Source organism: Parambassis ranga, chromosome 6, assembly GCF_900634625.1.
Source record: "Parambassis ranga chromosome 6, fParRan2.1, whole genome shotgun sequence".
In the NCBI taxonomy this organism is placed as follows: domain Eukaryota; kingdom Metazoa; phylum Chordata; class Actinopteri; family Ambassidae; genus Parambassis; species Parambassis ranga.
The window spans coordinates 155,093-298,328 of NC_041027.1; the positions used below are offsets into that span (position 1 = coordinate 155,093).

The window sequence follows — 143,236 nt, forward strand, 5'->3', positions numbered from 1 at the left end:
GGCGCGCCATGAATGTGCTGATGAGGCCCTGATGGAGGCCTGGTGTGGCAGATCAGCCTTGTTGGGGCCTGCTATGTGGACTGGAGAGAGAGGGGATGCTGGAAGGGATTTATTTGTTCTTTTCTTCTCTATGTTGGGTTAAATTAATTATAATATGGGTTTATGGGTTGGTTGTTTTTGCCTATTTTGTGTGTACATTTGTTTAGTAATTAGACTGCTTTGTATGGTTGAATATATTGGGTTGTGGTTACTTTTCCTCCCTTTCTGTTTGTTATGGGAGGGGTGGGTAGTTTTTATAAATGTGGGAGGAGTGATTTTTTTCGGGGGCTTTTCTTTGTGTTTGTGTTGGAGGAGGGGATCCCTGGCTGTTTTTGTTAATTTGTTTAATTAAATCTAAACTGAGCTCAACATCCTGGTCTGTTGTGCTGGGTTGTTTCTTCAGAGGTATAACTCAGTGGCCGCCGTCTTCCATTTTGTGTCAAGTTGCAGCTTGCAATGTAACAAGTACTATTAAAATACATTTTATTTAACTGTGTTCATTATACAAGGTCCAAATTCATTTTAGAATGATATGTGATTATTAGGCCCGTTTATATGTACAATAAGTACTGATGTGTACAAAACTATATGGATTAAGTGTGATGCGGTGCACCTAAGAAAAAAAGTTAGGCACACCAGTGCAAAAAGTTAGTCTAGAGCCCTGCAGTGTCCACTGTAGTTTGTCAAAAGTATTCACAAAAGACATGGAATGAAAGCTTAGTGTGTCCCCTTGATGAATGATACCAGTTCAGAAGTTAAAAGACTGAACTCCAGCTATGGGCAGAAATCTCAGGCATTGCTATGTGGAGAAAAACGAAGCAGCCTTCTAAATAACCAAGTTAAAATGTCTGTCTCAAGCTGTACCTTGTAATATAACCCATTTCTAATTGTTTTTAAGGTAATATGTAATATGTTTCATAATGTGTAATGTGAAAAAAAAACTGTCCAATAACATAACATTGTAAGTTATTGCATGTTTCTTCAATTAAAAAAGCATACCACTGATAAAAATTATTATTGTCTAAATCAGGTTTATTATTAGTTATTTGGGTGTGAATAAAATAAGGCACATTCACATCTTCAAACATTCAAACCTGAACATAAAACAGTGGTACAAAAACAATGACAATAACTTGTGTCGTGGTTTGACCAAACATTTGTCATCCATTGGACATAGTGAAACAAACAGCGGCTGTGTGTGTGTGTGGGCGAGACAGCAAACACATGGGAGGAGAGGCCTAAGGAATTAAACTGCTGACTAACAAACACTTGACTATAATTACATGACATGCTACATAATCGGGTGAAAATTAACACTGATGGGGAGACAGTACTGCATCTGTTTGTCAAGTTGGAATAAAATCTCAGCACAATGATCTATTTCTAAATTAATAATCAAGCTTTAGTTCGTCCAGTACATAAGAACGATGTATTTACAGAGACTTTAAAGGTTAGGCTAAACATCACAATTAAGACTTTTTTCCTCATTGATGACATTTTACCTGCAAGAACATTGCAAATTTATGTAAAACATGACAAACAAATTGTTAGTTTCCCGTATTAGAATAAACTCTTTATACATTTTAATTTTAATTTTTAACAATTTTTGTACAAGAAGGCCTGCAGCAGACTCTACTTCCTGAGGAAGCTGAGGTCCTTCAACGTGTGCAGCAAAATGCTGGAGATTTTTTACCAGTCTGTTGTTGCCAGCACTCTGTTCTCCTCTGTGGTCTGCTGGGGGGGGGGGGGGGGGGGGGGTTCTGGCTCTGTCATTGGCTGCAGACAAAGGACATTTGAAGCAGTAATGGAGAGGAGGACACTGAACAAACTGTTATCCATCATGGATAGGCTCAGGCAGCTTCGTTGTCACACAGAATGCTACAGGAAATCTTTCCTGCTGGATGCTGTAAGACTGTACAACACCTCATCTCTGTGCCAGAGATAACACGGACTCACTGCTGTAAGGGACAGGTTGTTCTTGTATATCATATCATTTCATATTTTCATACCAAATTGCACAATCCGTTTCAGACTTATATTTATACCTGCATTACAAATTGCACATTTTTGCTTCTGCACCTGTGTTTATATTTATCTTGCTATAAATAATGTTTATACTGTTTAATTTTTACCATTAGAGGTATATTTGTTATTTTTTTATGCTTGAGTGACTGTATTTGGCTGCTGCAACAGTGAAATTTCCCAGCTTGGGATGAATAACGTATTTCTATTCTATTCTATAATTAGTATAGTCCAGTCCTGTTTGGTTCTTTTTATGTTTAAGCCTCTTCCTGTTGGTGCCACATATACATTTTTGGCATATTTTGAAGGTTTTCGCTAATTGTGCATATTTTTTAACACTAAAAAAAGCTGTGTTGTTGTCCTTAATGCACTACAGTTAACATTAATTTTATGTTTTACGTGCTGTTGCTGCAAGTCTCTGCATGTTGATTTAAACAGAAATAAATTATAAATTAGATATTTCTGCATTTGCATACTTTGCATGCAGAGCCAGCAGTGTGATCCTTTAAGCTACTCTACAACCTGTGCAGAAAAACAAAACAATTCAGGAGAAGCCGAACCTCTCTGAATAGTGAACACATTCTACCATCATAAATAAAATAAAATTAATTAAATAAAATAATAAGGGGAGTGGTGTTCAACAGGGACTAAGAGAAAACTAAGCTGTGAATCAGTCCTTAAAGACAGAAACCAGGCTAACATCAAGTAAAAAAATCCTGTTCTTTAAATGGAGTCTGGTGCTCCAGGCAGACCTACAGTCTAGTGGCTTAAAAATCAAACTACAGAAAGGACATTCATATGATATGAATGTAAAATACAGTCAGTTTGCATCCCTTTTTCTTTTCTGCAAAGGCTAGATGAAAGTGCTCTAAACTCAGATGAGGATGAGATAAGTGAGCTGCTTAACATATTTTTGTTTTTTGCTGAGACATCATCAGGATTATTTGTGGTGTCTCGTAAAATATTTCATTACTCAGTGCTGATAGCTATGATTTAATTTGGTTCCAGGTTTTGAGATATTTTAGATTAGTGCATAAAACTGAAACTAATCTTTTCAGACAGTCTTGCAGCTGCTGGGTTGGAGTCTTGGACTTTTTTTTGACCAAAGAAATAGTACCTGTAAAATTGTGCTTTGAGCACACACATTCCCTTCTAAGAGAGCATCTCTAAAGCTGGACAAAAAAAGCACTTAAGCCACAATAAGTGTTTTGTGTGTTTGGTGACTTCTATTAAAGAACAAACGTACAGTATGAACGACTCTATAAATTAGGGCTTTTTTTTTTCTTTTACGTTTAACAATAATCCCACTCTGTAGTTTTACAGCTGCTCACACACCTCCTGTTCAGCCCTGACTGGACTGGACCAGTTTTTGGTGTGTACTATACAGTGTCTGAATTAGGGATTACAGGTCTGTGGGGCATTTTGGAGTGGGATCTTCATCCCCACTCTCTGACCTCAAAGCTTCAGCTTGATTATGAGGCTGGATGTCACATGATTCCTGTAAATCTAGATGCACAGGCCGCACGCACTGGCTGTGTGTGTCAGAGGATGGAGACGGCGAGTTTTCACTTCCTCTGCTGCCGTTAGACACATCAGTGGAATGTGGTTCACTGGTGTCCGGCTGTGTATCGTCTCCATCACTGGGCGTATGGACACCTGCTGGCAGAGTGTTCTCAGTGGTTTTGGGAGTGTCACCCATCCGTTCACACTCTTTTGGGATGTAATCAGATGTATTTGGAGTGTGTAAAGACTCCGGTTGCCCTGGTGTGTGTAATTCGGGGTCCAGGGTGTGACAGCGACTCAAGGGACGCTCCTTTAGCCGGGGCCTGGGATCGAAGCTTCCCGAGGTGCTGCTGACCTCCACTGTCTCCCCTCGCCTCAGCCTCCGCCTATCTGGATTCACCTACAAAGTCAAGTCAGATTAAAAAGAGTACATTATGATGTTACCCTCTGTACGGTGGCCCTTTAAGGACATCTCAGATTGCACTTATTAGTAGACTATGTATAATTTTTTTATGTTGAGAGGAAATGATGGAGCTGCAGTGACAGCTTTGTAAAGTAATTTTACCAACACGGTACAATACATTTATCCACTAGTATGGCAAATAACAGTGTGATATTAGTAAGAATGTGTGTGCACCTGGTTAAAAGTTTGTGAACGCCTGGAAGAAGGACTTGAGGAGCCTTTCTTCATCTGCTGCATTCTGAATCAAAGCACATGCACACACAATTAGAACAGTTACTCTTCTTTTGTTTTCCTTTTCTGTTTCTCTTAGGCTTGTTCACAGTCACCTGCTGATAGACTGGGCCAGCTTCTGCTTCCTGCCATTAGAGTGATCCTGTAGCCTCAGACGCTGCACAAATGAATGAGCTGCAGCGACAATAAAACAGAAATGCTGATTAAAGACTGGCTGAAGATTACTGGGTTTCTGACATGATCTTAATTTGATTACTGTCAAGTGACTTTTACAAAAAAAAATCAAATAATGTGAAATAATAAAAATCATCCTGGAAATAAAAATATAAAAATACATACAAAACAAGAAATGAATTCATTTTGATAGATAGATACCAAGAGTTCCTTTGGGCACAGAGAGGAGTTTTATTGGTTCAGCGTCTGGGGAAAGTCCAGATGCTTTCTGCAGAGCTCTCAGGATTTCAGTGTTCTGTGGAGGAGAGGATATATACCGTTATTAGTGTTACTTCTCGTATTGATTTTGATCAGTGGCATTGATTGCTGGATGTATCATGCATCATTCCACGTTATTCTACACATCTCAGACAACAACAGATTGACCAGAAAAATAAACCATTTGCATTAATGAGATTCTGCACTGCTCAGTGCAACTAATAAGCCATGAATGAGTGCCAGCAACATGACAAAAATTGATGATTCAATTTTTTTTTAACACCAAGACTTTTAACACCCGAGAGCACTACACATATCAAGCCCAGTTTATCATTTATGTAGAATTAATACTCAAATACAACTGTTGTTTTCCATTTCTTCAAGACTTCTGTCTTTCTGTCATATTTGAGTTTGAGCTGTGATTGTGCTTTATATTAAAGTGAACTAAAATGTGGCACTTGTGGAAAAATAACTGTATTGCAACATGTGTGTATATATGTGTATGTATGAATATATACCTTGCCACCCAGTTCATAGGCGCAGTCTAGTGGCGTTCTCTGCCGCTTGTTCCTGAGGCCAGCTGAGGCCCCGCCCCTCAGCAGCAGCTCCACCAATGCCTGGTGCCCACCACGCACTGCCTCGTGGAGAGCAGTGTTCCCCTGGAGGTTCACTATGTTCACCATCGCATTACTCTGCATGCAAAGTCATGTTTATGGAAATAATATGAGTGATCTGAAGACAGAAGAAGTACAGAAGACACCCACTCACTTCTTCTCCGAGTAAGTGTATACCTTTAACAGGGTGGTGGCTGTTTCCAGGTTACCACGAAGACAGGCTTGGATCAGTGGGGTGTTGCCATAGTGATCCTTCTTATTCAGTTTGGCGTTGCACTCTAGAAGAAGCCTGACCACCTAATCATCAAATAAACACAAAAAAACACACAGTATTACTTCATTGTGTACAGGAAGTTAACACATTCAAAAGCCTAATCACTACCAGTATCAGATCAGCACTGCATCGATAGATCAAACTCAACTTGAGGTTAGAAGAAAAAGGGCATGTATACAACAGACCAGCTCAGACTCAGAAATTTGTGACACTGACCAGCCAACCTGAGGTTTAGCCTGAGGTTGGCTTTAACCTGAGCATGGTGAAAACTGGCCAATTTCAATTGGATGTGAAGCCTTTCATTTCAATACAGTATTTCCTGCACTGCAGATTGTTGACCACAAGGTGGTGCAGGGTACCAAGCACACTTCCTCATTCCAAGGAATCAGTTCTGCATTTGACCCACTGCTACATAACTGTAAACATGTTATTTTTACCACTGGTGTGCCTCAACACAGTAACACACTCACACTGTCAGGTGCAGCAGGATATGAAACCTGAACATGAAACCAGCATGTAAAATTTGATTTGCAGGGGATTGTTCATCAGTGTTTTGATTGCAATTTTAATTGTATTTACATTTCACAGCATTATTTTTTTTCCCCCTTGACTGAATGTTGTTTTTTTAAGTAAAGTTTATTTAATAAAGTAAATATTGCAAGGATGCTTCTGTATGCTCACCTGAATGTGGCAGTTTTGACTGGCCAGGTGTAGGGGGGTGGCAGACTGGTTGGTGCGGGCGTTGACATTGGCCCTGTGGCGGATCAGCAGGGAAGCCAGCGACGAGTGGCCATAAAGGGCAGCAACGTGGAGTGGCGTGAAACCGTCAGAGTTGCAGCTGTTAACACCAAGGGCTCCGGCCTGCAGCGTACACAGCTACAGGACACAAACACATCACATGATTACACAGTCTCCAGGATTTTAAAGGTGATGATATTTAATCAACAAAGCTTATCTTATTGCCACTGTTGTTCCCTGAACAGCTGCACACCTTCTGTGTGGGAGCGCAGTTTGGACACTGACACAGAGGGTGACAGAGCAGAACCTCGGTCCGTATTTCTCCTTCATCTTCCTCTTCCTCATCCATCCAATCCAACAGGTAACGCACCTGAGATACACAATCACATACAGGTAACAAAGGTACTAAATCACACATCTGTTTCTGTGAACCAAGTGGAGAAAAAATCTCACCATCTCCACATCACCGTCTGCCACTGCACGCAGCAGTTTCTCCACCTGTCAATCAAACAGACAACATAAAGAAACATGGAGCAATGTCATTGTTTCTACAGCTTCTTCATGTTCATAATAATCTGCTTCAGCTCTGAGTGTTCTCTCACCTCTCTGTGGCGAACTTGTTCTCCCTCTGGTTTGGCTTCAGAGCCCAGAGAGGATGTGCTGGAGATGGAAGAGCGACGACTGCTGGAGTCTGAAGCCATAGGTGAGTGACTGGGAGACTAAGAGGAGGAGAGAAGACAGAAACGAGGATGAAAACGAAGACAGATGGAAAAAAAAGCCAAAAATATGTTTCAGGACAGATATAAATGCAAACCGCCTACATTAACCATTATGAAAAACTATGCACTCACATTTAGGCTACACAAATGATGTAGCCTTTATAAAGAAGGAGAAATTGAACTGAATAATGTGCATGATGCTACTGATCCTGATAAAGAATTTTCCCTTGGGGATAAATAAAGGAATTCTGATTCTGATAGTTAATACAACCAGTAATGGAAGAAGCCCTTCCACAAAGTCCAGAAAAAATATAAAGGCAAGGAATTAAATCTGGAAGGAAATATACATTCTAAGCAGTGAAGGGGAAATGTGTCCAAATATTTAATGTTCTTGGCTAATTTGGCTGGTTTAATGATGGGTGAACTTAAAGTCAGACACAACCACCTAACTGTTTCTGCCTTTTCTATCTCATCAAGATTTACAGAAAAATAGTCTGACAAAGACACAACAGCAAATGAGACCCACATCAACTCTGCTACTGCTGCGATGGCGTCCATCCTGAGTTGACTGCAACAACATAAGTATCTACAGGGAAAAAAACACATACAATTTAGTTTCATGCATGCTCTGAGTGTGAAGAAAGGAAGCTCCATGACCTTGTTAACAAACAGAACAATTAAACTGGAATGGCACATGATCTTACATTTTGACATTTTGAAAATTTTGAAAATCTGCCCAGCAGCCCTTAGAGTGCCTTGGCAAGTGAGACGTCGGTATGTCATCTGTAACTGGTGTACCCTCACATTGCAATTTTTGCATGTTGCAAGTGGTATGTACAGAGGCCTAGCCAAACCTCATCTGCACATCTGAAGGAAAACTCTAGGGTTGGGACTGTTTAGTGCACCAAGAAGTTTCACCTTGTTTTGCATTCTCTCTGCATCAAGTTACATCAGGAAAGTTAAGGTAGGTGGCATTAGTGCCTCAGGACCTGAATGTAAACATCTGTACTACAGAGGAAGCTATTAGAGGTTATAGCGGGACAAACTAAAGACTCAGACTACTCAGAATGAAGCCAGCTCTCTGTCGAAGAGAATCAGGCTCTAATTAATTTTAAAAAGCTCCAATTTGGCCATTATCCTAGAGGTGACCAAGAACTTTGTTAGAAAGCCAATTATCTCAATCAGGCATAAGGAAAAAAACAATGATTCTCTAATCTTAGGGGTCAAAAATATAAAATCAGTGTGGAGTTGATGCAGGTTCAGGATGCTGCACTCCAAACCAATTCAGCCCCACAGAATGAGACTTTTTCATGCAGGATTTCTTGCTGTAGTATTCACCATTTGAGTGATGTCAGTGGATTATTGAGCATGAAGTCCATCTGCAGTTAAGAATGCCTTGTGTCACATCTTTAAGAAATCTGAGCCAGCCTCAGTGTTTCTCCAAGTTCAGATGTAAGGTGGCATCAACCTCCCAAATGAAAACTGCACCTGGCTTCCTTATTTAGACAACACCAAACAATTTGACAAGTTCAGCATGTTCAACAGCTGAGAAATTATGGTGCAGCTCCACTAGTGTAAACATTTTTTGCTGACCTTGGAGTTGAGCGCACACTGCAGAGGCGACTCCTTGTTCCTGTTGAGGATATGGGTGCTCGCTCCATTCTCCAGCAGCACCTGGATGATTCCCTCGTAGCCCCAGCGGGCCGCCATGTGCAGGGCTGTGTCTCCTTTGTCGTTCTGCAGATCCAGACAGCATGTTTGGATGTCGTAGTACACCAGGGCCTTCACACACTAAAATAAAGTACACACAGGATGAACACCATCACAGAGAAAGACTACAGTGAAGGAGCTGACAGGTATGGTTTATTTCCTTTTGTTAATAATGAATATATGAATAATGAAAGAATGACGTACGTCCTCATGTCCATACATGCAGGCAAGGTGCAGTGGTGTGTTGCCGTTGTTGTCCTGAGCATCAGTGTTGGCCTTGTAGTGCAGAAGCAGTAACTACACAACAGAATACAAAAGCAGAACATACATTTAAGTTTTATGCAATATACCGCTATTAAAGCATTGATTTAGTTTTAAGTCACACACAAACTGATTCATCATAATCTGATGACAGTTTGGCAGTACAGTCCTCAGCTGTCCGTCTGGTTTGTTGTAATGGTCCAAAAACTTGTGCATTGTTTAAAGATCACGTGTTAATGGTAAGAGCTCTCACCCTTGTGTCCTCTCTGGTTTGTGTCCCAGTAAAGTGTCCGGGTGACATTGTGCTGCATATTAAATTGTCGCCTTTTCGTTCCGTGTATTTTATGTTTAGATTATCAATGCTTTAACATTTATTTATCGATTCAGAATCGTCTCGGGCCGAATTGTGATGCATCGAAGAATCAAAGAGACTGTATGTGCTCACCGTGACTCCCTGGTACCCCCGTTGACAGGCCAGGTGGAGTGGCGTGAGTGCGTGGTAGTCTGTGGCGTTAACTGGAGCTCCTTTACGCACCAGCAGGTCAATCAGCTGGGCCTGACCTGTCATACACAGATGTAAAGCATTTTTATACAAAGTAGAGCAAAGAGTACCAAACAAAACAATGTTTTATCCTCATCTGTGTGTTAGCAGCTCACCACAAATAGCAGCAGCATGCAGCGGAGTGTAACCTCGGTCATCTCTGGAGAAAGATGTGACGATGGACGGATCATTCAATCGCCTGGAACACAATCAATCCGTTTACAGTAGAGTTTACAGGGTTATGACAGGGTTAAATAGAAAGATGGCTGTGGGCGGAGTTAATTCTGAATGTTATAGGAAATTGTAAAGTACACAGAATTCATCTTGTTCACAGCAGCAAGTTGTTTGTAAGAAAGCAGTGCCAACGGAGCTTTGTGTCAAATACTGTATGCAATGTCAAATCTTTTCTATACAAAGAAGTTTATCTGAATTTCCCCCAGGAAGTTAGCATAAAAATGTTTAAATACTATGTGTGGTCTTATAGTACCCATATGGGTGTTCGAGTAGGAAGTAAAAGCACACCCTGCTTTTTGTTCCCACAGCTCTGAGGCAACACAAAATGGACCAAAATCTAAAAACCCAGATGGGATTTGTCCCATTGTCAGCTTTGTTTCAATTTTTTCTGTGTGGATACTGACCCGGACAGCTGGAGGTCACAGAGGTCACAGGAACACAGGGGGTGACACATCCTGACATCCTCATCTCCTTCTCCTTCACTTAGCAGACGTTCCACCTCTACTTCATTTCCATTTGCTATGTGCTAAAATACAAAAAGGAGTGGAAGACAGGAGATTAGTAATAATGGTAAAGCAGCACATGGATTCTGGGATGTTGGGAGTCACCTCAAACAGACTATGGATGGGTGTAGCACCACTCTGAGCCAGCAGACTCATTCTCTCCTTAAACAGCGCTTTGTCGTTGAGCTCACATGAGCCCTAAAGGGGACAAAAAAAAGAAGACGTAGATGGCGAAGATGTTTCGGCACTCAGATGATGATGATCCTTGTGTTCTTGTGGATGTGTGATAGTGTGTGTCTCACAGAGTGTGTGTCTTGCAGCTTCCCAAGGTTGATGTACTCCACTGCAGCCTCGAAGGTGCTCAGACAGTAGCTGAGTTCATCTTTAGTCGAGTGGCTGAAGCAGAAGTTCCGCATGTAGCTCAGGTTGGCCATCCTGCCAACGAGACCATTCAAGAGTCATTACTTATCAGTCAAAGCTATCTGTTTAAGCCCGGAAAAGCCGAAGAGCTACAGGCACATTGGAAACACACAGACACATTCCCTATGGTGTCCTGAGTGGACACAGTGAATTTCAGCTCAATTGGATGAAGTATGAAGTATGCAAGGCGTGAAAAGTTTTGTAGCAGGGTCACAAAAAATGGCCACAAAAGTCAAAATGGCGGACTTCCTGTTGGGTTTGGGAACTTTGAGACTTTTTTGTGCGTCTTGGTGTAACACACAGGTGTACCAAGTTTCATAATTCTACACAAAACAGGCCAGGGGGTGTAAGGTGAAAGAATTTATTCTGCACGGTGTTAACATGCAGTGTGTGTTCAGATATATAGAAGTGTGCCACTCACATGAAGTATTGATGTAAACGTGTTTATCACTTAATAATGTGATTTTCATAAGTGTTCATGTGTTAGGAAGTTTTATAGAAAATCAAAGTAATTCGAGGATACTGAATGTATTAAGAAGTAATTTCATAGTGTGTCATATAACTTTGTTTTCTGCATTTCAGGCTGTGGCTGATGAGATCAGTTGTTTTTCTGCTCTCTGGAGAGAGCTCCGGTTGGTATGAGATGGTCATAAATTCAGACTAAGGACAGCAGCACCTTTGACCTGATAAAAGCCAGATTCTAAAGGAATGTGTTTTTCTCCTGAGTGCTTAGTTTATGGTCACCCCTAGATCAGCCTCACAACCTTTGAGATTTAAGGAATTGAAGCTTTACCTTATTAGGGAATAAACACTAATAGTCTATTCGCTGTATGACCCAGGGTCTGCAGGGGGGGCAGTAGATGCCCCTGTGGGCCGCCAGGCAGGAACGTGGTATATCAATGTGTGAATTCCATGTCAAGTTGTTGTTGCGTTGTTCGTTGTTGCTGTGTGGTTGTTCGTTGTGTTGGTTGTCCTGTTCTTGTGTTGTTCTTGTTTGGTTCTTTGTGTGCAACAACCCAGAGCTCTGTGACTCATTGTTCAATAAATTGTAATCTTGAGACCAGAATTTATCCACTCCTTCCTCATAAACCAACTCGGGACGTGATCAAAAGAAACAAGGAGAATTTTAACCCTAATGGGGCAGGCAGAAAAACCTGTGAAAACACAACATTTTGTGTAGCCAGTAGGTGGCGCTCTGTCAAAGCCTCAATATTGTTGTATAGATTTGTTTAGGGTCAGGGTCTGAGCATACATGTGACATTTGGTACAAATCGGACAGTAAACACAGATGTTATAGCGACTTCCTGTTTACTGTGAAATCATTTATTGTGAAAATGTTTACTGCCATGCCCCGGCCACACACCGTAAGACTTTTGAAAGAGTTTTGGAATGCGTCTATTCCCTATGGTGTCCTGAGTGGACACAGTGAATTTCACCTCAATTGGATGAAGTATGAAGTATGCAAGGCGTGAAAAGTTTTGTAGCAGGGTCACAAATAGGCAAAAAATGGCCACAAAAGTCAAAATGGGGGACTTCCTGTTGGGTTTGGAGGGGTGGTCCAAGAGACTTTTTTGTGTGTCTTGGGGTGATACACATGTGTGCTAATTTTCATGATCCTGTGTAAAACTGGCCAGCCGGGCTACTCGTTAGGGCAAAAAATACAGAGAGTTCCTTTGTAATGGTGAATGGTCAACTTTGAAGCCACGCCCCCACCACACCGTAATACTTTTGTAAGAGTTTTGGAATGCGTCTATTCCCTTAGGTGTCCTGAGTTGACACAGTGAGTTTAAGCTCATTTGGATGAAGTATGCGAGGCGTGAAAAGTTTTGTAGGAGGGTCACAAATCGCCAAAAATTAACAGAAATTTCAAAATGGCGGACTTCCTGTTGGGTTTGGAGGGGGGGTCCAAGACTTTTTTGTGCATCTTGGCGTGATACACGTGTGCCAATTTTCATGACCCTACTCAAAACGGGCCACAGGGGCAGGCAGAAAAACCTATGGAAACACAACATTTTGTGTAGCCAGTAGGTGGCGCTCTGTCAAAGCCTCAATATTGTTGTATAGATGTGTTTAGGGTCAGACTCTGATCATACATGTGACATTTCGTACAGATCGGACAGAAAACGAAGAAGTTATAGTGACTTCCTGTTTCCTCTGAAATGGTCAAACTTTGAGGCCACGCCCCAGCCACACCGTCACACTATTGTAAGAGTTTTTGAATGCGTCTATTCCCTATGGTGTCCTGAGTGGACACGGTGACTTTCAGCTCAATCCGATGAAGTATGCGAGGCGTGAAAAGTTTTGCAGCAGGGTCACACATCGCCAAAAATGGCCACAAACTTTCAAATGGCGGACTTCCTGTTGGGTCGCTGTCGTATGCGCCGGTCAAGCACATCCCAAACATGTTCAATGGGTGACATGTCCGGTGAGTATGCTGGCCATGCAAGAACTGGGACATTTTCAGCTTCCAAGAATTGTGTACAGATCCTTGCAACATGGGGCCGTGCGTTATCTTGCTGAAACATGAGGTGATGTTCATGGATGTATGGCACAACAATGGGCCTCAGGATCTCATCACGGTATCTCTGTGCATTCAAAATGCCATCAATAAAATGCACCTGTGTTCTTCGTCCATAACAGATGCCTGCCCATACCATGACCCCACCACCACCATGGGCCACTCGATCTACAACATTGACATCAGCAAAGCGCTCACCCACACGACGCCACACACGCTGTCTGCCATCTGCCCTGAACAATGTAAACCGAGATTCATCCGTGAAGAGAACACCTCTCCAACGTGCTAGACGCCATCGAATGTGAGCATTTGCCCACTCAAGTCTGTTACGGCGACGATCTGGAGTCAGGTTAAGACCCCGATGAGGACGACGAGCATGCAGTTGAGCTTCCCTGAGACGGTTTCTGACAGTTTGTGCAGAAATTGTTTGGTTATGCAAACCAATTGTTTCAGCAGCTGTCTGAGTGGCTGGTCTCAGACGATCTCGGAGGTGAACCTGCTGGATGTGGAGGTCCTGGGCTGGTGTGGTTACTCGTGGTCTGCGGTTGTGAGGCCGGTTGGATGTACTGCCATATTCTCTGAAACGCCTTTGGAGACGGCTTATGGTGGAGAAATGAACATTCAATGCACGAGCAACAGATCTGGTTGACATTCCTGCTGTCAGCATGCCAATTGCACGCTCCCTCAATGCTTGTGGCATCTGTGGCATTTTGCTGTGAGACAAAACTGCACATTTCAGGGTGGCCTTTTATTGTGGGCAGTTTGAGGTACACCTGTGCACTAATAATGATGTCAGATCAGCATCTTGATGTGGCACACCTGTGAGGTGGGATGGATTATCTCAGCAAAGCAGAAGTGCTCACTATCACACATCTAGACAGATTTGTGAACAATGTTTGAGAGGAATGGTAATATTGTGTATCTGGAATGAAGTTTAGATCTTCAAGTCCATCTCATGAAACATGGGAGCAAAAACAAAAGTGTTGCGTTTATATTTTTGTTGAGTGTATATCTGTTCAGACTCGGGTCCATAGCAGTCCTGTAAGATTTTGTGCACATTGCATAAAGTATATGGGTAGTACTGCATAAAACACAGCGAGTTCCTTTGTAATGGCGAATGGTCAACTTTGAGACCACTCCCCCGCCACACGGTAATACTTTTGAAAGAGTTTTGGAATGTGTCTATTCCCTATGGTGTCCTGAGTAGACACAGTGAATTTCAGCTCAATTGAATAAAGTATGTGAGGCATGAAAAGTTTTGAAGCAGGGTCACAAATAGGCAAAAAATGGCCACAAAAGTCAAAATGGCGGACTTCCTGTTGGGTTTGGATGGGGGGTCCAAGAGACTTTTTTGTGCGTCTTGGGGTGATGCACATGTGTGCTAATTTTCATGATCCTGTGTCAAACTGGCCAGCGGGGCTACGCGTTACATACAGGGAGTTCTTTTGTAATGGCGAATGGTCAACTTTGAGGCCACGCCCCCACCACACCGTAATACTTTTGTTTTGGAATGCGTCTATTCCCTATGGTGTCCTGAGTTGACACAGTGAGTTTTAGCTCAATTGGTTGAAGTATGCGAGGCGTGTTGGGCATGTTAAGAAAAAAAAAAAAAAAAAAAAAAAAAATCCTCTTGGAGGAGTTTGTAAAAGCGCGGGGAGTGAAAACAGCAAAATGGTGCAGTTTTTTCAAAATGGCTGCCTGTGCATTTTAGAGGATACCTCCAAGAGACTTTTTGTCTTGTGTAGAGGTGATACATATGTGTACCAATTTTCGTGTCTGTAGGTCAAACGGGGAAGCAGATCTCATTCCAGGGGGCGCTGCTGAGCCATGTGGCCATGCCCACATATGACGATGAGGTGATATGAAAAGGTGTACAGGGGCTGATGTCATGATAGAGTAAGAGGCAGGTACGATGAACAAATCAAGAAACACAGAAGCTTTTTCTATAGTGGCGAAGGGTCACCTTTGTGGCGATGCCCCATGCACAGTGTAACGTCGAGCTGCGTTTTTGATAACTTTTCCTCAGCCATGTCTTCAAAGCTATGGGACTAAATCTCAGGTCTGTCAGAGTATATCCCTAGGAGGAGTTCGTTCAAATACGAGGTGTGGAAAATGGGAATCGGACTGAACACAATTCATACCACCAGTAGGTGGCGCTATGAGAGTATCTGGTCATTAGCATATCAATCTGTTCAGAATGACAGGCTCAGCGTGCCTGATTTTTTCATTTACATTGGATGAAGTATGTGGGAGATACAGCCACAAACACATCCATTTCCTGTGCGTTGGCGAAGGGTCAACTTCGTGGTGGCGCCACAGCCAGACTGTATGACAAAGTGCTGCGTTTTTGATAACTTTTGTTCCCTAAGCCCTTAAGGGCGAGTGCACCAATTTTCAGCCGTATCAAGCAATTCCACTAGGAGGAGTTCGCAAAAGTGCGGGGTGGGCAAATTGGAACAAGGCGTGGTTTTTTCAAAATGGCGGACTTCCTGTACATCGTGGCATTTTCGTCCAAGAGGCTTTTTTTCTTGTCACGAGGCGATACATCAGTGTACCGAGTTTGAAGTCTGTAGCACTTGCGGTGAATATTTTCACACTTTAGGGGGCGCTGCAGAGTCATGCGATGCGATACCGGTGCCGGAACCAGAGTCAAGTATAAACGCTTGCATTTCAATAGGGCTCTTGCACCATTCGGTGCTCGGGCCCTAATAATAAACACAGCAATTACAATAGGGCCTTCGCACCACTCGGTGCTCGGGCCCTAAATAAACACTTGCATTTCAATAGGGCTCTTGCACCTTTCGGTGCTCGGGCCCTAATAAACGCTTGCATTTCAATAGGGCTCTTGCACCAGTCGGTGCTCGGGCCCTAATAATAATAAACACTACAATTACAATAGGGCCTTTGCACCACTCGGTGCTCGGGCCCTAATAAACATTACAATTACAATAGGGCCTTCGCACCACTCGGTGCTCGGGCCCTAATAAACATTACAATTACAATAGGGCCTTTGCACCACTCGGTGCTCGGGCCCTAATAATAATAATACCAGCAATTACAATAGGGCCTAATAATAAACGCTTGCATTTCAATAGGGCTCTTGCACCATTCGGTGCTCGGGCCCTAATTAAAGCTGCAAGCAGCGACGACGGACCCTTGCAGCCCTTGCGGTCCGCGGGACCAGCAGTCGCTGCCTCCCCTATCGTCCCACGACCTCTCTCCCCCTGGTACCGGCATGAGCTGTGGTCTGCATGGCAGAAGAGTACACCAAAACACACACACACAGAAAAGACAGGTCCTCCGGCCAGTAGGTGGCGCAGTGACTGTAACATATCAGCATATCAGTGTGTGCAGAGTCCGATGTGCAGCATGACTGTAAAATTTCATCCACATAGGATGAAGTATGAGGGAGATACAGCCACAAAAACATCTATTTCCTGTGCGTTGGCAACATCAATTTCGTGGCTGCGCCACAGCCAGACCATATGACGAAGTGCTGCGTTTATGATAACTTTTGGTCCCTAATGCCTTAAGGGCAAGTGCACCAATTTTCTGCTGGATTGGACAAATCCCCTAGGAGGAGTGTTCAAAAGTGTGGGGAGTGAAAAATGCAAAATGGCGTGGTTTTTTAAAAAACGGCAGCCTTTGTGTGCCTTGTAGAGGTTGCCTCCAAGAGACTGTTTGTCTTGTGTAGAGGTGATACATATGTGTACCGATTTTCATGTGTGTAGGTCAAAGTGGAACCCATATCTAATACTAGGTTGGCGCTGCCGAGCCACACAGCCATGCCCACATGTGCATATGTTTATACAAGTCTGTGCAGAATGACAGGCTCAGCATGCCTGATTTTCATCAATACAGGATGAAGTATGTGGGAGATACAGCCACAGATACATCAATTTCCTGTGTGTTGGCGAAGGGTCAACTTTGTGGTGGCGCCACAGCCAAACCGTATGACGAAGTGCTGCGTTTTTTGGCCGTATCTAGCAATTCCTCTAGGAGAAGTTCGCAAAAGTGCGGGGTGAGCAAATTGGAACATGGCGGGGTTTTTTAAAATGGCGGACTTCCTGTACGTCGTGGAATTTTTGTCCATTTTTGTTTTTTCTTGTCACAAGGCAATACATCAGTGTACCAAGTGGCAGGCCTGTAGCAGTTGCGGTGAATATTTTCACACTTCAGGGGGTGCTGCAGAGCCATGCGGCCACGCCCGCCAATGGCGACAGTGTCGTAGGTTTTGTGCCCTAATAATAATCCCTAGGGTTTCAATAGGGCTCTCGCACCGTCCTGTCCTAACAAGTTGGTCCTAACAAGTTGTTGGAAGATGCATTCAGTGTGGGTTTTATTTGTATTTTCTGGCATTATAACTGTCATAATTCACAAAAGACATGAGCAATGAGCCCACAGTGACTGTAAAGTGTAAAACGGTAAAAAATGGCTTACATCCAATGCTAGTAGAGACACAAGAGTCAACTACAGTGGTGTGTTTGTCATTGTCATTGTAAATATTTGACAAAAATAAACCAAGAAAAAACAAAATGCAGTTTTCAAATGAAGGTGTTTATTTTTAAAGGGAAAAAAATCCAAACCTACGTGGCCCTGTGTGAAAAAAGTGATTGCACCTAAACCAAATAACTGGTTGGACCAGTAGCAACAAGCGTTTGTGATAACTGTTAATCGGTCTTTACAGCACTGTGGAGTAATTTTGACCTGTCTCATGTTTGCAGATTTGTAATTTAAGCCACATTGGAGGGTTTTTGAGCATGAACCTCTTTAAGGCCCCGTTCACACTGGAGAAAGTCATTCCAGCTAGAGTAGGATTGAGCCCAGACAGCCTTTAAACTGGATGCGTTCAGACCTATTTTCAAATCTGGCTAGCACACACTTGTGTCCGCACTCAATCCGGCTTCATCCAGCGTGTTTGCTGTGTTTTTTTGTCCCGTGTCGCGCCACGTAAACCGGAAGTAGCACATCGCTAACCGGAAGTAGCACATCGCTAACCGAAAGTAGCATGTCGCTAGCCGGATTCGCTCGCCACATTTGCATTCACACCTGAGCCACATTTGAGCCAATCCGGCTAGATCCACCTCTCGTGGGTGGATCATGCGTCATGCAGGAGGGGGCAAACACTTTTACATACCACTGTAAGTCTTGCCCAGTGACACATCAGTGAAGACAGACAGCAAAAGTGACGAGTTGACTTAATGACACAACCTTTTCTCTACATCTAAGACTAAGGGTTGTAACTGAAAAATAATACACCTATAATTCTTATTTTAAACTGTATTCTGCTTACCAGTTAGGGATTTCTGTCTTCACCAGCAGATAGAGAACAACAGAGAGGAGGTCATCTGCACTCACGGCATCTATAGTGACTGCAAAGGATACATGAAAAATGGCATGTCATTTTTCACTCCTATTTTTCATTCATTTTCCTAATCCTGCTAGACACTCTCCCTCTGTCTGAACGAAATGACTAAATAGGCCTCTTGACAAACATCAATTAGGAAGTGCATCATACCACTCTGCAGACTGACAACACGGCTGTTGTTAGCCAATAAGCTTGCATTTCCAAAGCAAACAGGACAAACATATTAGGATCTGACAGAGTAGGTACTGTCCTGTGTGCTGATCTGATTACACCCAGTGAGAGGACGTTCAAGATCACACAGAGGTCAGACTCTGGCTGGACACATCTTCCCTGATAGATTCTGAGGTCATTTCACTCACAGCAATGACACAATAAAAAATATGATAGATGCTCTTAAATGTGATCAGATTTTAAAAATCACATTTTCTTTCCTGGTGGTTTTGGTCTGTTATCAGAAAAGGAGCCGAGATAATGTGATCTTAGTAGGGCTTTTTTAATTTATAATTTAGCCTTAAATAGGATTAGAAATGTTTAGGATCTTCAGACTTGACACCAGTGGTGTTAGAAATTAGTTTTCAGATTCATCTAAATTCTAATCTAATTAAGATGATTAAAGACATCTTTTGAGGATGATTATACACACACACTCTATGTACCAGTACGTCTGGGCGTCTGGGTGGTGGTCAGAGCCACTTGGCGCAAGCAGAGCAGTTTGAGCAACGGGGACGTCTGTTGGTTGAGTTGACTCAGTTCCCTCTTTGCCCGAGACAGGTTTATACTACAGAAATAGAAGGGGACAGGTCCAACATTTTCAATGAGTCTTTAGTCTGGAGGCAAATATTCAGTAAGTAGAGCTCATGACAGTTTAAGGACACTGGCTTGCTAAATCTCCACTGTTACTGTAGGTGTATGTGTGACTGAGGGTCCATGTAATACACATTCTAAGGTCCATGATATGGTTGAAAGCTTTTGTGAAATAAAGCTGTTTTAGCCAGCGCCTAAAGCCCCTTCTTCTAATAAACCCTCATCAAAATAAAAGCGGCAAGACTTTGGTTTTCAAAAAGTCACATGTGTAAACAAAATGAGTTCATTCTTTTCCCCAGTCAAGCTTTATATATTAATTTTTTTGTGTTAAGAATGACATATGGATGATTTTGTCCCTCTGTATTGCAGCTTTCACATGTTGAACTGACCTGAACTCAGGTTTGACTCCCAGGTCTGTCTGCTGCAGCTCCTGCAGACTCCTGGTGGTTTTGTTGAAGGCAGCATCCTGATGATGACAGACATTAGAGAGGCTCTGTGACAATCAGAACAAACACAAATACGGACACAGTTACATTACATAATAACAATTGTCAGGTATGGATACCTGGCTCGCTTCAAGTGTTCCCACAAAGTTGAAGATTAAATCATGGATACCATGATGAACATACATCTGGAAAAGCAGCAGAAACACACAACATTATTTAAACAACATTAACAGGCCAAACCTCAACTATGTTGGATTTTTCTAGCAGTTCGTTTCAAACAGACTTCACAGTTTTCTCAGTTCTTCAGATAAATTCTGTCATGCATGAAATGACAAAACTGTGTGGTGATTTAAGGTCACATGGCTTACATTATGTAAGTTTACATAACAGCTGTTATATCGCAGGTACATATAATTCCATGGCTCAATTTTGTTTTTGAGTCATGCTGCTTGCTACAGGCAGGTAAAATCCTGTTATAATTCTAGTACTATGCTGTAATGTGCCTTTCCTTTCTGACATGGCCTACAATTTAATAGTAGGCCAATAATTAAATAGTCAGTACACTCTCTTTAGTTTTTGTGTAAAAATCATATAGATCTATTGTACCTTAGTATTAGACAAATAAATCTTCAGACAAACAACAACATAAAACTTTGTCACTGTGCCATTATTTATTTAGCAAAAATGAAGCCAAAAAGAAAAAAAACAATACTAAGTACCCTCCATGATTCAGTATCTTGTAGATCCACCTTTTTCCTGTATGACTTTATCAGTCTCTTACACCATGGGGGGGGGGGGGGTTCTGCTCCATTCTTCTTCACTACTCTATTTCAGTTCATTCAGGTTTTGGGCATTCATTTAAGAACAGACTTTATCATTTCAGTTGGGTTGAGACTTTGACTAGACCATTCCAAAATCTTGATTATTTTCTTTTTCAGTGATTCTGATGTAGATTTATTGCTGTGTTTTGGATCATTGTCCTGTTTCATGACCCTGTTTCCACCACGCTTTAACTGTCAGACAGATGTCCTCACATTGCTCTAGTATACTCTGGTATTCAGAGGAGTTCATAGTCTACTCAATGACTGCAAGGTGTCCAGGTCATGTAGCTGCAAAACAAGCCCAAACCATCAGTCCTCCACCACAGTGCTTGAAGCTGTTTTTGCCTTATACTAACATTTAAGACCCACTACAATGAAGTGATGTTACCTCCACAGCCTGTTTAAGAAGAGTCATCTGAAGCTCCTGCTTTGCCAGCAGTTTCTGCATAAGACATAAGACATTCATCAGACTGACCGGTAAATGCACAGAAATGCATTAGTCACTGTAAAGCATATCAGGATTGAGCATAAATTGAGCAGACTGAATAACTATTGTGTCATTTTATCATTCTATATTCCAGATTCTGCTGTCTTGTGGTGTCAAGTTTCTGTGTCCCAGTGGAGAGATGCAAGAGACAGGTCACAATGTGTGAGATCAATGTAGTGAACAGTTTCTGTAGGCTGGACTATGGCAGCACAACAAAATGGCTGATCAACATTCATTCTGCTTCGGGCTGAACGATTTTAAGAATAAATTGAATTGCGATTTTTCTGGCAAATATTGCGATTTCGATTTCATCCACGATTTTTTTCAAATGATGTCAAGCATGTTTCTGTGTAAATGACTTCAGGTAGCCTACTCTGTCACTTCTCAAAAACTATTAGTAGATCTAAAAGTAAACTCTGATAATGTGCACTCAGTATTAGTTTTCAATAAACATGAAAATTTAAATAACAATTACAGAACAAAGTTAAGTTTTATTTCAAATAGGTTAAAAAGAAGACTAATGTAGTTCTGTAAAGTATTATTCAACAGTCATTTAAACAGACTGAAGTGTGCCTCCTAAGGTTAAACAATAAATACAGTATTGAGACTTAAGTAACTCTTAAAGTTCAATGTGATTTAGAACAAATGATCAAACTTTAATGGGAATCATATCTAAGGAAAAACGGAGCTGCTGCTGTCACCTCTGTCCACCGTTTACTAGAGTCCTCATTGGAGCCTCTTCATGACGTGACGTGACGTCATTAGCTGTTGCCTCTGTCTGCATCTGATGTACACACGCGACACACACAAGCGACACACACACACCTGCTGACGGCACAACAGCAGCGAACCTGAATATAACGTGCTCGTAGCATTTACACGCGGCACTTCCACTGCGACACACGTCGCGCACGCACACACAGACACAGGCTTAGAAGACGCGCCGCTGCTGCCGGCAAAAATAGTACCGAACATAAAGGTGGAGTTTGTTTTAGGGACCAGTTCCTCCGTTTTCTTTTCGTTTTCAGCCATAGCATTTGACAAAACAAAACCTGATTCAGTTAGGAGCAGTGCAAAAAAACGTAGTTTTGACAATCTCAAAATCACGTCATCTGAGATCGCAATTTTCGGTCTAAAACGATAGATCGTTTAGCCCTAATTCTGCTTATTACATGACTCTTACTAAATAAATCCCTAGTGTTACAGGGAATATTAATTTAATATTAAATTTATCTGAATGCTTTTGTTTTGAATATGTAACACAGTTGAACTGGTGATGCACACAAACAGAATAAATCAGGAGGAGGTTGAATGTCTTTTGCATGTCTGCAGTACATAACTCAAGACCATTACAAAAACAGCTGTGACAGACTTTTGTATGAAACTGAGAAAGAGAGGTAAACATTTAGATTAGTTTAGATGCTGATGCTAATAACCCGCCTTTTTAAAGGAAGACAAGCATCAAAGGATACATTAAAATGAAATATGTTGTTTTAACTTAAGCTCTTTTTTATTGAACTAAATCAGTAAAGTTATTTTTAATTAGGTGCATCATGACTGTGATTAAATTGTATCTTTACCACAACATGTGAGTTAGGTTCTCTGCTAACTAGGCTGCTTAACATTTTTAGAACTTTTGTCTTCTCTATGTGGTGTAAAGAAAAGCAGTTTTTTCATATTAGTTAGCATAGTTAGCATAATAGATGGTAGCATTATTCCTGTGACAAGTAACTCATCAATTTTAAATTATATGTATGTGTTATATATTTGCAGTGTTTATTACACAGCTTTGTTTAATTCTGACTGATCGATTACTGCAGTGCATGGTCTGGTAAACTTTTATGTTATGTCAAGTTTAAATCGGGTATATATGATGTAGGCCACCTCCAATATACATCAGGACCCGTGTTGTGTTTGACATTGCCATAATAACTAGCTGGTTGCACATTTTCCCTTATATATAACCATCTGACAACTACTGCTTGACCCTCCTAAATGCCTTATTTTAAAGGGTGACTGCTTTCTTTTCCATCTCAACTTAAACATTTAAAAGTTCACTCTGCCTTTTTTTGGTCAAGATAGACCACAGTGACATGGATGTCACAAGACATCGCAAGGTAAATCTTTTGAAACCTGTAAGCCATCATCAAAAGCTCCACAACATCTACTGATATCTCTATTCAAAACTCATTCCTTGTATTGGTTTTCTTGTACTGGATTGGTACAAGAAAACCTGTACCAATCCAGTACAAGTGTGTTTTGTTACCAAAAGCAGTGCTGTCATTGAAACTGGCACACGCCAGCTTACCATTTAGCTTCTGCCTTAATTTGAATAGAACTGGTGGATACCATAAATCACTGAAGATGTTGTTTAAGTAGTACAATCAGGTGGATTTTAGAACTAAAATAGAAACAAAACTAGTTTCCAAAAAGCTTTACAGATTTACATCAAAAGTTCTTAGATAACAGATTATCTGTATCATCTCTTTAGCCAGTGACAGCTGGTACTGCAGGTTGGCTTTTACTCACCAAGCGAGAGTCCCTCAGCAGACACTGAAGACATTTAGTGTAAAGACCATTCACTGAATCCTGAAGGGAGATGAGACAATATGACTGTCAGTACTCAAGTGAAGCTCTTCTATAAATATTATCTAATTCATTTTCATGCCAAAGATACATTCTGAGCTCATCCTACTATGTGGTGTCGGAGTCCCTTCTTCTCCTGCTCCTTAAAGGCCTGGCAGAAGCCATGGATGAATTTGTCTAGTTTCTGAGCGTGGCGGCCCAGGAACTCCCTTACATCCTCCAGGCTCCTTAGGCAGTAAGGTGGAGGCGGGCTCACATCTGCTGGGCTTGGATTCACCCCAACAGGCCTTGATATGCAGAGGATACTATAGCTCTGCTCCTGATGATTGTAGAACGTTTCCTCAAACAGGATGGGGACTGACACAGGAGCTGGACAGCCGGATCTCAGCAGGACCTGCCTGTCCTGGATCCTGACCTCCTGCACAACACAGAAAACACCTCTTTAAAGTAAGCAAAATAAAGTTTTACATCCAAATTTGAAACTTAACATGGAAATACGATCAAGTGGAGTCAGTGGTTAATGCTCCCAACCAAGTGGTTTGAATTTGAAGTAGCCAGAAGGACTTCAAGACTGCCAACTGCAACTAGTCTGAAGTTCTTCTTAAGTTAAGGCAGGAGACAGACCTTTCCATCCATTGTCCTGTATCCATCTTCGTCAGGCTGCAGGACATAGCTGTCAAAGTGAGAGTCTGCATAGTTGCTGATGGTCAAACTTCCGCAGCATGGCACTAGAACCTGCAGGTTTTAAGCATCAGGAAAAAAATATGATTATTAATACATTTAACAAATTTAGATTTTAACTGATCAACAGTTACATGACCAATTATTGGCTGTCAGCTTTTAAGCATGAATGAGTTGATCATTTTTAGGACCACATAGAACAGGAAGAGAAAGCATTATCGCCACGATAACAAAATAGCTCTAAATTCTGTGAACCTCATGATGGGCGCATGCACAACTACTTTTCCACTTGCGCAGTCTGCTGTATCAGAATTCATCTAACTGCATTAAAGCTGCTGTGTTCCAATACTGTTGTGATGGTGCTCACATCATCTGAGTTTCCAGAGAAGCCTGCTGTTGGCCTGCTTTCAGACATCTGATTTCCATCTACTCAGCAGCGTCTGACCGCCATCTGGACAAGCTGGAACAAGTTTTTAACAGCTGTTTTGCAGTCATCTAGATTATTTGATATTGTCCATGTCCTGTAGTTACATTCTCTGTTAGGCTGACAGAGCAAGAACAATCAATCCTGACCAAACTAAAACAAATCTTTCTTTTGTACATATCGAGTCAGCCTTAGCTCTCCAGCATGTCATTAAAAATGGCACAATTCATCTTTGGAGCAGCTTTTCCACCTCTACAGGACATCTACAATGCCCGGGTCACAAAGAGGGCCCAAAACATTATCAAAGACCGCACTCACCCACAGCACACACTGTTCACACTCCTGGTGTCAGGCAGATGCTTCAGGAGTGTGAAAGCAAGGACAACAAGACTAAAAAACAGTTTCTATCCGCAGTGACAGAAACACTGACTGAACATTTATCTTGTAACATCATTGCCACAATGCAAAAAAATGCACATTTGTTTTTGCATGTACAATCTTTTTTGCATGTACAATCTTGTTTGCATGTACCTACATATTTGCACATTCTAAATGTCCTACCTCTGACAATAATGCATAAACAATGCACCTTAAACACTGATAACACGTTACCCTCTGTACATAGAACATTTTGCTTATTTTATTTTTCTTATTGCTTATTCGTATTTTTATTTATTCTTATGCCTAAAATAAGTCTACTGTTTTTTATCTTAGTTTAGTTGTGTATAAAGTCATGTGAAAGGGAACTTGCAAAGTAAGAATTTCACTGCTCAGTGTAACTGTAAAGTGCTGTGCATTTGACAATAAACTTCTTAAATCTTGAATCTTATGCATGAAATAAACACTTAAAAATTATGAGTTAACACAAAGGAAGTAGTGGAAGTCCATTTTAAAACTACCAAAAACCTAACTCAATATTAGGATCACCAGAATCTGAACTTGTGAATCTGAAGATTTTTACTCTGCTTATACGTCTAATCAAGGCTGGCAGGTTGCCAACATGCCGTGGGAACTTCAGACAATGCTGTCAAAGGAAGTGGTTTTCTCTTGAACTGTGGCAGCAAAGAAAATGTCATTCAAAGTCCAAGTAGACTGCAGAGCACAGGAAGTGATCTGTGAAATCAGCTGCTGTGACACACTACAAACCTACTTCTTAATCAATAGGTAGCAGCAGGGTGAGCAGAGACAAGAGATTAACTATCAACATCTTCCTAGAACAATCCTGAGCTGCCCCCAGGCCAGCCAGGGGATGTAAATCTTCCAGCAGGTCTTGAGTGAGCTTTGTGGTTCCTGCCCAGATGCCCATGCTTTGTGAACCACTAAAAGAGCTGCCACTCCACTTTGAGGCACATTTTTGAAACACCCAGTTACATTGAGGTGACCCTCTCTCATCCAAACCTCCTAGTGCAGAACAGCCAGCTAAGGATTTCCTAGTATCCCCAGACACAACCGGTGCTGTTAACTCTGAGCAGAAGAGAGACCATCCCTCATCAAAGAGGAGCAAACACTGTGTATTAAGTCAGTTTCTGCTGCTAAAACCAGGGATGGCCACTGTAACCCCCTCCTGCCTATCATATGCAAGGCAAGCATTGCATAAGACCCTTATTCGGGACCTTGAGGCCACACAGCCCCTCCACATTTCAGTCTGAGCTCAACTGGGTTCTGTGCCCCTGACCGGGGGAACTCTACCTCCAGCCTAGTTCCAGGGGTAGATCCTTGTCATGTGATTTTAAAACTATTGCTGCAATAAATAAATCATTTATCACATGTTACTAAACAACAGCAAAGCAAAATGTGTAAACTGCATAGCAGGAAAACACCTTGAAATATAAAAATAGGATCCACATTACATCTCACAACATTCAACTTCTGATTAACTAACAGGTTTGACTCACAATGCCATGAAGCTCTGCCACCCGTCTGCAGAGGTCCGGCCTCTGCTTCTCAAATGCCAAGTAGAAAGGATTCTTCAGGATGTTCTCATCATAAACAGCCATAAGGAGCACCAAGTCTGGATTCTGCAGGGGAAAAGCATAGTCCAGAAAGATTAGCATGCCACAAAACAGGCACTGTTTGAAGAGCTCTGTATTTGAACAGATGATGACAGAAGATGAAATGTTAGAAAATCCCCATAGTTCTAAAAAAAACAAAACATCCTGGAACACGAATGTCCCAAATAAACTACAAAACAACAATCCATCTATCCACATATCAAATTTAAGATGGTGCACAAAGTTAGAGGATGACAGACATCATCAGGATTCATCCACTGGGGATCATCATCGTCTGTAGAGAATTCCATGTTAATCTTTAAAGTATCTGTTGAGCTATTTCAATATGGACCAAAGATGTAAGGAGCCTGCTACGCAGAGAGCTGTGCCATGACTGTGGCAAAAATGCAGTACTACCAGCATCAGCTTCTCAAGTTCCACAGAAACACTGACATATACATGCTGACAGAGCCTGCTGAGTTTCCAACCACGAGCGCATGGCATTTGTCAGAAACTGATTTATAAACATTATTGATATTAGTAAAGAACAAAACAAAGCTTTAAAAGATCTCATGATTCTTTAATGTTTCCTCATTTGAATCTCAAGACAAAATACATCTTAATACATTAATTCCTGCACATGTTTTTAATGAGCAGCTTTGTTTGAAGCTGTAAGTCCAAAAGTCCCTTTCAGTATGGCTTAGAGAGATTTATAGAAAGAAGCATTTTTTCCATAATTTTCTGTCAGTTTGCAGAGTGAAATGCTTTTCTTTGTTGAGGATAGTAAAGATTGTTTTGATGCCCAGCATATACTTCACATGTTTTTTTGTAGTAGTGGGACGACTCACTAGTTTAGTGTTTCTATAGTGTTTATGCCTAAGGATGGTGAATTAATGAAAAAAATAGTTGCTGATATTTCCCTTCATAATTGCTAATGGCAGTCTTGGTTTTTGCATGTCTTACATGCCAGCTAAGAGTTTTTTCCCTTTTGCCTCATTTTCCACACTTGAATACGCTACTTTTTTAGTGCAGCTGAATAGTTGAAAATATCCTCAAGTGTGATTCCTTTAGTTGTTACAGGAAATGTGTGATCTGTCAGATGTCACTGGCTGCAGGCTAAGCTCTAAAATGTCATCCGTAGAACACTGATCATCTGAAGCACAAATTAAAAAGAAATTGAATGGACAAAAATCACACTACACATCAACAAGTGGTTATAATTAGAGATCGAAATATTAAATCACAAATAAGGCCAGTTCATATCTGAGCTGCTTGTGGACAGTGGAACTTGAAAAACTAAAGAGTAAAAACGAGATCTATGTTCTATGAACCTTGACCACCATAGACCAGAAAACAGAACAGAGAGAAGGTTTTTCATGAGAATTTGAGGACAGAGGCTTCATTCACAAGACTGAAATACATTTCACATTTAAAGAAATCCTCTAACAGTGCAATAGTTTTCTCTCGTTCTTTCCCATCCTCCCATACTTTCTTGCTCATAACAGTGCATGGCCTTTAATTCAGTGGTCTAAATCTGCCAGCTGATAAAAATAGTAGTTTACATTCATACTGTATGTGTTCAGACTAATAATACAGTGTATAGTGAAGGAATTAAATAAAATCTTAATACATCATAGTGAAGTTGTTCTTGTCGTTTGAGAAATACATGCCATCATTTTTGCCACCATACTCACCCTGTCTATGTGAAAAGTCTATCATAGTAAGTGCGTGAATTATGACGAAACAAAAAAGGTTTCGTCAAATTTGAGTAAATTCCTTAATAATAGTCATCAGATATAGGAAGAACAGGGTGGACTTCAAACACTGCTTGGTCAAAGTTGTCACTGTGACCTGCCTACATCAGTATGTTAGCATGCTAAGGTTGGTACTTTGCAGTAACACAGGTCAATCTGACAGTTTCTCCACCTGATTGGCCAATGGCCAAAATTTGTTGATACAGATGTTGTGCATCTGCATTTGCAAGTATTCTGTCAATGTGCGTCAATTCTGTCAATGAGTGAAATTTTTTGCTTGTTGTGAGATATTAAATGGACAATCTATGGGTTGATTTGCAGGTATTTGCCATGTCCAAGATATTCTATGCTACATAAATACTCCACTAGCAGTATTACAATTGATTGTGCTGTGAAAATTCATTTCTGAACCAAACTTCATAAGAGTTGAATTTGTGCATATATTGGCATTGACTCAAAGTGAGTTGGATAATATAAGCAAAATACACATTATAGCCTGAACAATAATTCACTATTGGAAAAGATTTGTAAAATACTCTTGACATGCAAACTGTAGCTAACCTGCTACATGGTAAACTAACACGATAAACATTAGTAATATGATGGTTGTCCAGTACAGGAATACGTTACAGCTACAGTTAAAACAAAAATGGAAAATAATGGTGGCATCGTTTAGCACCTTTCCACCAGCATATATTTACAAATTAATTAGCAACTGTAGAGGAATCTACTAAGCTGTGCCCTTGAAACAGGAGCTTGAAACAGGGCTACTTGGCTTGTTAGCATTCCTTAAAGATATTTTGCTATTCCTCCAAGAGACAGAACAGAGGTAAAATGGTCCAAGTGTATATCTCTTTATCTAACATTTGAGCTACTCTCGTCATCTCCCTGCTGAGAGATCAGCTTCATCGTCATTCAGTTCCAGAACACTCAAACAATAGAGCAGACCAGAGACACCACTAGAGCAGCCCCATGTCAGGCAGCTTGGCGGGGGTGAAACAGAGTCACATGACCCACCGAGTCCTCATGATCTCAGGGGCTCGAAGCAAATAACACATTCAGCTGAGCAAAGGAATGTCCATCCCCTCAGTCATACAGCATTACATAGCACACTTAAGATTACAGTCATTCAGCTAAGCCTGTAGAGAAATTACTTCAGCAGAATAAACAAGCATAAATGAGGAGATTAAAGTTCAGCCAACCTGAACACACATCCTGATCGCAGCTCTCAGAACAGTTTCCTGCTTTGTAATGGAATAATCTAATGATTATAGTATTGAATGTTTGAATCAATACTAATTACTCAGGAACTGGATGTTGAAAAGAACTCACACTTATACTTATTCTCCTCAGTCCCGCACACATGTCCCAGCCTCAGAATGCATACATAAGTATGCAGTATGTACTAAGCTGCCACTTTTCACCTACAAATAGCTGCACCTAAAAAGTGTGATTCTAACCACACAGTCAGGTTTGAATGCACTGCAACAAGCACAAAGCTGCTGCAAAGCCTACAATCACAAGCCAAAGTGGACTTCAACACAAAACAAGGAAATGTCCCCAACCAGAGATAAGATGTGGCATTTTCAAGATAAAGCAGTTATTGACAATCACACTGCAACATGTCCTAATGCCCTATGTTAACTATAGCAACACAAAAAGCAAATAATGCTAGGGCATTATATATTGGTAAATATATCTGATAATAATAATAATATGGCCTATCAAATGTGATAATATAACAATTTAGTTATGTTTACATTGTAAACCCAGCAAGTGTCGAACAGTAAAGGACAGAGAGGTCTAATAAAGGAAGGACGAATTTCACCACAGTAGAATTCACAACATTTTAAGTGGAGACTCGCATGGTGTTTTCATTTCCTTTGCTTTTGGATTTACGTGTCGTGTTAATGACACAACAGTGAACATTACAGAGTGGCTTTAAGCTCTCACATGAGAGGTGGTAACATATTGAGATTTGGCCATATTATTAAAACATAAAAAAATATTATACCGTGAGTCAGCTGGTCAGAGACGGTGACCGGAAATTTTCAAATTAGCTAGCTAGCTTAAAACAACAACGTTTAACCAACCAAAATATCCAGCTTAGCTTAATACAAAGCATTAGCTCTACAGAATACAAAGCACGGCTTTAGCTTTTCAACATACTACATAGCACGTAGTAATTCCAACATGAACACCAGCCATAAGAAGCGATACTTTACGAAATGAGTGTGTTTACCTGTTAGCAGAGAATCCCTCAGGTCATCCAGGTTTCGGCATAGCAGTATCAAACACCTACTAGAGCCTGTCAGGAGCTGTTTACTGTAATCATCTAGCTAAACAGCTGCGGAGACCTTAGCCTTTGGTCCGAGAATGCCAAACTTCACCAAAGAAACGTGAAAAATTACAAGTTGTCTAAGAAGACGTCTTTTCCCCACGAACCGTATGTTGTATCAAATCTGTTAATTTTGCATGTCTTACCGACATGGTGATACAGTACTGTCTACACGTAGTAACACGTAGCAGCAGACTATTGAAGGGGTTGATTTGAGCAACCCAGGAGACACCGCCGCATCACACAGGTTCATCGCGCCCTCTACCGGCGAGCAGTATTATTATGCAGTATTATAACAAACTACATACAAGGTATTGATATGCCAACCACAATAGTAACAAACTGTGGATCGCTTATCTACCACTAATCATCCAGCTGTTACCAGAAGCAGGCTGGCAGTGCATTTTCCCCAAAGGATATTACACAAAGAGTGAATAGTTTTATAAAGATGACATGTCTACAAAGGGAGTCTGTGAGGAAACAATATGACATGATCGTAAATGGAGTTTGGAGCGCATAGGTTTATAGTACTTTAAATGGTAAGTAGAGAAAGCAAGATAATCATCATGTTCACACTATCCAGCTACAAATTAGGGAATCTAAACCACAAACCCCCCAAACAACCTTACTTCCACTAGAACTGTCACTTTGACTGTTTCCTGCTCACATTCAGACTGTATCCTTTACATTGTCATTAGTTTGATTGCCGTTGCTAGGCAATCAAACTCTTGTTCTTCTACGTCTTTATTAGTTTGATTGCAGAGCAATCAAACTTTAGTTCTTCTACTTCTTTATTTTTAGTTTGATTGCAGAGCAATCAAACTTTAGTTCTTCAACTTCTTTATTTTTATTAGTTTGATTGCAGAGCAATCAAACTTTAGTTCTTCTACTTCTTTATTTTTATTATTATTAGTTTGATTGCAGAGCAATCAAACTATTGTTATTCTACGTCTTTATTATTAGTTTGATTGCCATTGCTAGGCAATCAAACTCTTGTTCTTCTACGTCTTTATTAGTTTGATTGCCGTTGCTAGGCAATCAAACTCTTGTTCTTCTACGTCTTTATTATTAGTTTGATTGCCGTTGCTAGGCAATCAAACTCTTGTTCTTCTACGTCTTTATTATTCTTATTATTCTTCCGTACGTTTTTTGGCTCAGCATATCTTCAGAATGCATGGGCCGATTCAAACCATTCAAACATCAAAAGATCATTTTAAGGACATTCCCGGAAACCTTCAATAATAATTACAAATATTATAATATTAAAAATATTAAACATTTTCCACCCTCAAATTAACATTGGAGTCAATGGGAGAGCCCTTCAAACCATGCATTTTGCAAAATGCTACTGCTCCTACAAATATTAAGTTAGAGAAACCATTCGAGGCTTAAAATACTTCCAACGTCTTGGTCTTCAAAAGTTGTATTCAGAATTTGGAAGTTCAGCTCCGTCTTCAAATGACAGGGGATTAAAGATGAAGTGGTTTTTGAGGTCTCCTCTGAGTTTAACATTAGTGTGTATTGCGTGGAATGTTGGGAGCTAGAGTGGGTGAGTCATCAGAGTGGAGAGAGGCTGAGGAGATGCCTAAAAAAAAAATCTCTCTAACCTGCGCTTAGACCTGCACCGTCCATCTCCCTGAGGTAATTTGTATATCAGTTCGAAGGAAAACTCGTTGCCTTTCTTATGGTGTCCCTCTTAAAACTCCACACCAAACCATTTTGCCCTGAAGGCCAGCTGTTCGGGGAGAGTGCCGGTCATTCCTCCATTAAGACATAATGTAAAACCAAAAACAGAGAAGCAGAGCTGCCATATTTTCTAACTCGCCGCCATCTCCACATCTTCGACATCCCAGACATAAAAATCGTACCAGTTGTAGAGCAACTTCTTGGGATTCTGACGGTGTTCTTATTTTTCGTCTAAAGTCTTCGGTTTGGAGAATATGAGACGTTGTTCGGAGGGTGGTTTTACATAGGAAATGCATTAGGAGGGGGAAAGAGAGCTGCAGTTAGGGGCAGCTGATAAACATTCCGGTTGCCATGGATGCAGGCAGGCAGGCAGGCAGGCAGGGCCGTTACCATGGTGACAGACTGACACACTAGAAGCATACAAAGCAGCCATATTTGTAGTCTTTATCAGACTTTAAGCATTATAGCTGTCATATTGATCATCCTTCAGCTGTATACTACTTTTCCACATTCAAATCACACAGCCTGAGCTTCTTATAGTCTTATGGTATTATTCCACCCTCAGACCTTTCATATGGTATATTCACAGGCTATTCTTTCAGGTCGTGACTTCATACTGTTCTTGTCTTCAGCCGTTTCTCTTTCATATCTTCATAATATTAAAACATTTTCTACTTTTCCAGATAAGAGCTTCATCTTTCTAAATTCTTAACTGTGTTTCAGGAAATTAAGTTCAGATTGCAGATTCTCCAGCAATTTAGAGCAATCCTTCACATCAGTGTTCAAAGCAATGCTTCAGCTGCGGCAATCAAACTTGCATTTTCTTCAGGAAATGCTTTTCTAGTTTAAAATGTTGTGGTTTAAAGGGTTTTCCTTCATGTATGTGGATGGATAGGATGTTGTATCAGCCAGAGGACCCCAAGGGACCCTTGGGATTAAGCTAAAAGGTTTGTAGGTCTCTCTTAAATATTGATAAAAAGACCTACTTTCAATTCATATATAGACTGGTACACTTTCTATGTCAGGTGGTACAACCATTGGAAAACTAGAAAACTAGAAAAATAAATTTTTATCATAAAACACTTTATTTATTAAAATTGATCTATATGAATATGATGACATGGGTAGAAGCTAATGCTAGCATCCAAACAGAAGCCTGTTTAATTTAAGATAAGTTGCCAAAGTCAGGTGGTGCAACCAGTTAGTCAGGTGGCACAAATGCAAGGAATGTCACTATATAATGTTATTAAAAGCTCTAAATATCTCCGTGACATGTCTAAAATGTTTACTAGTTTTAAGTTAAAGATATTACACATTTTTAGATAATAATATGTACATTTTAGATGCCGCTTTGTAGGGCAAGTTCTTCAAGTAGTTGGTGAAGAGATTCAGGTGAGCTGCATAAAGTAACTGGGAGGAAAAAATGCTTTCACTTGGCCCCACCGTGCTGACTTCATGTTTTTCTACTCAGCTGAAGTTCTCAAAGTGATATCAGAACCAGAGCCTCTCAGTTCATGGCACACATGGCTAATGCATTCAGACTGGGAATTCTTTATTACACAGACCTGAGAAGGTCTGTATGGAGCCCCTCTGATGACATGGTAAAAAAATAATCTGTAGGCCACCAAATATGTATAATGTGCGCACAAAATACTAATTCGTGGCCACGAAATACTAATTAATTCCCACGAATTAGTATTTCGTGAGCACGTTTACATATTTTGTGGCCACGATTTATTTATTTTTTTACCATGTCATCAGAGGGGCTCCGTAGGTCTGTTCAAATATTACACCATATTTGAAAATGTTTGAGTTTGGTTAAAACTTCTCTTTAGTGTTAATTTGATTGCTGCTAGACAATAAAACTATTGTTCTTCACCCTCTTCTTTCTATCTTTCTTATTCTTCTGTACGTTTTTTGGCGCAGCGTATCTTCAGCATACATTGACTGATTTCAGCCATTCAACTATCAATATGTTCATCTCACAGAGGATATTCCGGGTCAACTTCAAGTTTTTCTCAAAAATTATAATTCTTTAAATATTAAGCAATTTCGGTGTCATTTCTAACATGGGAGTCTATGAGAGAGCCCTTCAACGAGGGTCACCTGCCAAATGTATCTTCTCCTACAAATTTCAAGCTACAGACTCCATTTTAGTCTTGAAACGCTCATTAGATGCTTCTCTATCAAACTTATATTCAGAATTTTCTAATTCCGAATTGTTTCCGCGCACCAGGCTCTCAAAGTTGGAGTGGTTTTTCCACTCCTCTGCTGTTACCATGGTGACAGGCTGACACACAGAGGCATACATAGCTCTGAATTGCTATGATTCTCCAGCAATTCAGAGCAATCCTTCACATCAGCATTCAAAGCAATGCTTCAGCTGCAGCAATCAAACTTGCATTTTCTTCAGGAAATGCCCTTTTCTAGTTATCATTTAGTATAGGGTTGTATCAAATGTAATGTTGTATTAAGTGGTTTTGATGAGATGTTTACTACTCGCATTCTTGAAAAAAAAGATTTATTTTACTTAAAACAAATGTAAATAGAGACTATTTACTAAAACACATGTAAATATTTGAAATGAAATGCATTTTTTCAGCATATTTCATGTCATTACTAATGTTGTCAGGGGGTACAACTAATAACCGTCAGGTGGTGCAACCAATTTAAACTAATAAATAATAGCTTAAAGTCACCAAATGGTTTCTAAATGTAATTTGTGTACTTATCTTACTGAATATATAAATTTGTGTATTTTTTTAAAATATTTTTTCTGTCTTTAAATGCAAAATTGGATGCTAACGATAGTTAAAACCTGACCTACAAAAGGGAAAAATCTTAAATCATTGTATAAACAAAACAAAACTACCAAACAATGTGTTACCTAGTGTACACACCCTAATGGATACTTGCCAAAGATTTATCTTGAAATAAATATTAGGAATATATATACGTATATATAGTTATAAATATTTGGTTGCGCCACCTGACATTTCTTGCTTGTGAAGTTAAAAAAAGCTGTTAAAATATGAGTTAAACCGTTAGAAATTTTTTTTAATAAATGAGATTTGTTTAAAACACATTATTCAAGGCTGAGGACCCTCCGGGGTCCGGGCGGAAGCACAGCATAGACAAGGCTGCGGACCCTCTGGGGTCCCGACAGGAAGCCAGAGCCGAAGACGAGGCTGGGGACCCTCCGGGGTCCCGACAGGAAGCCAGAGCCGAAGACGAGGCTGGGGACCCTCCGGGGTCCTGACAGGAAGACCAGTCACTGGGGCTGAGGGTCCTTCTGAGTCAGGCTGAGGACCCAGAGCTCAGGACCCTACTGGGTCAAGGCTGGGTGCTTCCCCAGCACCCTCAGGCAGAGAGGATGACGTCGTCTGGGGGCCGCCCTCAGGCGGAGAGGATGACGTCGTCTGGGGGCCGCCCTCAGGCGGAGAGGATGACGTCGTCTGGGGGAGAGGAGGGGAGGGTCGTCTGGTAGGTTTCGGGAACACTGGCTGGAGATGGAGCATGAGCCAATGCAGTCGGTTCCAGAAAACCCCCAGATGAGTCATGGGCTGGTTGGGGGAACCAGGAGGGCAGAAAAGAGGCCACAGGAGCAGGGAGCTCATCCATCTCCTGGAAAGGCCTTAGAAAATGGAGGTGGAGCCAAGGCTCAGCATTTAGCGCTTGGATCATCCCTGTTCCGAGTACCTCTTTCCAGTTCCACATCTCCCCCAACTGCTGGAGCAGGACAACCCTGCGGTTAATCAACCGCCACATCTCCTCATGGTCTGTGGGAGGTGACGGCAGGTTGTCCACCAGGTCTAACTCGGCCTGAACAGTTTCCCAAAGGTGCACCATCTTAAGTGGTGTCTCCAGAGGGCTTTGGCTTGAAGCAGCTGCTCCGACTGCTTCCATGTCCGCTGTGTCCAATTAAGGCTAGTTCATAATGTCAGGGTTCGTCAGGAGGCGGACACAAATGCAGAGGCATGGAGCGGTTAAGGTTAACGAAAGGCTCCTTTATTCAAAGCCAGGAGGGCAAAACCAACCAGTAAACCTGTGACAATATTATGATGATTACATGTATGACATACTTTATTTAATTTCTATTCACAATTGATTTTGTTATACTAGCCTACATAAATGTCATTGTCTGTACTGCATCTCCAAAGGTACAGCAAATCACTCATTAAGGAATATGACCTGCAGTTTATTTAGTAAACAATGTTTAGATTTTAGTCTCAGTGAAACAGGGAAATTCAGGCCCAGGAAAATCGCTGTGTATCTAGTAATCGTTAATCAATCGATAAGGTCATTCAACTAACGATTGATGAATTAATCAATAATTTGCATCCCTATTCTGACCTGTTATTAATACAGATTGAAACGATTGGACCAGTTGTACTTTTTTGGAATATTTGAAACCCTTTTTTTTTTTTTTTTTTTTTTTTTTTTTTTTAAAATGCGGCCTTAACCACAGCCTCACCCAGACTCTATCCCCAGCGGCCCCCCGGGTAAGTTGAGTTTGAGACCCCTGGTGTACAACATGGACATATGGCATGCTGCTGAAGATACTGTCCTGCATATGGAAAATGTAAAACAGAGAGGCAGCTACTTTGAATTAACTAAAGAGATAACTTTTTAAAATTGTATTTACAAAGTATTGTGATGCATATAATCAAGAAAAAACATAAAGCAGAGAGGACTCACAGGAACAGAACAGTTTTCTTTATCGTCTTGTCACATGACTCATTTAAACAAATGACATATAAGAATAGTACATTACATTCATGTAGCTGTTGGCTCCTCTTAAAGCCTAAATTTAAACTACAATTTTAACTGATTGGGAAACATGACTACTTTAATTGTCAACAAGGTTAAGGTTAACAAAAGGCTCCTTTATTCAAAGCCAGGAGGGCGAAACCATACAAAAACCAAAAATCACACTTTGAGTGGCAAAACTAGATTAAGGCAACAGGCACATGGCCTAAAAAGGCAAGAACAAAAAACATGGTATGAACAAGGCTACTACCTGGAGCACCCCAAGGTCAGGCAGAGATGCATGGTAGGCGAGGAACAAGGCATGACATGGCATGGCATGGCATGGATGAGACATGGACAGAAACAAACCCTACACTGGACGAGACGAACTAGCAAAGACAGAGGGGAAGACACAGACTATATACAAAGGGACCAGGGAAGACAACGAGGCACAGGTGGCACACATTAGGGCAGGGCAGGTGATCACACAAGGAGGGAAAACAAAGGAAGTAAAACACAAGACAATGCACAAGGAGGGCATGACTATCAAAATAAAACAGGAAACACAAGACAAGACTAGACAAGAACTAAACACAGATTAAACTAAAAACCCAAAACAAGGAAAACAAAACCATAAATAAACACCAGGTCGTGACAAAATATTTGCATGAAACACAAACGGCTCTGCATCTCAGAGCCAAAATCTCTTTCTATAATATAATACATAAATCAGATCACTTAACTGTGAAAACTTTGTAACAGTCCGGTGATCCTGATGATGAATAAGTATGAATGCATGCACAGCTAGATGTTCAGTCACTTTCACTACCGCTCTCTGAATTCACATAGCAGTTGTCCTCTCCTGTGTTCCCCATAAAACACAAACCTGAAACCACAAAACCACAAGCCACAAAGCGAATCATTGTCACTGAAAGTAGGTATTATCACAAAAATTAAGTCAGTCTCCAGCAGCTTACCGTTTGGTGTTTCTTCCTCGTCATCAAGGTGATCCATGTCGTGACTTACAAAAATATTCTAGAAAGATAAATCACCTTTTAAATCAATCAAAAGACGATGTGAAAAAATTCTACATTTCTGCTGTAGACTGAACACAATTTGAGTACCTTAGACCTGACAAGTCTTTCCCAGTGTCCCTGCTGCTGTTTGACTAGTTTGAGAACGGGTTGGTTGGACTTCATTTCCCAGCAGCACTGTTTAGCAACAATATTCTGGTAAAGCTCCAGGTCGGCTCTGTAATGACGACCATTCACTCTGCCACTGCAGAACAAAAAGAGCATTAACACACTCCAAGTTTCCTCCATACCAGGTCACTTGTTTGCAATTCTGAAGCATTTAAGGCAAATACGATTTCAATTTGCAAAAACACAAAAAGGGAACATTAATATTCTACATTGTTTTATGATCATCTCTCAAACTCTATAATCTCCCCCTATATCCCTCCTCATTCTTTGTCAGGGTGAACCAATAAATCACTATAATTCCTTGTAAGCTTCCCACAGGTGAGCAACCACAAGGAATCATGTATACTGACAGTGAAGAAATGCACCAACAACCAAGTTACATATTTGCTGGTGATAGAAGGTCTTAGGAATTAGATGGTCCAGCTTTATTCTACTGTTATGTAATGTATATAATGATAATCAAGACACAAATTTTTTATATATAGATTTTATATCAATTTTATTGGCGGGTATATTGAGTCTGTGCAAAGAAGTTTGTTCCCTGACATGAATGAATGTAACTGCAGCAGAGTATAAACATATTTTTGCTAAATTACTATAATGTTAGGCCAATAAAATTTCATGATAAAGTAATCACAAATTAAATTTAGATTTTCTTTAAATCCAATTATGAGACAGCTGTATTATTCAGAAACAACAGAATACAGAACAATCAAAGTAGCAACAAAGGAAAGTGACTGAATGAGATGCCCTATATTAAACTGTAACCCGGAACTGTGTGACACCGTTTGTTTGTCTAATTTACAGACAGACTGGCATGCCGAACATGTACCCACTACCACCAGTGTAAAATGCTCTGGACAGAAAGTTCCACTGAATGTTGGATGTGATGAAAAGTGAGTGAGGAAACACTGGTGGTCTGGTCCTGACAGACCTGTAAATGACTCTGTCAGAGAAGAAATCACAGCGCTGACTTTCTGGGTTCACCAAGATCACTCTTGCAACTGCACAGTTGACCGTCTGATACCAATGTACATGGGGGTGGTAACTGAAATCCAACAAGAAACAAAACATTTAGAACAATGTAACTGTATTATTAAGACCACATATTGTATGACGTCTCTTGTACCTCCATCAAAATGGATATAAATCTTAAGTGGCTACAGAGCAGAATAAATGGTATTACAGGACCACAGAAACAAGAGAGCAGAGGCTGTGTGGTTCCCTTACGCTCTTTGCAACAACCACCTAATCAAAGGCAATAAGCTCTGACAACACCCAAACAAACTGGGAATACGGTTATAGAATAATTATTGTATGTTTCACACTGTAACACTGCTGTTATAAGTAATAACAGTTTCTTTGGCGGACCTTGAAGTTTCTATGCCCTATTACTCAACACTGTGCTCCGTTTGTACAAGGAGCCCTGACAATCAGGCATCTCTGCCACTCCCTACTTATGATAATAATGTCGCACAAACTTAATCACACATTGAGTACTCATTTTGCATGTATACAAGACATGAATGAATACAAAGCTCAATCAAAATCAGCAGCACACCATGCCAAACACATACTGGTACTCGAACTCAAAACTACACTGAATCTTTGAAACACATGCTTATCTAAAGACACCAACCTCTCCTTCTGCTCAGCTGGCTTACTATCAGCAGGGTGGGTGTTTCTTTGTTCATTTTCAGTCTGGGATTTGTTTTCCCAAACAGGATTTTTCAGGGCAACTTCAAGCGCTGGTGGTGCTTGGACTAGAGATTGGTTTGTTGAAGATACTACTGGTTTAAGAAGCTCTTCTGGATCCTCTGGCACACAGGCAGCAACGTCCAGAGTAGCAAGCTTCCTTGCCCCAGCTACTCTGAAGACTTCAGCCAGAGCTTCTTCCTCTAATTTGATCCTGACCTCCAAAGAAGACACACCATCTCCTGGCCTGCAAACACCCAACAAAAACATGTCGTTTCAGTCTTCTGGTGTAAGCGGACACATGCCCAGCATTATAGTTTACTTACTCTGACATGTGAGCGACCTTCTCACTGCTCCCAGAGAGTCCTTCTTGATGGAGCGCCCGCAGCAGGTCGAGATGCTCTGGGTTTTTAACTCCCATTCCTGTGCTCAGGATCTCAGACTGGACATTGTACTCATTGATGAGAGTTTTCATACCTGGCACCTTAGTGACCCGGACCTTGGAGATAAAAAAAACTGGTCAAATATGATTTCAAACAATAACTCTTGGGAAGAGATTGTGTGACAGCATGATTGACAGGTAAAAATCATACCATAGGATCAACAAAAACAGTGTTTCCTAGGCTGAAAACTGCTCTTGCTCGATGCTGCTGATTTCGGATCTTCTGGCTGATCGCTCTGGTGACCTACAGGACCAAAAAAATGTCTAGGCTGGTGTAAAGAATACAACATTGGAACAGATTTTCATACACTGGGAAGCAATACAAAGAGATCAATTAATTTAACATTTAATACGTAATGTGAGTGTATGGGTCTGTAAAGTGACACCTTGGGATGCCAATTAGTCTCAGCATCAAGTGGTTTGACCCGGCAGACGATGATCTCCACAGCCTGGCCAGACAGAGTGCGAAACTGCTCCGGCAGCTGGAGAATCTGGTAAGATTTCACCTCCTCCTCTTTGCCCACATCAATGAACTGAACAAAAACGCTGAAAAACAGACTGTCACCTCGGTCTGGCACAGAAAGGATCTTCACCCTGCCAGCACAAAGTTACATCACTAACTACAGTGCTCAAAAAATTAAGGGAACACTAAAAAACACATCCTAGATTTCATTAAATGAAATATTCCAGTTGAAAATCTTCATTCATTACATAGAGGAATACGTTGTGGACAAAATAACATAAAAATGATGTATGTAAATCATGTGCATGTAAAATGTAAATCAAAATTATTAACCCATGGAGGTCTGGATTTGGAACCATACTCAAAATGAAAGTGGAAAATCACATTACAGGCTGATCCAAATTGAGTGAAAATTCCTCAAGACAAGTCAGAATGAGGCTCAGTAGTGGGTGTGGCCTCCACGTGCTTGAATGACCTCCCTAAAACGCATGGGCATGCTCCTGATGAGGCGGTGGATGCTCTCCTGAGGGATCGCCTCCCAGACCTGGATTAAAGCATCAGTCAGCTCCTGGACAGTCTGTGGTGCAACGTGGTGTTGGTGGATGGAACGAGACATTATGTCCCAGATGTGCTGGATTGGATTCAGGTCTGGGGAACAGGCAGGTCAGTCCATAGCATCAATGCCTTCATCATGCAGGAAATGCTGACACACAATGCAGTCAGGGTACCTCTGGCTAGCACATGGAGGGCTGTGTGGCCCTTCAAAGAAATGCCTCCCCACACCATTACTGACCCACCACCAAAGCAGTCATGCTGGAGGATGTTGCAGGCGGCAGCAGAACATTCTCCACAGCGTCTACAGACTCTGTCACGTCTGTCACATGTGCTCAGTGTGAACCTGCTCTCATCCATGAAGAGCACAGGGCACCAATAGTTAATCTGCCAATCTTGGTGTTCTCTGGCAAATGCCAATCGCCCTGCACAGTGTTGGGCTGTAAGCACAAGCCCCACTTGTGGAAGTCGGGCCCTCATACCACCCTCATGGAGTCTGTTTCTGACAGTTTGAGCAGAAACATGCATATTAGTGGCCTGCTGGAGGTCATGTTGCAGGGCTCTGGCAGTGTTCCTGTTCCTCCCTGCACAAAAGAGGAGGTACCGGTCCTGCTGCTGGGTTGTTGCCCTCCTACGGCCCCCTCCACGTCTCCTGGTGTTCTGGCCTGTCTCCTGGTATCTCCTCCATGCTCTGGACACTGTGCTGACAGACACAGCAAAACCTTCTTGCCACAGCTCACATTGATGTGCCATCCTGAATGAGCTGCACTACCTGAGCAACTTGTGTGGGTTGTAGACACCACCTCATGCTACTTCTAGGGGTGAGAGCAGTGACAAAATGCAAAAGTGAGCAAAACATCAAACAGAAAGGATGAGAACAAAGAAATGGTCTGTGGTCAGCACCTGCAGAACCTCTCCTTTATAGGGGTTGTCTTGATAATTTCCTCTCATTTCCACCTGTTGTCTGTTCCATTTGCACAACAGTAGCTGAAATTGATTCACAATCAGTGTTGCTTCCTAACTGGACAGGCTGATTTCACAGAAGAGTGATTGACTTGGAGTTACATTGTGTTGTTTAAGTGTTCCCTCTATTTTGTTGAGCAGTGTATAATTCCAATTACCATCCACAGTCCATTACTCCTAGAGGAAACAGGTTTCACATGTTTCACATGAGTGGTAGTGCAACAGTTGTAATCATGGTAGGTGCCTTAGGCTTAAAAGCCAGGAAGACAGTGTACCTCTGGAGAATCCCAAAACTCACCAGCAACAATGAAATGCAACCTTAAAAAAACACCTCAGTTTCTTACATGGAAAAGCTGTAAAACAGGCAGAATCACTAAACTTTCCTAGTCAAGTAGTCCTGGAATGCAACATGTGCAGCATATGAATCTGATGAAAATATAAGTTTCAATTAAAAAATACACCCATAATAAATCATTAGCACCACTATATTGTAAAACAAAAATAAACATTCTGCACTCCTCAAATAGGAAGCCATAAAAGACTCACTTAAGCAGCAGTTTGACTTTTAGAGGCCGTAAAAATACAAATAATTAAATATCACATGAGGGATGCCTTTTTTCTTTTCCTAGAGGTGCAGGTGCAGTGCAAATGAGCTCACACTCACTAAAATTGTGAGAGAGGAGAGAAAAAGGCTCAAAAGGGTTAACACATGCTACATGTTGTTATCTGCCTTCCTACACAGCCAGAAGCTGAGACTTCTCTGCTATAAAAATCTGTAAATATAGATTGTATGCCCAACCTGTGGAAGACCTCATCCTGCTCCACAGCATATAAGTGTCCTTCCACTAGTTCTGTGGCTACAGGTTTCCTCACAGCATAGAAAGATGCCATCTCAGAAGCCATTGTGTCAAATCCTTCATCCTCCTTCCTGATGATACGGCCATAGAAAACAGATGCCGTCTTGATGAACAGAGGTACAACCTGGGAGACAAAAAGATAATTTGTTAGTGTAGTCATGATGACAAAGACATTACCAGTGTGACATGCCAAAATGTTAAGGAATTCTTTTGGGTTTTACACACAGCTCTTTAAAAGCAGAAATCTATCATCAATTGTAGGTGTGGTGAAAAATATATACAGATATATGCCTAGAGCAGTGTTTGCGAACACCCGTCTCTACGGTCTCTGGGTTTACACCTCTCTGGTCTCTGTATCTCGCACAGCGGAGTTCGCCCCAAACACGCAGACACACACACGTGTGCAACAAAAAAGTCAGCTGGCACAGAAGAACTAAGACAAATTATATTACCGTAAACTAATAATTTTCGTAGCAATTAAGTGAAATTGGATCTATGATTACTCGAAATGATAAATTGTCTAACACGTCAGCAACAACAACAACAACCCTTTACAAAACACTTAAAGGAGCTAATCTCTTTCAAAAAGGTTTGTTTGACTGCGGCATGTGAACGACGCTCCTCATTTGCATTTCATCTCCACTAGTTCCTCTCGACTCGCTTCTTTACGTCACAATTGACAGTTTCAGAACACAGAACACCGCGTTTCTCTCCCTCCGCAGGCATTGCAGCACATTTCCTTGGCAAAACTTAACGAATTCCGTTGGTCTATGAACGTTGATGAAAGTTGAGCTGCATTTTATAAAGATCTGGAAATGCAAATATTTTTCCATACCCTAATTTCTCTTTTCCATACTTTTCCAGACCTGGAAAACACTAAAATCAAATTCCATACTTTTCCATACTGCGTAGGAACCTTGTATATAACAAAGACAACATCCTCACTTCTATGACTCCAGACGCAGGGAGATCAGACAGATCCAGCTGAGAGTTAATCCTGTGACGGTCAGGACAGACACTGCTGTCTCTGCAAGAGCAAAAACACACACACTCACAAACATATACAAATTAATTTTCTGACTGAATTCAGTTAGCAGTAGTAGTTAGGTAATTTTCAAAGAAATAGCATCAACTTCACACCATCCTATCAACAGAAACATTAGTTCTAGAGCAGTTCATCACTATTTTTAAGTCGTGGGAAAAAAGACCTGCAGACTCCAAAGCTCTTCAGATAGCTGCAGAGGTGGCGGTTTGTCTTCAGGTCTTCCCTTGCCACGTGCACGCCCTTAGCAAAGGACAGCAGCTCAGGGGGTAGCAAGGAACTAGTTCTCCCAAGGTAGCGCAAAACCCCAATAACATGGCGGGTGTTCTTCTCAGAGATCAGCAACACAGATCTGATGGCAGGAGGCTTGCTCTCTGTTTGGTCCTGGGGGCAAACCTCATTAAAAAGAAATCACAGAAAAGACACACATCATCTAAAGTAAGTATTGACAATCAATTTCATATCTGCTGTCATTACTGTCTTGTTCTCAAACTTGATTTGCTTCTGCATATCACCCAGTGCTTTCTAATGTGATTGATTGAGCCATTGACCTGAACATAGAGCTGGCTGCTGGCAGTATGTCATGACCTATTGCCGTTTGTGATGTGTTTTTCGCCCCCATGCATCATGCACATTCTATTCCTGTGTGTCAAATTTTAGTTTTTATTTTGTTTATTTCTAATATTTTTGGAAGATAATTTGTCGTCTTATATGCCACAAATACAACACTATCCACTCAGTTCATCCCCCACAAGTAGAAAGAATTGCCATGCTAAGTTGATCACAGCTCTTGACCTCCTGACTGGTGTTCTTAATAAAGTTTGTCTTTAAACAGTTAAATTATCCTTGTTTGCCTTGTTTGACTAACCTGCTCTGATAGGTTTCTGAAGTTTTCAGCCATGCAAAAAAGTCGTCTGCCAAACAAGTTAGGAGAAGAGGGAAAACCATAGTGGACGACACAAGTTGCATCTCTGATGCCGAGAGCCTTCACACACTCATTGGTAGTCACTAAAACAAATGGAAAAGCATCTGTGTGGTAAGGTAATTCTAGTGAACAGCTGTTAACGTCTTGAGTTATATACTTACCCAGAATAACTTGAGTGCCTGAACTGATGTTTCTCCTCCACTGCTGGATAACAAAGTCAAACTCATGTGTTATCCCCTCGTGGGTCTTCAGACAGAATGCCGATTTGTTCTTCACAGCCTGGAGTACAGTAAAAGTCAGGGTAGAAGACTTAGATGCTGCTGTCAGATGTCATCAGAATACACTGGGCTTTTTGGGTTTACTCATTTTTCTATAACTGCCTTTAAAATTCACAATCTGTCACTGTCACTGGCACTCCAGACCGACTGACTGTCTATTAAAATCAATACTCTTTCTGATGTCCACAAATATGCTGCCAAAGTATAATGTTAAAACAATTTGATACTTTACACAGCTGAGCCATGGGATGTATATCTAAAGCTGTCATTTCACCTTGTACACATCTTCAACCTCTTGAATAGAGTTTGTTACAATCAGTGTCTTCTGGCCAACATCAGGGTTGAAGTCCAGTGCACCCAACAGTACTGAGATCTTATTGCTCTCTAGAGTCATAAGGATAACCTGTAGAAACAACAACTTTGGTCATCTGCAGTTTATACATTCACTCAGCCTTGTAAAGATACATTAAAGGTAGGGTAGGAGATTTTGAAAACTCAGTGAGAGTCAGCCAAATTTCAAAAGTAAACACACGCCCCTTTCTCTCAGAGCTCACCCCGAAGCCACGCCTCCCAATCACATGGACGCTCATTACCTGAAGACGAGCTGCAGTCTGTGACTTCGGACATCATGCACATACCTCTCTGGTGCGCGCAGAGCAGGAAGAGAGTGACAACCAGCCAATACTCTGCGCAGGGTCATCCCGGAGGATTTGCTGATGTTTTTAGCATTTTATAGCTTCCACAGATGATTAATATTCTTCTTTTTAATGCGAAACTGCCGAACTATTCGCTTGCTATCGGATTGTAAAGAGAAGTTACACTAATTTAACAAAAAGTGCATCAGAATGAAATCTCCTACCCTACCTTTAAAACCCACAAAATACAGCATATAATTTGATGTATTCCACAATAATGTGTAACTACACACTACACCGGTTGACTTTATTTTGCCTATAATTAACCTAACCTGCTGGACATTCCCATAGAGAGCAGCTTCCTCTGGGACAGTTATGACAATGTAGGGGCATGGCATGTGATTAGCTAACAAGCTATCCATGTGACCAATCCATCTCTTTGCAACTGCAACCAGCTGCTGAGGACAGGAAGCTTTTTTTTCACTGGAGGTCACCTTCTGGAAGTGCTGCAGGATGGTCTCCATCTGGACAAGACAACATGTCAAATCAAAACAGGTCCGTGTCCACAGACAGCTGTTAGTGTGCTGGGATAAAGTTCAGTATTAGAGTACTTAATACCCCCAACAATCATTTTTCTAGGTGAAAACAGTTCAACTTGAAGTAAGACTGCAAGAGTTTTGAATAGCACTTCTCTTATGCTCTTCCTTTTACACCATTGACACCTTGTTATTGGCCATAGGATAGAGTCTCTTTTACAGTTTTTACTGTTTAAGTCTCCACACAGTTGTGGAAAACTGTCTGTCAGGAGCACTAAGAACTTCATATAACTACTGTTTTAAATGTCACCAGTCAATAATATTATGATCAGTCATCCAAGTCATAATTTGTAGAGAAGATTGAAGCAAGGTGTCTGGACTTGTAGAGTTTTCTTGAAGATGTTTCACTGCTCATCCAAGCAGCTTCATCAGTTCTAACTGATTTGTGGGGATAAAGCTGCTTGGATGAGCAGTAAATAGGGTTGGGCAATATTGCCAAAAAAAATAATCGCGACTATTTTTAATTTATAATTGATGACAATTGCACTTGCATGTTTTTGACTCTAAACCGCCATTGTTCTAAAATGATACTGACAAATCATCAGTCAAGTTAACTACTTCATTCTAACAGGTTAAGCTGGTAAGTGCTTAGTCATCAACCAGCCGTGTTTGAAATATTTATTGATAACAGATGCATTGCACAATGCACAAACTGCTTCAAAATAATAATGAAGTTAAAGTAACTTTGTCCTTTATATGTTCTTATCTTAAGTCACAAATGAGTAAAATTAAACAGGACAAATAAGTCCAGAAAAGTCACATCAGTGATCATTTCAAGTTAAAAAAAAATTCTGTACAAATTAACCTGTGACTGGAATATGTCACACACTAGTGCATGTTTTCACTCATACTGTAGAACAGCAGCAGAAAAAAAACATCTGCTGGAGGAGACTTCGTTGTAACCGGCGTTGTGGCCTTGTTGCGCTTTCTTTGGCTTTCTTCGTACTCTGGCTTGTGGTGACAGACAATGAACCTCTTTTAGGAATGTGCTGCTCTGCATCATTTAATTGAATACCACTGCCTTCCGCCATTATTCCGCTTGCGGGTGATGGTAAGAGTACGTTGCACACAAAAATGCGTCATCACTATGAGGCACTTGTCGCCATAATCGCAAAGTGGCAAATATTAATCGGTGACAGTTTTTCTGACGATTAATTGCACACAATACAATTTTGGACAAGCCTAGCAGTGAAATGTCTTCGAGAAAACTCTACAAGTCCAGACGCCTGGCTTCAATTGTCTCTACTAGTCAATAATGTTTTTGCTGCCACTTAATGATTCCAAATGCCAAAAATATTTTTCCAAGAAAAGGACGAGCCGTAACCTGTTCTTGAGCAAGAGTAAAGAGCTGGTCAGCCTCATCTAGCACCAGGTGATATATCCGCAAGAATGAGAAACACTGACATGACAGCAGACGGACCAGACTAAAAGGAGTGGTCAATATCACATGGCCTGTTGTAAGTAAAAGAGAGAAAATCTGGATAAAGTTACATGCCTAATAATAAGTAAATATTAATATTGCTATATCCTACGATCCTCTGCTCACAGTTTTTAGGGATCTTGACAGACTTCGATTCATCCTTGCCGATGCCGAGCAGGACAACGACGGGGTGGAGGATATGGATGATCTTGCTCTCCTCCAGGAAGTCATACACTACCTGGACCTTCTCCCAGCCTGAGCACAGCAGCACCACTATAGGCTGGACACAAACACATCTATTTGAGCCTTCCAAAATGTACCACTGGAATATTCCTGGGTGCCTGGAGTTCATGTACTTACCCCTGAGCTGGCAGTGTGGGAGACATGTATGGAGTTTAGTAAGATGTGGGTGAGGAGTGGGGTGAGGTAGTTTAATGGCTGGTCGGCATTCTGGGAGATAATTACGGTGTTGCATCCTTGAGTAAGAGCTGGCCAGCTATAACAGTCAGCAGGAGATAAAGTGGTGTACTGCTTCCTTTGTAACACCTGGAGACAAAGCAACAGAAACACCAGCTGTTATGAATATGAATATGAATAGCTTTTCCCAAAAACCCTAACCCTTGACTTCTGATTTTCTCTTAAATATAATTATGTGTTAAATATAACAACACATCCCATGTGAGTGGACATCTTTTAGGGACTGTAAACTGTATAATACCACATGGGCAGAATTAAAGAATGACATACTGGAATAGAATGAATGAATAATATGGCACCACTGCACTGTTTCAACCATGTAATGCATACAAGGCAGTATCAACAAGGAAGACAGCCCATACAGGGCAGGCAGGCAACTGTATGGAGCCCCAGGTTGTTAGGGGTCCTGTACGCAGTCTCCAAGGAACTATGCACTACAGCAATGACAACCACTCAGTCACCCTCCCTATTTGCCCTATGAGCCAACCATTCCTGGCCTAAAGCTTGGCAAAGGCAGTACCATCTCAGTTTCTTACACACAGATGTATGTGCACCCATCTTTCCCTCTGATCCGCAGCCAAATTCTAAATATACAAGCTCATGTAGCCACAAGACTGTTACAACATTGCAGCATGCCACAAACATTAGCATGCTGCAATATTAAAGAGGAGGTTAAAAAAAGACAGTAAAGGAGGAGGAGGAGCTTTAATCTGGTTACATTTGTGTTTCTAGAAATGCTAAAAAATGAATCCAACATGTGCACTGACTCAGTATTATAGTGGAATGCTGACCAGGTTGGGTCCCATTAGTCTGAGATACTTGAGGAAAGCAGAGTGTGTGTGTGTGAAGTGTCTAAGAACAGAGATTATTAAAATATTAAAGAAGCTCAATGAAATTAAATCAAGATTCTGTCACTTTTATATCAAAGTTTAGGAGATGTTGACACAAATAACAATTAAGCTATATTATTTACAGAGGATTTGAACTTCTGAAATAAACTTTAGATATCTGGAGTAGGGTGAATTAACACTTAACATTAAGCCTGGATTTTGTCTTGTTTTCTGTGCGTGTTTGGTTTGTGTGTGATAGCATTTAACAAAAGTATAAATATGACTGATTATAATTGAAACTCAAGTATACACAAAAACTGACATAACAAATATCTTACCATTGAGCAGTGTGAGCAGCCTCTAAGCTTCACTTGTCAATTTGTTTCCTTCCTCTTTAAATAAATATAATTGGCAGACTTCAAATCAGGACACTTTGGTTAGTTTGTTGTTCAGAGCTCCAATAAAATGAATGTTTAGTTTTTATAACAGTACAATCAGCTTCAGTCTGCAAAGAACTAGAAACGTTTATTGGAAACAATATTTATTGTAACAGCTATTACAGAATTGATAATCTTAAAAAAACCTATGGACACCATCGAAGAGACAAAACAAGCCCAGATCTCATTCCTGCTTATGAGTAAAAGTGGCTAAAAACTGTAGTAAATTACAGTAAAAGTAAATTACTGTTGCTTATTATCAGAGTACCGTATTTTCGCGACCATAAGGTGCACCGCATTATAAGGCGCAGTGTCAGTTACAGGGTCTATTTCTGTCCTCAGCACATACACAAGGCGCACGCTACGCTAAAACATACCAGTATGTAAATAAAAAGGTAACAGGAGCAAAACAGTGAGTTAAATCGAACTTTATTGTTGTGAAGAAACAACTTTGTATATAGTTTGATTACTCGCTGCATATAGCGCTGTAGCTCGCAATAATTACATAATACAGATGCAGCGGTTTGTTACACGTTATTCTGCATAACAATTTGAAATGTGTATGTACAACTGTCTGTTTCACATGCCGCGCCTGTGTAGCGTTTGTCTTGTTGTGCTCTGAGCTGCAGTGATGTGCGATCGGACCCTGGCGTCTGAGCTTTAAGACAGAGAGTTACGTTGCGCTGCAGAAGTGAAAACCCAGGAAACTGCTCCGCATCCTCCGCAAGCCGCTCACATCTCTATCAGCAGCAATTCAGTAAAAACCGGCTGGATATCAGTGAGGAGCCGGTGCAGCCTCTCTCTCGACGGTGGCAGCGACAGAGAAACAGCGTGTGTGTTTCTATGGTCAGAACAGTGGCTGCTGCTGAATGCCTGTTGTGACTCCAACTTTATCTTTACACTTTATTAATAAATAAAGACCATCTTCAGATATATGTTGTCCCGCATTTTCATCAGATGCACCACAGTGATTCATCCTTCATCCTTACCAGTGGCTGACTCTACAGAATATTTATTACAACAATGTACAATAAACAGGAAACAACTGCGCGAGTTCAAACCTGCCAGCTTCCCTCTCATCGCTGTCAGAGTCACAGCCACACACGTTGCCGGCTGGCTGTTCAGAAATTATGCTGGCTTTCACAAAAGCTCGGGCAACAGTCACTGCAGAAACATGAGTCCACGCATCCACAATCAATTCACATATGCTGGCATAACTCGCCCGACGCTGCCTCCCAGTAAAGCTGTGATCGCTGTCTGCCATCCATCGCTTCCACGGCGCTCACAACTTTACTTTGAACGCCCTGTTTACGCCGATGTCCAGCGGTTGGAGTTCTTTGTTAACTTTTTTTTTTTTTACGGCAAGCTCTGAATTCATCTGCTTCGCCTGGTTTTTTACACCGGCGGTGAGACGGGCGCACGCGGAGTCGCGGATCAGCAGTGAGGGTGATGCGTGAAAAAACCATCCGGTCTCTTTACATAAACTTCCCTGAGCCACTCTCCCATTTTCTCCTCGTCTCCTCATTTCTCCTGAACGACGACTTCTGCTGGAAACTTTTCTTTAGGCAGCGTCTTCCTCTTCCATAGGCGGAAGTTTCTGTCCATTACCATGGCAACCGAGAACAACAGCAAACGCTGATTTCTCGTGCCCCATGGCCCGGATTGATACCGTGCTGGTCCCCGTTCTCTCCACAGTTTGGTTCACGGGGATGTCGAAAGTGAGGGGGACTTCATCCATGTTGGTGATGTGGCTGGGCTGGATGTTTTTGATGGCAATGTTGTCACTGCAGTAGACGCGGAAGCTGGTCAGCCTTTCTTTGTAATACGCTGGAAGTTGCTGCGCCAGTACCGTAGCGTTCAGCTGATTGGTGAATTGCTGCTAGCGTAAGTAGTGTACATATGACGTACTGTTCAGCTGATTGGTGAATTGCTGCCAGCGTACGTAGTGTACGTATGACGTACTGTTCAGCTGATTGATGAATTGCTGCCAGTGTACGTAGTTTACGTATCACGTCCCCATGTCTGGTACTCAACCCATACACAAGGCGCACCGCATTATAAGGCGCAAGACTTTTGAGAAAATTTTAGACTTTTAGGTGCACCTTATAGTCGTGAAAATACGGTACTACACTGTTGGTGAGCCTCCCTGTTACAAACCTGCAAATAAAATAAAAATATTTTGTACATCTGATTTTTAGTGAGTTTGTTCTGCCAACTTTTTGCCAACCGTTTTGTCAAATAGGAGCAAAGGCAGCGACCAGGCAGACAAATCAAAGGTGGTATTATAACACTAGCAATGTAGCCAATCTATAAAGGGAATTGCAGTGGAAAGACACAGCCTGTCTTCCTTCAATCCACCCATTTATAAACAAATTTAGATAAAAGCAGGAATATAGTTGATTTGTACTGTTGTAACTATTTTAACATGACATTAGCAATTGTAGTAAGCTAAACAGCTAACATCCAACCAAAACGTGCACACAGAGGGTGTGCTAGACCAGTTGCTACAATGATGTAGCAACAAAAAAAGGATTTAGGAGCACTGTGGATATGTATACTGAAGGTAACGTGTACAAATGGAACCATAATTCATCTTTTTTTTTTTTAACTAAAGTTGTTAAAAATCATAACTATTTGAGCCACAACTGGCTGACAAGGTTTCTATGACAAAACAAGCAGATTGCATATTTCCCATAAAAAAAAAATAAAAATCAAACCCCAGGGCTCAAACACAATCAAAATGTCTGTAGCTAGCTAAAATATGTTTTACATATTTATTGTTTTAATATGTTTTCTTGTTAAGCGAGAACGTTATGTTATTTTTTGCTAAGACTTGCAAACACTGCAGTATATTACAAGAAGCAGATTTATCAACAGTTAGTTAACCTTTTAGCTGAACAGAAATACAGCATAAAGGTATTATAACTAAACGTATTACAACACTTATGACATTATTCAAGTCATTTTAAGATTCAAGTTATGGATTTTAATCTGGAAGCAAAAACGTATAAACTTGCTTCTTCTATTTGATTTTTAGCGTAAACAGCCGAAAACTAAACTTAGGACACATTCTTGTTTACCTGATGCAGAGCCTCTGTGATGGGGGCATCTGCCAGGCTGTTGCAGGGTTTCACTGGCACAGCAGAGTGCACCAGAATACCACTTCTTCTGGGATCAGTCAGAAGAACCTAAAAACATTCGAGGAAGCAGCAGCACACTTGGGATGAAGTACCAAGAGGTACCACACAATTCAGATTACAAATTTGAGAAGTAGCTTCTGCAGCAAGCACTGTAAAGTTTTGAATGCAATTACAAAAACCTACCTCACTGTCTGCAGTGTCCAGCTCAGGGTTCAGAGGCCTAGGGTTCAGTGGCACTGGGTTTAACCACTCCAAGAAGCTGCGTCAAACATAAAAGTCATGGACAGATGGTTACAAAATATGTTTGAAATTCATCTGTTTTAACCCTAATCAGTAGTAATTAAAATTAAAGCTGCAAGCGGCATTGCGGGCCCTCGTACACCTTGTGATCCAAGGGGCCAACGCTGTCCCCTCTCCTATGCTCTCGTCTCCTCTCATTTCCCGAGATTTACAGCAAACACATGTTTACAAGACAAAGTTCCTGTTGCCAGTAGGTGGCACTATGACCGTATCATCCTGTTAGCATAAACATCTGTTCAGACTTGCGCCTATGGCAGTACCGTAAGATTTTGTCCACATTGCATGAAGTATATGGGTAGTACTGCATAAAATACAGTGAGTTCCTTTGTAATGGCGAATGGTCAACTTTGAGGCCACGCCCCCACCACACCTTAATACTTTTGTAAGAGTTTTTGAATGCGTCTATTCCCTATGGTGTCCTGAGTGGACACACTGAATATCAGCTCAATTCTATGAAGTATGCGAGGCGTGAAAAGTTTTGTAGCAGGGTCACAACTCACCAAAAATGGCCAGAAAATTCAAGATGGCGGACTTCCTGTTGGGTTTGGAGGGGGGGTCCAAGAGACTTTTTAGTGTGTCTTGGTGTAATACACCGGTGTACCGAGTTTTATTCTACACAAAACAGGCCACAGGGGCATGCAGAAAAACCTATGAAAACACAACATTTTGTGTAGCCACTAGGTGGCGCTCTGTCAAAACCTCAATATTGTTGTATAGATGTGTTTAGGGTCAGACTGATCATACATGTGACATTTGGTACAGATCGGACAGTAATCACAGAAGTTACAGCGACTTCCTGTTTCCTCTGAAATGGTCAAACTTTGTGGCCACGCCCCGGCCACACCATAAGACTTTTGTAAGAGTTTTGGAATGCGTCTATTCCCTATGGTGTCCTGAATGGACACAGAGAATTTCAGCTCAATTCCATGAAGTATGCAAGGCGTGAAAAGTTTTGTAGCAGGGTCACACGTCGCCAAAAATGGCCGCAAACTTTAAAATGGCAGACTTCCTGTTGGGTTTGGAGGGGGGGTCCAAGAGACTTTTTTGTGCGTCTTGAGGTGATACATATGTGTCCCAATTTTCATAATCCTGTGTCAAACCGGCCAGAGGGGCTACGCGTCAGGTGAATGAATTTTTCTACCAAGTTTGGTGAGTTTTGGGGCATGCTGAGGCCCCCAAAAATGCGATCTTAGGGAGGGAAAGAAAAAAAAAAGGAAAAAAAAAAATAATCCCTAGGGTTTCAATAGGGCTCTTGCACCATTCAGTGCTCGGGCCCTAATGAAAAAAAATAATAATCCTAAGGGTTTCAATAGGGCTCTTGCACCATTCGGTGCTCGGGCCCTAATAATAATCCTAAGGGTTTCAATAGGGCTCTTGCACCATTCGGTGCTCGGGCCCTAATAATCCTAAGGGTTTCAATAGGGCTCTTGCACCATTCGGTGCTCGGGCCCTAATAATAATCGTAAGGGTTTCAATAGGGCTCTTGCACCATTCGGTACTCGGGCCCTAACAATAATAATCCTAAGGGTTTCAATAGGGCTCTTGCACCATTCGGAGCTCTGGCCCTAAAAATAATCCCTATGGTTTCAATAGGGCTCTTGCACCATTCGGTACTCGGGCCCTAACAATAATAATCCTAAGGGTTTCAATAGGGCTCTTGCACCATTCGGTGCTCGGGCCCTAATAATAATCCCTATGGTTTCAATAGGGCTCTTGCACCATTCGGTGCTCGGGCCCTAATAAAAGGTCAGTTGGGTCACTTCAGACTAATTTTTCAATGTTCACATTAAATACAAAGACTGTGGAAACTTGCCTTTATCTATATCTTTATCTTTTCTTTGCCATAAATTCATTAATACCCCAAAATACATATTTTTTACATCCACTCTCTACAGCCCCTCCTTGCCACCATAGTCTTTTTTTATGGCTCTCACACATACAGGTATATTTATTTTTCACATCAGGCAACTGCATTACTTGCCTGACTGCAAAGTGTACTGGCCAGAGTCGAGTGATGCAGCTGCCTGACATGTCAGTCTCTGTGCTGTGTTCAAGAGGCCTGTAGAGAGCTATTCTCTCAACACGCTGTGTGTCAGCCTGTGCACACTCCATGCAACATGACTACTAAAAATTCTGATCACAATTCACACTTCTCTCTTACTAGTTGCTGCTTGTTTTAAAACAGAGAGCGAGGTTCTGTGCCTACACATTTGCTCGCTGCAAATCCAGGGTATATGCAGGAATCCTGAGGTTAATTTCAATACCTTTTTAAGACTTAAGAAAAAATGAGGTAAGCTAAATACATTAAACTTAACGTAGGTATATTGATTCCCTTCAGGCAGTTTTCAAACTAGTAGTAATTTGTAATTAGGTAAATAATAATTAAGTAAATAAGTAATTAATAGGTCGCTAAATCCAGACAGCTATTGAAAGCGCAAAGTAGTCTGCCTTTGACTTGTTTAAAGGAATATATGTGCGGTGAAGCCATGTGTGCCATGTGAGCCTGTTGAGTTGTGTGGGTCTCACTCTCAATGCGTGAGCCGTGAAAGTCAAGAGGCAACGTAACGCTAAAAACATAGTGATTTATGTAGGCCCGCCTCTCATCGTTGGCAACAAACACTGCATTGTGGTTATTAGACAGCGAATAAACACGCACTGGCATGTTTTACTATATTTATTTCAGGAACCCGACTCTACAGAAAATCCAGTCTGTAACCTGTGTCCCAAGAATCGACAATATCTCAGAGCTCCCCTAAAAGTCTCAAAGTAGGCTTTCAGGGGAGTTTGTGTCCTTTTCAGGGGAACAATAACTTATTACATCATGATCAAAATTTTGGACATGTGCCTAGTATGGGCAGGGCTCTAGACTAACGTGTTGCACTGGTGCGCCTAACTTTTTTGTGCATGTGAGTGACCAAGTTATTTTGATGTGCATATGAGCAATACCGTCATCCTTGTGAATTTTCTATTTCAGAAATTCAAATAGCTGCAGCTCACCGTGTAATGATCCAGCGCTGATTACCGTCCTGCTTCATCTCTGCTGATCCTGACTCACTGCTTGAATGGCTTAAAAAACAAAATACAATTTCCACAAGGTATCATCTAGTATGCAGTCTCTGAATATATAGGTGGGTTAATTTGACACTGTAATTGTGCAGACCACTACCTTGTCTCATCATTTGCCAGACATTCAACAGGACTCCTCTCAAGATTATCGATAGCGCCACGATTGCTGAGGAGAGACAACAGTTTAGCTGTACATCAGTGCTCAACTGATGTACGACTGGTGCACCATATCCTAAACAACCATCTGAGTCTGCATTGATGGTCTATTTCTTTCTGTTATGAGTACTATACATTAAGCCTTTAGGCTACATGAAATACATAGACAAATGAGTCACAGTACACTTTAGAAAGTGGTCTAAGTGACTGGATCGCAATGCACCTTAAGGGATGTTTGTATTTGCAATTCGCCAATTTGCAGGACTGTAAGTGGAGATCTGTATGTACAATGCTTTCAGAGCTCATTATGTGGACTATGGAGCTACGGCTTTAGAGACAAAATCTACGCACTTCGCTGAATGCTTATTCAGGGCAATGTATATGGGCAGAACACAGTGCTGAGGAATCAGCCATGAGCTGGTGGAGTCACTGTCTTCTATTGTATGACAACAATAACATTGGTAAAGGTACAGAAAACCGTTGGGATACACAAGGACAGGGGAGTGATGGACACAAACGTCATGATCCCAAAAAGAAACAGTAAAATCAACTAGAGTGACCTGAAAGACAAGTTGTCTTCAGGTCTGTGACTTCGGCCATCATGCACGTACCTCTCTGGTGCGCGCAGAGATGATGATTCAGACAGATGATTCATATTTGTTTTGCCTAACTAATTAGTTGCTATCGGATTGTAAGTAAAAGTTACACCAATTCCATCAGAATTAAATCTCCTACCCTACCTTTAATACTACCCAACCCTAATATACATTAAAGCTGCAAGCAGCGATGATCGGGCCCTCGCACTCCGCGCGACCGCCCCCTACCCATCACGCCGTCCCTTCCCTGCCACGCTCCCCCTACGAGCTGCGGCGATTTTGCCAGGGGTGGGAAAAAAGCGGCAGACAGAGTCAGAGACATGTCAGAACAACAAATCTGTGAACATATGTACAAATTTTTAGTATGCAGTAACCTCCTGTTTACAGTAGGTGGCGCTGTCCACAGATGTCCACACATGGTCAGGGTTGGGTCTGTATCACATGTAAAAAATTTGAGGATTTTAGGAGCATCCGTGGTGAGGTTACCATCTGCAGTACCCTATGTGTCCACTGGGTGGAGCCAGACACCATGTGAATAGTGGAGACCTGTCTGTGCATCAAACCTCAAAAAACATGTGATTCATACATGAAAATTGTCTAAAAGCAGTTACTTCCGGTTTCCTGTAGGAGGCGCTGTGCAGGTGACTCATGAGCATGCAGACGTGTTGGGGGATGAACCGTTATGACATGAAAAAAATTTGAGGACATTAGGACGATGCACCACGAAGTTATAGGCAATTGATGTTTAATAGCGAAGGTTCAACAGTCGCCACCGCCACGGGCAGCCTGATACAGGAAACCAAACAAGTGTCTTTGTAGGACTTCAAATCTGTGATCCTCATTTGGCTGTGTAATGACAGGGAAGGATTAAACAGAGTGCATGTCAGTGAAGAACATGGCACTTCCTGTCTCCACCACAAGGGAGCGCCATAGATCATGATGACATAGAGACGTTCAGGGAGGGGCTCTGACCACGTGCAGAAAGTTTGAAGCTGTTTGGAGCAAGTATGTAGGAGAGAGAGCTGTTCGTGTGTGAATGGGGAAGTGACGCCACAGCGGCCACGCCCTTTAACTTAGAGAAAAGCTTTTGATAACTTTTGATCAGCATGGTCTCTAGGTGACAGCGACCGAATATGAAGTCAATCGGTCGAAATCCCTAGGAGGAGTTCGTCCGCATACCAAAGGTGGAAATCGCTGAAATTTGACCGCCTAAATCAAAATGGCTGACTTCCTGTGTGGTCAAGATCAATGGTGCAAGAGACTTTTATGTGCGCCTGGACGTGTTCTGTGTGTGTGCCGATTTTTGTCTTCCTACTCCAAAAAAACCCCTATGGAGAGGGGTATTTTAAAAATTCAAGGGGGCGCCATTGAGCCATTTTGCCCTGCCCACTTACGAGACCCCCATCAGTTGCTAGTACATGCCCCCGAGAATGTGTGTATGAATTTTCATGATCATAGAAGGTCATTAAGGTCATTAAATACTCAAACGTAATCTCACGGCGAAGGATCGACAGTTGGCGCCCCGCCACACGGACACCATTGCACGCAGCTTCACGGCCTTCATAGTGTAGCTTCACCAACTAGTTGGGAAGGTTCTAGAGGTGAAATGAAGTTGATGCTGTCAACTATGTAGGAGCAGTACACGTTTACCAGCAGGGGGCGCCACGAGTAAGTAAGGGTTTCAACATACGGAGGTGTTCAGGGCGGAGCCCTCGTCATGCTCATAAAGTTTGAAGACGTTTGGATAAAGTATGCAGGCGTGAGAGCCGTTCAAAGTTACATGGCGAAATCATGAATCGTCGCCAGACTTTGGCGAGCCACAGAGGCCACGCCCTGTAAGTTAGAGAAAAGCTTTTGATAACTTTTGATCAGCAGGTCCTTTAGGTGACCTCCAGCAAATTTCAGGTCAATCGGGCTACAGTTCTAGGAGGAGTTCGCTCACATACCAATGGTGTAAATCGCCAAAATCGCCATTTTCCATCCAAGATGGCGGACTTCCTGTTGGGTTAAGGTCATGGTGTCAAGAGACTTTTTGGTGCGTCTTGGTATGATAAACATGTGTACCGATTTTCGTGCACCTACTCCAAACTAAGCCAAATGCGAGGGGTGTTTTGAAAATTTCAAGGGGGCGCTGTAGAGCCATTTTGCCCCGCCCCTTTGCAGCGACCATAAAATATCAAATTTTTCGCCACCCCTGATGAGTGTGCAAATTTTCGTGAGTTTTCGTGCATGGCAAAGGGGTGCAGGCCTTTTATTATGGGCAGTTTAAGATACACCTGTGCACTAATCATGATGTCAGATCAGCATCTTGATGTGGCACACCTGTGAGGTGGGATGGATTATCTCAGCAAAGCAGAAGTGCTCACTATCACACATTTAGACAGATTTGTGAACAATGTTTGAGAGGAATGGTAATATTGTGTATCTGGAATGAAGTTTAGATCTTCAAGTCCATCTCATGAAACATGGGAGCAAAAACAAAAGTGTTGCGTTTATATTTTTGTCGAGTGTACAATAGGGCCTTCGCACCACTCGGTGCTCGGGCCCTAATAATACCAGCAATTACAATAGGGCCTTCGCACCACTCGGTGCTCGGGCCCTAATAACACTTACAATTACAATAGGGCCTTCGCACCACTTGGTGCTCGGGCCCTAAATATACTAACTTAAGTGGGACAGAAGAAGCCCTTTCTGAAAATATTTTTAGTCACACAATGTGATCAGTGAAATTGGTTGTGTGTTGAATTTATGAACCCATGCAGGTAACATACAGTTCTTGTTCAGCACATGCATTGAAGGTTGCAGTCATCCCCTTAGGTTGACAGTCATTTGGCTCTTCAGTCTGGCTGAACTGAGAGAAACACAAGCCAAAGACGCTTTTAGACAGGAATGTTAATGTTTAGTAACTTTTGACCAAATAATTAGGTTTCTTGCATCATCACAGTATGAACTTTAAAATGCTCACCCTAGAAGCACTTTGTTGGTAAGTGCTTTCAGGATTCAGAAACTTCAGGAACCTGTGAGGATGGAAGTGATCTGTCAGATAAGGTGGTGTAAAACATTCTTTCTGTTACATGAAGGGTACCATGTGTCAACTACCACCTGAACAGATTGAGATTTTTGGTCAGAGCTGCTGCCAGAGATGCATCTGTGTCCTCTGATGAGTCACTGAAAGACAGCAGCAGGTCAGGTTAGCTTTGGTCTGTTACAAAAATCCTGCCATAACCCATCTATTGATCTTATCTCACCTCTCTGTAGCAGCAGGGTTAGACGTATCCATGATGTCCAGGCCAGGTTGTTGGCTCTAAAGTAGCAGAAATAATTGTCACAGGTGAAGACAGATATTTACTGAAGCACTACTAGCAACACTGACAGCAGAGCCGCAGACCTGAGGAGATGCAGATGTCTGACAATCACCAGCTTCATTAAGTGCCTGTGATGTCACTATGTGGGGGAAAGAGGTTCAGAAACCAAAGATCTGTAAATCTAACCGATCTGTAAAGGAAAACTATTTCACACTCTCATTGTATTTGTTTACCAGGAGGTGGTTGGGTCTGTGCTGACAGTGTGTTTGAAACAGAGACAGTTGGGGTTAAGATGCTGGAAGTCAACATGGCAGGAATTCTGTCAACTTCATCCAGGCTGCCACAACCAGCAGTCTGTCTGCTGTAATATGCAAACTTCTTTGCCACCAAGTCATCATTCACACAGATCTGGAAAGGGAGCATAAATCAGTTTTTAACAGTACAAACATCTGTGACCCAAATAAATGTCAAGCTAACCTTGATGTTATTGATGGTCAGGTAGAGCTCGATGGAGGTGGAGACTGACTCAGATTCGAGCAACACAGCCTCAGTCCGAGTTGATGCTTTGAGGTGGAAAAAAAAAAATTTCTCAATTTCGCAAATATGTTTTAACAGCAACAGCATTGCACTCACCTTGCAGCAGATTGTGCAGGTAGAGTGTGGCAGAACCATCCCAATGACTAGATGGACTGCAGAGGAAAATAAAAGCACATCAAGGAGAAAGTAAACTACACATCACATACAGAATACAAAATAGTTTCACGCAAAAGCAATGGAGAAAAACAATAACTTGTTAACCTTTTGGATATAATGTGATCACTCAATTCATCCTATAATTTTAATTCTGCCAAGGCATTCCTGAGTGTTCACCAGATTGGGAGGGACATGAGGACATGGTGACCTCGATCTCTAACTACAGCAAAAATAGACAAAGCAAAAACATAAGCAAGAAGCATCTGAAAAAAACTGTTCTGTTGGCTACTGTTCAAATGGTCCTTTGCAATCCTTCTACATCACTGCAAGCAGGGAAGCCCAAGAAGTATGTCTTACATAAGCTTTGCTTTCTCCTCATAGACAGGCACTCGCAGGGTTATTGGTTTGATTCTTGCCAGGTGGAATTTCCTCACCCAAAACGGGAGCTGGAGAAAATCCTGCATTGCTACTCTGATCCTTATTATAGACAAAAACACAGGTGAGATGGACAAAAAAAATCACATATGCACAACTAACATGACTGGTAGAGCCATTTTTTATATAAAAAAAAACAATCCCTCAAATTATCATAACATAAACAAGATTTTCACACAGAGATTGTACTTTCATGTCTTACTGGTCTGAGGGGACGATGAGCTGTTCTCCGTGGTCAACCAGGAGGCAGCGAGCTTGACAGGACACAGAGTCCACAATGATGGCCTCCACCACAGCCCGACACCAGGACTTCATCACTGACCAGTACACCACATACACCTCAAAAGAAACACCATCCAATTCACCACCAGTCCAACACATCAATGTGTCTCCTTTGTAGATGATTTACCTGTCCTTCCTTTAGCGATTTTGGCTTTAGTTTGCTCTGGTCCTTGGTCACATCGTGGTAGAATAAGCTCATCTGAGTCAGCATGTTGTTGTGTTCTCTAGTATGAGAATTGCTGCCGAGACCCTGAACGACCCGACCCCAGAGGCAAGAAGGGTCCTCAACCTGCGGGAGCCAGGGGGCACGGAAGCAGAGATTCATGCACACAATCTCTCAAACACCAACTAAACCATACAAATATCATTCAGACCGTCATTTAACCGACGCATTCACTTCAAGTCAATTAGGCTAAAGTGAGCGCCAAGCATGGACTGCCACATTAACGTAACAAAGAGCTCACTTACCTTCAAAATTGATATTTTAAGCATTTCCTGGGTTCGGTGTTCCAAACAAGCGCACTGAAACAACAGACCCGGCAACAAACACAAACTGTAACTTATAAATGACGAGTCCAAACTTTGCACTTCACAACGACCGCCTCTAGCTAGCTAGCTAACACTCGCTAGCTAACACTCGCTGAGTCTCCAACAATAATGCGGTTAACCAAAAACAAACAAACACGTCCACATTTGAAGTGGAATTTGATATGATTTAATGCATGTATGCGTTTGCTGCTCGTTTACTATTTATTTAATCTGACACTAACCTGTTTCAGACCTTCGACGGAACCAATTAATTGACAAAAAGTAGTTTGTACAGACTCTGACCGGTAGAGGGCGCAGTGGCGGTGCCTGGTATCTTTAGTGTACGTTTACAAATGAGGTATTTTTTTGTATTTCATATCATAATGTTCAAAATTTTAAAAAATGCCATAACATCACTATAAATCACACAAACTCCACACATCTCAGGCCTTACTTTTATTTGTTTTAAATCCCTTCTTTCATTTTTAATGTTTTCTGACTTAATTTCATGCAAGTCTTATAGTAATGTACCTTGACGATGAAACATTTATACTGAAACGCACTTTTTGAAACTTTCTTCTTGTACTGCTGCAACAATCTAATTTCCCTATTGGGATTAATAAAGTTCGTCTTAATTTTAACTGAAACTGTGAAATACTAGTTTTCCTGCTGATGTTTTTGCCATAAAAATATAAATAAAGTGATACTAAGTTGCATGTGTGCAATAAAGCACGGAGGACTTGACATGTGCTGTTTGTGTGGTCAGGTCCTGGCTCTAAGCCTGTGATTCTTCATCGTTTTTTTGTATCTTCATCGCCTGACTTTTTTTTTTACTAGACTCCACACTAACGCTGCAACCTCCATCATCTCCTATCCTCCTAACACTGCCACTAAAAATCCAATCTCCCCTTCCAACCATTTCCACCCACCTTATACAGCTGCTCGGAGTTCCAATCCCACTCTTGGCTCTTCTTGTCTCCTCTCTTCTCTGTCCTCCTGCCTGTGAATGCATCTATCTCTTAATCAATCAGCATCATCTATTTTACTGTAAATAAGAAGAAACTCTTAGTTGTCAAATCTTTTCCCAAATCATTTTTTTAAAAACCTGACCAAAGGTGTGGTCCAATAATTCTACATGATAATATGACATTTACTGACATATTGACTACTAGTTTGGGAATAGTTTAGAGATCACTTGATGTAAAACAAAAAAATCCTGAGTGTAATTTTCCCTTACCCAAATAAAAGATAATTTCAAAATAATAATAAAAATATGTTTATAATAAATTAAATAAAGGACAGAGGATTAAAAAGTAGACAGACCATCCAATTTTTATCTCCCTTTTTTTACTTCAACCATATTATACATTTCTACACTTCAGTGTCTCGAGTTTCACACCACAACAGGTCATGAATGTACAGTAGGAAATGTAAACCATACAGAGAGTAAAACAAAGCTATAAAACAATTCAGCCAAAGGACGTCAGGTTTTTACTGGACCAGGTCCAGAGTATCAAAAATAGATTAATTCACAGGCCAATAAATAATGACAAGATTTTCTTATTTTTGTGCCTCTGCAATGACATTACCAATTGTTTTATTTGTGTGAATTACAGCCCTTTTATTATGTTGTAGCATCAAGTTCAAAAATCTTTGGTTAGTCAATGAGGTACAAGTCAATTCCTGAGTCAGACGAGGAAATATTAATCTGACGTTATACCCAATGAGATGAGACCGCAGCCTGGCTCTGGCTGCTGATTAGTTCTCAGGCACTTAAAGATCAGTTTGGTGCAAACAGGATTGTTTGGTGATTTTTCCCTGCAAACAGTAGAAAAAAAGACGCATTTTCATCTTCTAAGAGAGCAGAGGAGTTTACTGGGGACCTCCATCGAATGGAGAGGCAGAGTCTCGCTGCTCCCAGTTGTACTGGTGGTACTGGTCAAACTGGTCAGGTTGTGAACTGCTGCTTAGACTGCTGATGTCTCTGTAAATGATCTCACTCACTACAAAAAAAACAGAGCCAGGAAACAGAAATGTTAGAAGTCAATAGTCAATAGGACTAAAGTTAAGTGGGTGTTTGCTTTTACTGCTACAAAACAAAATGAAAATAAGAAATGAAATGAAATGAAATGGCAGAAGTGAATAATATGCTGGAAATATTTCAAATCTTTATTGCAGTTCCCTGTGTGGTCACATGAGGGAGCAGTCGGACACAAACTGTGCTCAGAATGTCAGAACAAACTGGCTGTAACAAAACATTATAAATCTTCTGATCATTAACTTATTCTTCTCAACATCTCAACTCAACATCATTAATCAGTACTTGTATGACACGTCAGGCTGTGTCCACAGCAAATGTGGGAAATGACTGCATTGTAGTAAAAGCTGTTTCTGCTAAGTTTATTTGCAGGAGAGCAAACGGCTCCATTCAATCTATTCATAGCTCTGCTGTGAAACCTGAAGCTCATGAAACAAACACACACATCAACAGTCTAACAATTAGTTTAAAGCAGGAGAACTACAACTGTTCATTTCAGTAAAAGTAGTATTATAACGTAAAAGTCAGTGTAATGTCAAACTTTATAAAGTGTTTTATAGAGGATTATTGTTGTTGCTTTTTTGCGTGAAATTCAGTTAAATGTAAAAGGCGGAGCTCATTTCAGATACTATGGAGATGTAATGAGTCTCCCACATGCTCAGACATACCTCTAACATGGTTACTCCAAACATTTTGATGTATACTTACTGTAAAATAGGTCTAAAAGGACCTATTTTGTTAACATTAGTGATGGAATCTAAGGTCTCTATTGTTCTGTTTGTAGGAACAGCCTCCTAACTTCAAAGCACAGAGCTCACACTGATGACTAAACTCAGAAGTTGCTGGGGAAAAAAAAAAATTCTGTTTCATATATTTACGCCCACCTTTGCATACTTTATAACATCAATAGAGATGAATCTGTTCTTTTTTATAAGCATAATAACTACTGGATATTTTCAGAAGTCTAATTAAAAGTTGAACTGGACCAAACATGCATCCTTTAATAAAAACGTTTCAGGATATCTTCATATCTACACCACGCCTGACAACTGCAGTCATGCTAAGTAGTCACCTGACAATGGTTATCAACTAGAGAAGTCAATCACCCAACTGAAAACACAGACACAACAGCAGAGCATATAATTTCTAAACAGAGAGCAAACTATAAGAATAGGCAAATACACATAAGGCTAAAAGCTGCACAGAGGGAAGTACTAAATGCAGGATCTACAGAAATGGACAATTTTAGTGTCAGTCTTTAAACTCAAACCCGCAGGGTATCAAGCTATAATCAGACCCTGTGGAAGTGGAAACATATTGCTCAAGAAGCCGACAAAGATAAAAACTGTCTTCCGCTATTTTTCTGTACAGTCGGTGCTCATTGTACAGACTTCTCTCACACTTTCTTTCTCTTAAAATACACACTCAAACATAAAAAGGCTGACTTGTGCTCCAGGCTGTAGATAATCTGCAAAGTTTTATGATGAAATGTTTGGTGTCACCTTGAAGCAACCAAGGAAAAAAACATGCAAGTGTTCAAGCTGAGAGGCTGAAGAGAACCGGTCAGTATTAGGAATAAAGAACAATCTGGCAAGTTACTTCAGGAAACATTTGCAAAGGACATTTAGGCTACTTCTGAAGTATATTTGTCAGGCGATCAGATAAATTATGTCTCTTCATCACAAGTTAGATCAATGAATGGTGCAACAGGAATCATGCTGCTTTCTGCCTTCCCCATAAGCAAACATCACTCCTAAAGTACACCCAAATCTACCAGCACTGCCTCACAGGAAGTAGTCCAAGCCACCAGTGGTTCTGCCACCAGCATGGATTTGTGTGATAATGTGTTAGCTTGAAAATGCTGCTCAGCTCCATAAGGATTAAACATGAAGTTACATAAAATCCAAAGTTTGGGCAACATGTCATAAAAATACTGGCATACAAAGCAGAGGATAGCCCCAGAGGCAACAGTAAAAACTGTTACCCTTAATAAAGCTGCAGCTGTAGTGTTACAGAAGTTCAGGTGATACAATCCTATAGCTCTGAACAAGCTCAAAGCTGCTGAGGTGTCAAAGTCAAGCTGAAAGGCAGTAGGTTTCAGAGGGGCAGGCAGAGGGTCAGAGGCCCTGACGACAGCTGGCGCCCACCAACTGATACACTGCAACAAATTTAACCCAATCATTCAGACCAGCAACCCGGCAGACATGGCTATTATTAAACCAGATTTCAGAGGAAAACACAGTAGTTGCACACAAAGGGCCCCCCCGTTGTATAAAGAGCAGCAGCATGTCTGCACCCACACACATCATGCGACCAGCAGCCACACAGATGCACAGCTGAAACAAACACACTGAAGATTTGTATTTTGGAACAGAAAACACTATAATGTCTGTCTGTCTCTTGTGTAAGGACAGAGATGTTAATAATAAAAAGGCAAAACAGTTCATTAATAATAATAAAAAAATACACCTTCATAAAATAAATTATTATTATTCATAAAGTCAGAAAAGGTTTTTTTTAGAATGTTTATTTCCTTACCATCATCCAGTGTGATCTCCTGAAGGCCCAAAGATCCCAGATTTGATTGGTCCTCTGGCTCCTGCTTAATGCTCAGTACCTCTGGGTCAGACAGCAAAGAGTCCTTTTGGGGGTCGGCAGGATTTACAAAGGTACTCCTGGGACATAGAGGTGGAGATTGTTGCCTCTGAGGCCCACCTGAAGAGGTGGGAGGAGGGATGGTGAAGGTCTGAATGTGAATTGAAGATGCCTGTTGAGGAATCGTGGCACTCAGAGGAGGGATGTTAAAGGTCTGAGGTGGCAAGGTCTGAAGTGGACTCAAGGTCAAAAGAGGTGTTGCAGATCTTTGAGACATGGAGGAGGCCTGGAGAGGGATGGAAGAGTTCTGAGGAAACATTAAGGAAGTCTGAGAAGGCACAGAGGAAGGAAGGGGATGCTGGAGATGAGAGGTATTCTGGGAAGAAGGACCACCTGAATCATAATAAACTGCATCTGGACTGAACACTCCATCATGGGTGGAGGTGGGACCGAAGCCAGGTGGAATGTGTGTGATGTGGTCAGGATCCCAGGGTTCCTGTTTTACTCCATAAGCAGCTGGAAGGTGATGTCTGACTCCAGGTAGGTAGGTGAAATTTTGCGATAGACTTCTTCTTCTCTTCCCATTTGAGATGTAGAACTGGACTTGGACTGGACATGTTGTCTTTTTATTGAAAGGGGGAACCTCCACCACAAGGCTGGACTGAAAACCCACACACACATAGGAGAAGACAATTAAAACACCATCCCACAGCCCATCTTCAGTCACACAGTGTAAAATTTGTTTTGATACTAAACAGAAAGACAGGATATGATTTCAACATAAGTATTCCATGGCATTAAATATATATTTAAAAATAAAAAAAAGATGTTTCTGGATTTCCCTTATAGTGAAACATCTTTGGAGAGCTATGCTATGAGTCCAGTCTACTTCTGAATATAACATGACCTGGATGACTGAGAGTCTTCACAGACATAGAGAGCAGTAGTCACTTGACAAAAAATCAGCAAATATTTGGCTATAATGCAGGCATTCTACAATTGATGTGGAGAGTAAAGTTAATTCTGATTTGTTGTTTAATAATGGTTTATAGAGGCTGTAAAAATGCAAATAGTGCATGGATGACTTTACAGAAATACATACTTGTAACAAATTATCAACCAAGATAATTGCTGCTTTTCCTTCATTTGTTTTATCCTAAACACCCAGATGAACTATAAATATGACACTACAGTGATTTTAGCATTTGCATTTACATTTCTTGCTTTCTGCAACATTTCAGGTCTTAGTTCACCTGACCTTGTAAGCACATGCTGTCTTTCACCTGGTATGGGGTGCATTCAAAAGCTGCAGCTTTGTGGTGCATTCTGAATGTTTTTAGACAGGTACTTTTACCTTGCTATTTAAACTTCCATCTGCACCCTAAACATCATTTTAGCACCCAGCTGAAGTCAATGATTAGAACATGATCACTGTAAGGTCACAGTACAGTTTAAAGAGAAACTGCATGACTAAAGGCAGATGCATTAAAAAAATAGGTAAAATTTAACAGACCCATGTTTGATCATTCTACTTACACCACTGTTTTTTTCAGATATAATTCTGGCCTCCATTTCCCACACTGATCGTCCATCTGAAGAGAGAATGCATGTTAAAATGTGTTCTCATGAAGCTTACAGAGCCTAAACAAAAACCTGATGTAAATATATTTTTTTGTCGGGTAAGTTACCAGGCCCCTTTTCCATGAAAACCACCCTGGACTGAGTAGAGATGTTGGATCCAATAATAAGAAGCTCCTCGCCTCCTTCCACAGAGCAGCTGGATGGACTATAGCTCTCCAAATGAGGAAGCTCTTGGCCTGAGCGCTGGGCTGAAAACAAACAATGTAAATACACCTGAGTTCCCGGAGGCTCTGGGGTTTAACTAAGCGTTTTGCTGTGGCCCCTGAGATTGGTAGCCAACATGATGGTAGCTGTGTGCGTTGTCCGGGTGAGTTCTTTTTGTTACTTGGCATACAGTGGTTTTTCTGACTGACAGAAAGATCGTAGAGATAACGAAGCGCATCTTTCAAATATTTGCAGAAGCATTAAGCAACATCTACAGTGAACCTCCACGTATTATAGTCAGGTAGCGTTAAAAATCCATATGTAACGGAATATAATGTACTATTGATGTCTTCCAAATATACTCACAGCACTCCACAGGGTCAGATGCAGTCTGCAGCCACAGCATCTGACCGTCTGGCTGAGGGATGGCAACCCTGAACACAACTCGCACTCTTGTGTTCTTCCGCCCGATATCTGTCTCTCCTTTCTTTAGCTCAATATCAGCATTCCGCAACTTCAGGATGCCAGCACAGTCGATGCTTGAAAAAGTACATCCAAAGATACACTGTTTATCATGTTGCAATATTATTATCCACTACTGTAAAAGCTTCCAATTTTTTAGCATGTGCACAAGCTGGTGATGGAATCTATATTCCTGACGGCAGAGTGGTATGATGGGTAAAGAAAAAACAAACAGGTGAACAAAATATTCTGAATCAGTTTTTGAGATATTGAATATTCGAAAGAAACAGCCATAGATTTTGTACTAGCTGACCGTTGGTGGTGTTAGCATGCTAAGATAACAAAATAGCTCTTTTTTAATAGGCTTCTAAATCTCAACACAATTTTGGCAGCTCAAACCAACAGGCAGGCAGAACACCTCAGTGTGGTCTTCAGCTCACAGCTGAGGCAAGCAAACATTTTTGCACATACTTCCGACAGGCTTGACTACTGCAAAAGATCCTGTCTGATCTACCCAAAAATAGTTAAAATTCAGCTGCAGTTGATCCAGTCCAATTGCTGACTATGATATGCTATACAAATACATTTTCATTGATTGATTTTACTTAATTTCCTTTATTTTCCTAGTAGATGTAAAATACTGTTGCTGTAATCACTGCTGCTAACACAATGCTACAATATCCAGTTCAATACCAATGCTGCCATAACTTCCTTTACTACTAACAAAACAAAAGCTACTATCTATAAAGGCTTTTCCTGTATCTTTGGGCTTTATTGAGCAGTAAAACAGTGTGTGATCATGTCAAGAAATTAATCCACAACTGACCAAATCAGGCAGACAACCCTTGAAAAAAACATTTAAATGCACAATATCCAGGTCTGCTGTCCTTACCAGGCAGACATGTTGTTTTCTGGAAGCAGAGGGACCTCCAGGACTTTGGTGCCCCCTGTTATTTTCTCATGGCAAATAGTACTAACTGTCTTCCCTGTCACCCGGTGGACCCGGTAGAAGGAATGAGGACGTAGGTACCTGTCGTCTGCTGTGCCAATAAACAACAGCACACTGACCGGCTGCTCACTGTAGCCATTCAACTGTAAACAGAAATGAGTACAATCAGTAAACAGCCAATGTTTTTACAGCTTGCACTTGCTACAATGCATCTACATTGTATTTCAAGTTCTAGTCTGAAACCAAATATCATACATTTGGTCAAAGTCAAAGTTCTGTTGTCTTCTGTGGATTTCACAAATGAATAAAATGTTGTTTATTTGCTGTCTTGTCTCACAGCGTTTACTCGCTGCATGTTGCAGCAGGAAGCTTGTTTAGCTTCATTGGGGGGCTGGAGAATGTGACACCCAGAATAGCCTTGCTGGTGTCCATTACACATGAGGCCTTTATGGAGCTTTAAACTCATCACTACTTGGAGGTGTTGTCTGATCCAGAGGATCCACATATGGTTGTTGTTCATCTAAAATATGAGCAAGGGACAACTCTGAGACAGTCTTGATAAAAACCTGTGATTTTATCTATGGTGGATCACCCAAGGTTCAATCAGTCTGTGAGGCTGTTTAGGAAACACAGTAGCTAATTGAAGATCTTCCTTAGTGCACTCAATTCCTGTGGGAATGAGTTCCTGTTTTTTTAGGTCACATTAATGGTACGGCGAATTTACTTCAGTATCCAAATGGCACTTTTAAAAAGGTAACTGATATGATTGTAATATTAAAAATATATATCTATGCATACTGTACTATCTATAGCTGGCTAGCTACCATACTACAAATCTTAAAAGCATGAGTAACATAATGTCTGAGAGGGACAAGGTTATGACACACTCTTTAGCAATTGTCATGACATCTGCTAAGCTGTGCTACATGTGTTTAAGACTTACTTGTTAACAACAGAGAGAAAACGTGATGACAATATATCTAAAATTTTATTGTGCAGAAAAAGTATATCAAAGCATATCAGCATACATGTATGGTGATACTGATATATCTATGATAGGGCAGTATCAACTGATTATTCCCATTTTCATTGTAATGTTTCACTGACACTTAAGGCATCTTTCTCAGGAGAGAACTGAAAAACACCAAGAATCAAGTTGCAAATAAGACAAAACTAAATGATGCGCTGGTATCGTAATCATTCACTAATTCAAGAGGAAAATCACGTTGATGTCAAGTTCATTGAGTCAATCACAGGCTTACCTGGACCACAGGATGTCCTCCAGTAGCTGCCTTGATGGATCCTCGGCTGCCCTCTGTTTCGTAGTGTGCCCTGTGGTAGGACTTGGGCTGAACCTCAAGCTTCAGCTCACACTGCTCATACTGGCTAGGCAGGGGCCAATCCAGGAGAGGAGGGGACGAGGCCCTGGAGGCAAGAGACACACAATTCACTTACACTAGTGAGCCACAACAATATAACCGCAGCTGCCCTTTATGCTGTTGGTTCTTTATATTCTAACTACTCAAAGCTGTTGAATAGCATGTTTCCATTATTCAGATGTACCAGTAACAAAAACCTGAAGACAAGACAAACAAAGAGTGCATGCATAGACGGAATGAGGCATGTTATTAAGCTTGGAGGTGGACTACCAATCACTATCTGGCAGAATGCAAGGCAGTGATTTGTAGCAATTTTTGCAGGGTTACAGCAGCTACAGATGATCAACCTTTTTTCGTCCAGTGTTAGTAATTTTATCCAATAGATGTTATTTGTTATATTCCTCGAAATGGTCTTTACACCCAGACAACAAAAAAAAGTTTAAGTCCGTAAAAACGTAATGAAACTTTGCTACCTGAACAAAGGTGGGTTTCCAGGTTTGGGTTTGTTCCAGCTGAAGTGGGCGGGAACTGGAAGAAAGAGCTCAGCAAGCCCATCTTGATCTTTCCCCTCTTCTCCAGGAGAATCCAGGAAGGTTTCAAGACTTGTGTCTCCTTGACCAGTCTGTAGGCCCAACTGGCTACCCGATGTCCTCCTGGTCTTAGAGGGGACATCCAACTCCTGGTAACCAGCCATCAGGAGGGGTCCCATGGCACCAGCAGGGCTTCCCACCCAGGTGTCATCTGTCACACTGCCTCGTGGGGAGGCACCTGGAGTGGGACTGGGTGAGTGGTGAGGGGAGGGGGAGCGGGCGTGAGGGTCAGCGCTGGAGTGGCGTCTTTTTCCACAAGGGGAGGTTGGTCTGGATGATGGCCTGGGGAAGGTCAGAATAAAGAAGGTTTTACAACTGTGAATGACCAGAAACTAATAACTAATGCTGATTTTTCAAAGAAATACCATGATGGCTACCTGGAAGTGGGCCGGCGGTTCAGCCAGCTCTCCTCTGTGACACTGGTGCGAGGAGAGTGACAGGGTGACTGGTGGGGTGACTGACGTGGTGACTGAAAGGGTGACAGTGCCGGGCTGAATGCTGCAGGATGCTGGTACTTCTGCTGCCACAGCTCCACCCCAAAGGCCCCACCCCCACATCCAGGGGACCCTAGAGGTGACCCAAGAGGGGACCCCAAAGCGAGGTGGGCAGATTCACGCAGCATGTCATCGAAGCCATGGGACTCGCAGGAGGAAAGATCCGACATCCAGCTCCTGGAGGATATGCTGCTGCAGGGGCTGGGGCACAGTGCTGGGTCCCGGTAGCAAGGATCCAGAGGGAGATAAAGCTGGTCTCTGGACCAGGGTGTCTCAGAGAAACCCCCTTCCGCCCCACGCAAAACCTCTTGGCTACTGCCAGGCTCCACATGGTTGTTCGGAGCAATGGAGGTAATCTGGATGCTGGGGCAGTCAAAAGCTCTGGGGTTTAACTGAGCGTTTTGCTGTGGCCCCTGAGATTGGTAGCCAACATGATGGTAGCTGTGTGCGTTGTCCGGGAAACATGACAGGTGACTCTGCAGGTTCTGGCTGAACGGCTGCTCTGCCAGAGCCTGTGCGGAGGAGGCAGGTGTCCTCACATCGAGAGCTGGACCTGTGAGGTGAGATGAACCAATGTGTTAAAATTTGCATTGCTAACACCTGTTTCTTTTGCCCTGCAGGGAAATAGTGCACCAGACAGTTACAATTTATCATCCAGGATACAAGCAACAGAAAGATTTCAAGTGGAACACATCTGCTCAGTTGTTAAATGTACTGTAGCTATACTGGGACTTTTAGGAACACTGTTTAAGCACTATGTGTTAACACTGTCTAAATCACACCAGGATATTTTTTCTGCATTACATTTCAGTGTTTAGTTCAGCATATATTGGTAAACACGTTTGCCTGACTTCTCAGTAGACTAATAATTGCTGATGATATCGGTAGACCAACATATGGGTCTGGTGCAACATCTGGCTTCAAAGAACCACCTCCATGCATTTTATGAAAAACAACATTGTTTTTATTACTCTTTTACTCACAATCAGCTGATTATAATAGAAAAACCAGTATTTTTGTTTATTTCTAGCTATTTGAATTTTAAATTTGACTGGGAGTCACCACCATGCTACCATGCTCAGCAGCTGCATTACAGCGACTACAGCAGCAGTTAATAGTACATGCATTAGACTAATATGGTGACAGATTATCTACAACAGTTCATTATGTCCATTCACACAGCTGCACATACTCTTCACCACAACCCTACTATTAATACCCCTCTATGTCTCACAAACACATACCTTGCATGCTTCATGCAAAAACGGCTTTGAATTGACAACAGTGTTTTGCTTCAATAGTCCTACTCTTTACAAATAAGCATCAACAAGCTGCATAGAACTAAATGAGATATGATGCAAGAGTTAAACCCCTTTGGGGCAGAAAGAGAGCGCAGAGGTTACACCACCACCAGCTGGGTGCCACAGAGCGGTTAGAAAACCAGGAAGTAAAACCTGCCAACAGGCAAGGCAGCCTGCTGTCTGTCTGCAAAGAGCCATAAAAGCTGTGCATCTATGTTCCACTGTTTATTAGCTTTTAAAGCAGCCTACATTTTCATTCAATGTTTATTATAAAATTTTCCGATGAAAAATGATTATCTGCATACCTGGTGGTTCCAGTGAATAATTCCTGGTAATTACACGCTACACTACAGAATATTTTTACAGAGGGGGAGAACAGGCAACTGATAAGAAAGTCTCATCACATGCTTTGACAACAAATCTCATTATCAGTAAAACAAATTTAGCTTGTGAGGAAGTGAAAAGGCTGATTAGTTGGTAAGTTTGTCATAATAATAAACAGTACCTTAACCACCAGAATCTAATCAGTTAACCTTTGAGTCAAAGTGAACATTGACACCAAATTTCAATAAATGGTGTATGAAGAACAAGATCAGAAAATTGTCTGTCTATCTACAGCAGTCACAGGAGATTAAAAAAAAATCAAGTCTTTCTGTGAAGCACTTTATCATTGCAAAATTTAGCTCAGCTCTTTGACAAGCCATAGGTGCTGATGATTAATTTAATGTGAGCAATCAGCTGTACAAGCCCAGTTCTTACAGCAGACTATAAATAAAATTTGGTTAAGAATAAGAAAAAAAATGGCTGGAAAATTATAATATCAAATAATAATTTCGCAGAATGTCATTTATACTAGACTTTAAAATTGGCATGCCGTGAAAAATAGAAAATAGCATATATATAAATATAAATTAATATTGGCACTGCTGGTTCTCCATTGACCTTTTGTAAATATTATGTTTAAATGAAGCATAGGATGTGGATTTTCTTAGGATGTGGTATGTCAATCCACTGATCTCTCACAAACAGTGCAATTTTGCTGTATTGACATGGGTTAATGTAAAAAAAAATACTGAGCACTGGCACTTAAAAAGACAGAAATATGACTTGGTAAGAGCTAAATAATTATTACTTTTACTGCGTCTGTTTCCCAACACATTACAGCAACTTGCCCTAACAGCCTACTGATCACAACATCAAATTAAAGCTGCAAGCAGCATTGCGGGCCCTCGCGCACCTTGCGATCCGCGGGGTCATCGCAGTCTTCTCTCCTATGCTCTCGTCTCCTATACTCTCCTGTCCTATGCTCTCCTCCTCTCATTTCCACAGATATACAACGAACACATGTTTACAACCAAACTTTCCTGCTACCAGTAGGTGGCGCTATGACTGTATCATCCTATTAGCATATATATCTGTTCAGACTTGGGTCCATAGCAGTACTGTAACATTTTGTCCACATTGCATAAAGTATATGGGTAAGTACTGCATAAAACACAGCGAGTTCCTTTGTAATGGCGAATGGTCAACTTTGAGGCCACACCCCCGCCACACGGTAATACTTTTGAAAGAGTGTTGGAATGCGTCTATTCCCTATGGTGTCCTGAGTGGACACAGTGAATTACAGCTCAATTGCATGAAGTATGCGAGGCATGAAATGTTTTATAGCAGGGTCAGAAATCGGCAAAAATTACAAAAAAAAATCAAAATGGTGGACTTCCTGTTGGGTTTGGAGGGGGGGTCCAAGAGACTTTTTTGTGCGTCTTGGGGTGATACACATGTGTGCTAATTTTCATGATCCTGTGTCAAACTGGCCAGCGGGGCTACGCGTTAGGGCAAAAAATACGGGGAGTTCCTTTGTAATGGCGAATGGTCAACTTTGAGGCCACGCCCCCACGACACCGACAGACTTTTGTAAGAGTTTTGGAATGCGTCCATTCCCTATCGTGTCCTGAGTTGACACAGTATGTTTTAGTTCAATTGGATGAAGTATGCGAGGCGTGAAAAGTTTTGTAGCAGGGTCACAAATCGCCAGAAATTAACGGAAATTTCAAAATGGCGGACTTCCTGTTGGGTTTGGAGGGGGGGTCCAAGAGACGTTTTTGTGCGTCTTGGGGTGATAAACATGTGTGCCAATTTTCATGAGCCTCCCCAAAACAGGCCACAGGGGCATGCAGAAAAACCTATGAAAACACAACATTTTGTGTAGCCAGTAGGTGGCGCTCTGTCAAAGCCTCAATATTGTTGTATAGATGTGTTTAGGGTCAGACTCTGATCATACATGTGACATTTCGTACAGATCGGACAGAAAACAAAGAAGTTATAGCGACTTCCTGTTTCCTCTGAAATGGTCAAACTTTGAGGCCACGCCCCGGCCACACCGTCAGACTTTTGTAAGATTTTTGGAATGCGTCTATTCCCTATGGTGTCCTGAGTGGACACGGTGACTTTCAGCTCAATCCGATGAAATATGCGAGGCGTGAAAAGTTTGGCAGCAGGGTCACACATCGCCAAAAATGGCCACAAACTTTCAACTGGCGGACTTCCTGTTGGGTTTGGAGGGGAGGTCCAAGAGACTTTTTTGTGCGTCTGGAGGTGATACATATGTGTGCCAATTTTCATAATCCTGTGTCAAACCGACCAGAGGGGCTACGCGTTGGGGGCGCTATAGAGCCATTTTTATATGTGCATTTCAAAAGTCAGCAAATTTCAAAATTTTTTGGGCGAATGAATTTTTCTACCAAGTTTCATGAGTTTTGGGGTATGTTAAGGCCTCCAAAAATGCGATCATTGAGTCGGAAAAAAACTAAAAAAAATAATAATTCCTAAGGTTTCAATAGGGCTCTTGCACCATTCGGTGCTCGGGCCCTAAATATGCTTGATTTCACTGGTTACACTGGAGACTGGTCCACGTTTAAAATTCACCTGACAGCTGCATATGTCACATACTGCAAAATAAGTAAACGTCCGGTTGGTATTTTCAAAGTAAACTCAGGTACAAAAACATATATATATATATATATAAACCAGCGTGACAAGACAAATATATTTATTTTTCTAAAACAAATTAAGTTTATACTAGCAGTAAGTTCAATCTACTACTTGTATTCATAACCAGAACTTCTAGATACCCTAGAGTTTAAATCCTAGCGTTATGTCGGTTATGCCGTGTATTTTATTTTGAAGTGTCAATTGCGGAACTTCCTGTTGTAACTCGTAGCTCTTTTTAGCTCACTTCAGTGATCAAATTGCTAACGACGCCAAAATGACACGTACCTGTGGTTTGTCTGCCGTCTTCCTCAAAGATAAGTCTGAAGTCCAACTCCTCAGCGCAGTTTACTGTGGACATTGAACTGAAGAAACAGTAAAAACCTGAGTTGGAGCCGTCAAAGCAATCTGTCTGTCTTTAAAACTGACCTGTCTCACTCACTCCCATCCGACTGAAAGCAGAACTCTGTTATGAACTGACGCGCCAAACAACACGCGGACCAATTCGCAGCTAAAAGTTGATAATCAATATTTACACGGTTAATAAACACACCTCCGACGTCTGTTACTAAAGCACAAGACTCACATAATTTTATAAACTTGTCTTGCGTGTTCCTGTACGGGTGCAGCGAATTTTACTCCCCTCTAGCTTGATCCCAATGTTGCCTTCAGGTTCTCCTCGTAACGTCAAGTACTACCGCGTTAAAACGAAATCTGCAGCGCTTTCATTTTATAAATTAGGATTTTTATACTCAAGATTAAAAGTCTGATAGAGTCTTACATTTTCAAGTTATTATTTGAAGTGATTGGTTCACAACTAGTAAATTTAATAGCTGTGAATAACACAGGCTACTTTACATGACACGTTTGGGTGATGTAAAATAATTGTCTTTAAACTTAAGCAATCATGGCGTGCAAACTAAATGCACTATATGCGATCTAACTTCTGTTTTCTTTTAATTTATTAGTTATGGTCAGAACAACAAATCATTTATTGTATAAACCTATTTAAGTCAATGTGTGTCCAGAATATATAGCATTCTTTAATTCTTACATTCATAATGTCTCAGCTAAATTAATGTTTGTTATTCAGTGTGATGCCAAAGACTTCCAAGTATTATTGCTTCTTCTCCACTATAGCTGGATTCCATATTTCCCAGCCCTCTTGAAGGAGCCATGAGACCGCCCCGTGATGACGTCAACCGCTAGTCATCTCTTAAGTTCAATTCAGGACTACACTTTGCACTTAAGATATTTCTTTAATTCAAGTAAGTAAGAGACATAACTTTAAGACTCCATAAACATGCTAGTTATTTTTTTCCATTACATTGGCATTGTCTATTAGAATGAATAAACATAAATGCAGCAGTGTTTCAAATATTTTTTTGATAAGTATCAGGTTTAACAGAAAATCTGTTTAAAAAAACAAGGAAAGAAATAGTAGCACAGACCATTTGTCATGAAAATGAAGGCCAAGTGCGTAGAACATTTGGAAGACCTGGAATCTTACCACCAAAAGTAAATCCATGTATGCATACAAACATGGCACCGTATCCATTTGTGAGAAGTGATCAGAACAAAAAAGATGCAAACATATCAGATTATTTAAATTTAAGGCTCATCCAAAGGAGGATAAAAAGGCACCGGGGGTTAAAATCCATGTGTTTTTTTCTGAAATGTTAAATATGAAAGTTTAACATTGCCCCCTGTTTATTTTGTTACTAGGTTAAAACAACGATTTCAATAAGATAAAAATATATATATATAAAAAAATCCAAACTGAGTTCAGCAGCTGCCGAATGAGGGCAGACAATCTAAATATAGTGTTCATTTTTGGATTGTGTTGAATGGATAAACAGGACATGATGCAAGTCCGGTCATTGTGACCAATAAAAGGTTTCCCTCTCCCATCAGCTGCCAGCTGAAACCCCCTTTGCTTTTACAGTTCACAGAACCATCTATCCACTGCAGACTCTTCTCTTTGAATGAAAACATTCTTCTTACTCTTTGTGGTTGCTACAGAGGCGTGGCTGCTTTGTGATTGTCTCTGTTCGTCACCACAGCGTTCTATGAGGTTTCTGTTTCCTGTGGGACGTCAACTACATGTCTTTTCTTGCTGCCTCCCTCCTCCGTGGTGCCGTTCATCTTCCCCTCTCTCTTCCTTTTGCAGACCAAGCCGGAGTCTTCCTCACCGATGCGTCCCTCAGGTATTCCCAGAAATCTGAGGCAGACAATGGCAGCTGCCTGCTCTGCGAATTTCTTTGACTTCTCCCTGAAAACAAAGATTTTATAACATTACGATCAGATCATATTCAAGCAGTCATATATGAATTTTGTCAAAGTTGTGCAGACTGAAACTGTTTTTTTTATATCACACAATCTTCACACTTGTATAGCTAATTTGGTCAAAACTGTAGGAGGGAGAGCTCAACCACACAAGACACAATGATAACTGTAGAAAACTGTAGGAGTGCGCACAATCAGCATGTTATCATATGCATTCAAAGTACACAATGTTCCATGCTGATGAACATTCTCACAATATTAGTACACGTAACTAATGATATGTCAGCTGTAATACAACACAGGTTTTTAGGTTGCCTGGTAACAACAACAACCTGTAACCTGCTATATTTGTTCTTGGTCAGGTTGTATCTTTGTTCCTCTCCTTCGCTCTCCTACTAATAAGATGATCTGCGGAAGGGAAGTTTTTCCTGTCACTGTTGCCTACTTAGGTAAAGTAGGTAAAAGACGCTAATCAACTAAAACAAAATACAATTTAAAATAGTCACGACAGGTGAAAAGGTTGCCTTGCAAAAGTAAGAAACTCTAAACAATCTCTACATAATCTAATTTTCTGAGAAATACTTTGTGACTTATTATCATTCTGATCCTAAAGCTTTCTTATTGCTGTTTATGTGGTTCAGTTCACATGGTGTATAAATAACATACCACAATGAGGATCTGTATTTCTTCTCTGCTACAGTCACAGTGGACTGAAAGGCACGGTCCTGGGAGCGCTGTACCTGGAAAACACAAAACAAAATCAAACACACTCACACACAATGACTTTGACGCAACTACTAACAGACTGTAGCTGCAATGAGGGTGACATTTAGGCTGTGTCCAAAATCACATCCTAATCACTATATATGGCCCTATATAGTGCTGTCTGAATGTGTAGTGAGACATTTTAGACCCCATATAGTGCCCTCAATGTATCTCACAATGCATCACGAAAGGTAGTGTCTATCTGATGGTCACTACATTAGCGATATGTACCATCATGTATTGCACGAGAAGTGAGAAGAACGGAAACATAAGTTACATTACCCGCCTTACAAATATAACGATCTGTTTAAATAATATAACATAACCTGTGTTTGTTTTATTACCTTTTTTCCATACAATGTTTATTGGGCTTTAACGACACAAATTTTAACTGCTAACAACGTAGTCTGTTTCGACGGGAGAGATCAGCACGTTTTATGTGACAGCAACGACGACGTTAACAGTGAAAAAATGTTTTTCCAATGAGTTCACTATACGGTGCCCTATATTGAACCCATTTGGTGGGTAGGGAGTGAGTTTTCGAAAACAGCATTAGTTTTCCAGGTTTGTCATAGGGTTAGGGGTTATCTACACATGTCCAATTAGAATTGATGACTCCTGATTGGATGGTGGTTAATTAGATGCTGGTTAACAATCATTTGGCCCTCAACCTTATACTGTGGCCAAAGCTGTGCGTACATGGTCTTCTGAATAATTATTTTTCCCAGCATTATGAGATCGGTGGTATATATAGGGACATGAAGGAGAAAAGTTAATTTTAACTTTTTACACATTTTTTACAAATTAGTGGGTCAAAATTACCATGGTCACAATGCCGTACATGTAAATACAAAATGACATAAATAAAATACATGATAAAGGTAGGATTTGATTTTTTTTTTTCAAATAAAAAAAAAAGATATTATTAACAGACGATTAAGAAGTGCATTTTTGTCCTTTTCAGTCATTGCAACAACTGAATGTGAGTTTTCTTACAGTCTCATAGAGTGGCTGCTCTAGCTTCTCCTTGCGGCTCCACTCAAGCAGGAACATCTTTGGAGTGATCTGAGGTGGATACTCCCTTCTGCAACAACACAAGCATGACGTTCATAAGCCTTTTATGCAATTCTATACACATTTGCTCTTATACCACAAACATTTATCTAAAATATACTCTATAATTTGGACTGGTACGATGCCTGTAAGTCCACCAACTTGATCCCTGCAGTAATACTTTAAGCTCAGGGTTAAAAATCTGAAACTGAGAAGTGTGAAATACTAGCATATTTGCATTGTTAATATAAATACAATAGAATTTGTTTTTCCTTTTAGAATTCTGTCCAAGTGTATGCCTTTTTTCCATTTTAATGCAGTGTTTACTTGTATTCCATTGTGTACTTTTATATAACACTATTGTCAGCAGATGGCTTTTTGTTGGTGTGTCCACCCTCGCCCGGCTGACTGTAACGGCTAAAACATCAAATAATCCACATTCCTTCGCAACATTTCTGTTGCATTTAAATGTTCACTTACTTTCCATTATACATGTATATATAACACGTGTATGTAATATTGAGCTACTTCTCTTTCTTTTCTTTAATGTATTTTTTCAACAGTTAATATTTTCTTTTTATCCCTGGATCATATTTTCCCTTCAAATGTTGAAAACTCAATCTTATAATACCAGCATGTTTTAATCACTGCTCTTTAATAAGTATGACACATAGAAGGTTCAAGTAGTGGCCCAAACACAATTGTACTCAGCTGTGTAATGCATGTTGTTAAACAGGATTGCTCCACTGAAGAAGAAGAAAACTACAAACCAGAAGAGGCTAGCTCCGTGGTACAACTCAAACATCCGATCACTGAAACGGATTACACGAAGGATGGAGAGGATGTGGCAGTCCTCTAAATCAGATGACTCCCGGAGGATCTGGAGAGACAGTCTGCTGACGTATAGGAAGGCCCTTCGCAAAGCTAGGACAGCCTACTATTCATCTCTAATACAAGAAAACAAGAACAACCCGCGCTTTCTCTTTAACGCCGTGGCCAGGCTGACAAAGAGCCACGGCTCTGTGGAGCCTCGCATTCCTGCAGCTCTTAGTAGTGAAGACTTCATGAGCTTCTTCAGCGATAAAATCACCACTATTAGAGGACAAATCAACCACAATCTCTCTGTGACCGCTGAGGACACACTGCCACTTCTGGAAACGGATCCTGATCTAACTCTGGACTGCTTCGCGCCCATCGGCCTCCCTGAGCTGACCACCAGCATCAGCAAGTCTAAACCTACTACCTGTCTTCTGGATCCGATCCCTTCACGGCTCCTCAAAGATGCTATTCCTCTGATCGGAGACTCTATATTAAGACAGATCAACTTGTCTCTGGAAACAGGATATGTACCACAGGCTTTTAAAACTGCTGTGATCATTCCAATACTTAAAAAACCTTCACTGGACCCGGACGTCCTAGGAAACTACAGACCGATCTCCAACCTCACCTTTATCTCCAAACTACTCGAAAGAGCTGTTGTAAGTCAGCTAAACGACCACCTGCGTAGGAACAGTCTGTTCGATGCTTTCCAGTCTGGATTCAGAGCCCATCACAGCACAGAAACAGCACTGCTTAAAGCCACCAATAACCTCCTCATGGCATCGGACAGGGGTCTCGTCTCTGTACTCGTTCTACTGGATCTCAGTGCTGCCTTCGACACCGTAGATCATCGCATCCTGCTACACAGATTGGAACACGAGATCAGGATTACAGGAACAGCACTGCGCTGGTTTAAATCATATTTATCTGACAGATTTCATTTTGTTCACACTAACGATGTGTCTTCCACAGGTACAAGGGTTAACCACGGTGTTCCACAGGGTTCTGTGCTCGGACCGATCCTGTTCACCCTCTACATGCTCCCTCTAGGAAACATCACCCAGAAGCACGGCATAAACTTTCATTGTTATGCTGATGATACCCAGCTGTATTTATCCATGAAGCCTGAAGAAACGGAGCCGCTAGTCAGACTACAGGCGTGTCTAAAGGACATAAAGGACTGGATGTCCTCCAACTTTTTACTATTAAACTCGGACAAGACTGAGGTCATTGTTTTTGGACCGAAACATCTCAGAACTAGTTTATCAGATAATACTTTCTCTCTGGATGGAATTACTCTGGCCTCCAGTACGACTGTGAGGAACCTTGGAGTTATCTTTGATCAAGACATGTCGTTTGTCTCTCATATTAAGCAGGTCTCCAAGACCGCTTTCTTTCACCTGCATAATATTACTAAGATCAGGAGCATCCTCTCTCAGAGTGATGCTGAAAAGCTCATCCATGCTTTTGTCACTTCAAGACTGGACTACTGCAACTCTTTATTGTCAGGATGTCCACATTACTCCATCAACAGTCTGCAGCTGATCCAGAACGCAGCAGCTAGAGTTCTGACAGGAAGCAGCCAAAGGGATCATATCTCTCCTGTTCTAGCGTCTCTTCACTGGCTCCCAGTGGACTCAAGAATACACTTCAAGATCCTTCTTCTAACCTACAAGGCTCTTCATGGACTTGCTCCATTGTATCTGCAGGACCTGATTGTACCATATGTTCCTAATAGGACACTCAGATCTCTGAGTGCAGGTTTACTAGTAGTTCCTAGGATTCATAGAAGCAGAATGGGAGGACGGATCAGGCACCGCTATTATGGAACCAGTTACCAATCTGGGTCTGAGAGGCAGACACTGCCTCCACCTTTAGGACTAGACTTAAAACTTTTCTGTTTAGTAAGGCGTACAGTTAGCCTTAGACCTAGTGAGTAGCACAGCTATGCTGCTCTAGGCCTACGTTGTCGGGGGGCACAAACATGATCCACTGAGCAATTTCCCTCTCACCCTCTAACCTCTCCTTTTCTCTCCTTAGTCTGGCTCACACTGGTCTCAAGACCTGGATGATGACCTGCAGTCCGGCCCGTGAAGTCTCTCCTGCTCTACGTTGTCGGGTGGCACAAACATGATCCTCTGAGCACCCTCTGACCTCTCCTCTACTCTCCTTAGTCTGGATCATACTGGGTAATATCGTCTCATAATCTGTGTTTACTGTCTTCCTTGTAGTTCTGTGCCTCGCTCTCGCTCTCTCTCTTTGCAGGTCTCAAGACCTGCATGCTGACCTGCAGTCTGGTCCCTGATCTCTCCTGTGCTCATCGACTTCACTAGCCCCTGCTGCTCATCCTTGCTATCAAATTAGATACTGTATACTGTATTATTGTATTGTAATACTGTATTATTAAATTACAATTCCTATCTATTACAATATAATCACTGTTTCATCTTGCTGTCATGTTTGCTCTGTACTGTATCATGTTTGTATCATGTTTGCTCCTCTCTCTCTCTCTCTCTCTCTCTCTCTCTCTCTCTCTCTCTCTCTCTCTCTCTCTCTCTCTCTCTCTCTCTCTCTCTCTCTCTCTCTCTCTCTCTCTCTCTCTCTCTCTCTCTCTCTCTCTCTCTCTATCTCTCTCCTCTCTCTCTCTCTCTCCTTCATCCTCTCTCTCTCTCTCTCTCTCTCCCTCATCCTCTCTGACTAGCAGCAGGACTGGTTCCCCCTTAAGTTGACGGGTCCTGCTCAAGGTTTCTTCCTCTTAAAGGGAGTTTTTCCTTGCCACAGTGCTCTTAGGGGGGTTCCTGTGAAGCGCTTTGAGACAATGTCTGATTGTAATATGCGCTATATAAATAAAACTGAATTGAATTGAATTGAATTGTTATTCTTAATTAGTTTTAGTTTAATTAGTGTCAAACTGTTGTTCTGTTGTCCTTTATTAGGGCCCGAGCACTGAGTGGTGCGAAGGCCCTATTGTAATTGCTGGTTTTATTATTATTAGGGCCCGAGCACCGAGTGGTGCGAAGGCCCTATTGTAATTGTAGGTATTAGGACACTGTCGCCATGGGTGGGCGTGGCCGCATGACTCTGCAGCGCCCCCTAAAGTGTGAAAATATTCACCGCAAGTGCTACAGACTTCAGACTCGGTACACTGATGTAGCACCTCGTGACAAGAAAAAAAGCCTCTTGGACGAAAATTCCACGATGTACAGGAAGTCCGCTAATATGAAAAACTCACGCCTTGTTCCAATTTGCACACCCTGCAGTTTTGCAAACTCCTCCTAGTGGAATTGCTTGATATGGCTGAAAATTGGTGCACTCACCCTTAAGGGCTTAGGGACCAAAAGTTATCAAAAACGCAGCACTTCGTCATACGGTCTGGCTGTGGTGTCACCACGAAGTTGACCCTTCGCCAACGCACAGGAAATGGATGTGTTTGTGGCTGTATCTCCCACCTGGTTCTGAAGACATAGCTGAGCAAAATTTATCAAAAACGCAGCTCGATGTTACACCGTGCAGGCGGGGCATCGCCACAAAGGTGACCCTTCGCCATCATACAGAAAGCTGCTGTGTTTCTTGATTTGTTCATCCTACCTGCCTCTTACTCTATCATGACATCAGCCCCTGTGCACCTTTCCATATCACCTCATCGTCATATGGGCGTGGCCACATGGCTCAGCAGCGCCCCCTACAATGAGATCTGAGTCCCTGTTTGCCCTACAGCCATGAAAATCGGTACACATATGTATCACCTCTAGACGACAAAAAAAGTCTCTTGGAGGTATCCTCTAAAACGCACAGGAAGTCCGCCATTTTGAAAAAACTGCGCCATTTTGCATGTTTTTCTCCCCACACTTTTACAAACTCCTCCTAGTGGATTTGTCCAATCCATCTGAAACTTGATCTGGTTACTCTTAAGGCATTAGGGACCAAAAGTTATCAAAAACGCCACAAAGTTGACCCTTCGCCAATGCACAGGAAATAGATGTATTTTTGGCTGTATCTCCCACACACTTCATCCTATGTGGATGCAACTTTACAGTCATGCTGAACATCCGACACTGCACAGATTGACATGCTGATATGCTACAGTCACTGCGCCACCTACTGGCCGGAGGACCTGTCTTTTGTACATGTGTTTTGCTGTACTCTTCTGCCCTGCAGACCACAGCTCATGCCGGTACAGCTGGGAGAGAGGTCGTGGGGTTAAAGGGGAGGCGGCAGCTGCTGGTCCCGCGGACCGCAAGGGCTGCGAGGGCCCTTCATCGCTGCTTGCAGCTTTAATTTCTTCTTTTTTATTCTTCCATATGTTTTTTGGCGCAGCGTATCTTCAGCATACATTGACTGATTTCAGCCATTCAACTTTCAACTATCAAAATGTTCATCTCACAGAGGACATTCCGGGTCAACTTCAAGTTGACCCGCAAGTAGTTTTTCAAATATTAAGCAATTTCGGTGTCATTTTTAACATGGGAGTCTATGAGAGATCCCTTCAACGAGGGTCATCTGCCAAATGTATCTCCTACAAATTTCAAGCTACAGACTCCATTTTAGTCTTAAAACACTCATTAGATGCTGCTATCAAACTTGTATTCAGAATTTTCTAATTCCTGCCTCAAATTTGGTTTTTGAGGTCTCCTCTGCTGTTACCATGGTGACAGGCTGACACACAGAGGCATACAAAGCTCTGAATTGCTCTGATTCTCCAGCAATTCAGAGCAATCCTTCACATCAGCATTCAAAGCAATGCTTCAGCTGCAGCAATAAAACTTGCATTTTCTTCAGGAAATGCCCTTTTCTAGTGTTAAATGTCTCACTGACCGTTCAAACTTGACAGCCATGGTGGTGACGTCTCCGTCCATGATGGGTCGGTCTGGCTGGCTGCTGGTCTGCAGGGAGTCCCTCTTGGCCTGCTGCTGTTCTTGAGTGTGCTGGTAGAACTCCTGCAGCCCGTAAGCTTCGCTGCAACACAGTACATCACAGCTCATAGACGACATGCTGTGTCACCTCTGGTATAAACGATGAGTCATACAAAAGCCCTGTACCTGATCTCTGCGTTGGTCTGAGCTGCCTGCACCTGCTTCCCCAGAGGAGACTCCACCTTGTCTCTTAGCATCTGACAAAGACAGTACTTTGTGTTGAAGGCGTTGTTATCGTACCGAATGGCCTGTAAAAAAACAGTACAAATATCCAGTATATAGTACACAACCACAGTCATGGAGAGGACTGCTGAAGATGATTATGGACACATGCCTTAAGAAGAGTTAGACACAAAAGGTCACTGCTAAAAAGTGCACACTGTATGGAAAGTTGCAGAAGCTGGACATTTCTGTATTATCAATACGTTTTTGAAGGATTGCCTGTTTGCATTTTTTTTCATTCAAAATATTTTGTGTTTTTTATGAAATGTTGATGAAAATGGTTTATTTCAAGCAAATTTTAAAATTTTAAATTGAAAGGTAGAATAACGTTATCAAGACAAATCACGATTTTAGCTCTGATTTGGTAGGAAACTACATCTTACATGGTGTGCTCATGTACCATGCAAACTTTTTTTTTTTTCATATTATGAAATATTGACTTTGTATTTTAAAAGCATGCATTTCAAGCCCAGTGGCAGCTTTTGGAGTTAAAACATAGGGCAGTGAAGAGACTCACATATTTAAGGTATTCTTCCATGACCTTCTCCACTGGAAGTAGTTCCTGTTTGCTGAATATGGATGCGTTCCACATGGCAGCGCGGGCTAACATGACTGACGAGGCCCCTGTCAACTTTCTGAACTCATCTATGTCGGCATTAGTCTTCACCAGATCTGAAGAACCACCACTGCAAGAAAGGACATCAGGACATGGCTGGAACTAAACAAGCCACAATATTTTTGTTGTGTTGTGTACAACAAAAATGTAAGACTCAATTTAACTTCAATACACAAAATTCATTTTAATCCAGTAGACCAACAACCACAATTTCAGTATCATGCAGTCAGTGTTAAAAGTGAAACAGTTGTGCCGAGAATGACTAGCAGTCATTTACACTTGCTGCTTGCGGTTGAACTTGTTTCAACTTACTTTGCAATGACAGGGATGGAAACAGCCTGAGCAACAGCCTGAATGTAATCACAGTGGACGGGATGTCTGGGACGCTCCTCCTTAAACCTGAATAGAGGAAAATATGACCGGGCTTCAGCCGTTACCAACACAAAATTCAACAGGAAGTAGTAAATAGTTTACCTGCCGTGAACAGCAATAGCAGCAACACCGGTCTTCTCGATCTTCTGGACCAGATTTACCGTTTCCTCCATCTGAAACCAATCAACTATAATTTTACAGGGTAGACTCATAGCCTCTGCAGTTACTGGTGGTCACTCACCAACATGGTGGTAGTATTGAAGCATAGCTCGCTCCGTTAGCTTCAGTTCTGCTGAACTGATTGTGTGCATATTTTTTAAGTGAAAGTCCACCACCTACATTAAATCCTTTATCTGGTGGAGCCACAGCTCAAAATGCAAACTGTACTTTAATACTTAAAGTCAGACTTTTAAGGCTACTTATATAAGCAGAGAGCAGTGCAGAGGAATTTGGCATATGTAGTGGGAAGAGGCCAGCACTCTTTAGTTTAGTGACACACTGCCAACCAGTAAGGAGAGTGATGCAGAGCTGCCTGGTACTGAGCAGGGACAGGCATCAGACAGGTTCTTGGTTGGATGATGAACGTTGTACATGGACAATGATGAGACCCACTACAGAGAGGAGATCCAGCATCTGACAAGATGGTGTTCAGACAATAACCTTGTTCTGAACATCAGCAAAAACAAGGAGGTCATTGTGGACTTTAGGAGGTCATGGAAGATTGACCACACTCATCTCCTCATAAAAGGAGAGGCTATAGAGTGAATGGAAAACAAAACGTTCCTGGGCAACCACATCACATCTGGCTACAGGCTGTTTGTGCCTCTCCCTTGTACAGAATCATAATACTCATACAAGCAGACACAGCTTCTTCCCCTGAGCTGTGAAATCAATCACACCCCAGCTTACACATACACACACTCACTTCCCCCTATAGACACACAGTCACACCCTATGCTAAAGTCTGTGATATGCACTACGCTGCACTTTATAAAATCCTGCTGGACTTGACAATATACCTCTATTTTAATATAACTAAATTTTAGGTCACACGCAAAGCAAACCTTTAAAAAAGTAAAATTTAACCTAGCTAATTTCCGATTTATTAGAAATTCCATGTCCATCCAAGCAGCCAAAACATTCATGCACTTAATGATTTTTCTCTCATGTCACTAACTCCACCAACTTCATACCATTACAGTCCTTATACAAGCAGGCAATCAAAGTACTAGACAAAAAAACCAAAACACTTTCATCACTGCTCCATTCTATCAAAACACAGTCTGCTTAAGTACACGAAGGCCTGCCAGACATACAAAACCCTACATGGGATGGCCCCATATCCTCTTTGTGAATTTGTCAGTGTCAGAACATCCACACATCACTTGAGGAGTGTCTAGAGGTGACTGTATTATCCCACAAAAAGTGCTTTTAGTCAGTCAGCTTTCTCTGTCAAAGCCTCTCAAGAATGGAACAATATCCGAACAACAATCATCTTTATTAATGCTTGCTAATTACACTGGTGCTTTTATGTTTTTACTAAACCCTTTGCTGCTGCACCTTGTGCTTTTTCCAACTAATTAGGGCCCGAGCACGAAACGTGCGAGAGCCCTATTGAAATGCAGGGTTATTATTTTTATTCCATATTCTTGTTCCGGCTACGGTATCGCAAATTTGACCCCCTGGACGTGTGCTCGAAAAATCACCAAATTTGGCACAAAATTGTCCCCCGACGAAAATCGCGACCTGACACTGTTGCCATTGGCGGGTGTGGCCTCATTGGCCGCGTGGCTCTGCAGCGCCCCCTAAAGTGTGAAAATATTCACCGGAACTGCTACAGACTTGAAACTTGGTACACTGATGTATCGCTTCGTGACAAGAAAAAAAGCCTCTTAGCCAAAAATTCCACGACGTACAGGAAGTCGGTTTTTGAAAAAACCCCGCCATGTACCAATTTGCTCACCCCGCACTTCTGCGAACTCCCCCTAGAAGAATTGCTTGATACGGCTAAAAATTTGTGCGCTCGCCCTTAAGGGGTAAGGGACCAAAACTTATCAAAAACGCAGCACTTCATCATACGGTCTGGCTGCAGTGCCGCCACGAAGTTGACTCTTCGCCAACGCACAGGAAATTGATGTATTTGTGGCTGTATCTCCCACATACTTCATCCTATGTGGATGAAAAAAAAAAATCAGGCACGCTGAGCCTGTCATTCTGAACAGATAGATATGCTAATAAGCTGATACTCTCATAGTGCCACCTACTGGCAGTATGAATTGTGTTCAGGCTGATTATCCATGTTCTACACCTCGCATTTAAACGAACTCCTCATAGGGAAATACTCTGATAGACCTGAGATTGTCACATGGTTCTGAAGACATGGCTGAGCAAAAGTTATCAAAAACGCAGCTCGATGTTACACCGTGTGGGCGGGGCAATGCCGTGAAGGTGACCCTTCGCCACCATAGAGAACGCTGCTGTGTTTCTTGATTTCTTCATCCTACCTGCCTCTTTCTCTATCATGACATCAGCCCCTGCACACCTTTTTATATCACCTCATCGTCATATGTGGGCGTGGCCACATGGCTCAGCAGCGCCCCCTGGAATGAGATCTGACTCCCCGTTTGACCTACAGACACGAAAATTGGCACACATATGTCTCACCTCTAGAAGTGAAAAAAAGTCTCTTGGAGGTATCCTCTAAAATGCACAGGAGGTCCGCCATTTTGAAAAAACTGCACCATTTTGCATTTTTCACTCCCCGCATTTTTACTAACTCCTCCCAGAGAATTTGTCCAGTCCACCTGAAAATTGGTCTAATTACTCTTAAGGCATTAGGGACCAAAAGTTGTCAAAAACGCAGCACTTCATCATATGGTCTTCCACGAATTTGACCCTTCGCCAACTCACAGGAAATTGATGTATTTGTGGCTGTATTTCCCACATACTTCATCCAATGTGGATGAAAAAAAATCAGGCATGCTGAGCCTGTCATTCTGAACAGATTTATATAACCCTATGCACATGCAGGCGTGGCCACATGGCTCGCCAGCTCCCCCCTACATTGAAATGTGGGTTGCAGTTTCACCTACACACACGAAATTTGGTACACATGTGTATCAGCTCAAGCAATGTCTCTTCGAGGTATCCTCTAAAACGCACAGGAAGTCCGCCATTTTGAAAAACACTAGCCATTTTGCAAAACACTAGCCATTTTGCATTTGATTTGTCTAATCCACCTGCAAATTGGTCTGGTTACTTGTAAAGCATTAGGGACCAAAAGTTTTAAAAAACGCAGCACTTCATCACACGTTCTGGCTGTGGCGCCACCACGAAGTTGTCCCTTCGCCAACTGTTGAAGAATTTCACTCAACAAAGTATTCCAAGTTTGCTGTAGTGGGTTGTTTAATAGCATACCAGTATACGGTGGACTTACAATCACAGAGAGTGGGTCTGAGATGATAAGCCGACCCAGAGCAGTGGAAGTATACAGCATTTATACAGGTGGGATAAAGGGTGGTGGGTGTGTTCACAGGTAGGGGTCAGGAAGAGGCTTTACAAGGACAGAGATGAAAGGAACAAAGGAGTGGAGTCACAAGGTCTGGGGTCTGGGAGAGTCAACAATAGACAGGAGGAGTAACACCTCAACCACTAGGGGGTAGGGAATAGGTCCAGGTTTCTAGACGCTTTGCGGCACCTTAGCAAAGAAATGTATATTAACTTGATCAATGGGGTAGACAACAAGAGGTTAGGAAATGATCAACACTAGCCAGCTTGATCAGTGGGGGTAGACAACAAAAGGTTAGCAAATGGTAATCAAAGCAGATTCTTCATCACAAGACAGATTCTTCATCACAACGCACAGGAAACAGATGTTTTTGTGGTTGTATCTCCCACATACTTCATCCTATGTGGATGAAACCTTATAGTCATGCTGAACATCTGAGTCTGGATGCATTGACATGCTGTATTGCTACAGTCACTGCACGACCTACTGGCTGGAGGACCTGTCTTTTGTGTATGTGTTTTTTGGTGTCCTTTTCTGCCCTGCAGACCACAGCTCGTGCCGGTAACGGGGAAAGAGAGGACGTGGGGATAGGGGATGCGGCGGCTGCTGGTCCCACAGACCGCAAGAAGTGCAAGGGCCCGTCATCGCCGCTGCAGCTTTAATTAGGGCCCGAGCAGGAAACGTGCGAGAGCCGTATTGAAATGCAAGTGCCTATTACTATTATTCCCTATTCTTGTTCCGGCTACGGTATCACAAATTTGACCCCCTGGACATGCTCAAAAACTCATCAAATTTGGCACAAAATTGTCCCATGACGAAAACACTGTCGCCATTGGCGGGTGTGGCCGCATGGCTCTGCAGCGCCCCCTAAAGTGTGAAAATATTCACCGCAACTGCTACAGACTTGAAACTCGGTACACTGATATATAGCCTTGTGACAAAAAAAAGCCTCTTAGACAAAAATTTCATGACGTACAGGAAGTCCACCATTTTGAAAAAAACTGCGCCATTTTTTATTTTTCACTTCCAGCACTTTTACTACGCGCTAAAATCACCACAAAATTCAAGATGGCAGACTTCCTGTTGGGTTAGGAGGGGGGTTCCAAGAGACGTTTTTGTGCAGGGGGGCAGGCAGAAAAACCTATGACAACACAACATTTTGTGTAGCCAGTAGGTGGCGCTCTGTCAAAAACTGAACAATGTCTGACACTACTACACTAAGTATTCAGGGTGTGGCTCCAATCATACATGTCCATTTTGGGGCAGATCGGACAGTAAACACAGAAGTTACAGCAACTTCCTGATTGGAATGGAATTGTCGAATTTTGAAACCACGCCCCCTTCAAACCGTAATACTTTAGTACACAATCTTGAACATGTGTGTTCCTTATTGTCTCAAGAGTAGACACACTACATTTTAAGTGAATTAGATCAAGCATGTGCAAATAGTTAGCAAGAGTTTGCTAACATGATATTTTTTGGAGCCAGTAGGTGGCGCTCTGTCAAAACCTCAATATTGTTGTATAGATGTGTTTAGGGTCAGACTCTGATCATACATGTGACATTTGGTACCGATCGTACAGAAAAAACAGAAGTTACAGCGACTTCCTGTTTCTTCTGAAATGGTCAAACTTTGAGGCCACGCCCCGGCCACACCGTAAGACTTTTGTAAGAGTTTTGGAATGCGTCTATTCCCTATGGTGTCCTGAGTGGACACAGAGAATTTCAGCTCAATTCCATGAAGTATGCGAGGCATGAAAAGTGTTGTAGGAGGGTCACAAATGGCCAAAAATGGCTGCAAAATTCAAAACGGTGGACTTCCTGTTGGGTTTGGAGGGGGGGTCCAAGAGACTTTTTTGTGCATCTTGGGGTGATACATATGTGTGCCAATTTTCATAATCCTGTGTCAAACCGGCCAGAGGGGCTATGCGTTAAGCTGGATCCATACTCCGCGAGAACAGAGAACTACCTCCCCCCTGCAGACGTTTTTTTTCTCGGACCGCCCATTGTTCCGCACTCTTGTGCACAGGGTCCGGGCAGAACTTTTTCTTTCAAGGCTGTGCGGCAACCATGCTGTGATTGGTCGGAATTTATTGTGGGAGTGATGAATGTGGAGAAGGGCAAGAGCTTCTTCAGATGCAAAACACACAGACAGAAGGAGGAAGTACAACGACGATGGACAGTTTAGATGAGCAGCTGGCAAACAGCTCCTGGAAGGAGAAACACGGCGCACAGAGGAGAGAGTCTGTCTAAAAGGTGGCGATATAAAAACTAATCCCAGTATTGATCACAGTGTTACAGCAGCTCGCGCACATTAACCACCGGGAGACGGGATGTATTATTGCAGACAGTCATCCACACAGACCAGAGGTCTGCTACAGTCAGCTACACTGATCTTCTATCTATTGTCATGCTCTGCGCCCTCTTCCCTGAACATTATCAGCTCGTTAGGCCAGGTAACCACGACTGTGCTCACAATTAACAATACAACTGCATTGTCACCCTAGTGTGACGTGCGCTGCGTAGGAGGGCCGTATGAGGAGTTCTGCACACACACGTCTCGCGGAGTATGGTACCTCCGTGCTGAAAAGAACTTTTTTTTTCCTCTTACCACCCGTGGAGCGAGTTCTCGGTTCTCTGTCTCGCGGAGTATGGAACAGCCTTTAGGGGGCGCTATAGAGCCATTTTCCCATGTGCATTTCAAATTTCAAATTTTCAGGCGAATGAATTTTTCTACCGAGTTTGGTGAGTTTTGGGGCATGTTAAGGCCCCCAAAAATCGCAGTTTCCTCTCCTATACTCTCCAGTCCTCTCATTTCCAGAGACGTAGAACAAAAACATGTTTAAAAGACAAATTTCCTGCTGCCAGTAGGTGGCACTATGACCTTGTCATCATATTAGCATATATATCTGTTCAGACTCGGGTCCATAGCAGTACTGTAAGATTTTGTCCACATTGCATAAAGTATGTTGGTGGTACTGCAGAAAATACAGTGTTCCTTTGTAATGGAAATGGTCAACTTTGAGGCCACACCCCCACCACACCGTAAGACTTTTGAAAGAGTTTGGGAATGCGTCTATTCCCTATGGTGTCCTGAGTGGACACAGTGAATTTTATCTCAATTGGATGAAGTATGCAAGGCGTGAAAAGTTTTGTAGCAGGGTCACAAATAGGCAAAAAATGGCCACAAAAGTCAAAATGGCGGACTTCCTGTTGGGTTTGGAGGGGGGGTCCAAGAGACTTTTTTGTGCATCTGGAAGTGATACATATGTGTGCCAATTTTCATGATCCTGTGTCAAACTGGCCAGCGGGGCTACGCGTGTATGTTAAGGCCTCCAAAAATGCGATCTCGGGGGGGGGGGGGGCTCGGGCCCTAATTAAAGCTGCAAGCAGCATTGCGGGCCCTCGCAGACCTTGCGATCCACGTGGTTGGCGTAATCCCCTCTCCTCTCCATGTAGGATTTTGTCCACATTGGATTAGTATGTGAGGTGTGAAAATTTTGTAGCAGGGTCACAAGTAGGCAAAAAATGGCCACAAAAGTCAAAATGGCGGGCTTCCTCTTGAGTTTGGAGGGGTGGTCCAAGAGACTTTTTTGTGCGTCTTGAGGTGATACATATATGTGCCAATTTTACTGCTGCTGTGTCAAACTGACCAGAGGGGCTACGCGTTAGGGCAACAAATACAGTGAGTTCCTTTGTAATGGCGAATGGTAAACTTTGAGGTCACGCCCCCGCCACACCGTAAGAGTAAAGGTTTTGTAGCAGGGTCACAAATCGCCAAAAATTAACAGAAACTTTAAAATGGCAGACTTCCTGTTGGGTTTGGAGGGGGGGGTCCAAGAGACTTTTTTGAGCATCTTGAGGTGATACATGTGTGTGCCAATTTTCATAATCCTGTGTCAAACCGGCCAGAGGGGCTATGTGTTGGGGGCACTATAGAGCCATTTTCCTATGTGCGTTTCAAAAGTTAGCAAATTTCAAACTTTTTCGGGCGAATGAATTTTTCTACCGAGTTTGGTGAGTTTTTGGGCATGTTAAGGCCCCCAAAAACGCGATCTCAGGGGGAAAAAAAAAATTAAAGCTGCAAGCAGCGATGACGGACCTTCGCAGCCCTTGCAGTCCGCGGGACCAGCAGTCACCGCCTCCCCTATTGGCCCACGACCTCTCTTCCAGCTGTACCGGCACGAGCTGTGTTATGCAGGGCAGAAGAGTACAGCAAAACACACATGTACAAAAGACAGGTACTCCGGCCAGTACGTGGCGCAGTGACTGTAGCATATCAGCATGTCAATCTGTGCAGTGTCTGATGTTCAGCATGACTGTAAAGTTTCATCCACATAGGATGAAGTATGTGGGAGACACAGCCAAAAATACATCTATTTCCTGTGAGTTGGCGAAGGGTCAACTTTGTGGCGGCGCCACGGCCAGACCGTGTGACGAAGTGCTGCGTTTTTGATAACTTTTGGTCCCTAATGCCTTAAGAGTAAGCAGACCAAGTTTCAGGTGGATTGGAGAAATCCTCTGGGAGGAGTTCGTAAAAGTGCAGGGAGTGAAAACTGCAAAATGGCGCAGTTTTTTCAAAATGGCGGACTTCCTGTGCGTTTTAGAGGATACCTCCAAGAGACTTTTTTTCTTGTCTAGAGGTGATACGTAGGTCAAACGGGGAGTCAGATCTCATTCCAGGGGGCGCTGCTGAGCCATGTGGCCACGCCCACATATGATGATGAGGTGATATAAAAAGGTGTGCAGGGGCTGATGTCATGATAGAGAAAGAGGCAGGTAGGATGAAGAAATCAAGAAACACAGAAGCTTTCTCTATGGTGGCGAAGGGTCACCTTTGTGGCGATGGCCCGCCCACATGGTGTAACATTGAGCTGCGTTTTTGATAACTTTTGCTCAGCCATGTCTTCAGAACCAGGTGACAAAATCTCAGGTCCGTCAGACTATTTCCCTAGGAGGAGTTCGTTCAAATAAGAGGTGTGGAACATGGATAATCAGCCTGAACACAATTCATACCTCCAGTAGGCGGCGCTATGAGAGTTTATGGTCATTAGCATATCAATCTGTTCAGAATGACAGGCTCAGTGTACCTGATTTTGAAGTATGTGGGAGATACAGCAACAAACACATCCATTTCCTGTGCGTTGGCGAAGGGTCAACTTCGTGGTGGCGCCACAGCCAGACCGTATGACGAAGTGCTGCGTTTTTGATAACTTTTGGTCCCTGACCCCTTAAGGGCGAGTGCACCAATTTTCAGCCGTATCAAGCGATTCCCCTAGGAGGAGTTCGCAAAAGTGCGGGGTGTGCAAATTGGAACAAGGCGTGGTTTTTTCAAAATGGCGGACTTCCTGTACATCGTGGAATTGTCCAAGAGGCTTTTTTTCTTGTCACGAGGCGATACATCAGTGTACCGAGTTTCAGGTCTGTAGCAGTTGCAGTGAATATTTTCACACTTTAGGGGGCGCTGCAGAGCGATGCAGCCACGCCCGCCAATGGCGACAGTGTGAAGTCGCGAATTTCGTCGGGGGACAATTTTGTGCCAAATTTGGTGAGTTTTTGAGCACGTTCAGCACCATTCGGTGCTCGGGCCCTAATAATAATCCTAAGGGTTTCAATAGAAATTTATGACAAATCAGCAAACTATCATGTTACACTGGCACCTTACCGTAGGCAGGATCCGGATTTTACATGTCACTGGTATAGAAACTCCTGTGACCAGCTTCTTCAGGATCTGGTGAGAAAAGCTATTGTTAATATACACAGTAAAGAGTTTTATCTAGCATAACCGTCATCATGGAGGCACTTCCAGTCAGTGTTTTTGTGAAAGAACTCACAGCTTCAATCCTGTCAGGATCGGACAGAAGCGCCACACCCATCCCACCCTGCAGAACAACAGAGGTCAGCCAGAGGTCAAAGCAGCAGCATCCTGACAGCTGTCTTACCTTAGTGGAGTATTCCTTGGGACAGCCCATGTTCACATCAATGGCAGCCACGTCCTTCTCCCTGAATTGAGACACAGATTTCACAGGCCAGATTCAGCAATGCAGCATTGGACAGGTTCAGATAATATAATACAATGTGTATGTTATGGTTAATATTAAGGATGTCCCGATCCGATCACGTGATCGGAAATCAGGCCCGATTACGTTGCCTCCCGATCAGGACTCGGATATATATTTATTAGGGCTCTCAAAGTTAACGCCTTCTCTGCAGGGTGGCTCTGTGTCCTGTAGTGTAGGGGTATGACAGTCGCTTTTGGTGTGATGCTTGCTATTTGCCGCCTTTATAGAGAATCTTGAAAGCTGATCGGGACATCCCTAGTTAATATTACCAAATGAGTGTCCAAACTTGAAAAAAAATATTAATAATTTTCAGTTTAAATTAGGTCCATTAACCAGTGGGGTCAGGGAAAAAAATGTAGTTTGATGGCCTAAAGTTGTGTTTTATAATCAGATCAAAACACCATATTTTACGAACTATAGGTCGCACCAGCCAAAAAAATTGAGTTACAAAATGAACCTACAACTGTGTATTTCTGAAGATGAAATTTAGACTAAAAGATTAAGTTGTGTGAACTCACACAAGTTGGGCCACTGTCAACGCTCTGTCAGGATCAGCAGTTCCCTAAAAAAAAAACCTAAGTTTATTATGTTTTTATTCATTTAACAGCAGCTGCAGGAGCAAAATGATTTGTCTCACCATCTGGAACACAACTCTGTCTCTTTCCCTCTCACAGGTCCTAAACATCACTCGATCATCTGGTGCAACAAAATCCACCGTCTCCAAAACCTCTGAAAAACACTCAGACAATGAGACATGTTGTCTATATGTCATCAACTGTAAGTCTGTGGTGTGAAGCAATTCTTACCATTCAACACTCTTTGGCACTGGGCCATTTTAATGTCAATTAGCTCCTAGAAGAGACACAGCAAAGTTAACAAAGCTTAAAAAAACTCAGTTCACCATGATGTAGTATGTGTCCTTACCTCACAGTAAACCACATCAGCTCCATAGTCCAGAGCCAGCAGCCTCATTGGCAGAGTCCCCACCCGGACCATGGGAGCCAGAGCAGTGATGTTACTGAAGGTCAGCCTGCCCACTGCCATCATGACGGCTCAGTGTTCCTGCTAATCACAGGGGGCTTACTTGTCTGAAAGAACTGGATTTGAAATCATTACATGTTCTTTTCAATTTGATTTACCTTGCACTAGATAACCACACCAACCTCCACACAAATATCAGCTGATTTAACGCTGGGCTGGTTCTACCCTCCAACTAAAATACATTATATTTTACACCTTAAACAAAATGTAATTCTTAAACTGACAGTTACATCATAATGTAGAACACATATACCAAAACATCTTAACTTTAATTGTTTGATACAGTCTACCTACTTCTACAACTAGGCAGGTTGCGGCTCACAAAATTTCCATATTTTAATGTAAACTGTGCAAACTAAATGATAAAAATGAAGCCGAATTTACAGGAACACGAGGTTGGTTTAAAGAATGACTGTGTTTGTGACTGTGAATGTTTTCTCTCCTACGTTGCCGAAAACCCAGCAAATTTCTAACTTTTTCTGAATAGAGTCAAATGGAACAGATTGATCATGGTTATGCTACGCTAACACCCTTGCTGCTTCAACGCTTAAACGCACTGTTTACTAAAACAGTAATGATTTCAAGCGTAAACTTTCAAATGGGTTAATATATAAACAGTAGCACTTTCAATAAAATACACTTACTGGCACGTTGTAAGTTACTGACGACAGCAGCTTGAACGTGCGGTCAAGCGGAGAAAAATAAAGCATGCTGTGTTTCAACTTCCTGTTCAGACTGACACGTCATCGTGCGTGTCTTGCGTATGTAGATCTGCAATACATAGAACTTAAATGTGTCATTGAGTTTCATCAAAAAGATAAACGCGACCATCAGTTCTGTTCCAATTCATTCTCAATTTATTGTGCCACTATAGTTACGTACTCATTTTCGTAAACAAAAAAAAGAAAAAAACGTTTATAACCAGCTCAAAACTTCTTCTGTAACAAATAAAAATATCACATTTTTAATAACAAAGCAGAAAGCCTAGTAATCAATCTAGTATGAGTAAGGATAAGTATGATGGAACACTGAAGGAAAAGATGATGACGAATGAAAAGAGAAAGAAACATTAGAGATACTACTTCTGATAAGTATTAGATACTATAATAAAACATAAAAAATGTGAGTACAGAAAAATTAGTTAGAAGTCAGAAGTAGTAGTGGCTTTTTCTTTTTTTGTTTGTGAAAGTGATATTTGGATGACATCAAAGGGCAGTAGATAGCAGAATTCAGCCAAGAACAAGGGCAAATACATTGGCAGTGTTTGTAAAAAAGGGCACATTTATGTCTCATATTGCATTAACATGACTTTATATACATACATATTAAGGTTCTGACATAAAATGGCATTGAGGTGAGAATTACATGTATGATGACCAAAAGTATATTTGCTAGCAATGCTAAGCTTTAGTTAGCTCTTTGCCCTATGAACATTACTTTGTATGCTTTTCGTTTACAGAAAAAATTCGGACTGCTGATATATCAGCGTGTTATAGATATATTGATATAGGCAGACATGCTGGCTGATATGTTGCTTACCTGAAAATTTTATATTTGCAAAACATAATGCAGAAAAAAACATGTAATTTAGGTATGGTGTCATCATCAGATTGTTCTTCAACAAACAGTGTTTCTGTTATTCTCTGCATGAGCAAATATACTGACAATACATTGCTAACTAGTCTGTAAAACACAGTGATAGTAAGTTAATAAATATTATTGTCCCTTTACAGTATAACTCCAACATAACCTTGTCCCTGACAACCCTCATGTATGTGCACATAAAGAAAAACCAACAAGTCAATCATCAACACTGGATCTTAAAATTCGATACTGGCCGGGTTTTACTATGAAGGAATTTATATACTGGATGGCAGAAGATAGGCAGTGGTAGAACAAAGTGCTTCTCAAATAATTAAATGCAATATGTACTTAAATTATGTTAAAATTAAACCAAGTAAATCAGTTAATATACCATATTTAAATATACAAAAGGACTTTTCACACCAAGTTTGAAATTTACACTGCAAGTATATGAACACTTTCATATATATATATGTATGACCATAATGCTATCTATTGTTATCCATGCCTGATCAATAAAAAGAAACAATACCACATAAGGCACCCATTTATTAATATATGTAAAGTACTAAGCTATTTATCTAAGCTAAATGCAACTATAGACCATCAATTCATCATCTGGATCATTAATTTATAAATGCTTTGTAACTGACGGGTTGGATAGCTTAAAGGTAGGGTAGGAGATTTCATTCTGGTGCACTTTTTGTTAAATTAGTGTAACTTCTCTTTACAATCCAATAGCAACCGATTAGTTTGGCAGTTTCGCATTAAAACAAAGAATATTAATCATCTGTGGAAGCTATAAAACGCTAAAAACATTAGCCAATCCTATGAGGCGCCCCTGCGCGTATAGCTGGCTGGTTGTCACTCTCTTCCTGCTCTGCGCGCATCAGAGAGGTACGTGCATGATGGCTGAAGTCACAGACTGGTTGGGAGGCGTGGCTTCAGGATGAGCTCTGAGAGAATAGGGCGTGTGTTTACTTTCAAAATCTGGCTAAAAGTGAATCATTAGTAATGATATATTGACTATTAATAAATGATGCATTAAAAGGTGTTACCAAAAAGTCTCATTGGAACAAAAGCAGCATTCTAACAGCTATTATTCTAACACAGACTGCTGGTCAGGTTAATACTCTTACATCAGCTCACAGATTAGTTCTAGATTTTATCTAAATAATTCACTCTAAACCCACAACTGAAAGTCAACACATGGAAATTAGCACAGAGAAAGAAGAGTTGTTGTCTGGATGTAACAGCCATCCTAGGTGCTGTTCCACTAGCCTTTGAAACTCAATCTCTCATTGAGAGCAACATTTATTGGTGTTTCTGAAAAAGTGAAACGCTTTGTGTTTACATTCTATTATAAATGAGTGTCTACTACAGTGAATAAATGGTGTTAAGATTTCAAACCCTTTGCTGACTTAAAGTTAAAATTTTAGCAACAATGACAACAAATTTACTTTTATTTTCTAGCTATAATTCATCACATTATATTATTGTTTGAGGCCTTCCTACCCGAACTTTGCTGGAGCCATGCCCTTCTCTGCTGACTAATACTGGATTTTGTTGAATTTAAAAAACAAATATGGACACTAGAGTGCCAATATTATTGGCTAATGTGATAACAAAAATATCAGTAATGATGTATACGCAGTGTATATCAGTAGATTTTTTTTTACCAAACATAGCATGCTATAGGTATGGTCATCACATAGTTTGAACTTCAATGTTTACAATACTTTCAGTATTGTTTCAGTTCACACATTCTTTTCATACAGAATATTGGCCAATATATTCATATCAGTATCGCTCCCAAAATCTAATATCACCTGTAATGGACACCATACTATGTCTTGTGCAGTCGATATGGGTGTTACTGTAAATTCACGAGTGGCATAGGGGTGCAACAGATAATGGTGTTTGGCTGTTCATCTGTGTCTGTGTGGCAATGCCCTAGGTACTACAGTGCCCTCCAACATAGCAAAGGCATGCAAGTTAGGTTAAGTGGGGGCTATAAATTGACTGTAGGTGTGAGTTTTGATTGGTTGCTATTGCATTGCCTCTCTGTGAAATCTGCAGTGACCCTACACAGGACAAAGTAGGTTGACCCCTACACAGGATGGATGGATGGATGGATGGATGGATGGATGGATGGATGGATGAAGTCATTTTGTCAACTTAAAACTGATGAACTGAATAGTACTCTGAACCTTCCATTTCCATGCACACATGTAAAAGATCTTGAGTTTGTGGGAAATAGTGTTTGCTTTTTGCATTTTTTTCTGTCTATTCTCTTTTCTGGCTTGGTGTGAAAATACCTTAAGGCACCAGAAAATACCAGCAATATTCAGAAGGAATAGCAATGCACTTTCAGTCAGTTACTGTTGTGTCATGATACAGAGGAAGGGTCCAAAACGAGTCACTTTCACAGCATGAAACTGTTGGCATTAGGTTGTTGTGCTTGGAATCTTAGTAGAGAAAAAATAAAAAGTGTAAGCAACCCGCGCAGAACATCAGGTTTCCTTTGACTGTAGTCTTGTAGGGTCAAAGGTCAGACAGGAAGCTCCCATGGCAGGAACAGGTGTCTGGATTTACATAATGATAGAATAAAAGCAGGAGAACAACAAAGATCTTCATGTATTTGTAACAGTTTTAAGAATTGGCAGAAAAACTGCTCCTGCCTGATGCCCGGTCAGTCCATTCTGAAGGGCTGGCAATCTCAATGGGGTCAATCTGAGGAAAGACCACAAAACACAACCTCTGGCCCACGTACGTGGCACGTTCTGTGGAGAAACCAGTCGGGGTTATACACAACAAAGATAAGATCAGATTTTCCAATTTTCTAGACACTCACCAATGAAGTTGAAAATACACTTGGGTTTTTCTTTCCAGTGGACACCCAGGAAGTAGACAGGTACGCCAGTAAGCATGATGACCAGACCGACACCACAAACCACAGGTTCTGAGTAAAGACTGAACCCTAGCAGCAGTGCCCAGAACATCAAGTAGCACAAAGGAACCAGCAGGTTCACCTGAAGAGGGAGACACAAAGCAAACACAAGGTTTACAGATTTAAACAGCTCATAATTCACTTTGGCAGCTTGGTGGTTGTACCTTGATGGGTCTGTACAGGTTGGGTTTCTTCCAGCGGTAGTAAAGAAGGCCTGCAATAGTGACACCATAAGACAGGTAGTTGATGAAGGAGACGTAGTTGATCAGGTTGTGTGTTTCTCCGATGCAGAGAATGACAATGGTGGCAGCACACTGTAAAATACAGCAAGGCATGCATGCGAAAGGAGCATTAAAACACTTATTTTATATGATTCATAAGACCAAAAAATAACCCTGATGATGTAAAAAGTTGAATAAGGCAACTTTTGTGCATGCATGCTTGTGTAAATGCACATGTGTTGATGAAGATTCTCAGTCATCAAGGTCATTTTCATTCAAAGGGGTTGAAGCAAGGCATCTGGACTTGTAGAGTTTCAGCTTCATCAGTTCTATGGGGACACATGGTTTATATGTACTGGACGACCTCAGTGGTCTGTGTGAAACTCACAATAGCTCTAAATGTCTCCATACTTAAGTATGGGAACTGCTTAGAGAAGCAGCAAAATGTCTTATAGAAAACTCTATATGTCCAGTTGCCTCACTTCAACCCTTTGAACACTCCTGGACTTTGACTAGACCATTCCAAAACCTTGATTCTTTTATTTTTAGTCATTCCTGCTGTGTTTTGGATCATTGTTCAGTTGTATGACCCAGTTTCCACAAAGCTTTAACTGTCAGACAGATGTCCTCACATTTGTCTCTAGAATCCTCTGGTATACAGAGGAGTTCATGGTCCACTCAATGACTGCAAGGTGTCCAGGTCCTGTAGCTGCAAAACAAGCCCAAACCATCAGTCCTCCACCACCGTGCTTGACAGTGTGTATGAGGTGTTTCGTTTTCAGCAGACATGGTGGTGAGCATTAAGACCAAACAACTCAACAAACTCCGCTTTGGTCTCATGTGTCCATAGGACATTGTTCCACAAGTGTTGTTCTTTGTTGCAGTTGCAGATGCAGTTTAGTGAACCTCAGTCCTGCTTCCATGTGCTTTTTAGACAGAAGACAAACAAACTCAAACAAACGGTACTTGTTCAGGCTTCTTCTAATTGTGCTGTCACATTGCAGCAACAGTTGCTTCTCTAACATTATTGTTTAGGTCTTTCTCTCTTGTCATTGTGTCAACACACACCTGAAGGCTCAAGAGCAGAAAACTGTCAAAGCATCTGTTTTTATAGAGGTCTGTACACCTGCTGATGATCAATTCATCAGGGACTGATGATCAGCAGCACCTGCTGCAGCTCAACTAATTAAATCCTATGGAAGCCGTAAGAGGGGACACACTATTTAACTGATTTTAGTTTTCTTTTTGGCGTCCATGTAGAATCAAGAGAGGGGCTAAACATGTGTGTACAGCAGGTAACAGAATAAAAACAGTATTATACATACACAAACCAGCAGGGCAGGGATAGGGGTACATTTCCTATAGTGGATCATAGCCAGCAAACTGGGCAGGTGACCCTCTCTGGCTCCTGAGAAACACAACCTGCCAGAGAAAACACCAAACAGACTATCAGCAGGTGCCTCCAAGGAGCAGAAACTAGCAATCAGACTCACCTGGAGGAGGTGAATAGGTAGCCATTGATTCCTCCGAAAGTGGACAGAGCCACAGAAATGGGCATCACTACAGAGAAGACTCCCAGCAGCTTCTCACCAAACGTCTGAACAGCAGAACAACAGAGAGGATCAGTAGGACATATTTTAGAAAAGCATATAGCTTCTTATTTCTGGCGATTGTACTTATAATCATAAAAGTGTTGTTCATTAGTGAAGATTATCCTGCCAAATAAAACATGAATCACAACTTTCCTTTTTTATGCAATAATTCAGAAGCCATGGGGAAAATCCCCTTTATTGTCAAGGGAACCCATGAGATGCTAACCAGGCCATTAAAAAATATATTATCGACGCAGCAATTCATTTAAGCTACAATTTAGGTGTTCTGTCCTTTGTCCTCTGGCTAACAAATATTTTTGTTATGATTTATCCTTGAATAAATACATAAAAGTGACAGCACACATTTGCCACCAGTCATTGTTATTATGCATTACTCACTACAGCCACAGCATTGGATGACAGCAGCTCCTCGGGTGACATGGAGGAGAAGTAGGCGATGTTGGTGAGCGTGTACACAAAGGTAACCAATGGAATGGAGATGTAGATGGCACGAGGTAGATTCCTGACCGAGGCCACACACCATGCACAGACGATACAGTAAAAACCCAGAAATCCATAAAACATGCATTAAAGCTGATCACAGGCAAAAACAAAGCTAAAGAAAAACAAAAGCCAGAGGCAAAATGCACCAGGTTCCTTTAACTAAAATAATAGTTACACACAAGAAATGGATTTCCTTCCTGCAAATTCAACAAAATTAAACTGAAACCCTTTCCAAGCAAATGTCCACAGGAGAAGCAGACCACTTTCTGAGATGTTGTATGGTGATAAGAAGCATATTCACCTTCTGGGTTCAACTACTTCTTCTGTGACATAGTTGAGGAAGTTCCATCCACTGAAGGCAAAGGATGCCTGCAGGAAGGCCAGCGCAATCTGTCCAACTGTTGGTGTACTTTCCAGTGAAAATGCCACCTGAGGAGTCAGGGCCTCATAGTGTCCTGGCAAATAAAGAGGAGTTTTGAGTATTTTCTTTTACATTCAGGGATAAGTTAAGTTTATGGGCACAGGCTGAGAGTTTTACCATTGAAAATCTGGATGAGACCAACTACGATGATGAGACCCAAGGCCATTAGCTTTCCCACAGTGAAGACGTCCTGGATCCTGGTGGCCATTCGAACGCTGAAGCAGTTCACCCAAGTTAGCAGTACTGAGAGGGAAACAGATTACACTTCAGGTGTAAATATTATTATTTAAGATGTTCCATTGTATTTAAAATACATCCATCCAGTTTCTCAACCCACTTGGTCCTGTTCTACACTTTCACAGGGAGGCTGGAGCCTTTCCCAGCTGTCAGTGGAAGAGAGGCAGGAAACACTCTGCACAGGTTGCCAGTCTATCACAGGGAGATAGACCAACAACTACTCACACTCACACCTACGGCCAGTTTAGAGCCCCAGTTAACCTAACAGGCATTGCTTTTTCCGTGTGAACGAGGGAGCTGCATTACAGAAAGGCCACAGCCAGATTCAAAGTAGGAATGAGGAACCTGAATGCTAACTGTGACATACTGTTTAGACATATTTTTATTTTCAGGATCAAAAGCTTTTATTAATTGTTGTGCAATGATGTAACTTCTGTTAATGAAGTTGTTCTGATATGTGCTGTGGTATCAACTGAATAATTAAGGAAATAAAACAATGTGGCCTAAGGAGTCAAATGAAAATGTGGTGTTTAACCATCACATGACATCACATGATCTAAAAAGCACAACAGCTAACAGTAACAAAATGGCTAATGTTAACTAACCATGCTAACTAAATAATCAATGAGCTCATTCAATGTTCTCGTATAACAACTTGTAAATCCACATTTTTGTAATTTGTAAAGTAGTCACTGTGCTGGTGTGGCAGAGATACACATACATACACATACACATAAGATAAAGAGAAAGTAGTAACAGTTCTAATTGTGAGTTTGAAAAGTAAAATAGGTAGAGTGGTCCTTTAATAAAACAGGTGGAAGCACAAGGTTCTAAGCCTTCTCTTTCTCTTGCCGACAGTAGGCGGCAGCAGCCAGTTGCCATGGGAGGCAGGAATGTGGGAAACAGGAGAGCGAGGGAGGGCATGATTGTTTCACCTCGTCCATCATTGTCATCGGTTTTGCCTCACTCTCTCTCATGGTGGGCTCGCTCCACAGCACAAAGACGAGCTGCCAGCCCCACAAAACAAACCACTTCCGTTGCGAGGGGCTAAACAAAACCGCATGGGTCCCCTATGCCACCCTCTCCGAGGGAGCCTGGTGGAGCTCACGTTTTAGGATTCAGTCCCAAAAAACAAGTGTGAATGATGGCAACAGAGGTGAGGAATCACACGCCGTTTCACCTCAGTGACTTTTGGTCTGAGGCCAGCTGTTATTTAGTGATTACACAAAGAGGCTGTGTGGATTAATTGTAGCAGGTACTCTCAGGCAAGACACCAAGTAATTAGGCAGCCTAACAGGTCTACAATGAGCTCCTCCATGACATCCATGACATCTGCTCTTCTGTCACTGTCCTCACAGTCCTAACACAGCTCTCTTCCCATATATATTTGATGTGAATCATCTGAATTTTCGTTAAATTGCTATGTCCAGTAGCCAAAAATTACAGAAGGTAGTATTGTTAATATTGACTCAAGCAAGCAAATTCATCTTAGCCAGCCAGTCAGTTGTAATGCAGCTATTCTAGTCATACTGGGCTTATGATTCATAAAATAAGTGTAACTTTTGCAACATAGTGCAGGGCAAACAACTCCTGCTCTCATAGCAGACATATAAAGTGCAGTTTATTTAAGGGCCACAGGTGGCACTATAAATAAGCACTGTCTCCTTAATCAATGACTATCCAGATATCTTATTAATTTCAATTTGGGTATCAAGACATTTATTTGTTTCATTTATAAGTGTTAGTTATAGTTTTGCATTAATTACATTGAGCTACAATAATTTAACAGCATAAGAGGAAGAGGATCTATAGACAGTGGGGTGTCAGCTGGGTTACAAGCACACGCTTATAAACATCTGATGCACATTTCTCCACACCTACAAGTGATTCTTCTCCTTTACCATATACAGCTGAAGGCACTATAAAAGTAAAGGATAGTAAGGCCTATGTTCACCTCAGGGATGCTTATTATTTGAGTGTCCCAGTATGTGCAAATAAACTCACATCATTTGGGACCAGTGACAGTATAACAGAATGACAATGTGACAATTTTTTCTCTATTGTACAAGAGGTGAAGCCTCTTCACCAAACACTCATTCACTTTCCCATCAATTCAGTAGCTTGACTGCTTCATTAGATACTGCAACATTACTTCCTCCTTTCTTAGCCAACAATAACTATTTTTAGAGTTGAATTTATAATAAAAAACATAGACAAGTGATAGAAACTAACAAGCTATAAACTATATGTCACAGAGAAAAATAAAAGTATTTGAGGAACACTATTATTTTTAGTTGGGGCCTCCATGTCTTACATGGTGGAGGTTTACGACATATACTGCAACCAGCCACCAGAGGGCAATCCAGATGTTTTCGGGATCAATTTTGTCCATCTTTATACAGTCTCTATCTATGGAGAATAAAATGCATTTTTCTTACTACAAATTTTTTTCTATTATTTAAATAAAATAATCATGTCATTTTATTTTAGCATATTTTCACTTCACAGTTCTTCTATCCTGTCTCCTCCCTCCAGGATGCAATGCGTTTTCTATGACAATTATAAAACACATTTGCTTTCTGTTATATAAGAGAGACCTCTCATGTGGCTGCATCCTCCAGTATCAAGTAGTACTGCTGAGAAAAAAAGAGTAGGCATCCACCAAAAAGCAGCAGCACAGCAAGACCACAAGGCACCATGTCATCTATCATGAATGATGCAAACATCCTGTCTGATGGACATTTTCAGTTGTTCAGCTCTGTTTTAGTGTTTTTTCACACACATTCAAGAATTCACACTCACTCACAGAGACAGGTGGCAGACAGCATCCGTGTTGCCATGTAGGGGGGAACACAATTTGGAAAGACAGGCTGCAGGACGTAACTGGAGAAGGTGAGAGCGATGACAGCCAGTGTGGTCGGGTACATGATGAGGACGGCGCTCCACAGCAGGAGAAACCTGCAGGAGAATAGGACCATTGGTGGTATGAGATTCCATATCCTCTATTAGTAAAACTAAAACTAATAACTATAATGTTTTTGCTTTCATTGCAAGTGTAACTGATGTTTTTTATTTTTGGTTGCTTTCTAAATGCGTCACTCTTGGCTGTCACCTCTTTGAATTCCATGAGCAATGCACCCTATTTAGAGACACTTAGACTTAGCATAACATGTAGCATGAAAACAATACAATTTCTGTGTATATATTGCTATTTACCATTGTTGCTTAAAAAAAGAGCCTAATAAAAAAATTGTCAAGGGTAAATATGTAAATCAGAAGAATGTCATATAGAAGATCAGGTCTACAGGTCTGCAATGTTATGTCAAAAGTTGCTGTCCCACTTTTGAGGCAACAAAAAAAACTAATAACATTTAATATACATTTACACCACTAACCTGATAACACTTATAATTTTGTGTGGACTTCAGAAGGGGTACTTCCTTGACGATATGTATGACCTCAAAAAACATGTCATGTGATTTCATTTAAATGACACTACTGCTTGGAGTGTCATGTTCAATTTAATGTTGTAGAAGAAGACATAAATGTACTGGTTTAGGTGTCCCACATTAATCAGTGGTCCACATTAGTAGTTATTACACACAAATTACACTAATGAGAGCAAAACGGCCTGTTATTACTACATGAACATAAGATAAGAGGTCATTTCCTTGGTTTTATTATCAGCAACAATCTTATCAGATATAATCATCATCATCATCATCATCATAATATATAGCAGACATTGTCTATGGAATGGTTTTACTCACCCCATCAGGCCACCGAATATTTCTGTTACATAGGAGTAGTCCCCTCCAGATTTGGGAATAGTTACACCCAATTCGGCATAGCAGAGGGAGCCAAGTGCAGCGATGCAACCTCCCAGTACCCAGACCACTAATGCCAAACCCACCGACCCTGAGTGCTCCAGTACCCCTTTGGGAGAGATGAAGATTCCAGAGCCGATGATGTTACCTGAGGAACAGAAGAAGATATAAGTTCCTGACAAAGACTCATTTCTGTACTTATTGCCAGTGCATGTTTTTAGATGCAGTGGTTTATCTGTGGATGCTCTCATTCATCCAGGTCATGGATGATGCAGTGGTTTCTACATGCATTTTCGTTAAGGAGTATCACTTTATCTAGGTATAGATCACTTTGACATTTTCGCAAAGCTATATTGTTCGTTCCAATGTATCTGTGATGCCTGTGTAACTATCTCAAGGCCTTATCGCCCTAGAAGTTCATGAGGATGTTCCGTCTTATAGCTGGGTAAAGCCGAATGTAGAATTCAAACCTGGCAGAGAAAAACTGGAAGATGTCCAGAGACCACTGACAAGCTCCATGGGACAAGCTGGATGGTTGATGAAAACTAACTCTACATGAGCTAAATGGTCAGCCTGCTGGTTCATAGGACCTAATCAGGCTAGCTATTTTTGAGATGGATTGTGATTTTTACAGCAAGAATGCAAAGGTGGCCTACCCAGAAAAAGTTCATTTAATTTTAAAAAGTTCTATTACAGTGGCCCTCTTATAAGATTCATCATGGGAGTCAACCAAAGGAGTGCTCCGACCTTTAAACCTACCTCAGATTGAGGCTTGTTTCATTTGTCAACTTCTCATGGTTGTGCATGGTACTGCATACCGTATGTCCACACAGCACACATGCTTTTCACGCGTGACTTGTATAAAGGCTCTCACATGGTAAACATCCATCACACAGAACATCTCCACCCTAAACTTGTGGAGACTCTTGAGCAACTGCAGTCATTCAATCCGAACTGGTCTCTCCGAGTTTATACTGAGGGCAATCAAGCACAAAGGGCTCTATAACAGAGTGAGTTAGCTAAGAAGGTAAAGGCCATCACTCAGCACAGAGACAATCCCTTCTGCCCAGAGCCTCTGTATGCAGTGTAGAGTACCAGCAGGTCCGACACATTCAGACTACAGCAGTACCAGTAGCATGGCAGAAGGCAGCCAAGTGGCACACACAGCCATTATATAACCAGACATAAATTATCTACTCCGGTCTGCTGAGGTGGGAAGTGACTCTGTCACTTCTGCATCACTTTATTCCTGCAGCTTCTTAACACACGGGACAAATAGGGACAAAGAAGTCACGTATAAGGATCAAGATCTTGGTAAAGATGTAGACATGACTTTTCATGCTGATCCTGGTCTGGTGTGCAGAGCAACCAGCTTTCAGTCTCTCTGAGAATAGAAAGGTGCTTCAGCATTCAGCACACAGGACTGTTGATCTAGGGAACAATTTAAAAAAAGTGTGCAAGAGGCTTATTGTGCCAAGAGCTGCAACAAAAACCAGAGTTAGCAGTGGACTGTTTTTGGTCATGACAAAAGGTCCACATAAAAAAATGTTGTAGTTTTACAATAAAGGTGACATGAGTGCAATATTTGTTCCTTAAACGTGTGTTACTGTTGTGTTGAATTTATGATGTACCTACATCATAGGCTGACACCACACATCTTGGTGACTCAGACCAAACAGATTTTTCTGAAGTTCACCTTGTCACAGTGGAACTCATGGAACAGAATTCACAGTTGTGTTTTTTATTGCTTTTTTTCTGATTTTCTGAACTAAGGTAGCTAGTATATCACAGCTCACTTCTAATAGTTACTCTGATGCACATTCTTCTGTAAAGCTGTGACTAAGCTGTGCACTGCAATGTGTCTCTATCTATCTGGTAGTCTTTCAACAGCTTCAGACACTGCTGGCTCCTATGCAACCACCTGCCTTCAACATGCAATGGTGTCAAATACTGCCGGTCGCACAAAAATTTAAATGTTTAGAGCGGAAATAAATGTTTGCAACCTGGTACAACAAAAATCAGTCTTTGCTGATAATTTCTCCCCGCCTGCCTGCTTTGCTCACACTCCAGCTGGATTGACCAGGAGTTTAGACAAACTCTAGCAACCTGTAGCCGCTAGCAACATGGTGACAGTTGAAGCCTCTTACATGGACTCAAAACAGCTGAGAAACATTTGGTTAACTAAATTAACCCACACACCTTTTTCTGCATTATGCTCCTTGAAAAAAAAATCAGAGTGGTGCTGGCAGCAGACTGAGACTGCATTAGTACCAGTAATACAGAATAGTGTACACTCTGTGATTTCTTCAAAGGTTTTCATTCAAAACATATTTGTCATTGATATACTCTCATCATGTAACAGTAAACCTGTTTGCTTTTATACTAGAAAAGGAAGATGTGTATCTCACCTACTCTCCCCAGCAAGTCCTAGTCATACATACAACTGTATCATAAAGTCATTGCTCATTTGCATTGTTTTGCTTTCTTGCTTTCTTTGCTCTGCTTGTTCTCTTATGATAAATATGATTTAAAAACAATCTACATCTTTTATAAATGAGAAGTTTATCTAAAACATACACAAGACTTCAGCAATCTGAGTATAATATGGTATATTATAGTGTGTTGTCTGATATTTTTTGCAGAACATATTTTAAAAAATATTTTTATGTATGTGAGATCACATTAGTTTGAACTGCTTTATTGTAAAATAATACTCTCAGCACTGTCTGCAGCACATGTAGCTGAGCAGAGCAGAGCATCACTGGAAATGTGTTTTTTTAATATTATAATTGTCATATTTATGTGCATATTTACGTACAATATGCAAGTATATATCGACAAAACTTATATGGACAAATGTATCTGGACAGCAGCCACCATATGTGTCACCCTCTATTTATATAGTTCCCTTTCCAAGTCCTTTTACAAGCCAACAAACACACAAAGTTCTTATCTTATTATTCCTTATGTGTTCTAAAGAAACAATTATTTAACGAATGGAAGTGGGATGTGTCAGTTAATGATGCAAACGATCATCAGCTGCAGATCTTGCAGAGAAATCTGCTGCACCTTTACAACTAAAAACAGATCAGCAGTATACTGAAGCTGCACATGGTGTCCATTAACATTTAGTCACAACCAAAGCAAACAACTGACACTAAATGACACAACAAGACATAACTTGATTATTTGTATTTTTATTTTAGATACTTTAATAATCCCAGAGGGAAATTGTTTTTAAGGCTGCTGCCAAGCAGTGTCATACAATGACCAGCAAGGCACGCCACACCAGTGAGTACACTGGAGGCAGAGCAGGTAAAGTGTCTTGCCCAAGGACACACAACAGTGACTAGGGAGGAGAACCACCAACCTTATTGGACAACCCTGCTATACCACTGAGCCACTGCTGCCCATGAAGGAAAGAATTCTTTATTGTGTAAGATAATGAGCAACACAACCTCAACCTGACTGTTTCTGTAAGACTACTGTGCTTACGTATGTTTAGAGGTCTCTCTCACTCATTCTGCTGCAGCAGACAATGTTCTTCTGCATGACCACCAGCCTGAACTTCATAGTCTATAAGGCCCTATTTTAGCCACGTAAGCACTACAACTCACTTTGATGTGCACCCACAACAAACATGGAGTCTCTCATCTTCTCAAAAACCAGTGCCACAAACTTATTAGTTTACTAGTTTTTGATTAACATTCCACTGAGAAGTATCATTTTAGCACTTAATCTCTGCGCAGTGTGTAAAATGAACGCCTGAAGCTGTTCTAAAAGTTTCTCAGTAATAAAGAAAAAAGGCAGAACTGATCCTCAGTGGCAGCTCTCTTGTTTTCCAGCCTCACCTATGATGATGGTGCAGGCGCTCAGCAGCCCGATCTCCTTCTTAAGAGTCACTCTATCGGGAATTTTCTTCTTCTTCTTGCGGTCCGTCGCGGTGCCTTGCGGCCGGGAGGAGATGCTGCTGCTGCCGTTCTGTCCATCCATGTCCGCCTTCCCCGGGTCCAGTCCGGTCCGTCCAGTCCAATGTGTTCCTCCTCCAGTACTCCTAGTGCTCCTGTCCTCTCCTCATTCCGCATTCATGCAGACTGAATGGGCTGCGCTTGCGCAACAACCTGCCGCTGTCCAGGGTAGAATGTTAAATACCCAGGGATCACCATGAGGCGTTCAGGGACACCGGGAGGAACGCTCGGTCTCCGGGTTAAGTGTCCTTTCGGTATCTGAATCTTTCAGCTCCAACGGAGGAAATTTTGTGCAACAAACTCCAAATAATTTTATAATTACGTCAAGGTAACTACACCATGACAGTTTTGGTAAGTAAATAAAATATGTATAGTAGATAGTAGAACCATTTTATTTGATGAATGTAAATTAAAATGTAATATATCCCAACAATCTGAAAAGGCTATTTTTTTACAAAATCCAAAAGATTTCTTATGACAATATAAGTATGGTGTCAACAAACAGCTGTAGATTGAAAATATACTGCTACAATGTTAATACAATTACTATTACACACACACATATTCCCCTCAAAAATCTACTCAATGTCAGAATGTGGAGGAACAGAATTTAGGAGCTGATTGCTATTTGCTACTTAGAAAATTTACTGGTAGTCTGGTTTTATTTAATACTTCAAAACATCAGATCAATGTGCAGATTTAATGAGGCATTGGCGATCAACCCCACCCCATATATACAACTTTTTATGCCTCACACCTCTCACCAGGTGGTTGATGTGCATCTCTGCCAGTTATTTATCTTTTGTTATAATGACCCCCCACCCCACCCAAACAAAACAAAAAATCTAAACATTTCCAGGGATCCCATCTTTGTATAATAGAATACACTTGCATATCAGTAATATATTAGCTGATTCTTGAAAGGTATTATTGAGACACATCAGTCATGCTCCTCCTACTCATTCACATTAATAGTAAATGAGGAGCAGTAAACCTCCTGGACATGCATTACCCCTTGACCTCTGAAAATTCTCATTTATATGCATGAAAAATATTTATTCTTTTCACAAATGAGGAAACAGAAGAGAGAAGAAGGAAGCCTGTTTGTAAATAACAGAAAAAAATTACAAACGTATTGATTTTATTTGTTGTGGATGCAAAGTACAGAGTGCAAATATTGAAAATGTGTGACACAGGAACTGTAAAACAGGGCAGTGAATTGTGGGAGAAAAATCCAACATGATGCAAGACTCTAGCACTACCACGAGGTTCACTGTAGCTGAAGTTTATTCCTACAGATACTTAATTATTCCCTATTGTAATTAGGGCCCGAGTAGGAAACGCCCTATTGAAATGTAAGGAGTTAAATTCCCTATTCTCCTTCCACCCACGGAATCGCGATTTTGACCCCCTGAACGTGCTCAAAAACCCACCAAATTTCACAGAAAATTATCCCCCGACGAAAACGCAACTTGACATTGTCACCATTGGCAGGCGTGGCCTCATGGCTCTGCAGCGCCCCCTAAAGTGTGAATATATTCACTGCAACTGTTATCAAAAAGGCAGCTTAATGTTACACCGTGTGGGCCTATTGTAATTGTAAGTGTTATTATTAGGGCCCGAGCACCGAGTGGTGCGAAGGCCCTATTGTAATTGTAATGTTTTTTTAGGGCCCGAGCACAAAACGTGCGAGAGCCCTATTGAAATGTAAGCGTTTATTATTATTATAAGGGTCCGAGCACCGAATGGTGCAAGAGCCCTATTGAAATGCAAGCGTTTCTTATTATTAGGGCCCGAGCACGAAACGTGCGAGAGCCTTATTGAAATGCAAGCGTTTATTATTATTATTATTAGGGCCCGAGCACGAAACGTGCGATTTTCCATGTTCACACCTCGTATTTGAACTCCTCCTCCTAGGGAAATACTCTGATAGACCTGAGTTCTTGTCACATGGTTCTGAAGAGATGGATGAGCAAAAGTTATCAAAAACGCAGCTCAATGTTACACCGCGTGGGCGGGGCAACGCCACGAAGGTGACCCTTCGCCACCACAGAGAAAGCTGCTGTGTTTCTTGACTTATTGATCCTACCTGTCTCTTACTCTATCATGACATCAGCCCTTGTGCACCTTTTCATATCACATTATCGTCATATGTGGGCGTGGCCACATGGCTCAGCAGCGCTCCCTAGAATGAGATCTGAGTCCCAGTTTGACCTACAGACATGAAAATTGGTACACATATGTATCACCTCGAGACGAGAAAAAAGGGCGAGGGCCCGTCATCACTGCTTGCAGCTTTAATTTTGGAGCTTGAAGCTGCTGCATCAGTGCTGGGCTGTGCTGCTGAGGTGGAGGTGACAGGCGGAGCACTTGATGCTGCTGCATCAGTGCTGAGTGGTGCTGCTGAGGTGGAGGTGACAGGCGGAGCACTTGATGCTGCTGCATGAGTGCTGGGTGGTGCTGCTGAGGTGGAGGTGACAGGCGGAGCACTTGATGCTGCTGCATCAGTGCTAGGTGGTGCTGCTGGGGTGGAAATGACAGGAGGAGCGCTTGATGCTGCTGCATGAGTGCTGGGTGGTGCTGCTGAGGTGGAGGTGACAGGAAGATTTGCAGGGGTGGGACTGAGGAACCTTAGCAGTGCCTCTGAAGACAGGAGTATGTGACAGCAGTCTAATAATAAACACATAATTTCAAGAATAAAATAACATGAAATAATATAAATGAAAAACTAAGATACAGGTATGATGTAGACTATACTGTATAATAGACAGTGTACTTTATCTGATATACAAATTATATTAGTAATTCATATAGGCTAATAGTTTTATTTAGTTTAGTATAGTATTTCAATTTTATTGTCTTTCCAGTGAAATGCTTATTAGCAGAATGCAAAGAATCAGTAAACTGCAGTATAATACAGCATGTGGGAATGCTAAGTTTAACATGATAAACACACTTTATACTATATGAACTCTAACACAACAAACAGCTAGACTCACAACTATGAAGAGCTTTTTGATTGACTATAACAAGCTGGGAAAATGTCAAATAACCATGTCAATGAACTTCAACAGACCTGCTGAATAGATCTCATATTTACACGTTTGCCTGAGGAAGGAATGAAGGGGGAGTTACATGACTATTTCCATTACAACTAGGCTCTAGCTTTTAGTAGTAAGTAACAGCGCTGGCTATTTATTGATTAGCAAACCATGTTATGCTAAATGTTAATAATGTTATCAATCATCATTTGGCAACAGCAAAATAATATAATTGACATAATCTTTACAGTAACATTACCTCTATAGAATTGCACATAAGCTTATTTTGCTTATTTTTTTTTTGCTTGCTTATTTGCTTATTCTTATTTGTATTTATTCTTACTGTGAATAAAATAAGTATTTTTTCTTTTATTTTTGTTAAGTTGTGTACAAAGTCATGTGCCTTCTTCTCTCGCTGGCTTACCCCTGCAGAGTCATGTGAAAGTCATGGGCAAAGTAATTTTTTTCCTCAAGATTGATCACAAGCACTGGTTAGTTAATTCAACCACTTTCAGCTGTAAATAGTAGCAGGAGGAAAAACAAAAATTTAATTTAAATAGAATTAATAATAGGCATATAACACCAATTTCTTTACGTACATTATTTTAAATTCATTGGTGTAGGAATTCAGGGTAAAACCCATATAGGATTGAAACAATAATGTGTTTCTCCTCATTGACCATCTTTAATATTGTATTCAGAAATTAGGTCCACGTTAGTATACCGGAAGAGGCGTGACACCGCCGCTATTAGTTTTGGGAGTCTATTTCCGCTGACGTCAGCAGACCCGCTGAAATTCAAAGTTGGAGGAGGAAACTGAATAAACGAGAAATTCTTGTTCTCTGTCAGTTGGCGTTGACCTGCTTTACAGCTGTAGCATCGACCAGAGCACTTCTCAGGTAAGATAGAAGCAACTTATAGAGAAAAACCGTCAACAAACTTGAGCTAACAAGGCTTTTTGGTATCGCTAAAGTAACTCCGAGGTTGGCTAGCTCGTCTCCACAGTTTAGCTAGCATGAAAAAAAGCTGTTCTGTGTCAAAGTGGCTTATTTAGAGCATTTTCTCTTTAAGTGATACGTTTCCATAACTTTGTTTAAGTAAAGCTGATACATTGTTGTCACTGTTAACTTGAAAATGTGGTTTATTTAGCTGGCTGCTTAGCTAGCACAACTAGCTGTGAATGTGTGCTTCGTTAAAATTAACACAGGCTGAAACTAAAGTGGGCGTTGTCACCTTGATTTTTTTTATAGAGACCTGAACTACAGTTTAAAAAAATACCAAGAAACTGAGTAACTGCTGTGCTGTAACTGCTAACGACAGTGATTGTAGCCTTGTTTGTCCTTCTGTTGGGGGTGGGTTCAGGCCAACACCAATGAGAGTTAATCTAAAATCTAAATATAAAATATAAACATTCCGTGAGTAACGTCACTGTTTTTGCAGCACAATATGGAGGCTGAAGAGGAAAATGGTCTCACCTTGAAGAGACAAAGGGCACCTCTCTCAGATTCAGAGGACAATATCCTCTCTTCATCAGGTTTGTTTGAGCTTGTGGAAGAAATAGCACATCCATGTCTAAAAACAGAAACATGCATATTTACAGCAGTCTTCTCTGTCTCAGACATGAATGATCGGCAGAAGCGGCGATGTCTGGAAGCAGCAGGTCAGGAGAACTGTAGCCCTAAAGCATCCTCCTCTAGCCGCCTAACTGAGCTGCAGACAAAACCAGACACACCAATGATTCCCTCAGTCCGGTGCCGAGTCCAGCAGCTCACCCAGCAGAGAGAGGGCAAGTATTTGCACTGCTAATAGTGTCTGTGTTATTTCTATCACTTAATGTTAGCAACACCACTGAGAATAAAGGTTACAACTCTGAAGAATAGAAACTGTAGCCTTAAGATTATCTTCTTAGAATGGAGTAGCAGAACCTGAACACTACAACCTTCAGACTGGCAGGATATACCGCAGGGATGCCTTTATCCACATTCTTTTATGCAGTGTGAGAGTGTAAGTAATTGGCTCAGACAACAGTATTACACTGTTTTGGCAGTGTTTGTGATACTGCATATGTCATGCTCGATCAAAAGTCAATTGCTTTATCCACATGCAAGATAAGAATAACTTGTCAAAGTGTAGCGCAATCTTAACAGTCGGAGTGGGTGCATAAATACTGCAGTTTGAAATTGCTTTTTTTATTGTAGAAGGAACTTCTCAGCCCCAGCGCTGTCTCTCGGACCCTGGGAGTGACAACCTGTCAACCATCTCCCATAACAAGGGCTTCAGAGAGCATCTCCTTGGTGAGGCTACAAATGCACACATTCAAAAAACTCTAATTAGGATATCTGCAAATGTTGAATAGAGTCATGAACAGAATAGATCTTTAATGTTGATACCACCCAGTTAGCTCATCCTTTGGTGTTTGAAGTTAGACTCCAGGTCACAGTCCATTATAAGATTTGCTGCACCCAGCTGTTAAGTTAAAACAACACACAATAAATTCAGACATGGTAAATAAGGTTCATGATCAGTTCATCTTTTCATCTGAAAAGTATTTTAACAAAACATATATTCATATTGTAATCTAGTCGTAAATTTGGTTTTGTTTTTAAAGTAGGGAAATTAATACTACTATCTTTTTCAGGTGAGGAAGAATTTAACCAGCGCATGGAGCGTTTCAAACTGCTGGTCTTTCAGACAAGCCCAACCCCTGCTTCAAGCCCTGCAAACCGTTGCACGCAGACCTGCTCCACCTTTGTATCTAACATCCACCACAAACTCCAAGACACTACAACACCCAGCTCCAAGCAGGTGTCTCGCATGCGGCAGGTTGGTTCGACAGCTTTCATCACTGCAATATGTACTTGAGGCACATTAGTTTGATTGCCATTGCTACTATGTATCTCCTACAAATTTCAAGCTACAGACTCCATTTTAGTCTTAAAAAGAAATAAGATGCTGCTCTATCAAACTTGTGTTCAGAATTGTCTAATTCCGGATTGTTTCCGCACACCAGGCTCTCAAAGTTGGAGTGGTTTTTTAGGTCTCCTCTGCTGTTACCATGGTGACAGGCTGACACACAGCATACACAGAGGCATACAAAGCTCTGAATTGCTCTGATTCTCCAGCAATTCAGAGCAATGCTTCAGCTGCAGCAAACTTGCATTTTCTTCAGGAAATGCCCTTTTCTAGTTTCACTTATAGTGTTTTTACCACATAGCATTACTCTTGTTTGGTGTATGTAAATGATTCTAAACTGAGTCTATTCTAAGCTTAAAACTCACTTTAAAATTTATCAAAGATCTCAAAGAAATATTTTACGTGGTTTCATTGATCAGGAACGTGAACAGGAGTTGAACCAGCTGCAGTTCCAACCAATCAGTGAGAATGCCTGGCTTAAGAGGAGCAGCTCTGATCCCTTATTAACTCAGGTGGGTAACATTTAATTGTTTATTTATATACATTATAATATATTTTATTAAAGTTGATGTAGTTCGCTGTTTTCAGCTTTTCAGGACAGTTACATAGTTGGATTTCTAGCGTTTAGCTTTTCTAGTTTCCGACAGGATGCTTGAGAAATAGTTTTATACGTTGACATAAAAAATATTAGGTAAGGACTGCTGGCCTTGGCTCATCTCCCTCCTCCTGGGTTCCAAGATCTAAAAGGAGAGTTCAGTGGCCTCCCATACAACCCTGGGATGTGAGTCATTAATTAAAAAGAAACACTTGGGTTTACTGAGGGGTTCTTCTTGGAGACAGTTCAATATGATCCTAGGCTTATTTTTCTGTGTCTCACGTCTTATGGTGGCTGTTTTATGTTTACTATTCTTGGTTGTAGATTTTTATAAACAGTGGTGCTTAAAAGTGTGTGTGAAAGATGGCCGATGTTTTGGTTCATATTTATGCAAAAATATAAAATATTATAAAATGGTTACAGATTTTCAACCACCATCATAATATTACAATCACACCTTTCTGCAGTATTTGAAATAGGTTTTACATTTACTCATTTGTTTGGAATGATAAACATATAGCCCTTCCCTATACTCTTAAAAGCTGAGTGTCTCCATCTTACAACAGGTCAATGGTGATGATGCTGAGATGAAAGATGGCAGTTTCACTGAAGCTCTTGCTTCAGATGCAGAGAAGCCTTCTGTAAAGCCTGGTAAGAATGATCTCTGAAATAAGATTTGAGTAGATTTTATACTAGCAGAAGACAAAATGTGTGACTGCATGACAATTAGGAAAGTTTTAAAATTGATCTGTATTTGATAACAGGTGATTAACTGAATCCGACCACAAAAACTGACAACAAACAAGAGTCAAACATGACAGATCATCAGTAAATACAGTTTTGTTGGTACAGAGTACTGTTGCTTGGCAGAGTACACCAGATCCACCTTTTTCTTTAACACTGTCTTTTGTCACTATAGTTATACACTATACTGAGAATTTATGTTGTGTATGAAGTGCAAAGCGCTTGTGTTAAGATGTGAGACTCCACCTTCAACAGGTCAGAGGACAGCCAGTGGCTCAGACACTCACCTTGGTGAAGAAATCAGGCAGTACAAGGATTCAGATGGAAATGTGGAAGAGCACTTAGTGTCCCAACAACCAGAGACTGAAACTGTAATGATGCTGTCTTTTAGTGAGGATCAGAGTTTTTCCAAAGCAGCGTACAGTCAGGATCAGAATGAGTCAGGGTTGTCAACTAATCAACAGAGTTTCTTAGGGTCAACCTTTTTAGACAAGTCAAACATGAAGGAAACAAAAGAGTTTTCCAAAGTATCTGAAGAACTCAGCTCTGAATTGATTTCTTTAGAGGAAGACAAAAATGTTGACATTTCATGTAGTGAAGGGGAGATTGAGCCTTCAACAGACAAAGAGATGTGGAGATATCCTCGAGAAAGGCAATGCAAAGATGAAGAATCTACCTTGGCCGATGAAGAGGTGTTCCCAGAAGAGAGAGAAAGTGAATTAGGGATAGACAGCTTTACAAATCACACTGACAGCCAGAGGGGTGAAGTGTCAGCTGTGGAACTGAAGGTAGATGAACATCAACCAAAAGAGGAGGAATTGAAGTCAGGAGGCTGTTTTAATGACTCTGACACAGCAATTGAAGGTGATATTCAAGAGTCATCAAATATTAGTGGAAATGACAGACTATTGGACCATTCCGAGATGGAGCTAGAGTCAGGAGACGAGAGGCAGGATTTTGCAGATGAGCAGATAAAAGAAATTCACAAGGCAGCAGGAGGAGACGGCTCAAAGAAAGTCACCTTTATCCTGGAGCCTGAGCTGATCAATAGCTCAACCCTGTCTGAGAGCAACACCTCAATGGAGTCAAGGGCAGAGTTAGGTCTATCAGGTAAGATGCGTCTGAAGATGTAAATGCTGCTGGTACTTTGGCCGCCTGAGGACACGTTGGGAACGGTGGAGCACATGGGTGGTGCAGACAACTGTTAACACTGGGTGTACATTAAGTAAAGGAGGGCTAAGCTTGACACTGGACATGGTGCACACAGGTGGTGTTTAGTGACATAGAATAATGATTATTAGTTCTATTTCATTTACTGCATGTTAGGACAATGTTATGAAGAGACCTTGTGTGTCCACTTTATTAAATTGTAGCCCAGAAAGTAATTCTGTACATTTCTTTGATCAGATGCTGAATTAAGCTCTCATGATGAGACCAACACTGCTGAAATCATCGACCAGATGTTTGAAGAGGTGCTGGAATATGCTGGAAGGATGGAGGAGGGAAGGAGGGATGATGAAGACACTGAGGATCGTGACAGTGGTATTGGTGCATGCTCCATGGACAAGGACAAGATGGACACAGAGTCAAAGAAGGAGAAAAGTGAAGAAGGAGAAGCCAAGAAAGAAGAAGAGTTTGATGAGAGCAAAAACTTAGAAAGCAACACAGATGAGCTGCTTACTTTTCCTCCCAGTTGCATCCTCTCGCCTTTGAGCAAGTCTGTGGAGGCTGTCGTCACCCCACTTGTAAGATGCATTGATACTTTCTTTAATTGATATTAATTTAAAAATGTTAAATATTGCCTGACAAAGGACATTTTTCATGCAATGTGTGCTAATCATCCACCATCAGCGATTGGCAGTTTCTCAGGAGTCCAATCCTCCATCTTTGCTCCTGTCACCAGAGGAGACCAGCACACCCCCTGCTGAATCAGCTCCTCTGTATAGGTAAGCACTGCAGTAGCTTGGGGACATACAAATGCTGATACTGTACAGTAGCTAAAAACTCTAAGAACAGTAGCCTGGAGCCTGGTGCCATTTTTCTGCCTCCTTCATGCTTCAGTATAAAGTTTAACAGAGCTGTGTTGTTTGTGATGTTTTCTGCAAAGTCGTGGCACCCCACCTTCCAATGGACCGCCATGGGTCCTCAAATGTATTGTGACATAAACTAAGAAATACTTTTTACAAAATCTTGAATTTTATAAAATATGTGTTTTGCTAGCATTGATGCTTACCGCACTCAAAGACAGAGCAAGCTGCCGACCATTCAGAGTGTCACTCCTGGGGTTCAGAGACGAGCTGCAGAAACATCCAAGCCTCAACCATCTGTCAACGCCAAAGAAAAGATTGCGGTGTGTAACTTTTTTTTTTGTGCAGTAATAGACACATTTCCCATGTAACAAAATAAAACAGTGACCTTATGTCAGGCTGCTAGATACACATGGAAAAGAAAAATGGAGTAAAATGTTCATAAAAACAAAGTTACAACAACTTACAAAGTTAAGGATTCAGTCAAGCTTTAAGCTCTTGATTATATTATCATTATTGTTAGTGTAGACCTGAGAGGTGTACCACAAAGTGACATTAGTGGGTTAGCGCAGTGCAAAATATGCTCCATGGCTCAAAGGTTGGAAAACACGGTGGGATTGCAAATGTGACTCTCTTAAACTGGCTAAGGCAAAAAGTGACAAAGGCAAACAAACAAACAAATGTCAGCTTCCTCTGACCGAGAGCTTCAGCTTTGTTGATCCAGCTCTTTCAAAGACAACCTGGCTTTGTCCAACTTGCATCCTGGTATAGCCCACTGGTATCATAATCCTAAAAAGGATAAAGGTCAAGTGGTTAAAGAAGTTCAAGGCTAGACGCAGGTTAACATTTTTTAAATGGTTGATTGTGTCTCAGGCTCTTAATGAAGAAGCAGTGAAATTGCAGACCGTGATCAACCAGACTCTGCAGGCCCTGAGCTGCTGCACTGATGAGGAACATGGACGAGGCTCACTGGAGGAAGCTGAAGCTGAGAAATTACTTCTTGTCTCCTGTATGTTTACCACAAGACTTCTAAAAGACAGGTCTGTTCTTTATAAAAATGCCTCAATTGTTGTCTGTTTCTTGTGTATTTCAGGTGAGAAACGCGCTGCCCTTCTGGCAGAGGTTGCCAGACTACGGGAGGAGAGGAGCTCTGAATCTGGGGAAGCAGCAGAAAGGGACAAGAAGTATGTTACCCAGCAGCCCTGCAGAGGAACTGTCAGTATCACAAACATCCAGCTACCTTTAAAGGTGGAATTTGTCTGCTCCTCGCACAACCGTGCAGGTACCAACATTTTGTTTAGTATGAATGCACTTGTTCATATAACATCAGAGCATGTACAAAGAAATGTTCGTGTATCCTTTTAACAGGTCGTCCAAGTCACTACTTCTTCATCCTGATCCGCTACGGCCCGTGCAACATTATCGCCACCCCTTTGGCTACAGCTGCTGATGCTCAGACCGGAGACACCATCTCCTTCCCCACATCTGTCACTCTGTAGGCCTAATTTCATCAGTCTTACCCTTTGGCATTTTTCTGTCAAGTTTCATTTTTAAGAATCTATAAAATGCATTTTCTTTATTGTAGTTTGTCTGTCAATAAAAATAGACTCATGCTTTTTTCCTCTATAAGGAAGGATATTCACTCATCCTTTGAGATTGATGTTGAAGTATACAGCCTGGTAAGATAAACACTTTTAATTTGTCCTTTTATTTAAATGAGTGTAAATAAAAGCAATCCTGAAGGTACAGAAATGGTTGCCTTTAGAAATGTACTTTTAAAGTATTTTAATACAGCTTTACATCTGTTTTCAGCTCAATTTTGGAGATGCATTAACTCAAATATAGTGGATTTCGTTTTTTACATTTAAAAAATGTCGTTTATATTTTTCTTAATGTAAATCACTTTAAATAACACTGATTTGTCTGAATTTGTACATTTATCTGTGCTTGTTTTTACGCTGTCCAGTCCCACGCTTCTGGAAGTAACAGCAGTGTGGATCGTACCACCACCAAGTCACGGGTAAGTAAGTGATTTATATTGTAAAATAATGAGTTTTTATAAGCAACTGTCTCGATTCTTGATTCATGGGATCTTCACTTTTCCAGGTCACACCAAGAAAACTTCTGAATACTATCACAGTGAGTATTTTTATTTTATGCACAAATGTTTTACAGCATTATTTTTGTCTATAATTTTATCTAAACATTTTCTTTTGTTTTAACAGAGATCAAGTAACAGTCTGACAAGTAAGTTCATTATTATTTCAGCACATGGCTAAATTTTGACATTTTACTCAACTGGATACAATGAATAAGGTTCATTGTGTCTGCTCTGAATAAATTAGTTTTCTTTTCTGTGCTTCTCTGTCCTTTAGCGGCGACTCTTCCTGCTCTCAACACTCGCCGCTCCAGCAACTTTTGCCTGGTGGGGTCCCATAAGATCACCTTGGCTTCACTGGGACACAGCAAGTTCCCTCTGGATAAGGTAATCCTTTATGTTTATGATTATAAATGGCTTTAAAGGTGTCACGGTTGTTACTCTGAGCACAAAGAATGACTACTGCCAATCTCTATACTTAACAGTAAAGTACAAATTTGGTGATTTAAAAAAAAAAACATCACTACATAGACTTCTCCATTGGCATTTTGACAATAAGAAAAGTAACACAGCTACTGTTTTTATGCACGTTATCTGCCTTTTATTATTGACTGACCAGAAATGGACTACTACACTGTACATTCTTTTCTTCTGTTATAACTTTCCACACATGGGTGAGCTCACTGGTGATGTAATTTCTGCCCCCCCCCTCTCTTTGTTGCTTCTGCTGCTCAGATGAAACTTCATGGCAAAATAAGGAGGCTGCTGGGAGATGAATTTCAGGAAAAGGTTTCACTCTTTTCACAACACCAATACTCCACCACCTGTCTCTGTTTCCTTTTTCTGCTCTGCTGTGGCTTTGTCATCTTTTTAGTCATCAGATTACAGTATCTCAGTTTTTGTTTATACTGGATTCATTTTCTTTTATTAGCTAGGGTTCAATCTCCTAAATTAGTGATAGTCATATTTTATTGTACTTCAGCCTAGATTGATTTTTAGAAACATTGTCTGTCTTCACATAACACCTTTCTGACAGGGTGTGCCCTTTCCCTTTTCCCCTTTCTGTAGGTGCCTTTTCTCTCTCCTCTAGAGGGCTACATCTACCTGAAATTAGAGAGCAAGAGCCACTCTAACATCCAGCACCAAGGCTTCCTGGTCAGTAAATTCTTCTTTTAACTTTACCTAATATGTCATATGTAGAAAGAATTCTGTCTCTGAGCTCCTCAGCCAGTTCCTTTTACCTCATGATCATCTACTCTAACATGCACTGTGATCTGTAAGGTCTTAGAGACAGGTGTGTGTCTTTCCTAATCAAGTGTAAAATCTTTTGAGATTGAGAACAATTTAACATATTCTTTAAAAAAAAAAAAAAAGATGGAAGCATTTTTCATTCAGTTGTTTTTGTGATTATGTTTCTAGACAATATTTGAATTGATCAGTGGTTATGGGGTGTGGCATCGTCGATACTTTGTCCTGGAGGGATGCAACATGAACTACTGGAACCACCCAAATGATAAAGAAACCAAGGTAAGGGCAGAACTGCTTCCAAAGTTCTGCGGGTGCATTCAGTCGGTTAATTTTATCTTCTGTTCTATACACTCAGGAGGCAGAGGGCAACATATCTTTGTCTAGCTCACCCAGTCAGTGCGTCAGGCCTGTTAAGAGGGACTCGTGTGCTCGACCCTTCACCTTTGAGCTGGTGAGCAACATCCCGCAGCAGCAAGACCACAGCCAGGATGTGTTGGCTAAGTAAGTTTGGATTAAAGCCATACAACACCCTAAACATTAGATCTTTGGGTATGGATGACAAGAGCTGATAAAAATACTGAAGAAAAATACTAGACACAATACACTAGATGTCTTTTATGGTATCATTTGCAGTTATGTTTAATATTTAAACAATTTTTCTTAAATTGCACACTTGTCGTGAACTCCTTAAAATACCTTTGCCATTTTTTTTTACAGTAGCATGATATTCTGGCTGCAAAAAAAATAGTGATGTCACAGTGGGTGTTCTGCTTATGACAGTTGATGGGAAACACCTTTTGCAACATTACTTGTTGGACTGATGTCATTAAGTCATTTTGAAAATATTACACCAGTACACAAACACTGACAGATGTTCTTATTACAGGTGTTGGTTTTCAGCCGACACCAAGCAGGAGAGGCTGGACTGGATGGAAAAGCTCAACCAGACCCTGCTGGACTTTCACACTTGGAACCGAACCCAAACAGAAAGTCAGCAGTCAAACACATCCAGTGGTGGGAACTTGAGGGAGAGCATACTGTGACACATCCCCACCGTCCTGGATGCAGCTTTTATGAGGCAGGTAGATGTGCTGCAGAGGAAATGACACAAGTATAGCCAGAAAAATGCATCTCATGTTGATTTATCTTTGGGAAATATCTTTTTTTTTGTTTTTGTATTTGTTTTAACCTGAATCCAATCATTACTTTTGGGTTTCACTTTTATTTGCAGTCATAGTTGCCATTTTTTTTGTTTGTGTGTAAAAATCTGTTTTTATTTTGACTTTTTTTCTGTGGCAATCAGCTGCTTATGCCATTGTAGGCTGTATTATTATGGTCACTTTGAGGAACTAAAATGAAAGTTCTCTCTAATCTTACTATGATTTACACATTTATTTAGATTGTATTTTTGTATCATTTAAACTGGAAGGATAAACGAGTATATAGAAACACTAATAAGTATTGAAGGAGAAGAAAATGTTAAACAACTAATCGAATCTAGGATGGGAAATGATTTAAAAATGATCCAAAAACTACCGGTGTTTAAATGTAGAAGATTGTTTGTTAGTTTTGGAATGGGAGATTTTTGTTTACATTGTATGAAATAATACATTAATGTTTCATACAACTAAGTCAGTCAGTTCTAGGTGAACATGAGTGCGGAGTTTGGTCCACACATTCTTATACAGTTCAGTGATATGTTTCCTGGAAATTTTGCATTTTGTGGTTTAAAGAAGGTGAGGTCTCTAATGATTAGATTTCTCATTGAGAACATAAATCTACAATTATCTATATTTACATTTTGTAGTTGTGAAACTAATATTATCAGCCCTGATAAAACCATTTATAGTTAAATTCTTACCATGTGGAAAACCCCCTTTATGTCTACAGTGGGTCACTTGCGTGTTAGGGTTTTAGTTTCTTCTGAGCTCTTCACCTGTATTCTCAAGCACATAACATGTACACAGGTGCATACATGAACCTATATATTTGCATGTATTATACAGTGAACAAAGGAATTGGAATGGTAAAAATGGGACTCTAGTCATGCTGCTACACTGAATGTGGTCTGTCCTGTCTGATGATCTTTTCTGTGTATTTCCACCTCTGTCTGTCACTTTGTTATGAAGGTTGTTGTCATTCTATGCACTTCATGAAAGGCATCAATAAAATATTGGAAGTGAAACTGCTCCAAAAACCGTTTAAGCTGATGGATCTGAGGCAGGCAAAGAGCTTATAGATGCTCAGTGATGTATAATTAATCTTTTAACACTATATGGCATCATTGTGAGCTCATTTTCTGCAATGCACCACCAAACTGATATAAGGTGTGTCTTACTATACATACCTCTCCTGTATGGATCATTAACATTCACATACAAAGGAATGTAAATGAGACTACTGAAACCATTAAACTTCTATATATACAGAGTCTGGCAGGAAGGCAGCTCAGGTCAGGAATGTCATACAGGAAGTGGTCTAGATTTAGACTTCCTGTCCGTCCCATAGCTCTTTTGGGTGGCTGCATGGTGTTATGGAGCTCAAGGTGATGACAACAACAATGGGAGGGGAACACTTGATTCTGAATTCAGGACAGGCTGTGGGGGTAGGGAACGCTCCATGTTTAACTTGCATGTAGATTTGAATCGAATTTCCCCTGATCTAATATCCCATCTTTGTTTGATGAACAGATCAATTTTCTTCTTCTTGGTCTCCCTTATTCTTGTATTTCTTAGTGTAAGAAAAACTTTCAAATGTAACCTGATGAAGTATTTTGTTCTGGATCAAGAGGTGAGTGGATTGAATGATAATAGCTACACAAATTTCAATAGTAGCTTAATTTGCTTGGACACCTCCCTAACTCTTTGGTTTGATTCTGCAGGTTGCCTATGCAGAGAGTCTGAACGGCTAGAAACACAGACAGAGGAAGAGACATTTGACTGCAATGAGCCTCCCTGTCAGTGTGATGAGGACAGCTGCAGGTCAGTGGCCCAAGAACAACAACCTGACAGACACAGAAGCTGAGCAACTCCGCTTGAAGGTCACAGCCACACTCTCCACTGCTAAAGCACCACCATCCAACCTCTCCAGTGATGAAAGGAAGGCCCTGATTGCACTACAAAAGGACCGGGACATCACCATCTTATCAGCAGACAAAGGAAGATGCACAGTGGTGCTCAACACACAGGACTACCACGCCAAAGTGACAGAACTCCTCAGTGACACAGCCACATATGAGACACTGAAGAGGGACCCCACCGGAAACTACAAGAAGAAACTAGTCAGCTACCTACAAAAACTGGAGAAGGACCAAATCATCAACCGCAAGCTCTACTTTCGACTGTATCCTGGGGAAGCCACTCCACGCCTGTATGGACTCCCCAAGATACACAAGGAAGGAGTCCCCCTCAGACCCATCGTCAGCAGCACAAACTCAGTCACATACAACGTGGCTAAGCACTTGGCTGAACTCCTGACACCACTGGTAGGTGACACACCACATCACATTCACAACTCGCAGGACTTTGTGAACAAGGTGGAGAAGATCCAAATGGACCCAGATGACACCATGGTCTCATTTGATGTCACCTCCTTGTTCACCTGCATCCCTACATCAGAAGCCACAGAGATGGTAAGGACTTGCCTCACAAAAAACAGCACACCAAGGAGAGAACCAACCTAACGCCAGACCACATCTGTGACCTGCTGGACCTCTGCCTGACCACCACTTATTTCCAGTACAATGGGAACTTTTACAGACAGAAGCACGGCTGTGCGATGGGATCACCTGTGTCTCCTATTGTGGCCAACCTCTACATGGAAGAAGTGGAGAGAAGAGCCCTGAGTTCCTATCCTGGAACCACCCCCACCCACTGGTTTAGATATGTGGATGACACCTGGGTCAAAATCAAGACCAACGAAGTGGAACGGTTCACAGAACACATCAACGCAGTGGATAACAACATCAAGTTCACTCGCGAGGACACCAAGGACAACAATCTGGCCTTCTTGGACTGCACAGTACATATTGAGGAGGACAGGAGCCTCAATGTGGAAGTGTACAGGAAACCCACACACACGGACCAGTACCTGTTGTTTGATTCACACCACCCACTGGAACACAAACTGGGAGTCTTCAGGACCCTGCAGCACAGAGCACAAACTGTACCCACCAGCTCAGAGGGGAAGAAGAAGGAGCAACACCACATCAGGAAGGCCCTGCAAACATGTGGCTACCCGAAGTGGGCACTCATCAAAGCCACAAAAACAAGACCCCCCAACAACAAGAAGAAGGACAACACCAGGCGGAGAAAGAACATCTCCATTCCATATGTGTCAGGAGTATCAGAGAAACTCCGCAGGATCTTCAACAACCATGACATCCCGGTCCATTTCAAACCTATGACAACACTGAGACAGAGACTGGTTCACCCGAAGGATAAGATTCCCAGGGAGAAACACAGCAATGTGATATATGCAGTCCAGTGCAGTGAGGAATGCTCTGATCTGTACATTGGAGAAACTAAACAACCACTCCACAGAAGAATGGCTCAGCACAGGAGAGCCACCTCCTCAGGACAAGACTCAGCTGTTCACCTCCACCTCAAAGACAAAGGACACTCCTTTGAGGACAACAATGTTCACATTTTAGACAGGGAGGAAAGGTGGTATGAAAGAGGAGTCAAGGAAGCCATCTATGTTAAGCTGGAAAAACCTTCCCTTAACAGAGGTGGTGGCCTCAGACATCATCTTTCTACCACATACAATGCAGTGATTCCATCCATTCCCAGGAAGTTTGCACATACTCACAGTAAGAACAAAGGGCTGTCAATCAGTCCCCCTCCGGCAGTTTCATAGTCGTTAGCCAGTTATTAGACACACCTGGCCCAGTCAGCCAGAACATCACAGGTAAGTATGGAAACATTTAGTGCTATTGTTTGTAAGGTTTTTTTTTTAAGTTTTACCCAGACCCACCCACATAGGTCTGTAACCATATATAAACCATGTTTCCCCACCAAACAGTTAGAACTGATGAAGCTGCTTGGATGAGCAGCGAAACGTCTTCTAGAAAACTCTACAAGTCCAGACGCCTTGCTTCAATCTTCTCTACGTATGATGACCTGGATGACTGAGAATCTTCATCAACATGTCAGTGGCCTTGTTATTGATGTGTTCCCACCCTGACAGGAATACACACTGCACAACATCCTAGTGTGTTAGCCTCTGCTCAACCTCCACAGCAGTTATGAAAATGCAGTAACTACCCGTTTATGTCATGGACCACGTTTACAGGTCCATCGCTTTATACAGGTGCATTTAAAAAAAATGAGTGAGAGGGTGTCCACGAGTCCTGGATGACTCGGCATGATTGTGGTTGTGTGCACTGTACAATATATTTTGGATTAGTAATTTGCTTAAACTCCAAACCATTTATGATACTTTGATGTAATTGTGTTCATTTAATGTGTCAAGAACATTCAATTTTACTTTTTCAAATAAAAGGAAGAAAAAAATACCAGTTTCCAGAAAAAAAAATCCTATTGGTTGGCTTTAGAATATGAGCTAAAATAAGAGCTGCTGAAATCCAAAATGGCTGCCTGTAAGTGTGGTTGAAAACATCACGGTTCACTCCCAGTGTGTGGTCCAGTTGACAGTGTCTCTGTCGGCTACTTATGCAACATGGGATCTTGTACTATTACTGTTTTCTGTCTGTGGTTTCAGTTTATTGATACTCGGATAAAAAGATATAGTCCATGCAAAACTTTGAAACCACAGTGTCAAACATTTCATGGAAACTAACTTGAACGCTCTCATCACACTAGGGAGGTCACGCTACTGTTTTCTGCTATTCTATCCCCACTGCTTACTAACTTACCTCTTTTACAATGTGCTGGAAAAGGACAAACACTCAAACACATCAAAATTGCCCCAAAAATAAGTGTATTCTGAATTTGAATCTGAACTCTCCAGTCCAACAATCAATCATTGATGGCCATGTATGTAAAGGGCGCAGTCTATTTGCATTAACCTGTTAGCTAAATCTCTCCCCAACATGAAGAAGAAAATACACTGCTCAAAAAATGAAGGGAACACTAAGACATTCATTACATAGTGGAATACGTTGAGGACAAAATAACAAAAATTATCAATGTAAATCAAAATTATTAACACATGGAGGTCTGGATTTGGAACCATACTCAAAATAAAAGTGGAAAATCACATTACAGGCTGATCCAACTTGAGTGGAAATTCCTCAATACAAGTCAAAATGAGGCTCAGTAGTGTGTGTGGCCTCCACGTGCCTGTATGACCTTCCTACAACACCTGGGCATGTTCCTGATGAGGCAGTGGAAGTTGTCCTGAGGGATCTTCTCTCAGACCTGGATTAAAGCATCAGTCAACTCCCAGACAGTCTGTGGTGCAGCGTGGCATTGGTGGATGGAACGAGACATGATGTCCCATGTCCCATGATGCTGGATTGGATTCAGGTCTGGGGAACAGGCAGGCCAGTCCATAGCATCAAAGCCTTCATCATGCAGGAACTGCTGACACACTTCAGAAATACCTGGGTGTCCACATTGACCACAAACTGGACTGGTCCACAAATGCAGAGGCAATATACAGGAAGGGACAGAGTCGCCTGTATCTACTGAGGAGACTCAGGTCCTTTAACGTCTGCCAGACCATGCTGCAGATGTTTTACCACTCGGTGGTCTCCAGCATCATCTTCTACGCTGTAGTGTGCTGGGGCAGCAGGATGAAGACGGCCGACACCAACAGACTCAACAAGCTCATTAGGAAGGCTGGCTCGGTGCTGGGAGTGGAGCTGGAGTCTGTGGTGGAGGTGACGGAGAGGAGGATACTGAGGAAACTCCTCAGTATTTGTAACAACACGTCTCACCCCCTGCACAACACACTGCTGTCCTACAGGAGCACATTCAGTGGTAGACTGAGACTACCGAGGAGCAGCACAGAACGCCACAGGAGGTCCTTCCTACCAGTGGCCATCAGACTGTATAACTCCTCCCCTTTGTGTAGGGAGAAGCGCTAGATAAGCATGTCAGGCATCACTGTCATTCCCTCCACTTGTCTATATTTATGCTTACGTAGCACCTTACATCTCCATATTTGTATCCATGTATCATATATTGTGCTCATACTGCGTACTGTACTCTTTTTTTGGATTATAGTGACACTTATACTCTGTACTTAACTGCATTTATTGTGACTTGATACCTCTGGCACAAGAATTTCCTTCGGGATTAATAAAGTTTTATCTTATCTTATCTTATCTTATCTTATCTTATCTTATCTTATCTTATCTTATCTTATCTTATCTTATCTTATCTTATCTTCAGCCACATGAGGCCTAGCATTGTCATGCAATAGAAGGAACCCAGGGCCCACTGCACCAGCATATGCTCTAACAATGGGTCTGAGGATCTCTGCCTGGTACCTAATGGCAGTCAGGGTACCTCTGGCCAGCACATGAAGGGCTGTATGGCCCTCCAAAGAAATGCCTCCCACACCATTACTGACCCACCGCCAAACCGGTCATGCTGGAGGATGTTGCAGGCAGCAGAACGTTCTCTCCTGTCACGTCTGTCACATGTGCTCAGAATCTGCTCTCATCCGTGAAGAGCACAGGGCGCCAATGGTGAATCTGCCAGTCTTGGTGTTCTTTGGCAAATGCCAATCACCCTGCACGGTGTTGGGCTGTAAGCACAAGCCCCACTTGTGGACGTCGGGCTCTCATACCACCCTCATGGAGTCTGTTTCTGACAGTTTGAGCAGAAACATGCATATTAGTGTCCTGCTGGAGGTCATGTTGCAGGGCTCTGGCAGTGCTCCTCCTGTTCCTCCTTGCACAAAGTAGAAGGTAGCGGTCCTGCTGCTGGGTTGTTGCCCTCCTACGGCCCCCTCCACGTCTCCTGGTGTACTGGCCTGTCTCCTGGTATCTCCTCCATGCTCTGGACACTGCTGACAGACACAGCAAACCTTGCCACAGCTCACATTGATGTGCCATCCTGGATGAGCTGCAGTACCTGAGCAATTTGTGTGGGTTGTAGACACCGCCTCATGCTAACTCTGACAAAATGCAAAAGTGATCAAACATCAGGCAGAAAGGATGAGAACAGAGAAATGGTCTGTGGTCAGCACCTGCAGAACCTCTCCTTTATAGGGGTTGTCACAGTTTTTTTAATTCACAGAGCACCCACGCAAAAATCTTCAAACTGCCTGAGGAAACCTGCTGATGGACCCACGTTCCATCTCACTGTGTTTGTGCTGGCTCCGGCTACAGAGCTGCTTGGCACGTTTCTTGCTGTGTTTTGAAAAGGTCCGGGAAGCTTGAAGGCGTAAACAGGGCGGCGAGGTCAGAGGACTCCACCAGTCTGCAAATAAACAAATGTCTCTCAGTGGTAGTAGCCGGTGCTGGTCTGACAGCTGCAGAGGATCAGAGAAGGGTTTGTTTTTGTTTCTGTGGAACATTTTAACACATTTTGTTCTCCATCAACATCAGGAGTAGACGTCCGAGAATCACCTAAAGCCTCCCTTCCAATGAGACGGTGATCATCACAGGTTCCATTAACCGTCAGCCGTTTGTGTTTCCTTCTTGTACGATGGGCTTCAGGCTAATGACCCATGCATTATGTAGTGTGTCTTCCAGTAACTGACTTCCTTTTAGGAGTCATGGAGGCGCTCAGACTTCCAGGGGCTCAAGTGCAAGGTCCACTCGTCGTTTCCCCTTCTCTCAACCCCACCCTCTCGTGGCTTGTGCCACCATCTGGAGTGTTTTCCTGGTCCCCTCCCCTCGTCATCACCTCGTGGTGCATTCATGGCCTGCAGGACATTTTGGAAAAGCATCTCAGTGTGTGTATCCGTCTCACTTTTCTCAAGTACTGTTCGTGGGGACCCAAGTAAGAGCAGTGACTGGAGTCGTTTGGATGAGCAATTACCACATTACCTAACCCTGATGAATCATTTACCTAGAACAAATGTAACCAGTCACTCTGGAATGATTTTGCAAATGAAGCTAAAACTACAATTTTTCTGCATTTCCTATCCTCTCCTCTCCTCCTATGCTGCATTCAGGAGTCAGAATGCAGCATATCTCCCTATACCTTCCCTCCTCGCAGCCCCTCCCTGCGCCCCCCCCCCTCCCCTCTTCAGCTCCCTCCCTTTCCTGTCGGCCTCTCAGCAGAGGATGTGTATAGGAGAGAGAGAGAGAGTGTGTGTGTGTGTGTGTGTTTGTGTGAGGGAAAAGAGGAAAGCCGTCAGTAGAATGGATATGTGCCCTGTCTCCTCCGCCCTTTCTTTTTCTTCTCCTCCTCTTCTGTCTCATCACCGTCTGTCTTCACAGTCCTCTGCCAGTGAGGACCACCCTGGGCACCCTCAGTGCTGGCCCTCGGGGAAAAGGAGTCTCGACTAGTGAAGGGGTGGCTAAAAACTGAACTTCAATGTCAGCTGGGGATCAGAAGAATGGCAGTGACAAACCAGAAGGTAACAAAAAACAGAGTGACCATACATGCAGACATTATCTTGTCTGTTGTCAACATTTTTGAATGACCAACACCCACTTGGTCAAAAGTACGTTAACCTGAGCTGTGCATGGGAGAAATGAATGAACTCTCAATATCCATTGCTGGTGGGGTGGGGGGGGGGGGGGGGGGGGGGGGGATTTTGTGATCTGTGATTAGATATTGAATGGCTGCCATTAGTGCCATTTAACCCATGTGTGATGAAGAAAACTTTAGGTTTTCGTGTTGCAAAAATTTAAAATAGATAGAAAACAGTGCATGTAATGTTGTTTGACACTCACTGTTTAGAATGTTACTAAAGCCATTAAAAAGACCTCGTGAGAGTGAACACTGAACGTAGACGTAGACGATTGTGTTATTACTGTGTTAAAGGTGCAGTGGAGCATTTTAGCATTCTCTAAAGTTTACTTCCCTGAAAGTGTGGGTGGGGTGAGGATACACAGACTGGTGCAAGCTGACATATCCTGAGCATTGCTGAGTATAATGTCAATAACAATCAGTTGTGTTGTTGGCAAAAATACATTCTCATATGTTGTTTTTCATAGAAATTTGTTTTAATTCTCAGTATGCTGAGTTCTAAATGAATGAATAAATGAATGAACAGACAAAGCGCAATTAAACTGGCTTTTTAGAAGCATATGCATGTTTTTTTTGTAGAAAAACAACCTTAGTGAGCACACAACCTAAACTTAGCCAGCTAGTTGTGATGCCACATTAGCTGATGAAGTAATTTGAAAACAGCATTCAGCAACATTTAGCAGCTTTAGCAGATCAACTTCTGGATGCTTTTGCTCTTACTTTGGAAGATGATACTTTGCTGCATAAGATATCAAGCAAGTTAACGTAAGATAGCACTAGACAAGACATTCAGGAGCATAGCAATCAGGTTCTTTGTATTTTCATAAAAAAAGAAGTCCTTCACATAGAAATCACGTAATAGGCTGTAACTGTACTGTAACAGGCAGGAAGGATCTCATTTTTTCAAGTTATATTCCAGTCTGTTTACACATTGGCAAATGAATATATAGATTTTTACATATCAGACTGACTGTCAGATTGCTCACATGGTAAAATAATTACAGCTTTAATTCATTACAAAATAAAATATCAATACCCTGAACATTATATTTTGCACAAAATCAGATTTCGGTCTGTCCATCAGTCTGCAGTTTTTAGCCTTGTATTGATCAGTATACTGTTATTTGCTTGTTGTCTGCTGCAGCAGCAGATTATCACATTCCTACATGGTGGAGCTTTGTGTAGCTGCTATTGTTTTGTAGAGTTGCTGATGATGACGTTTCAGCCCTCAGATTTAGTCTTGCTGAGAGATAGCAGAGTGTCCCATGACCTCCTCTGAGACAGAGACGACCTTGTTTGTGTAATTGAGACATGAGAAAATATTCACACATGCACTAGTGAATGACTGTACTTATGAGGACTCCTGAAAGAACCTGAACTTTTAAGCTGTGGTTGTTCTGTGTTGTTATCTAAATACAAAGTCACAGAAAGGCTGCTCTGTGCAGCTGCCCGACGCAGCACATTCCTGTCTGCTGATTCACTAACCAGTATGTTATGCAATTAAGATGTAATTTAAAAAGAAGCACTGTCATGTCACTGCCTGTTCCCACTGACTAGCAGATGAGAATAGATATCCTGCTTACCGGACAGAGCCTTGCCTCTCTGCTATAAAAAAGATGCTTTCCATTAGTTGTACTGTGCAGCATATCCCATTCCCTAAACATCAATACTGCTGCTGCTGCTCAGCATGCTCCAAATGGTCTTGACTCACTATCTCCTCATTACAAGAGGTTAGGTTATCCATCATTATGGCGCTGCCTGTTTAAAGTCACATTTATTCCTGTAGCAGAAACAGGAAATAAGTGTTAGGAAAACTTAAGCCTCACTTTTTTTAATTACAGTTTACGTTTTAAAAAAAGCAGAACTTGCTATTAACAGCTTGTTTTTATAGCATACCAGGCATTTATCAAAGATTTACAGTGGTGCTGAAAAGATCCAAGAGAAATGTAAAAATCGTACTTTTTCTCAGGCAAGTTCTTTTTTAGGAATATTACGTGGGATTATTTGCAACAGACAGCAGCAATTATGGGCCGTCCAAACTTAAACTATACTGTACTTTCTCTCTCTCTCTCTCTCTCTGTACTCCTATCCTTACAGTAAGCTGAATGTAACTTTATGTGAAAGGAAAGTATAAATCATAATAAACATCCCAAATCAAATATATCTGCCAAATTAACCCAATGATCTCTTTCATCTGCACTAAAACATACATCATTAACTGTTAGGACCCACAGAATTAGTTGGACTTTAAAGTTTTAGTGGTACTTGAATGCACCATGTATTACTTCTGGTTCTGCTGAAAACCAAATTTTCTTTTAATAGAGTGATATTTTACCACAACCACTTCTAAATGACTAATTTAGATTGACTTAAATGTGACCAGCATGATTACATAACAATCAGTGAGTATTTGGCTGGTGTGTCAGCTGTCTTGATGTGCAAAGCTGAGTAAAAAATTGTTAGAATGCAAAAACTCCCGATTCTAGTTTATATCAATGTTGTAAAACAATGATCAAAATTCACATTGTGCATTGATAAATGAGCGCAGACTGAGTAAAACTAAGAAACACCTCAACAAACTTGGATTCAGTATTGTAGTACTGTGTCCTGTAATCTTCTTTGATAAATGGTTTATCTATGAACTGTGAACATTCTGTGAGACCATATGGTGACAATACAAAACAAATCACAGTATGTGTTGGTAAATTCAATTCAATTCAATTCAATTCAGTTTTATTTATATAGCGCATATTACAATCAGGCATTGTCTCAAAGCGCTTCACAGGAACCCCCCTAAGAGCACTGTGGCAAGGAAAAACTCCCTTTAAGAGGAAGAAACCTTGAGCAGGACCCGTCAGCTTAAGGGGGAACCAGTCCTGCTGCTAGTCAGAGAGGATGAGGGAGAGAGAGAGAGGAGAGAGAGGATGAAGGAGAAAGAGAGAGAGAGAGAGAGGAGCAAACATGATACAAACATGATACAGTACAGAGCAAACATGACAGCAAGATTAAACAGTGATTATATTATAATGTAGTAATAGTAATTTGGTAGAAAAGATGAGCAGCAGGGGCTAGTGAAGTCGATGAGCACATGAGAGATCAGGGGCCGAACTGCAGGTCAGCATGCAGGTCTTGAGACCTGCAAAGAGAGAGAGCGAGAGCGAGGCACAAAACTACGAGGAAGACAGTAAACACAGATTATGAGACGATATTACCCAGTATGATCCAGACTAAGGAGAGTAGAGGAGAGGTCAGAGGGTGAGGGGGAAACTGCTCAATGGGTCATGATTGTACCCCCTGACAGCGTAGGCCTAGAGAGAGGTCAGGGCTGGACTGCAGGTCAGCATGGTCAGCATGGGTGTTGAGACCAGTATGAGCCAGACTAAGGAGAGTAGAGGAGAGGTCAGAGGGTGAGTTGGAAACTGCTCAGTGGATCATGTTTGTGCCCCTCGACAACATAGGGCAAGAGAGACTTCACGGGCCGGACTGCAGGTCAGCATGCAGGTCTTGAGACCAGTGTGAGCCAGACTAAAGGCTGTTCCATACTCCGCGAGACAAAGAACGGAGAACACGCTCTACGGGTGGTAAGAGATAAAAAAAAAAGGTCTTTTCCGCACTGAGGTACCATACTCCGCGAGACGTGTGTGTGCAGAACTCCTCATACGGCCCGACCACTGCAGCGCACGCCGTGTATACTACAGGGAATTTCTTGCCACCGGGATCACCACTTTTACTATTCTGCACACGGCGTTTTGCCTTTGCAAATCTGTCGCGCAGGTAGCGCCACTTTTTGCGACACATCCTCTCTTCTGTGCAAAGTATCGTTGCTATCTCCTTCCAGGAGTTGTTGGCCATCAGCGTGTCTTTGTAGGTCCTCAGCAATGTATTGTAGAGATGCTCGTATCTCCTCACTGCCTCAGCAAGCTGCTCCTCAAAAACATCCATTGTTGAATTAATTAAATCTGTTGAATCAGTGCTGTTTATACACCTACCTATATACCTGGAAGAGGCTCTTGCGCTTCTCCACTTTCATCACGCCCACAATAAATTCTGACCAATCACAGCATGGTTGCCGCACAGCCTTGAAAGACAAAGTTCGGCCCGGACCCTGTGCACAAGAGTGCGGAACAGCGGGTGGTCAGAGACAAAAAATGACGTCATTTTGTGGGCGTAACGTCTGCACGGGGGAAAAAGTTCTTTGTCTCACGGAGTATGGATCCAGCTTAAGGAGAGAAAAGGAGAGGTCAGAGGGTGAGAGGGAAACTGCTCAGTGGATCATGTTTGTGCCCCCCGACAACGTAGGCCTAGAGCAGCATAGCTGTGCTACACACTAGGTCTAAGGCTAACTGTAAGCCTTACTAAACAGAAAAGTTTTAAGTCTAGTCTTGGAGGCAGTGTCTGCCTCTCGGACCCAGATTACTAGGTCTAAGGCTAACTATACGCCTTACTAAACACTCCCATTCTACTTTTATGAATCCTAGGAACTACAAGTAAACCTGCACTCAGAGATCTGGGTGTCCTATTAGGAACATATGGTACAATCAGGTCCTGCAGATACAATGGAGCAAGTCCATGAAGAGCCTTGTAGGTTAGAAGAAGGATCTTGAAGTGTATTCTTGAGCCCACTGGGAGCCAGTGAAGAGACGCTAGAACAGGAGAGATATGATCCCTTTGGCTGCTTCCTGTCAGAACTCTAGCCGCTGCGTTCTGGATCAGCTGCAGACTGTTGATGGAGTAATGTGGACATCCAGACAATAAAGAGTTGCAGTAGTCCAGTCTTGAAGAGACAAAAGCAAGGATGAGCTTTTCAGCATCACTCTGAGAGAGGATGCTCCTGATCTTAGCAATATTACGCAGGTAAAAGAAAGCGTCTTGGAGACCTGTTTAATATGAGAGACAAACGACATGTCTTGATCAAAGATAACTCCGAGGTTCCTCACAGTCGTACTGGAGGCCAAAGTAATTCCATCCAGAGAGAAAGTATTATCTGATAATCTAGTTCTGAGATGTTTAGGTCCAAAAACAATGACCTCAGTCGTGTCCGAGTTTAATAGTAAAAAGTTGGAGGTCATCCAGTCCTTTATGTCCTTCAGACATGCCTGTAGTCTGACTAGCGGCTCCGTTTCTTCAGGCTTCATTGATACATACAGCTGGGTATCATCAGTATAACAATGAAAGTGTATGCCGTGCTTCTGGATGATGTTTCCTAGAGGGAGCATGTAGAGGGTGAACAAGATCGGTCCGAGCACAGAACCCTGTGGAACACTGTGATTACCCCTTGTACATGAGGAGGAAACATCAACAAAGTGAAATCTGTCAGATAAATATGAGTTAAACCAGCACAGTGCTGTTCCTGTAATCCTAATCTCGTGTTCTAATCTGTGTAGTAGGATTCGATGATCTACTGTGTCGAAGGCAGCACTGAGATCCAGTAGAACGAGTACAGAGACGAGTCCACGGTCCGATGCCATGAGGTGGTCATTAATGATTTTAAGCAGTGCTGTTTCTGTGCTGTGATGGGCTCTGAATCCAGACTGGAAAGCATCGAGCAGACTGTTCCTATGCAGGTGGTCATTTAGCTGACTTACAACAGCTCTTTCAAGTATTTTAGAAATAAAGGTGAGGTTGGAGATCGGTCTGTAGTTTCCTAAGACGTCCGGGTCCAGTGAAGGTTTTTTAAGTATCGGAATGATCACAGCAGTTTTAAAAGCCTGTGGTACATATCCTGTTTCCAGAGACAGGTTGATCTGTCCTGATATAGAGTCTCTGATCAGAGGAATAGCATCCTTGAGGAGCCGTGATGGGATTGGATCCAAAAGACAGGTAGTAGGTATAGACTTGCTGATGCTGGTGGTCAGCTCAGGGTGGCCAATGGGATGGCAGTCCAGAGTTAGATCAGGATCTGTGTCCAGAGGTAGCGGTGTATCCTCAGTGGTCACAGAGAGATCGTGGTTGATTAGTCCTCTAATAGTAGTGATTTTATCGGTGAAGAAGCTCATGAAGTCTTCACTACTAAGAGCTGCAGGAATGCGAGGCTCCACAGAGCTGTGGCTCTTTGTCAGCCTGGCTACAGCGTTAAAGAGAAAGCACGGGTTGTTCTTGTTTTCTTAAATTAGTGATGAATAGTAGGCTGTCCTAGCTTTACGAAGGGCCTTCTTATACGTCAGCAAACTGTCTCTCCAGGCCCTCTGGGAGTCATCTGATTTAGAGGACTGCCACTTCCTCTCCATCTTTCGTGTAGTCCGTTTCAGTGATCGGATATTTGAGTTGTACCACGGAGCTAGCCTCTTCTGATTTGTAGTTTTCTTCTTCAGTGGGGCAATGCTGTTTAAGACTGAGTGTAATGTGTCTGCAGTGTTGTTGACAAAGCAGTCCATTTCTGCAGGAGTAATATTTAAGTTGGTACCCCCATCAGTACTTGGGACTGTGGGGAGTACTGGTAGGATTGCTGTCCTAAACTGCTTTACGGCGTCTTCAGACAGACATCTGCTGTAGTAGACCTTTTCCTCAGGTGCTGGTAGGTCTGAAAGAGAGAAGTCAAAGGTTATTAACAGTGTTAATTTTGGCAGCAATTTCTGATTTAGTGTTTATTTTAGTCTTGTGTCTAAAATGTCATTTGATTTTAGTCACATTTTAGTCATAAACATTTTTGAACTTTTAGTCTAGTTTTAGTCGACTAAATATCAAAGAATTTTAGTCGACTAAATCTGCTGTGGATTTAGTCGACTAAAATTCTATGATA

The 143,236-nt window shown here is 41.6% G+C and overlaps 6 protein-coding genes across 15 annotated transcripts; 1 reads left to right on the plus strand and 5 right to left on the minus strand.

Moving 5' to 3' along the window:
* Nucleotides 1-2,188: 2,188 nt before the first annotated feature.
* Nucleotides 2,189-31,110, minus strand: ankrd27 (ankyrin repeat domain 27 (VPS9 domain)). 2 transcript variants are annotated; one of them, XM_028408257.1, is made up of 28 exons: nucleotides 30,827-31,110; nucleotides 26,735-26,857; nucleotides 24,359-24,469; nucleotides 23,844-24,152; nucleotides 23,678-23,737; nucleotides 21,050-21,103; nucleotides 19,960-20,025; nucleotides 19,784-19,860; nucleotides 19,247-19,368; nucleotides 18,516-18,594; nucleotides 10,587-10,719; nucleotides 10,390-10,482; nucleotides 10,186-10,307; nucleotides 9,664-9,746; nucleotides 9,452-9,567; nucleotides 8,950-9,042; nucleotides 8,629-8,826; nucleotides 7,562-7,621; nucleotides 6,919-7,035; nucleotides 6,770-6,814; nucleotides 6,570-6,686; nucleotides 6,260-6,454; nucleotides 5,482-5,601; nucleotides 5,209-5,382; nucleotides 4,634-4,727; nucleotides 4,354-4,432; nucleotides 4,202-4,265; nucleotides 2,189-3,964 (listed from the first exon to the last, which is right to left on the minus strand). In XM_028408257.1, the coding sequence occupies exons 2-28, from the start codon at nucleotides 26,834-26,836 to the stop codon at nucleotides 3,464-3,466; spliced, it is 3,384 nt and encodes a 1,127-aa protein (XP_028264058.1). In that variant the 5' UTR covers nucleotides 26,837-26,857; nucleotides 30,827-31,110; the 3' UTR covers nucleotides 2,189-3,463. The 2 variants fall into 2 exon arrangements, with proteins under 2 accessions (XP_028264058.1, XP_028264059.1); XM_028408258.1 differs by lacking the exon at nucleotides 26,735-26,857.
* A 7,000-nt stretch (nucleotides 31,111-38,110) lies between these two features.
* tdrd12 (tudor domain containing 12) lies at nucleotides 38,111-62,636 on the minus strand. The gene is made up of 32 exons (XM_028408736.1): nucleotides 62,613-62,636; nucleotides 62,272-62,433; nucleotides 62,065-62,201; nucleotides 61,785-61,904; nucleotides 61,368-61,423; nucleotides 61,212-61,297; nucleotides 60,968-61,142; nucleotides 60,818-60,873; nucleotides 60,678-60,733; nucleotides 60,532-60,597; nucleotides 60,395-60,446; nucleotides 60,201-60,280; nucleotides 53,495-53,570; nucleotides 53,252-53,359; nucleotides 48,788-48,973; nucleotides 48,554-48,707; nucleotides 48,332-48,459; nucleotides 46,744-46,935; nucleotides 46,051-46,179; nucleotides 45,660-45,777; nucleotides 45,442-45,581; nucleotides 44,740-44,957; nucleotides 44,477-44,558; nucleotides 43,474-43,655; nucleotides 41,083-41,290; nucleotides 40,848-40,940; nucleotides 40,581-40,753; nucleotides 40,199-40,501; nucleotides 39,494-39,607; nucleotides 38,482-38,635; nucleotides 38,335-38,392; nucleotides 38,111-38,243 (listed from the first exon to the last, which is right to left on the minus strand). Exons 1-32 carry the CDS (start codon nucleotides 62,634-62,636, stop codon nucleotides 38,170-38,172), a joined length of 3,960 nt encoding a protein of 1,319 aa, XP_028264537.1. The 3' UTR covers nucleotides 38,111-38,169.
* A 1,418-nt stretch (nucleotides 62,637-64,054) lies between these two features.
* LOC114437065 (nuclear factor of activated T-cells, cytoplasmic 3-like) lies at nucleotides 64,055-77,924 on the minus strand. Of its 5 annotated transcripts, none has more exons than XM_028407443.1 (11): nucleotides 77,683-77,924; nucleotides 77,542-77,618; nucleotides 72,848-73,517; nucleotides 72,354-72,752; nucleotides 71,764-71,926; nucleotides 70,445-70,644; nucleotides 69,457-69,629; nucleotides 68,994-69,134; nucleotides 68,842-68,897; nucleotides 67,249-67,966; nucleotides 64,055-64,675 (listed from the first exon to the last, which is right to left on the minus strand). In XM_028407443.1, the coding sequence occupies exons 2-11, from the start codon at nucleotides 77,612-77,614 to the stop codon at nucleotides 64,545-64,547; spliced, it is 2,724 nt and encodes a 907-aa protein (XP_028263244.1). In that variant the 5' UTR covers nucleotides 77,615-77,618; nucleotides 77,683-77,924; the 3' UTR covers nucleotides 64,055-64,544. The 5 variants fall into 5 exon arrangements, with proteins under 5 accessions (XP_028263244.1, XP_028263243.1, XP_028263245.1 ...); XM_028407442.1 differs by having other exon boundaries at nucleotides 77,542-77,764; nucleotides 77,840-77,914; XM_028407444.1 differs by having other exon boundaries at nucleotides 77,840-77,904.
* Nucleotides 77,925-79,288: 1,364 nt separating this feature from the next.
* On the minus strand, nucleotides 79,289-99,650 carry dus2 (dihydrouridine synthase 2). Of its 4 annotated transcripts, none has more exons than XM_028407446.1 (16): nucleotides 99,555-99,650; nucleotides 98,794-98,934; nucleotides 98,676-98,721; nucleotides 98,507-98,598; nucleotides 98,388-98,431; nucleotides 97,750-97,810; nucleotides 97,642-97,689; nucleotides 97,473-97,538; nucleotides 88,402-88,472; nucleotides 88,240-88,326; nucleotides 87,829-87,997; nucleotides 87,216-87,337; nucleotides 86,992-87,132; nucleotides 81,301-81,388; nucleotides 80,206-80,279; nucleotides 79,289-79,525 (listed from the first exon to the last, which is right to left on the minus strand). In XM_028407446.1, the coding sequence occupies exons 2-16, from the start codon at nucleotides 98,914-98,916 to the stop codon at nucleotides 79,321-79,323; spliced, it is 1,437 nt and encodes a 478-aa protein (XP_028263247.1). In that variant the 5' UTR covers nucleotides 98,917-98,934; nucleotides 99,555-99,650; the 3' UTR covers nucleotides 79,289-79,320. The 4 variants fall into 4 exon arrangements, with proteins under 4 accessions (XP_028263247.1, XP_028263248.1, XP_028263249.1 ...); XM_028407447.1 differs by having other exon boundaries at nucleotides 98,794-98,931; nucleotides 99,555-99,637; XM_028407448.1 differs by having other exon boundaries at nucleotides 98,794-98,966; nucleotides 99,555-99,633.
* Nucleotides 99,651-102,146: 2,496 nt separating this feature from the next.
* On the minus strand, nucleotides 102,147-114,323 carry slc7a10b (solute carrier family 7 member 10b). The gene is made up of 11 exons (XM_028407880.1): nucleotides 114,098-114,323; nucleotides 110,190-110,394; nucleotides 109,226-109,377; nucleotides 106,300-106,425; nucleotides 106,063-106,216; nucleotides 105,657-105,780; nucleotides 105,159-105,262; nucleotides 104,991-105,087; nucleotides 103,609-103,758; nucleotides 103,349-103,526; nucleotides 102,147-103,277 (listed from the first exon to the last, which is right to left on the minus strand). Exons 1-11 carry the CDS (start codon nucleotides 114,237-114,239, stop codon nucleotides 103,147-103,149), a joined length of 1,563 nt encoding a protein of 520 aa, XP_028263681.1. The 5' UTR covers nucleotides 114,240-114,323; the 3' UTR covers nucleotides 102,147-103,146.
* A 3,716-nt stretch (nucleotides 114,324-118,039) lies between these two features.
* Nucleotides 118,040-129,035, plus strand: anln2 (anillin, actin binding protein 2). Of its 2 annotated transcripts, none has more exons than XM_028407947.1 (23): nucleotides 118,040-118,154; nucleotides 118,696-118,789; nucleotides 118,874-119,041; nucleotides 119,454-119,549; nucleotides 119,894-120,078; nucleotides 120,588-120,680; nucleotides 121,330-121,414; nucleotides 122,915-123,252; nucleotides 123,359-123,453; nucleotides 123,728-123,857; nucleotides 124,408-124,543; nucleotides 124,628-124,816; nucleotides 124,903-125,029; nucleotides 125,165-125,213; nucleotides 125,501-125,554; nucleotides 125,641-125,673; nucleotides 125,760-125,781; nucleotides 125,910-126,019; nucleotides 126,368-126,421; nucleotides 126,701-126,787; nucleotides 127,052-127,159; nucleotides 127,236-127,381; nucleotides 127,767-129,035. In XM_028407947.1, the coding sequence occupies exons 2-23, from the start codon at nucleotides 118,702-118,704 to the stop codon at nucleotides 127,921-127,923; spliced, it is 2,550 nt and encodes an 849-aa protein (XP_028263748.1). In that variant the 5' UTR covers nucleotides 118,040-118,154; nucleotides 118,696-118,701; the 3' UTR covers nucleotides 127,924-129,035. The 2 variants fall into 2 exon arrangements, with proteins under 2 accessions (XP_028263748.1, XP_028263749.1); XM_028407948.1 differs by having other exon boundaries at nucleotides 123,752-123,857.
* Nucleotides 129,036-143,236: the final 14,201 nt, after the last annotated feature.

Bases quoted from the DNA above. Each gene is read 5' to 3' on its own strand.
- tdrd12 (XM_028408736.1), bottom strand. From the start codon at position 62,636: ATGCTTAAAATATCAATTTTGAAG. The intron at 43,656-44,476 runs GTGAGGATGTTG...TTTGTCTCCCAG, and splicing joins CTGCGTCTGGAGTCATAGAA to GTTGTACCTCTGTTCATCAA. The intron at 40,502-40,580 runs GTAAGTAAACTA...GGGTGTTTGCAG, and splicing joins AAGGTCGCTCACATGTCAGA to GCCAGGAGATGGTGTGTCTT.
- LOC114437065 (XM_028407443.1), bottom strand. From the start codon at position 77,614: ATGTCCACAGTAAACTGCGCTGAGGAGTTGGACTTCAGACTTATCTTT. The intron at 73,518-77,541 runs GTACGTGTCATT...CTCACCTCACAG, and splicing joins AGACGGCAGACAAACCACAG to GTCCAGCTCTCGATGTGAGG. The intron at 68,898-68,993 runs GTAACTTACCCG...TTCTCTCTTCAG, and splicing joins TTTCATGGAAAAGGGGCCTG to ATGGACGATCAGTGTGGGAA.
- anln2 (XM_028407947.1), top strand. From the start codon at position 118,702: ATGGAGGCTGAAGAGGAAAATGGTCTCACCTTGAAGAGACAAAGGGCA. The intron at 123,858-124,407 runs GTGTGTAACTTT...ATTGTGTCTCAG, and splicing joins ACGCCAAAGAAAAGATTGCG to GCTCTTAATGAAGAAGCAGT. The intron at 124,817-124,902 runs GTACCAACATTT...TCCTTTTAACAG, and splicing joins CTCCTCGCACAACCGTGCAG to GTCGTCCAAGTCACTACTTC.
- ankrd27 (XM_028408257.1), bottom strand. From the start codon at position 26,836: ATGGCTGTTTATGATGAGAACATCCTGAAGAATCCTTTCTACTTGGCA. The intron at 23,738-23,843 runs GTAGGATGAGCT...ATCTCCCTTCAG, and splicing joins AGGGACTCCGACACCACATA to GATTCAGTGAATGGTCTTTA. The intron at 4,728-5,208 runs GTATATATTCAT...TCTCCTCCACAG, and splicing joins CCTATGAACTGGGTGGCAAG to AACACTGAAATCCTGAGAGC.
- dus2 (XM_028407446.1), bottom strand. From the start codon at position 98,916: ATGATGGCAGTGGGCAGGCTGACCTTCAGTAACATCACTGCTCTGGCT. The intron at 88,473-97,472 runs GTAAGGTGCCAG...GATTGGTTTCAG, and splicing joins AAATCCGGATCCTGCCTACG to ATGGAGGAAACGGTAAATCT. The intron at 87,338-87,828 runs GTGAGTCTCTTC...GTTTTTTTACAG, and splicing joins TGGAAGAATACCTTAAATAT to GCCATTCGGTACGATAACAA.
- slc7a10b (XM_028407880.1), bottom strand. From the start codon at position 114,239: ATGGATGGACAGAACGGCAGCAGCAGCATCTCCTCCCGGCCGCAAGGC. The intron at 105,781-106,062 runs GTGAATATGCTT...GGCCTCGGTCAG, and splicing joins GAAGTAGTTGAACCCAGAAG to GAATCTACCTCGTGCCATCT. The intron at 103,759-104,990 runs GTATGTATAATA...TGTATTTTACAG, and splicing joins TCCCTGCCCTGCTGGTTTGT to TGTGCTGCCACCATTGTCAT.